A 144,179-nucleotide genomic window follows, 5' to 3' on the forward strand; every position below is an offset into this window, starting at 1 on the left:
TACCCCCTCTGGCACCAGGGTCAGCACACTCTCAAATGTTGTTTTTTAGCCATCATTGTAAGCCTGCCACACACACACACTATATGATACATTTATTAAACATAAGAACGAGTGTGAGTTTGTCACAACCTGGCTCTTGGGAAGTGACAAAGAGGACTTGTCGGACCAGGGCACAAATAATATAATAATAATCAATAATTGGAGCTTTGTTTAATCATCTTACATATTAAACTTTATTTGTTCATCGAAAATTGTGAATAACTCATCACAGGTTAATGAGAAGGGTGTGCTTGAAAGGATGCACATAACTCTGCAATGTTGGGTTGTATTGGAGAGTCTCAGTCTTAAATAATTTTCCACACACAGTCTGTGCCTGTATTTAGTTTTCATGCGAGTGAGGGCCGAGAATCCACTCACATAGGAACGTGGTTGCAAAGGGCATCAGTGTCTTATCAGTGCGATTTGCCAAGGCAGGATAACTCTGAGCACAGCCCAATCCAGAAATCTGAAAATTTAATTTTCACAGTACCGCTTGTTGCAATTTCGATGAGGATCTCTTGTTCAGATATTGGTAAGTGGAATGGAGGAAGGGCATGAAAGGGATAACAAATCCAGTTGTTTGTGTCATCTGTTTCGGGAAAGTACCTGCATTATTGTGCACACAACTCACTCAGGTGCTTCGCTAGATCACATTTGACATTGTCCGTAGCCTTGAGTTCATTTGCACCCAAAGAAAATCATACAATGATGGAAAGACCTGTGTGCTGTCCTTGTTAATGCAGACAGAGAAGCGCTCCAACTTCTTAATCACAGCCTCAATTTTGTCCCGCACATTGAACATAGTTGTGGAGAGTCACTGTAATCCTAGAATCAGATCATTTAGGCGAGAAAAACATCACAAAGATAGGCCAGTTGTGTGAGAAACTCATCATCATGCAAGTGGTCAGACAAGTGAAAATTATGGTCAGTAAAGAAAAAACTTTAAGCTCGTCTCTCAATTTTAAAAACATGTCAATACTTTTCCCCTTGATAACCAACGCACTTCGATATGTTGTAAAGGCGTTACATGGTCGCTGCCCATATCATTGCATAGTGCAGAGAATACACAAGAGTTCAGGGGCCTTGCTTTAACAAATGTAACAATTTTCACTGTAGTGTCCAAAATGTCTTTCAAGCTGTCAGGCATTCCCTTGGCAGCAAGAGCCTCTTGGTGGATGCTGCACTGTACCACTTCACTACGTCTCCTTGTCATGGCTTTCGCGACATCAGTACAGATACCAACACATCTTGACCACCAAAGTCCATTTCATGTCACATAGCTGTCCTGTACTTTAAAAATATCCTCTCATGTTGTCCTTGTTTCCAGTGGTTTGCAGAAGAGGATGTCTTCCTCAATTGACCCTCCATAAATGTAACGGACATATACCAGGAGCTGTGCCAGGCCAGCCACATCTGTTGACTCATCCAGCTGTAACGCATAGAATTCACTGGCTTGTAAACAAAGCAGTAATTGTTTCAGAACATGCCATGTCACTGATGCGTCGTGAAACAGTGTTGTTTGATGAAGACATCGTCTGTATAGTTTATTTTGGCCTTTTCCCCCAGCATTGTCCCAGCCATATCCATGGCAGTAGGAATAATTACTCTAAGTCCTCCACAATAGTATGGGGCTTGCCTGTCCTAGGCCCTCGGTAGCTCACCATATAAGACGCTTCTAGCCCCTTCTTATTAATGGTATCTGTTGCTTTTCTACATGTCTTACTACTCAAAAGTCGTCTTAATTCTCGCTCAAAAAACTCTTGTGGCTTATTTTCCAAAATGGCATATTTTGTTTCTAAATGTCTGCGCAAGAGTGAAGGTTTAATCGAGTTGTGAGATAGTACTTTTGCACATACAGTTGAAGTCGGAAGTTTCAAGTTTAAATCCACCTTAGTCAAATACATTTAAACTCAGTTTTTCACAGTTCCTGACATTTAATCATAGTAAAAATCACTGTCTTAGGTCAGTTAGGATCACCACTTTATTTTAAGAATGTGAAATGTCAGAATAATAGTGGAGAGAATGATTTATTTCAGCTTTTATTTATTTCATCACATTCCAGGTGGGTCAGACGTTTACATACACTCATTTTAGATACACTCAATTGGTATTTGGTAGCATTGCCTTTAAATAGTTTAACTTGGGTCAAACGTTTTGGGTAGCCTTCCACAAGCTTCCCACAATAATTTGGGTGAATTTTGGCCCATTCCTCCTGACAGAGCTGGTGTGACTGAGTCAGGTTTGTAAGGCCTCCTTGCTCGCACACACTTTTTCAGTTCTGTCCACAAATCTTCTATAGGATTGAGGTCGGGGCTTTGTGATGGCCACTCCAATACCTTGACTTGGTTGTCCTTAGGCCATTTTGCCACAACTTTGGAAGTATGCTTGGGGTCATTGTCCATTTGGAAGACCCATTTGCAACCAAGCTTTAACTTCCTGACTGATGTTTAGAGATGTTGCTTCAATATACAGTATCCACATACTTTTCCTCCTCATGATGCCATTTATTTTATGAAGTGCACCAGTCCCTCCTGCAGCAAAACACTCCCACAACATGATGCTGCCACCCCCGTGCTTCACGGTTGGGATGGTGTTCTTCGGCTTGCTAGCATCCCCCTTTTTCCTCCGAACATAACGATGATCATTATAGCCAAACAGTTCTATTTTTGTTTCATCAGACCAGAGGACATTTCTCCAAAAAGTATGATCTTTGCAGTTGAAAACCGTAGTCTGGCTTTTTTATGGTGGTTTTGGAGCAGTGGCTTCTTCCTTGCTGAGCAGCCTTTCAGGTTATGTCGATATGGGACTCGTTTTACTGTGGATATAGATACTTCTGTACCTGCTTCCTCCAGCATCTTCACAAGGTCCTTTGCTGTTGTTCTGGGATTGATTTGCACTTTTCTCACCAAAGTACGTTCATCTTTAGGAGACAGAACGCGTCTCCTTCCTGAGCGGTATGACGGCTGCGTGGTCCCATGGTGTTTATACTTGTGAACTATTGTTTGTACAGATGAACGTGGTACCTCCAGGCATTTGGAAATTGCTCCCAAGGATGAACCAGACTTGTGGAGGTCAACAATTTATTTTCTGAGGTCTTGGCTGATTTCTTTTGATTTTCCCATGATGTGAAGCAAGGAGGCACTGAGTTTAAAGGTAGGCCTTGAAATACATCCACAGGTACACCTCCAATTGACTCAAATGATGTCAATTAGCCTATCGGAGGCTTCTAAAGCCATTACATCCTTTTCTGGAATTTTCCAAGCTGTTTAAAGGCACAGTCAACTTCGTGTTTGTAAACCTCTGACCCACTGGAATTGTGATACAGTGAATTATAAGTAATAATCTGTTTGTAAACAATTGTTAGAAAAATTACTTGTGTCATGCCCAAAGTAGATGTCCTGACCGACTTGCCAAAACTATAGTTTGTTAACAAGAAATGTGTGTAGTGGTTGAAAAACGAGTTTTAATGACTCCAACCTAAGTGTATGTAAACTTCAGACTTCAACTGTATAACACACTGTGGCTGAGGAAAAGCACTGCTCCCAATATAAGTGAACCCTAAATCAATGTAGTTCTCACCATATTTGCGCCTCTTCAATGGTCCAATGTCCCTGTCTGTTGTTTGGTGCTTTCCCGGGTAAGGGGGCAGTAACTTTTCGGCTGCATCAGATTCACAACTGTCAGTGTCCATGCTAGCTGGGATAACAACAAATGTAGAATTACTGATGCTAGCATTGGATGTGCTTGTGGAAGCAGAACAACTTGTGTCGTTGACAGGTAGTAGAAGTACTACTAATAGAACTGGTATGTGTCTCTCTTACTTTTTTTTTGACCATTTATCATTTTCTGAGCAAATGGAATGAGCAGCAGCTACGTTTGGCTACATACGGACCGTTAGTGGAATTTACGCAAGAAAGTAATGGTTAATGTGATTGGATGTTAATTATTTGACTAGGCATTGTGTTGACATTCTGTTGTTACTTCGCTGAGCACTAGATGGTTGAATTTTATTTTTGGCAGTGAAACGAAGCTACTCTGGTGAGAAAAAAAATTCACCCAAATGTATAGCCCCTTTGGAAAAATAAATGGACTGATTTTATATATACTGTATACATATATATATATATATATATATATATATATACACCATTCACTCGTAAAGCATATATATATATATATATGCTTTACGAGTGAGTGGTGTGCTATTGTTATCATGTCTCTTTAATGGTCTTTGTGAATACTGTAGATAAAAGTTGTAGCTAGCGATTGATGAACTCTTCCAATCTTAAATGATATGTTGTAAATAGTTGTGTTTGGTCATTTTGATTGGTCTTCATAACTAAATGGCAAATAATGGTTGTCCTTCAACAGATACCACCAGCCTTGAAGTGGCTATTCCTCTGGTTGTGCGTGCAGGTGCGTGCACGTGTGCTTCTGTGCATACGTGTCCATTGTTTGCTATAGTTTGGTGGTGATAAACGCAGCTTGATCCTTTGTGCGGCACATGCAATCGTTTGCTTGTTGTGAAATGGGGACAACATGCAGCAAATCCCTAGCTGTACGCTCTAATGTAGCTAGCATTCTGAAAGAAAGAGGCAGAAAATATTCAAAGGCTCAACACATTTCTTTAAAAAAAGACTAATCCCCAGCCCATTTCTCATTTTCCCGGATAAGTGGGCATTAAAACCCTTTAGTCAAATGAGTCTATTATTTAGCGTCTCTTAAAGATATGCCTTGCCTTTGAATACGTTATTTGGCTTTCCTGTGTGCGCATGATTCATATTGTTGCTGTCTGATTCTGATATAATGAGGTGCTGTGCATGAGGATGTACATCAAATATGGGAATAAGACATTCTCAGGGGAGAGATCAATTACAAGAGTCTTGGAGAGTAACCAGCTTCACAGAGTGGCTAAATGGGATCTAGCCGTGCTCTGTGAAAAGTATCACAAAACCCCTCATAATGAACTTTCTAGTTACTAAGCCAGTGCTCAAGCATCTAATAAACAGACTTTCAGAATGAAAGCAAGAGAATCTCACTGACTGGTGCTAGGAGAGATAGTCAGACAAAAAGAAAAACACAGAGTAACTAAGATAAGAGCGTACCAGCATCAGAGATGAGGTAGATAGAGATGACAGAGGGCCTGTTTTTCATCATGGGATGTGAGATGATCTATTCCCACATATCTGGCTCCAGATGTTTGGCTTCCAGTCTTTTTTAATGAGCGTTTGAACAGCGGCTCTCTCTCAGCTCCCTCTAAACAGCACATCACCTCAGTTCTGGTCAGGTGCGATCAATCTGTAACCAGGCCACTCGTAGAAAAAAATATCGACCTTTCCTTGTCAGATTTTCCAGATGGATGCTGGGTCTTTTTTTGCATTAGCCCTTAAATATCTGAACAGATAGGCCTGGGAATTTAGGATGTATTGTATTGATTAACCATTAAAGGGCCAGAGAGTACCTGGGCCCTCTACCCCATGCAGGGAAACACAGGGATTGAGCTCAAATCCAGTTTTTTATTTTCTATTTCTTGGTTTTGACCTTCAACATACAGTCCTAACCCCCCCACCCCCATTTATTTTGGTGTGAAACCTTTTTACCCAAAAGGCTTGTCCTACCTCTCCAGTCCTCAGTGCATAAACTACCACAGCATCCCTCTCCTTTGTTTCTTGGTGTTTACTTTAGGCCAGAAGAAGTCAGTTGTTAAGTAAGCTTATTTACTTTCCTGTTGCAACTTTGGTAGCCCAGCCGATTAGAGCAGAACACAGCTATAGTGCCATAGCTGTTAGACGTTGCCAAATATTTCATCCATTTGTGGGTGAGAAGGATATCCTATCCTATAGTTAACAGCATATCCTCAGACTGTACATTATGTAGTTACAGTTCATGTTTTTATCACTGCCTACAAATGCAGTCATGTAATTAGCAAGCTACTACAATACTACCAGAGAAAATGTACCCTAACTTCCTGATTCTATCTCTCATTCCCTCTTTCTCATGCCCATCCTCTGGTTCCGAGAGCTAAAAGCCAACAGTCCCCACAGTCCGTTGGGCTGTAATGATTATAACAGAAGGCTAGTCCAGCAGATTTATTTCAAACTCATGTAAGTGATATTTGATTGGTCAAGATCTTTGTCTCTCCACGGACCCAGACAATCAGTAAACAGAACCAAGATGTTTTCAGGAAGGTCCAATAAAGACACAGGATTAACAATAATGAGCGAACATTGATTGATTCGTGATGCTGAAGAAAAAGTACAAAAAAACAGAATGGCGACAAATGCTCCATGTCCCGGAAGCCCAAAAATAAAATAAATTGGACTATTGGAATGATCTTGTCTGAACGACTTAGTATCTTGTTCGATTGACTTAGTATCTCATTTGAACGACTTAATTGTTCTTTTGTCTAATTAGGCCTCATTTGTTATGCAGCGCTAGTTGTGCTTGTCAGACCATTGCTGCAGCCATTCATTCACTGATTCCATCCACTGATATGATTATTTTTTGACAGTTATTTGATAGCCTGCAGCAGGGCTGCTTTTGAATGCCAGCTCATGTAAGTGGGTGAACAAGATCTGACTTCAGATTCTGAGGTTTATCCACATTTCCCTAAACATCAAATTTTGAAGTAGTTCCAAATTTCGAAGTGTTTTGACATCCTGGGTTGCTCAATCTGCTCATCATCGTCCTTCCAAGGGTTGCGTCTTCAATACCAGTTGTTTTAACACTATCCCAGACCTTAAAGGTGCCACACATAGGATTTATTGCACTGTAACTTAAAAAATGTCCATAATATATCTGCAGTAATAGTGGAAGGATATTGTTTCACAGTATTACCTGCCAGTGTTGTGATTGGCTGTGATATTTGCCTGTTGATTTATCCTGCCGGGCCGGCATCTGTTGTCAAAATAGGAAAGCTGTTTGACTTTGTGGCTGTGGTATCTAGTGGAAATGGGGTCAAACGGACAATGTAGAAATCGCTCTCTCATTTCCTGGTTGCTCAAATTCTACACTGTTTGCTCAATTTCAGATTATGTGAGAAAATAAACACTGAATAGTGGAGGGAAACATTTTACCATCTAAATTGCTGTGAAATATATTTTCAATAACAAAACGTATAGTTTTTACAGCTGTAAAACTGTAGCTAGTGGACCAAAACCGAAAGTAAACGGTTTAAATGTGAGCCACCATGTTACAGGGAAATGGGATGCTGGGGAGGGGGACATTTGTTAATGAATGCACACAAGTGCTGTTGCAATTCACCTAGCTTCCACATAGGGTAGAAATTCAGATACATTCTGTTGCACATTTATTCCTTACCTTAGCCATTTGAAATTAATGAAGGAGCACCCTTCTTCGAAATTTGATGTTTGGAGAAACATGGAAAAATGTCAGAATCTGAAGTCAAATTGATAAAACCCACAAGATCTTGTTGGCCCATTAAAGGATCTGGGATTTTGTCTAAACGACTTAGTATCTCATTTAAACAACTTGGTATCTGGTTTGAATATATATATATATATATATACAGGCATTCTCTCAACCAGCTTCACCTGGAATGCTTTTCCAACAGTCTTGAATGAGTTGCTTTTCCTTCACTCTGCGGTCCAACTCATCCCAATCCAGATGGGATGGCATATTGCTGCAGAATGCTGTGGTAGCCATGCTGGTTAAGTGTGCCTTGAATTCTAAATACATCACTGACAGTGTCACCAGCAAAGCACACCTACACCATCAGACCTCCTCCTCCTTGCTTCAAGGTGGGAACCACATATGCGGAGATCATCCATTCACCTACTCCAAAAATCTAAAATGTGGACTCATCAGACCAAAGGACAGATACCCACTGGTCTAATGTCCATTCCTCGTGTTTCTTGGCCCAAGCAAGTCGCTTATTCTTATTGGTGTCCTTTAGTAGTGGTTTCTTTGCAGCAATTTGATCATGAAGGCCTGATTCATACAGTCGCCTCTGAATAGTTGATGTTGAGATGTGTTTGTTTCTTGAACTCTGTGATGTATTTATATGCGGTGTAATTTCTGGGGCTGGTAACTCTAATGAACATATCTTCTGCAGCAGAGGTAACTCTGGGTCTTCCTTTCCTGTGGCGGTACTTGTAAGAGCCAGTTTCATCATAGCGCTTATTGGTTTTTACGACTGCACTTGAAGAAACTTTCAAAGTTCTTGAAATGTTCCGGATTGACTGAGCTTCATGTCTTAAAGTAATGATGGACTGTCATTTCTCTTTGCTTATTTGAGCTGTTCTTGCCATAATATGGACTTGGTCTTTTATCAAATAGGGTTATCTGCCGTATACCAACCCTACCTTGTCACAACACAACTGATTGGCTCAGACACTTTAAGAAGGAAATACATTCCACAAATTCACTTTTAACAAGGCTCACCTGTTAATTGAAATGCATTCCAGGTGACTACCTCATGAAGCTGGTAGGGAGAATGCCAAGCGTGTGCAAAGCTGTCATCAAGGCAAAGGGTGGCTACTTTGAAGAATCTAAAATATATTTAGATTTGTTTAACACTTTTTTGGTTACTACATGATTCCATTTGTGTCATTTCACAGTTTGGATGTCTTCACTATTATTCTACACTGTAGAAAGAAAAACCCTTGAATGAGTAGGTGTGTCCAAACTTTTGATTGGTACTGTATATATTTTACTAAGTCGTTCAAACGAGATATGACTTACTCTCTTGTTTGAACGACATAGTATCTCCTTTTAATATATATACATATGTATACAGTACCAGTCAAAAGTTCGAAGACTTGTCCCGAAGCACCATCGCTACAGTGAAGCATAGTGGTGGCGGCATCATGCTGTGGGGATGTTTTTCAGCGGCAGGGACTGGGAGACTAGTCAGGATCGAGGGAAAGATGAACAGAGCAAAGTACAGAGAGATCCTTAATGAAAACCTGCTCCTCAGACTGGGGTGAAGGTTCACCTTCCAACAGGACAACGACCTTAAGCACACATCCAAGACAAAACTGGAGTGGCTTCGGGACAGGTCTCGTAATGTCCTTGAGTGGCCTATTCAGACCCCGGACTTGAACCCGGTAGAACATCTCTGGAGAGACCTGAAAATAGTTTTGCAGTGCTGATCCCCGTCCAACTTGACAGAGCTTTGGAGGATCTGCAGAGAAGAATGGGAGAAACTCCCCAAATATAGGTGTGCCAAGCTTGTAGCGTCATACCCAAGAATAAACTATGAAATGGAATCATGTAGTAACCCAAAACCCCCAAAATAGTTAAACAGATCAAAATATATTTTATATTTCAGATTCTTCAAAGTAGCCACCCTTTGCCTTGATGACAACTTTGCACACTCTTGGCATTCGCTCAACCAGCTTCATGAGGTAGCCACCTGGAATGGTTAAGGTAAGGGTTAAGGTTAGGGTAAGGGTAGGGTAGGGGTTAATGTTAGGATTTGGCCTTAGGTTAAGGACGTTCCAAGGAGCCCAGAGAGCACTGACCAATATGGTGTGTTGGGAAGCTATAGGAAACCTTTATATTTATAACAAGCACCTCTGTCAGTGCAGACTGCACAGTGTAACTATGAATTATTACAATTAATTACAATACCCTTCAAATTAAGTGTTACCAAACGGTCTCTCGTTTATTTATTGAATGTGATGGGCTGTTTCTTATTGTTGCCAGCTTCACACACTGGTCACTGTCAGTGATAGCCATGATAGTAGCAGACACTGCAGCTAACACAAATAGGCCTACACACTCCATATACTGTAGGTGCTTTTCTACCTAGAACCCTCTATGAAGGGTTCTTCAAAAAAGACCTCTGTAAACATTTCTACCTAAAGCCCTATATGAAGGGTTCTTTCTGGAACCCTCTTGCAAATCGTTCTACCTATGAAGGGTTCAACAGAAAACCTTTTTATCTTTGAAGGGTTCTACATAGAATCCGCTATGAAGGGTTCTACCAAGAACCCATTGCTCTTTTGTAATCTTTAAAATTAAAGTCTTTATAACAATACATTACATATATTTACAACATTTCTTTGAGGGCCTAGTTTAACCCTAACACGGTGGTCTGAAACTCCTGGTTTACAGTAGAGGTCGACCGACTATGATTTTTCAACGCCGATACCGATTATTGGAGGACCAAAAAAAGCCGATAACGATTAATCGGATGATTTTTACATATATATTTGTAATAATGACAATTATAACAATACTGAATGAACACTTTTATTTTAACTTAATATAATACATCAATAAAATCAATTTAGTCTCAAATAAATAATGAAACATGTTCAATTTGGTTTAAAGAATGCAAAAACAAAGTGTTGGAGAAGAAAGTAAAAGTGCAATATTTGCCATGTAAAAAAGCTAACGTTTAAGTTCCTTGCTCAAAACATGAGAACATATGAAAGGTGGTGGTTCCTTTTAACATGAGTCTTCAATATTCCCAGGTAAGAAGTTTTAGGTTGTAGTTATTATAGGAATTATAGGACTATTTCTCTCTATACCATTTGCATTTCATATACCTTTGACTATTGGATGTTCTTATAGGCACTATAGTATTGCCACCCTAATCTTGGGAGTAGATAGGCTTGAAGTCATAAACAGCGCAACGCTTGAAGCACAAAGAAGAGCTGCTGGCAAATGCAGGAAAGTGCTGTTTGAATGAATGCTTACGAGCCTGCTGCTGCCTACCAATGCTCAGTTAGACTGCTCTATCAAATATCAAATCATACCCTTAATTATAATATAACAGAGAAATACGAGCCTTAAGTCATTAATATGGTAAAATCCGGAAACTATCATTTCGAAAACAAAACATTTATTCTTTCAGTGAAATACGGAACCGTTCCGTATTTTATCTAATGGGTGGCATTCGTAAGTCTAAATATTGCTGTTACATTGCACAAACTTCAACGTTATGTCATAATTATGTACTATTCCGGGCAAATTAATTACGGTCTTTGTTAGGAAGAAATGGTCTTCACACAGTTCGCTATGAGCCAGGCAGCCCAAACTGCTGCATATACCCTGACTCTGCTTGCACAGAATGCGAGAAGTAACACAATTTCTCTAGTTAAAAGAAATGCATGTTAGCAGGCAATATTAACTAAATATGCAGGTTTAAAAATGTATACATGTGTATTGATTTTAAGAAAGGCATTGATGTTTATGGTTAGGTACACATTGGTGCAACGACAGCGCTTTTTTCACGAATGCGCTTGTTAAATCATCACTCGTTTGGCGAAGTAGGCTGTGATTCGATGATAAATGAACAGGTACTGCATCGATTATATGCAACACAGGACAAGCTAGATAAACTAGTAATATCATCAACCACGTGTAGTTAACTAGTGATTATGTTAAGATTGATTGTTTTTTAATAAAATACATTTAATGCTAGCTAGCAACTTACCTTGGCTCTTGCTGAACTTGCGTAAGAGGTAGTCAGCCTGCCACGCCGTCTCCTCGTGGAGTGCAATATAATCGGCCATAATGTCCAAAAATGCCGATTACCGATTGTTATGAAAACTTGAAATCGTCCCTAATTAATTGGCCATTACGATGAATCAGTCGACCTCTAGTTTACAGGCCACATCAGACCTACAATTCACATTATGCTGGTTTGCAAAGTGATTAGTAATTCCTATTGAAATCCAGCCAACGTGAGAATATCTAACAATTGTGACTTTTAATCACCAGCAAACTGTATTCAGAATGACTGCCAGCGTAGGGAAGATTAATAACTGGCACTACCTAAATCATCTGAACTGGAACAACCATCTCAGTAGCAGGTGCAGTAAACCCAACTATATACTAACAGATTGGATTAGTTGAGAAAAACGTATGTTATTTAACTTGTGTAGCATAAGATTAATCAACCAATCAATGTACATGCAAAAACACAGACATTGAAACAAACATACATGAAAATCACCCTGCAATAGAGCATGCTGGGAAATATGATAATGATGGGTGTGGTTTTGAGTGTTTTACTCTATTCAGAGTAGAAATGACACAATCACACTCAACACTGGTGTTCTTTACACCACTGAATCACTGAGTTGTAATGTAACTCCTGAATCAACACTAAAAGTTCTACACTGAAAAACACTAGGTAACACTGGCCAATTTGCTGTGTATCGTACAATACACTGCTGGTTCCTACTCTCTGCTCAATAAAATCCCAGAAAACACTATTTTGAAAGTCAGAAATCATGGCAAAGTTAAACTATGTCAGTATATTCCCATAATATTGTCACACTGTGACCATAGAGAGCCTTTGTTTCTCTATGGTATAGTAGGTCAGGGCGTGACTGGGGGTTAGTCTAGTTGATTATTTCTATGTGGGGTTCTAGTTTATTTTTTCTATGTTGGGGATTTTGTATGATTCCCAATTAGAGACAGCTGGTAATCGTTGTCTCTAATTGGGGATCATTTTTATTTTTTATTTTTATTTCACCTTTATTTAACCAGGTAGGCTAGTTGAGAACAAGTTCTCATTTGCAACTGCGACCTGGCCAAGATAAAGCATAGCAGTGTGAGCATACAACAAAGAGTTACACATGGAGTAAACAATTAACAAGTCAATAACACAGTAGAAAACGAAGGGGGGGTCTATATACAATGTGTGCAAAAGGCATGAGGAGGTAGGCAAATAATTACAATTTTGCAGATTAACACTGGAGTGATAAAAGATCAGATGGTCATGTACAGGTAGAGATATTGGTGTGCAGAAGAGCAGAAAAGTAAATAAATAAAAACAGTACGGGGATGAGGTAGGTGAAAAGGGTGGGCTATTTACCAATAGACTATGTACAGCTGCAGCGATCGGTTAGCTGCTCAGATAGCTGATGTTTGAAGTTGGTGAGGGAGATGAAAGTCTCCAACTTCAGCGATTTTTGCAATTCGTTCCAGTCACAGGCAGCAGAGTACTGGAACGAAAGGCGGCCAAATGAGGTGTTGGCTTTAGGGATGATCAGTGAGATACACCTGCTGGAGCGCGTGCTACGGATGGGTGTTGCCATCGTGACCAGTGAGCTGAGATAAGGCGGAGCTTTACCTAGCATAGACTTGTAGATGACCTGGAGCCAGTGGGTCTGGCGACGAATATGTAGCGAGGGCCAGCCGACTAGAGCATACAAGTCGCAGTGGTGGGTAGTATAAGGTGCTTTAGTGACAAAACGGATGGCACTGTGATAGACTGCATCCAGTTTGCTGAGTAGAGTGTTGGAAGCCATTTTGTAGATGACATCGCCGAAGTCGAGGATCGGTAGGATAGTCAGTTTTACTAGGGTAAGCTTGGCGGCTTGAGTGAAGGAGGCTTTGTTGCGGAATAGAAAGCCGACTCTTGATTTGATTTTCGATTGGAGATGTTTGATATGAGTCTGGAAGGAGAGTTTGCAGTCTAGCCAGACACCTAGGTACTTATAGACGTCCACATATTCTAGGTCGGAACCATCCAGGGTGGTGATGCTAGTCGGGCATCATATTTAAGTAGTTATTTTTCCCACCTGTGTTTGTGGGATATTGTATTTTGAGTAAGTATATGTAGCACCTCTGTGGTCACGGTTCGATGTTAGTTTATTCTTTTTGCTAAGTTTCACTATTAATAAATGATGTGGAACTCAACGTTCACTGCGCCTTGGTCCGTTTCCACAAACGATCGTGACAAATATAGGTACAGTTTAAAACATTATCACACTTATTACTAAACGTTTCTGATTACTCAAACACCTGATGTTAAAGTTTAAACACTGAGGTAAATACTAATGTTCAGCCACTATTTAAAAGAAAGAAAAACATATAAGAAAACAAATATATAGATTCATAAGGGTTCTAGAACCCTTCTTGCCTCCCAAAGAATCCTTCCAGATAATTATCAAATAACCCCTTCTTCCAAAAATGTTACAGCTAACTTGTCACGTCAGTCATTGCATACCTTAGAGAGCTATTTATAACTTGTCAGAAATGTCCAGATCAACCCTGGACCCAAACTGTTACAGACCTATATCCATCCTGCCCTGCCTATCTAAGGTCTTCGAAAGCCAAGTCAACAAACAGGTCACTGACCATCTCGAATCCCACCGTACCTTCTCCGCTGTGCAATCTGGTTTCCGAGCCGGTCATGGGTGCACCTCAGCCACACTCAAGGTACTAAACTAAAATAACCGCCATCGATAAAAGACAGTACTGTGCAGCCGTCTTCATCGACCTTGCCAAGGCTTTCGACTCTGTCAATCACCATATTCTTATCGGCAGACTCAGTAGCCTCGGTTTTTCGGATGACTGCCTTGCCTGGTTCACCAATTACTTTGCAGACAGAGTTCAGTGTGTCAAATCGGAGGGCATGCTGTCCGGTCCTCTGGCAGTCTCAATGGGGGTGCCACAGGGTTCAATTCTCGGGCCGACTCTTTTCTCTGTGTATATCAATGATGTTGCTCTTGCTGCGGGCGACTCCCTGATCCACCTCTACGCAGACGACACCATTCTATATACTTTCGTCCCGTCTTTGGACACTAACCTCCAAACAAGCTTCAATGCCATACAACACTCCTTCCGTGGCCTCCAACTGCTCTTAAACGCTAGTAAAACCAAATGCATGCTTTTCAACCGGTCGCTGCCTGCACCCGCATGCCCGACTAGCATCACCACCCTGGATGGTTCCGACCTAGAATATGTGGACGTCTATAAGTACCTAGGTGTCTGGCTAGACTGCAAACTCTCCTTCCAGACTCATATCAAACATCTCCAATCGAAAATCAAATCAAGAGTCGGCTTTCTATTCCGCAACAAAGCCTCCTTCACTCACGCCGCCAAGCTTACCCTAGTAAAACTGACTATCCTACCGATCCTCGACTTCGGCGATGTCATCTACAAAATGGCTTCCAACACTCTACTCAGCAAACTGGATGCAGTCTATCACAGTGCCATCCGTTTTGTCACTAAACCACCTTATACCACCCACCACTGCGACTTGTATGCTCTAGTCGGCTGGCCCTCGCTACATATTCATCGCCAGACCCACTGGCTCCAGGTCATCTACAAGTCCATGCTAGGTAAAGCTCCGCCTTATCTCAGCTCACTGGTCACGATGGCAACACCCATCCGTAGCACGCGCTCCAGCAGGTGTATCTCACTGATCATCCCTAAAGCCAACACCTCATTTGGCCGCCTTTCGTTCCAGTACTCTGCTGCCTGTGACTGGAACGAATTGCAAAAATCGCTGAAGTTGGAGACTTTTATCTCCCTCACCAACTTCAAACATCAGCTATCTGAGCAGCTAACCGATCGCTGCAGCTGTACATAGTCTATTGGTAAATAGCCCACCCTTTTTCACCTACCTCATCCCCATACTGTTTTTATTTATTTACTTTTCTGCTCTTTTGCACACCAATATCTCTACCTGTACATGACCATCTGATCATTCATCACTCCAGTGTTAATCTGCAAAATTGTAATTATTTGCCTACCTCATGCCTTTTGCACACATTGTATATAGACTCCCCCTTTGTTTTCTACTGTGTTATTGACTTGTTAATAGTTTACTCCATGTGTAACTCTTTGTTGTCTGCTCACACTGCTATGCTTTATCTTGGCCAGGTCGCAGTTTCAAATGAGAACTTGTTCTCAACTAGCCTACCTGGTTAAATAAAGGTGAAATAAAATAAAATAAAATAAAAAAACTAGGTTGTTTAGCCTATAGATTTTGTTGCAATGTCTGAGTCACTCAAATATCGCACGAATACACATTACACATCGACAAATCGTAAAAATTCATGAAAACAAAACTGTGCTTTTTGGTCTTAATTTAAGATTAGGGATAGACATAAGGTTAACAGTGTGAGAAGGTTACGGTTAGGTTTAAAATCGTATTTTATGACTTTGTGGCTGTGCCAGCTAGTGACTACCCTTCTGCTGCCTCCAGTACATGAGTCATTCCAATAAATGCCAACCTGTCATATAATCTGCGTTGTGGAGAATGCGGACGGAATCAGGAATCCAGAGATTAAAACGAAATTCAGCAATATTCAAAAACGTATTGAACATAAGAAATAGGAAATCTACTAAATGTATTGATCTTATTTGAGAATTCAAGCATTTTTCCAAGTTAATCATAAGACATGACCAAACTGCATTAGTGAGTCGTATCGTCCTGCAACTTTCTGAAATGGCACAGGAATGCCCCAGTCTGTGTGTGTGTGCGATGCGCGCATATATGTACCCTTTATGTAGCCGTTAGCGATGATGCTAACGATAACCATCATCTCGTAGAACTGCAAAGGCTTTCCCAAAAACCTTCTCAATTAAATGGCAACTACAAAGTAGCATATGCGTATCTGGCAGAATGATATCATGATTATTTGCATCAATCCAGTGGCCCTTTGCTTTGCAAACTCTTCAATCACATGAGCACCACAGAAACATCGATGACCAAACAATGGTCTCTGGCTTGTGTACACTTGAATGAAAGGTTTCTTTGATTTTTTTCCAGACCTCAAAAATGGTCTCCTGATGTGATTTAAGCAATGTTGTAGACTTAAAACATCAAATCTTGTTGTTTATCTATGAAAAAAGTGTGATTTTGAGAGCGAAAACTTGGAATAAAGTAAACGTGGCGAAACAAAGTGGAGACAACTGAATTTGGGAAAAATCTAAATGGAATCTGGGAAAAATCTAACCGGAATCAGGAAAACTGATTGTATAGGGCCCTAGTATTTCTGGTTGATGATTGCAACAGAAAACACAAATCTTGAACATCATTGTCAGTCACAGCCTATGGGCATTCATTGGGTCATTTGTTGTCCTAAATCGTCCCACCAGGATTCTAGGAGCTATCATACTCTATTTCTCTGTCATTCCTATCAACCACTTCCCACCATCATGGCAGACATGCAAATGATACTGTCAATATTCCCTACAAATGAATTGTGCACATTTGCCACGTAGCCAGAGAAATGGGGCTATGACCTCTGCTGTCTGTCAAACTACACACTGGGTTTCTTCTGGCATTTTGGTAATGTAGCCGGTCCGATTAGTCTCATCGTGCTAAAAACAGATAGGCTACTACTTTCTGAGGTATGAATTAAATGTCAGAGTTCATTTTTTCACTTGCAATGGGTTCCTGAATAATTTCATAAACATAATTATCTTCTTTTTTTTTTAACCACCAATATCTTACACACCAAAAAAATGTATGCACCCTTTATTATGATTATTTGATTTGAATAATATAGAGACAAAGTTTGCCTCAGTGAAAACTTACTGACCAGTCATGTGAACTGATTAAATGACACAATAGCCTCAGACAAACCTAGATGGCTTGCTCCACTTTTTGGTGGAGACTGGTGGTGCTTTGTGGGTGTAAACAAGAGAAAACATTGCGGTCTACATGAATCAACCTCCAAACTATTACAGCACAATAACATCACATACTGTAAATTTCACTTCAGCACAAGCGAGGGCTCTGTCGCATGGAATTTTGTGTTGCACTGTTCTGTGCTTTGAACATGTTAAACAGCGACCGCCCTCGGGGAACGAAAATCGTGTATACAGGGCACTCCGCCGTCTGAACAGGCACCACTGTAACACAATAACAGGCGACATGACAGCCATACGGTCCCTCTGCTCTGCTCTAATTGTGTGCAACATGTCTGTGGAGCGGAGGGCCACTAACCCCCACCTCATCCAATCTAAAAAGCAAGAAAACACAATTTCACTCTTTATGAGGTGTAAAGAAGCAAGAAAATATAAACTTTTTAATGCATATCCATTAAGCAGAATGATATTTCCTTCTAAGTGGCCACACGGTAGTTACAGAAACAGAGACATGAATAACATGATCTTATGGTCGTCCAATGCTGGCTAATTATATCAGTGTTTGTGTTAATTTGCCACAGTAGGCTACGCACGTGCGCACAAGAAGAAAAAAACATCTGAATTAAGTATTAGATTTACAGCAGTGTGATCAAAGCGAATGACCTATTTTCTCTTGCCTAATTCAATCCCCCCAAACCGCCCTCAGGGGAAAACAACTCCGGGAAAGAAATGTCCCTTCTGAGAGAAACTATGACAAGTAAAAGCCATAAACAGTTATCAATAGAGTTTGACAGAAAACGAAACTGGCACAGGTAAAGAGATATCTACTTCACTATTGTGGCGTTCATCAAACATTAACACTGGAGACTGTTGCCAAAGTATAGCCCCAAGCCTGTGTTAAGTGAATACTCATGATGAAAAGCCCTGAAATGCATTTGACAACAAGTAAATATTGTATTGAAAGATAAATAAGGTGAATACACTAAATGATTCATAACAATGCATCTTGTTTAAGATGCTGTTTCACCCCAGTATTGTTGTACAACTGAGTAGTTGACTTAGTCCCAGAAGAACCCCACACAATGACACACAGTGAGATCTTAAACCAATGGGAGAGATTGAACCAATGGAAATATCTCGACATTGATAATACATTTTCACCTTTAATTTCTGTCAAATGTGAGTCACACACCACTCACCAGAGACACTTCTACTATCCCAGATTGGTCTAAAAGGTACAGTCCATTGCTATTCATGTGGTGCAACACAATACCGTTTGCTGCTCTGCATCAAGTGACTCCATTATCCCACCAGATCCATGCTTGTAATGCAAGTCTGGTGCACTTTCATTATACCTCACATTTCAACATCCCTTTATCACAGGACATGGGTAGGGGGTAGTAGGTGGATGGTGGGTATGGGGAGGTGGCAGTGGGGGACTAGGTCTGCCAATCCAGTTTTTGTGATCTAGTTCCAACTTCCCGCCACCCCCGGGGCACCTAAACCCCCCTCTTCCACTTGGCATCCATTCCCAAATATGCAATCATCTCCATCATTAGACCTGCTACCTTCTGTGAGTACACCAGGAGTACTGAGGCCCAAACCTGCTCACACCACCTACTCCTCATTGCCCACCAGTAACACAGTCAAATGACCATTGATTTGCCACAATTCCTTGAAATCGCCCCTCTAGAAGCCCTGTGCAGAGGAAGAGGGCCCAGAGCCAAAGAACCCACCGAGGCTAGGGCAGTCAGGAGTGAGAAGGGAATGTGAAGGCCATGCTGTGGAGGAGACAGGGTAGCAATCCTCTGTCACATCTGCTGCTCTCTCCAAAGGCTGCCAAAAGCCCTCACATCCCAATCCAGACCGTGGACACCCTGGCGCTGGGCTAAGCTCCCAACCGTCCCCATGTTTCCATACTGAGACCACATTAAAGGGGATGATATATTTTGCTTTTCTCACTCCCTGTGCATCTCATGCCCCTAGACCCTGCATGATCCTCATCTAAAAATGATTCTAGATTTTCATCATATCCAACCGCTCCCATGGTATTCAATTTGTCATAAGCTGGAATGACTACCCATATGCAGGGCGCTAATGTGACATTGGTGTAACGGCAATGCTTTGTTTTTGTTTTTTTCCTGGAGGCTATATACGTTCATCTGAATTTCTCTGCTTGGGTAAGCCAAGTGAAAACATACCAAACATACCGCTGCACCCTCTCAGGCCAACTAATTATGGACTTTGATTGTTCCCATTTTGTTTTAGTCAGTGCACCACCATTGCCAACAGCCGGGCTCCCATAAAGGCCAGTGCCATTGATGGTCTCAGTTTCAGGCCTAATTGAGCCAAATGGGAATGGCTACTGCCAGAGTTCAGTCTCCTCCAGTGTTTACACGCTGATCCACAAGAAAGATGCTCATTATCGCCTCCCAGAAGCACACTTCCAGCGAAACACGCCACAGACTGGACCCAAAACAGTAATTATATAGACATATTAAAAAGGGGTAAAGTTTCAGTAGTCTGTAGACACAGCTGTGAGTGCAGAGTCTTATGTTGCTAGGTGCACTAGTCAACATCACACTCTGCTGTTTTTCTTCAACACGACTAAGACATGTCAAGCTAATGTCATTTTTAAAGCCCATATGTAGAAGCGTGTGACTTTAAAGCATTTAGAGGAATGGTTGTTACTTGCTTATGCAACAACCCTGTAACGACCATGCAAATAGCTAGGTAGTAAAGATACATATTTGTAAAATTAGACTGAATAACAATGTCAGTTGAAACATTTGAGTGATACAGTCTGTTTTGATAAATGTGCTGTATTTTTCATGCTGTTAAAACGTCCCCTATTGTAGTTTCATTCACGTTTGTAGAATGCCAAGTTACGGCGCTATTACCTAGGAGTCATACTGCAGGGACCCAGGCACTGCAATATAATGGCTCCATAGGCAAAGGCAGAAATAAATCCAGTATGATGAATTCATGGCATCAACAGCATGATATGACAGAGTCTGGCAGTAATTCATTTCTTATATTCAGCTCATTCATTGAGGTGGGATTATCAGGCACAATAAGTGATGAGGATGGAATATAAAACCTTAATGCTTACACTCGTCTGATATGATTAAGGTTCTTTAAGCTCTGTGATGAAACTGACACATGATCCTCAGTCTGATCCATGTTCATGATATAATGTATATCTCATAGCACAGACTCTGGATGAACTAGATGTTTGTTATTAACATAGATATTAGTGTCTCAACTAATGTCTCCATAACAAAATATCCCCTTGGTACTGGAAAATGATCACAAAAGTCTTCATAGCACTCAATGTACCTATCATGGTAACTTAATCTGCTCAATAGGCAATGAGTTTGTAATTCTGACAACTGTGTATCTGCAGGGTCAATATTGATTATGGCAGCATTGAAAATGTAAATAATCGTTGCACTTAGTTAAATGATTGTGGAATGAATTAAGTACGAGATGCCGACTGACAGATCTCAGTGGAGGGAAGTGATATCTGCCCATGAATTTTTCTGTCTCTCATTATGAACATCAGACCATGCCAGTAGCAAGCAGCTTACTCTCTCATGCCTCTTTGCTTGCAATCCAGATATTTTTTTGCCATAGCGATACTTTTGTCCACCAGGTGAATAACATTTGAGAGATTTATTGGAATGAATTCAAATGATCATTCATTCCATAAAAAAAGATACAAAAATAGACAACTATGACCAAACTGTGGATCCTCAAAGATATAAATAAGAATAGTATTGATCCAGAACTTTCTGAAGAACAGTACTGAAGGTTTATTATAAAAAACTGTGTATTTAGTGTTGTTCTAGCATATCTTACTCTCTTCTCTTAGAATCTGCAATTAGTCAAGGCAACATTTAGACATCACAAAGTGCAGCCGACATAGAAAAGATGGCAAAGTCAATGGGAGCTGTCCAATACTCTGGCATTCTCCATGAAGGACACATTTAATCATTTCATGTAAATAGGAGGAACTGGTGTATTTCAAATCTACAGACTTGTCTTCTCTGATGGATCAGGTCCGACTGTGTGTTTATCATGTCAATATGATTTCAGCCCATCCCTCCGTACTCATTGTATCCAGCACCACCTGGCAAATCCCTTTTTCACGACTGAGAAAGCACGGTAATTAATTCTTAAACAACTCTCCAGACAAATACATGTTATATTAATGATGAGGCATCTGACTACAGTTCTATAAAGCCTAACATTCAGGCAATATGAGATCAGGTTTGCAATATTGTTTTAGTACACAAAGCATCTCAGACCAGATGTAAAGGAACTCTTTTATAGGCATTTTGGAAATAGCAGCTCTAATTACTCAAAGTCCATTAGTTAGCTCTGCAGAATGCAGCCTCCTGCAGATTTAGTTTCTGAGTATTGCCTCTTCCTGCCCCAGGGAGCAATAGCAGCTCCAGCTCTATTAGTTCCGACAACACTTAAATTCTTACCAATATGAAACACTCAATAACAAGAGAATCACAGTCTGATGTTAGCACTAACTTCTACACTCTATTACTCAGGGTCATTTTTCCAATATCCCTGTTCCAACCCAAGGACACCCTTGTGTAACATTATATGTAAAGATAAAGTAACACATTTATTTATATTTTCTAAAGCTTCCAAAAACATGCAAATACGGTTAGGGAAATCAGTTGTTTTAAGAGCAAAACAAGTATAAATGGAGGAAGAATATTACTGTGGGCCTCTGTACTTGGAAAAGAGCCACCCATGTTGTAAAAATGGTTTCTATTTAAAGGACACGTACACAGGCAGGCACGAACACGTATGTGTTTTTCCTCTGGTGTGATAATGGAATGAGTCTGAGCATACAGATGCCATCAGAATGTACTCGGCACAGTGGATCCGATTCTCTGGGCTCAGGTGCTAATTTATCCTGCCACACCATTTTTCCCCCTGACTTCACTGCCAGACACTGCTCAGCTCTCCAAGGGCCAATCCCGTTCACTAGTAGGACAAAGTATACACTCTACAATGAGTTTCCCTACCTCCTCCTTCTTGTTATTTTTCAGACCATGGCTGACAATCACAAGTATTATATAAGTATTTATTTGAGAAAAATAGATTGGAAATTGTTATTAACCATTGAATAAACGGTGTAGGATGGACAACGGTGAGTAGTTTTGACAGTCATACCCTAGCCGTGTGTCCTCTGGGGAAGGAGAATGCGTCTGCTCTGAAGTCAGAGTAAGATCATTCCAGTTGATGGTTAGTTACAGCGATGTGTTTGTGGTTGAGGGAGTTACTAGGGCAAAGCCTCTTGAGTTGTTGACTAGACAGTCAATAAACACTGAGAACTGGGACTTACATCTATCATTAATGCTCTGGATGTCATTGAACATTGTTGTGGAGACACACACACACACCACACCATGCACGCACGCACGCACCCACACACACACACACACACACACACACACACACACACACACACACACACACACACACACACACACACACACACACACACACACACACACACACACACACACACACACACACACACACACACACACACACACACACACACACACACACATGCTATCCCCTTAATGATTGCTCCCCAGTCGCTGCAGCAAGGAAGAAGGCACTTTAAGGACGCCTTGAAGATGTACATGGCGAATGCTGGAGAGTGTGCAGGTAGATCTGTGTTCAAAAGCAATCTCAGGACCCTATGGAGTCTCAGCTCCTCTCTCAAAGGTCCCAGTGACAGACTGCAGCTCATGAGCCCTTCTTGGAACCATGAAAGACACAAGGACTTCAAGGAAAATAACATAAAAAAAGGAATCGTAGATAAGAAAGGGCCATTTATTCTATTTTATATCGAGAGGGAATGAGCTGATGTGGGTCTGAGGGAGATTGTAGTTGTCTACCTGAGTTGTGGTTTAATGGCTAGTCAGCCTACTGGTGTGTCTTCATCGATACCTTTAAATGCCTTGGCTTGAACCTGTTACTGGACTAACACAAAGCTAGGGAATGTAATTCTGGCAATTCTGTTTTATAAAAAACATGACATGTTATCATATGATCGATTTCAGAGAAGATTTAACTTTGTGTGCCAAAGATGACATGTGGGCCCAGATTGCAAATATGTACAGTAATTGAATGTTTTCTCAATATATTCCATACATTTTATTTAGCAGAGAATGCGTTAAGCTAGTCAGCCCAGTAGGTAAACAAAGCATTAGTATAGGACCCCATTAGCCTGCTGTCTGGTAACATCAATAACACTTGCAGAGGGGAATCAACACTTGAAAGTCAGTCTCAGAAAAGTAATACCTACATTTCATTATTTTTACTGAAATATTTATACAGGTAAACGCACTGTATCTTTGCAGCCTATTTACTGAGATATCCAGGTGTCAAGGCAAAGCCGAATCGATAAAACACAATTACATCAGGACACAAACTTCAGGAATTCTGAGTGATTCGGAGATGGTGGCTTAGTCTGGGTTTGAATGCAGATAATGAGCATGAGACAGAAATGTGGCTTGAATGTCATCATGCGTCCATGATGTGCTCACTGAAAGTCTTAGTATCTTTGATGTCCAATACCAGTGAATGATTTACCATTATCCCTTCATATTTTTTAAATGTAGGTTTTCAATGCCCTTGATCCTAGACAATTGATTCTGGGATAATGTAAGTTTGTTATGCCAACAATGCTATAAGCAACTGCAAAGCAATTATATGCAGACGTAACATGGCTTGTGACCTTTAATATGACATAGACAAAGCTGTCTAAGAAATTCTAGAGGCAAAAACAGACGTGAGCACTTAAACTATGTAAACTATGTGAACTGTGAAAGCAAAACCCTGAACTTGACTCTGAACTAAAGGGAGGGAATAGGAGCCGACACATCTGATGAGAGAAGGGCTGTGACCCATGCCTTACCAAGGCCACAGGGCACATCGCTCACAGAGTTCAAATCTAATTGTTTTCAAGAGACATCTACACTGTGCATTATTTTCTGTGTTGTTCTGCTACAGGGGTTTCTGTACCATATAAATAAGGATTCTTTGTCATGCAAGTGAGCATACCACAACCTTGAGGAAATGTCACTTTGACTGTGTGTGAGGTTGGGGGGGGGGGGTTACAGTGTACCTTCAGAATCCACATCACCCTCTAATAAGATTGAGCACCACTGAGCTGAACTGTTGCCAAAACAGAGCACCCTTTGAATAAGGAAAGAGCTAGGGCAGGAAGGGGGGAACATTGCACCAGCCCGAAAAGGTATACAGTATGCGGTCAAGGGGAGCCCAAACAAAGGGCCCTCATCAGGTAAATCAACTGTGACTTTTATTTCTTTAGGTGACAAAGCTGTGTGGCCTTCTCAGACCGGGAAGCGGTAAGATGTCCTGACAGAGGCTCTGGGAAGGGCACTCAGGGGGCGGGGGAACAGCATTCTGTCAGCTCCCTTGTGTGAGTTTGTGTGTGCGCGTGGGGGTGTGCGAGAGAGAAAAAGAGAGCGAGAGGAATAGTAGGAATCGTTTATGTATAAAGACTATAGTACACTACAAATTACATTATAAAATGGGTTCATTTTGGTAACCTAGACAATCCAAACTGGGTTCTAGCTTGAAAACCCAAAAGCCATCTATCACACTCCTTCTTCAAAGAGACACAAATGAACAGGGCTTAATTTCCTTCATTCATTAGCATCTACAAAATGTTCTATCATCATTAAATGTTTCCCAAACAACCACGCAAATAGGGCGTTTGCATAGTGTTTGGGGAAAAACCTAAAGACACGTCACACTATGAAGGCTCTGGGAAACAAGGTCCACTAGTACTAATGTCTGCTCTCTAGACCAAGTGATTAATTCAGCACTTTTCCTCACAATGGGGTGTAATGTGGACGTCATCAAACCCTACATGTGCATCAAGCCCTTATGCACCAGAAAGCGCTGACACAAACCTCATTCATACTTCTGTAGACTCATGCTGCCTCTGCAGTTTAGTTTGTAGTGTGGGTAAAAGAGTGGAATAACCAGTCTGACTAGGATTAGACATATACAGTAGAGCCAATGTATCCTAAAGATGATACACTGTATCCTCATATTCTACCTATGTTTCTCTCATTTCAGTTCTTCAGTGTAATTACAGCACAGCAGCCCTGTACCCTCCAGTGGAAGTCATTTGCTGTGAATCATGTTTAAACATACTCTTCCGGCCCCAGGTGGTCTATGGTTAGCTTAAGAAATTGGCAATTTGTAGGACGAAAATGTACTTACAGTACAATGATGGCTGAATTAGGTTACTTCTGGACACACTAGTAATGCAGTCATTGGAATTCTTATCTATTTTAATGTGTTCAGTAGTGTGAATTTACTTTGGCTTCATTCTTTTTTGGATGCAATGAGAGCTTTTATGGTCTCTTGCTCTCCAGACCTCCATGTCAGGATATGACAAGATCACTGCTGGCAGGGGTGTCAGGAATCGATTTGCCATCAGGGCATAATGGGACAGAAGCTTTGGAACCCTGTCAGCTAGTATTCAACATTCATATTTCGGCACAAAAAAAAAGAAGTAATACACAAGCTATTCTGATGGAAATTGTTTACCATCTATGGAGGTAAAAATATGTAAGAGAAGTACAGAGGGCAAGTTTATTTCTTTTTGTGGTTTTGTAGTAGAAAATGCAGTACTCAATCATGCAACGTTGCTTCTCTAAATGACTTCAGGTGTGCAGATGGACAACACTGTAAACCTTAGAGTGGCAGGGTAGCCTAGTGGTTAGAGCGTTGGACTAGTAACCGAAAGGTTGCAAGATTGAATCCCTGAGCTGACAAAGTAAAAATCTGTCGTTCTGCTCCTGAACAAGGCAGTTAATCCACGGTTCCTAGGCTGTCATTGAAAATAAGAATTTGTTCTTTAACTGAATTGCCTAGTTAAATAAAAGTAAAATAAATCTCTCTCAAAGTATGCTTACTTATTCCTGTTCCAAATCCAAATGTAAAAAATCTGTCTCCGTATATACTGAACCTGTAGATTACTAAAGTAAATAGGAGTTTATTTCAGGTGGTATTGGCCGCATCTCATCACCAGACGCTGATTTGTTGGAGCGTAGCTATAACATTAAAGCAGTCACAATCATTGCAGTCTCATTCTTGGCTGTTGGGGGAAACAGTGTCACTGAGGTAATGCTATCCACAAGTAGAACACCCAAAGAGCTTAAAGTGATATAAATGTCTCTGAATGACAGTATGTATCTGTATGATGACAAATAACCCCTTTGAAGCTAATGCCATGCCAAATAGGATACAAGTTTTCTATTTTAAAAAGCTAGAGACCCCAGTAATAACACAATGTCAAAGTGACAGTCTTGACTGTGTAGGTACCGCAGGGAAGGCTTCATTGTGTTTATCTGAATAAGAATGTCATGCCAACTTAAATATACATTTTGTTGTAAGTAGGCTCCCTGACAAGGGGGAAAAAAAGCTAACAATAAAGTTCCACAAATGATTTTTTTTTTCCTGTCCAATGTGTGGCATAATTCATCACAATTCAGCACTTGGGACCAAAGTAATATACAAACTTAGCACGCTGTCTTGAATTGAAATCTAAGAAATTAGCAATTTCCCCATGGAAGAACAGAAAATTCAGAGGGCTGTCTCTGGCTGACCTGTCATCAATCACAGCTTCAGTCTTGGGGGCTAGGGAGAGGCAGGGAGACTGGGCATCCATTGACAGGTGATACCCGCTGCCTAATGGCACACAGCAAACACAGTCAAGTGCTGGGAAAAGGCAATATAACTGTTAATTGCACTTGCTCAATTCTGGAATGCAGAAAGCAGCTGCCTGGAGGCAGGGCTGCTACAGGCTCTCAGTCTCATTCCCTTAGCCTCAGCAAACACGGATTGCTCACAGATTACTCACTCAAACCAATTTGGTTTAGGCCTCCAATAGTAATTGAGGAAGAGTGCTGTGACATTTGACAGTGTAAGATACTAGAGGTTGAATGGGAATGACTCGCTGCATAGGCAATACAATTTCCCCTGCCAATTCTAGTTTGACGGCCATTTAAATGACAGAATTGCTTAATTAGAAAGTCATGCTTTATATAAATGAGGAAATTAACCATTTTAATTACCACATTTACCTACCTTTTTATGAAAATGGCATATCCCCCCCACCTCCCATTTACACTCTATGTGATACTATGTGCTGTCCATAACATAGATCTTATGGATGATTAAAATCAGTTGCTGTGCCCTTGTATTTGTTTCCTGAACTGTGGATGGCGCTCTAACTCAAAGATAAACCACAGAGACATATAAGGTTATTAAAAATGAATTAAACAAAACAAACCCTTATGTTTATTGCCAACAAGTACCTGGTTCTCTTTCAACATTGATAATTTTAGGTCTTCAGATAAGCGGTCTTTGAAAATGTCAGTGAACGAGGTTGCATTTATGTGTGAATTTGTAATGCTCTTCTCTTTTGGAGTATGACGCAGGTAGAAAGATGCTCATTGGGTTATTATGGGTCTGTCTTTGTTAGCTGGGAGTAGTAGAGAGGCTAAGTGTGTGTGGGGGATTGTGGGTCTGGGCTGGGAGGCTTTCCCCATTGTGTGGAAACCTCTCCACCATCTGCTGCCCTGTTCCAAGCCCCCTGTTGATCCACCCTGATGAGGGCCAGATGTTCTCCCTGGCTGCTGTGCTGGGTTGTTGGCTAATCCTATCTTACTTTGGCTCACACAACACACCGGGCAAAGCAGTGTGTGAATTACAGTAGTGTGTGTATTTGAGTGTGGCTGTGCTTACAGTTGTGCAGGTGCATGCAGCTGTGAGAGTGAGAGAGGAAGTAAGAAGGTGAAAGAGGGAGAGAGAACCTGACTAATTTACTTGTTGCCTGAGTCTAGGGATATCCATGTTCAGTATATCCATCTGATATCTATTCTGAATATTCTGGCATTTCTGAGTATTCTGCATATTCATATTTGATTTTCAACTCCCTTGGTAGAATCTGTTTCTTCTCTGACAGTTCATTTAACCCTCCTGTTGTGTTCGTTTAATGTTAATTAATTCTCTGTTCCCGGTCCAAAATGACCACCCCATTATAGCTGATTATAAATCCATAATAATACATATATTATCACATAATGTTGTGTTAGATCTTTTTATCAACTTTAGTGACAAGTTTTGAACTTCTATTTGCTATTTATGACCTGTAGGGCTCATTGACCTGAGCTCATACAACTCGTTTTTGAGTAAAAAAAGCATAATGTATGGATTATTTTGACTACAACAAATACTCAGATGAAACATATTGTGCTATTTATCACAGACTACGTTGTGTCAAAGTTTAACAAAGACTCTCTCCTCCTCACCAGTGTCATGATCAAAGATATGATCAAGAGCCTCACTTAGAGTATATCGTTTGGTCATTGTGCTGCCACAGAATTAATTGTGAGCAAGGCCTCAAAAAAGCTTTATATGCCAGAGCTGCGAGAAAAGTTCTATATATTATTGAAACAATGTTGTGATTGTTTGTAAGAATGCCAACAGGTGTGGTTCCCATGGGGATCGATTCTATTGGGGAAAGGTTCCCGTGGGGGTTGCCATGGAAGCCAACAAGGGGAGTGAGGTGTGTGTGTGTGTGTGTGTGTGTGTGCGTGTGTGTGTGTGTATGTGTGCAAACACACATGCATGAGGGGGTCTGGGAGAGGAAGCGTGTCCATCTGACGAATGGGCATGTGCCTGAACTCAATTTTATACACTAATTGTAGTGTCACCCATTAATTTCTAATGACCGGTCATTTTTGACCGGGAACACCACAGGTATAAAAAAGTTCAATACAACTCCCAAAATGTAATGAAAATCATCCAAATATATTTGTGTGTTCAGATGCCCTGCGTGGACAAAGTCATGGAACCTTATGACAATCAAATTAAATTAACTACATTTTTCAGAGAGAAAACTTGTAAATCGGTCCAATTCGACCAGAACACAGCAGGAGGGTTAAGCTAAGAGAATCTTGGGATCTTACATACACTCAGCCGAGTATGAAGTTAGTGAATTTGAGATCTTCAGTGGATTTGATCATTGTTGCTAATGCTATCTTCTCTGCTGACAAGGATATCTGCCCCAAAAATGTCCTCATAACCTCATGTGAGCAGAAAGTGTCATTACAGTGTCAGCGCTGAACTCTTTAGTAATATACATACAGTAGGTAGTGCCAACTCTCAGGTGGTATGGGTTGGTGCATGCCAAGAATTTGCGTCTTTCTGCATGTTTGCATACTTAACTGGGGCTCTGAGAGAATTGTATTAATAATGTCTGCAATAGATGCCTCAATGTTTTGTATAGAATTTTAGCCCACACCACTATCTGTAAAAACACAATCTGTTTTCATCAAGGTCAGCTCAGCATTGAGCTGGACTCACCATGACATCGTTAAGGCCTGAATGTACCTGACTGTGAGAGTCCTTATGTCTTCACAAAGTGAACAGGGGGAGAAAAATAGATAAAGTACAAAGATTCAATTCTTTTCACACATATTCACCACCCACAACCCCACTCATGCTGCTAACAGTTCCGGAAAGAGACTGTGATTAAAATTTGAGGTGGGAAATCTTCCCCTTGGTTCCCTGCAAAGCAGTTTCTCGGTGTGGAGGAGTAGGTCAACAACAGCTGCAGGGAATGTTAATTATAAAAAAAACATGCTGTTTTAAGAAAGTAAAAAAAAAACACTTTAAGCGTAGCTCGAGGTGAACAATGATATACTTTTAAAATAATAATAAGACCTGGAATATATGGTTCATGAGACAAGGTACATCGACGCAGACATGAAAAACCTTGGAAAATTCCACGAGAAAGAAAAGGATTTCTGTAACCGGCTCTGATTTACCTTAAGGGGTCAGGATATATTCAAGCACATTGAGTATTGTGTGGTATTGATAATTTGCACTGAAAGAGACATGGACAATGATGAATAGCAGCCTGGAAAGTAACAAGGATTTGCCTTAAGAGATATTCATAAAGTTCCTTTTGTTATGTCACAAAAACAATCATTGAATACATATATTCGAGTCAGTCTCATTATGTGTCTATCTAGCTGAGATACTAATGTGTGACTGAGTCAGTGAGCTCATTTGAAGAGAGTGTCTGAAGGTCTACCACAAGACTGGATATTAAATAATGTCCTCATCCCTGAAGGGTGATAGTCATAATTATTAAGTAGAAAAGATGTTACCATCTCAATTGGGAAAATGATTCTCCAGCATGTACCAAATATATACAACTTTGATGTCTAGCATAATCTTATTTATGATATTGCATTGTCGAATACAATAGAGAAATGCACCGAATCAGCATGCATTTACGAACACAAATGTGACAATAATGCTTTCCTTCAAAACATTTACGAACAGGATTAACCAGATTTTTATGCTTGTTCTTTTAATTTCTACAGAGATGTACAGTTGAAGTCCAAAGTTAACATATTAAAACTGGTTTTTCAACCACTCCACAAATTTCTTGTTCACAAACTATAGTTTTGGCAAGTCGGTCAGGACATCTACTTTGTGCATGACACAAGTCATTTTCCCAATAATTGTATAAAGACAGATTACTTCACTTATAATTCACTGTATCACAATTCCAGTGGGTCAGAAGTTTACATACACTAAGTTGACTGTGTCTTTAAACAGTTTGGACATTTCCAGAAAATGAAGTAATGGCTTTAGAAGCTTCTGATAGGCTAATTGACATAATTTGAGTCAATTGGAAGTATACCTGCGGATGTATTTCAAGGCTGACCTTCAAACTCAGTGCCTCTTTGCTTGACATCATGGGAAAATCAAAAGAAACCAGCCAAAACCTCAGAAATTGTAGACCTCCACAAGTCTGGTTCATCCTTGGGAGCAATTTCCAAACACCTGATAGATACAACGTTCATCTGTACAAACAATATTACGCAAGTATAAACACCATGGGACCACGCAGCCATCATACCGCTCAGGAAGGAGACGTGTTCTGTCTCCTAGAGATTAATGTACTTTGGTGCGAAAATTGCAAATCAATCCCAGAACAACAGCAAAGGACCTTGTGAGGATGCGGGAGGAAACAGGTAAAAAAGTATCTATATCCACAGTAAAAACGAGTCCTATATCGACATCACCTGAAAGGCCTCTCAGCCAGGAAGAAGCCACTGCTCCAAAACTGCCATTAAAAAAAGCCAGACTACGGTTTGCAACTGCACATGGGGACAAAGATCATACTTTTTGGAGAAATGTCCTCTGGTCTGATGAAACAAAAATAGAACTGTTTGGCCATAATGACCATCGTTTTGTTTGTCAGGAAAAAGGGGGATGCTTGCAAGCCGAAGAACACCATCCCATCTGTGAAGCACCGAGGTGGCAGCATCATGTTGTTGGGATGCTTTGCTGCAGGAGGGACTGGTGCACAAAATAGATGGCATCATGAGAAGAAAAAGTATGTGGATATATTGAAGCAACATCTGTAGACATCAATCAGGAAGTTAAAGCTTGGTCGCAAATGGGTCTTCCAAATGGACAATGACCCAAAGCATACTTCCAAAGTTGTGGCAAAATGGCTTAAGGACAACAAAGTCAAGGTATTGGAGTGGCCATCACAAATACTTGACCTAAATCCTATAGAAGATTTGTGGCCAGAACTGATAAAGCGTGTGTGAGCAAGGAGGCCTATAAACCTGACTCCAGCTGACACCAGTTCTGTCAGGAGGAATGGGCCAAAATTCACCCAACTTATTGTGGGAAGCTTGTGGAAGGCCACCTGAAACATTTGACCCAAGTTAAACAATTTAAAGGCAATGCTACCAAATACTAATTGAGTTTATGTAAACTTCTGACCCACTGGGAATGTGATTAAATAAATAAAAGCTGAAATAAATCATTCTCTCAAAAATTATTCTGACATTTCACATTCTTAAAATAAAGTGGTGATCCTAACTGACCTAAGACATGGAATTTTTACTAGGATTAAATTTCAAAACTGAGTTTAAATGTATTTGGCTAAGGTGTATGTAAACCTCCGACTGTAGGTATGGTTATTCATCTTATCCTATGAATCATTAAGTTACACGCATGCTGAAACACTAAATTGTCACAGGATTATGTTGTTCTTTTCTCTCAATCTTCAAACCCTAAATCCTACAACTGACACATTAGAAGGCATAATGAGGCAATAATTATTTGATGTATCTACCCTGTTAATTAAAAAAATATAAGGTTTCAGTTTCATAATGATAATGTAGACCCTCCAATTGTAAAGTGTCTAAATATAAGATTATAGATGAGGTGCTGGGTCAATTGTGTGCTGTCTTACGGGTCTCCCGGTCACGGCTGGCTGCGACACAGCCTGGGATCGAACCGGGGTCTGTAGTGATGCCTCTAGCTTTGCGATGCAGTGTCTTAGACCATTCGGGAGGCACCAGCTAGACTAATTTATCAATCTAAAAAAATGGTGGCTGACATGGGCTAATTGAGTAACTGTCAGTAACTGACATGACAAGAGAAAGACTGCTGAGGGTCAACCAAGTTTCGAAAATGCACTTGGTGTATTCTACTGTTCTAACTCTCAACAGATTGAGTTACAAAAAATATATATATATCTGGAGATTTTTTGTGAGCTGGTCGGGCACCCTAGGAGACCGCTTATGTCGCTTATGCCTGGGGCCGGCCCTGGCTGTTAGTACATGCCCAATGAAATCAGTTGACATCATCGGCATCCCATGGTCGAAAGATGAAACTGCATAAAAGATCTACAAATCCATTTTAAGGGGCTTGGCAAAGATTATGCAAAATCTATATAAAAACATGTAATACTCATGTATTTGAAATGCATGTAGTTAGAATAACATCCAATAAATTAAACGTTATTCGTCACATGCTTTGTGAACAACAGTGAAATGCTTACTTGAATGAGCACTGACTCGAGAGAACATCTGTCTTAGCAACAGAGCAGGAAGCACTTTGAGCATCCTCTGTTCCTGTTGGGTCTTTATTTGTACGCTTAGTCTTGTTTGCCCCCAACATGCATTCATACCATCTAGTCACCCAGAGAGAACTTCAATAGAAATGGCTCAAAACAAGTTGCCATTTGCCTGGATGGTCTTTGACTTTGCACCTTGAATCCCTGATTTGGACTCTATTGACCAGATGAGCCATTCCCATCACAGTGCCGGACGAGGTGTCCAAAGGGAATTTACCAACCTCCCAGTGCAGTGAAAGGTCACCCAGCAGAGGTATGGCTTTTTAATGCAATGCCCTTTGTGGCAGCAACTCAACTGTATTCCCCTCACATGCTTCAGTAGAAAAGACTTTCAAAGCCTGGACAGGGAGAATTCCAATGACACCAATCCCCAGTGCCGTAACGCAGATAAAGAAGCCCAATGGCACTTTATTGAGATTGTCGCGACACTGTTGATATTAAATAAACAAAACACTATGCTTTCACCTCACCACGGGCATGAGGACTCTGAAGAGGCAGCAGACAGTTTTCAAAGCTGACACCCTAGCTCTAAGGTGATGCTCCTTTCAGACATCCTCAAAGAGGAGAGGAATGAGCCTGTCAAACAGATGGCACCAAGTACATAATTACTGGTCTGGAATAGGAAAATGTGCAGTCTAGGTGTGTATGACAGAGTAATCTGTGGGTGTGTTTATGTGTGTGCGTTGTGTAAATATGTTTGACTATTTCTTCAAAAGAAGCACGTAATGAGATTCAATTTTGATTGCAAACAATAGTCTTTCTTACCCAGGATAGCATTTGGGCAAACAGAACTAACTCCAAGATCGAACATTGTTTTCAGATGTTCCATCCAGTACATGTTGTAACAAACAAAGAAACAATGGATGATAATTAAACAAATCTCGTTACTGTAGACTGTATTGTTTTGTATGTTACATCCAGATAGCTAACAACCCGTAATAATAGATAAATATGTATGATTGACTCTTTGCTTACTTTTTATGAATCATTGAAATTGCCAGAACTTCAATGAAAAAATGTGTCGACAGTACAGCTTCATACAGGTCGAATAAAATCCTGAATAATTTGATGAATTCTGACATTGCTGTGGCGGTATATGACCAACACCCAGTTTGCATGTTCAAATATTCCTTTAATGTCTGACGCAACCTGTTGCAAGACTACACAATGAGAGAGCTGGTAGATAGGGGAGAAAAAATGTCATTTATCCCCCCAATTAAAGAATAATCTTTGTAATTACCATCATTATCATAGTTAAAAAGGAAAGCATTTCTAAAAAGCAGTGTTCATGACACTGCACATTAAGCTGATATTATGTCCAATTTCTTATTAAAATCAGAAAGAGCAATTATGGCAGCTGGCGATGAGTCATTAAGTTTCATATGAAAGAGTCCCAAACATCAAATGTAAAATTCTCCCTTTCTTCGCCAAACTACACAAGCTCGGCACAGCACTGTCACGCTCCACAACTGTTCAACAAAGCAAGCGCCAGTCACATTAAGCCAAGTAAACAAGTCAAAGAATAAATTGAGATGCTTTTTTTACTGAGACAATGGGGTTCCTGCAAGAGAAAATATGTTGGATGAGCACAATATGACACGACTCCTATAGAAAACCTCAGAAGAAAAACGTCAAGCCTACACCATACTGAAGTGATAAATACGCCCTATTGATTGCTATGAAAGCTATGTGTATGTTTCTTTGAATCTTTGAAATGGAAGGCCACAATTGTATGAATCCCCATAGTTTCCAAGTTGGGGGAAAAAAAAGAAAAAAAAAGAATCGTATCTCAACAGGAAACATAATTAATTGGCAAAGAAAGGTTGTTTTTGCAACATTGTTTGGGAATTAAATTCTGTGTGATAAAATGTTCCTATTGAGAGGCATCTGAAATATCTCTCTGTAATATTTGTATGTTTTCTGCAACAGGAATTGATGCAATACCACCCTGCCCAATTGAACACCAGCTTCCTCTCCCCATTCAACTAATTTGTTTTTTTTCTCCTTGTTTATGTGAGCCTCAGCTCCATGCAGAGAGAAAATCAATTTGCCATCTCAGATTGTCATATTCCCTCTCACCTACCAGACTGGCCGCAATTATTGTCTAGCAGCCACTTCTAGCGGAGAAATGGTCCCCTGAGTGCCAATGGCTTTTTTGCAACCAGCCGCTCCGATGCCATCCCCATACCTACAAGAGATTAGAACTGGCTCCTGGTGGCCCGGCTTATAAAGGAGAGGTGCAAGAGGGACACACGGGTTGGTGGCTGCCTCTCTGTCCCACAGCAGTAACAATCAAAAGACAACTGCTGCCCATAGGTAGAGAGAAGTTAAGAACAAGAGCTATTGCTGGTTCTTGTGCTAGTCCTGAGCACTGCACCCGTGTGCTACTGCATGGCTTCACTATCTTTATTACACATCATTTGAATGTAGACTAGAGAGGGAGCTGAGATTTTTGTTGAATTATTTTCAAGAGAAAAGAATGACAGCAGGGTCTCCCTGCTAAACAAATAAATAAATCACAGCTTTAATCGAATTCAGGGATGATGTATTGGACAGGGGTGTTATTAGGTTAGATGCTAGATGTTAACCCTTGCATTGCCAACCTAATCACAGCACATTATTCTATGCAGAGCTTAATTTGAGTTTTGTTTGCCTTCATGGTTTCCCAACATGAAAAGTTATTCCTGATTCTCTCTGTGGATCCATGGTTATTTGAAGAACTGGGATGTTGAATATAATTACATATAGTCAAATCAAATCAAAATCGAATCACATTTTATTGGTCACATACACATGGTTAGCAGATGTTAATGCGAGTGTATGTACACAAATGCTTGTGCTTCTAGTTCCGACAGTGCAGTAATATCTAACAAGTAATCAAACAATTCCCCAACAACTACCTAATACACATAAAACTAAAAGGTAAGAATGAGAGTATGTACATATAAATATATGGATGAGTGATGGCCGAGTGGCATAGGCAAGGTGCAATAGCTGGTATAAAATACAGTATATACATGTGATATGAGTAACGTAAGATATGTAAATATTATTAAAGTGGCATTATTTAAAGTGGCATTGTTTAAAGTGACTAGTGATCCATTTGATAAAGTGGCCATTGATTGGGTAGCCATGTAGGCAGCAGCCACGCTAAGTCAGTGATGGCTGTTTAGCAGTCTGATGGCCTTGAGATAGAAGTTGTTCTTCATTCTCTCGGTCCCAGCTTTGATGCACCTGTACTGACCTCGCCTTCTGGATGGTAGTGGTGTGAACAGGCAGTGGCTCGGGTGGTTGTTGTCTTTGATTATCTTTTTTTGCCTTCCTGTGGCAGTGTTAGTGATAGTGTTTCAAAGACAGCTAGAACAGAGCTAGTGTTGCTAGCTAGTGGATGCTAGTCCTAGCAATCAATTCAATTGAAGTATTTATGTCGGTTATTCTGAAGCAACTGTTCGGATTTCAAAAGGTAAAACCTTTTATTTATTTCATTTTTATCCTGCGGCCCTCGTACATGATTCGTCTGTCTTCTGATCATGATCAGCCCTAACCACAAAAGAAGGAAAGGGCAACACTTGCACCTAATAAACACTGCTTCCCTTCCTACCTGAACCCCACCGCAGATATCTAAGAGTGTATGTTTATCATATCCCTACACTCTCTTCCTCTCTCCCATCTGCACCAGCAACTCTCCACGGACACCCAGAGCCTTTCATTCCTTCAGTCGCCTTATTTAAATTTGAAGATCCTGCCTGCGCATTTTTATTACCAACCATTATTAAAGCCACCTGAAAAAAAAGAAGAATAAAAAAAGTGGGACGTTAATTCATTGTCTGAGAGGGCGCGCAATGTGATTAAAAGAGGAGAGAGAGACAAAACTAAAATCCACAGCCTCATTGTGCCTGGGCTCCACTATATTTACCAATCAGAATCCAGTCCTTTGTCACTCCCCCTCTGCCTCTCTGTGCCCCCATCCAGATATGTTGAGCTCATGGTCTGATTTGCTAACCCTCCACGTGACACTGCTTCCCTTCCTTTCCGTGCCCCCTGGGGAATTAGAAACAGACAGGATGGCCCTCAGACCCTCAGCTCTGACCAGCTCTGAGGTCACACAGATAATACATGTGCTAATCCTCTATTGAGGAAAGGATGAGTTTATAGAGTGGAGATGAGAAGAAAATGACGATAACCTTCAGTAAGTACAATGGCCCTCAGATGCATTTCGCTGCAAAATGCTGTCTCATTGTACCAGCCGGTGCCGCTGGCTGAGAATAGGGCACAATTCACAGATTAATTCTATTATTCCAGCACAGACCATGTCAGCGTACTGGTACGGGGGAGGTTGGAACGTGGGACAAGGCCACAGATAGAGAAAAGGAACCATTACTAAGTGAAGCTCAAAATGACCCAAGTTTAACAGTGATAACTTTTTTCATTCTCACAATGAGGAATTATCAGAAAAAAAGGGAAGATGGAAAAAGATGGGGGTCTGTGTGATAGTGGGAGGATCACCATTGATAAAAGCATCCAAACTCAAGGGCTTCAAACTGACAGGCAGCCCGAGAGGAGCTTCTGTAAAGAAGCTGGTGAGCGATAAAAGGACATTATTCCCCAAACTTGAATAATCCCTCAACAGCAGAACCCCAGCCTCCCCTTGGGTGATGTTCTTAGCCTGATCTAAAATTATTAACTTGCTCACAACTGGTGGGCTGAGTGAGCGATACGCAGTCTGCAGGATTGGGTCCTTTGCCAATAAAACGAGACACCTTGGACAGTACCACAAGGGGAACTGCTTGCTGAAAGGAGATGGATAGGATATATTCCTTGTTATAGAATGATAAAAATAACCTCCATCATCCTCAGCACATGACAGAATCATCCACTGTGGTGTAGGTATCTGAAGTTATCAGATACAAACATTCCTACTTACTGCCTACATTTAGAGAGCACATGAGCTCAGAGGAATACTCAACAGCTAATTTTTTTAATCAAAACATTAATTCTAATTTTATATTCTCATCATGGTTTAGATAAGTAAGCTAGGTTTAGGTTTCTTATATCTTGGGTATCAGTCTCCCGGTCTCTCTACCACACACTCTAAAGGAATACTCTACCTGCAGTTTCAGAGCCCTGTGGCCAAAGATCAGAATCAGGTTCAGCCAGGCAGAAAATGAATGCCAGGGTCATACAGGCAGCAGCGAATGAGGAGCAGATGATCATTTTCAATGGGCTTCTAAAAATGTACTGCGCTGTGACGTTAACTCAATCACTTAACTGCTGTGTGTTTAAATTCATCGGTGCACTTTCTGAGCTGCCCAGCTGGTATTTGATGTGATATAAGTTTTGATGGACCCCAAACTGCACATCAAATGACATTTGAGAGTTAAAATGGCCGATTAAATCCAGAACAGTACATGACATGTCTTCAGTTATTGCAGGCCTACAGTCTGGTCATGCAAAGTAGAGGGTTCAAATAGTACAACTCCCATTACACTTCGATCTGCTAAATTTACTTTTGAGGTGTGTGTGTGTGTGTGTGTGTGTGTGTGAATGCATGCACATGTGTTTTGTCTGTAGACCAGCCTGGGCTCACCTCTGTGTTGTAAGTCCCTCCATTGTGCATATGCATTGTCAAAAAGTTCCACAGTTTTCTAATGGCGTCTCCGGGTGAGCCACATCTCCCAGTGACTCACGATGAACACATTCATTCTTTAGGAAAGTAGAATCAAGCTGAGAGAGTAATCAAAAAGAGAGCCAGTAAACAAAACATCAGCTCACCCTCTCTGCAGAGAGAGAAGGGAAAGGGGACACTCACAGGGAGAAAAAAAACAACAAACACTGTTGGTTAATTTTCAGATCTGGTACTCTTCCAAGTTCATGAAACAAAAGACTGATTTATTAAAGCGTTTGTATAGTCTGAGCAGTTCTGATACGGTACAATGAATAAGTGATACGTTCTTTGGTAATTTGCAGAGCGACACAACTTTATTATTTACACTGCAAACCTAGAAGACCAACACCATGGGTAACATGAGTAAGTGTGACAGGGTTCTGTAGGCATAATCTCTTAGATTAGAACTAGCACAATCAACCCACATTTGCATGAACAGCTACAACCTTGGAACTGACATTGTGATAACATGTGTGACAACTGACATATCACAGAGCATACTGATACTATTGTAATAGGGCAGGCAGCAGGGCTCATGCTGACCGGCACCACAGAAATGACCAAGCTGGGATCAATGTCCCCAACAGCATGATTGCTGGTCGATTTGGCATTCATCAGTATGGGTAGTACCTTTCACCTAGTGTATTTGGTTTTCTATTTCATCAGACCTCTTCAGAGTCATGCTACAATTGTGACTCCTCTTTCAGTAGCCAGGAGGAAGCCAGAAAACATATGAGAAGGAAGGTTGACTACTAGAGAGCAGAGTAGGGGGGTTGGAGAGAGCAGGATATAGATGAGGGCATAGTGATCCCTAAGAGGGTAGAGCTCTCTGACCTAGCTCGATACCTCTCCAATGTGCTCCTTACAGACTGGGCCAGGCTGACCTAAAATTACCAAAGTATTGGAATCTTCAAGCCTTCAATCTTTGAGGGAGTACTGTGCCATGCAATATCACATACACAGAGTATAACCTTGTGCAAACCTTTACGATGATGTACATTTTTTTTTTACAGTTAAATAAATAAAAACAAGTTTTTATTAATTCACAAAATGCCTACACAAAACACGGACAAATTACTAGAACACTATTTTCCTCACCTCCCAGATACTGTACTTTAGGAACCATGCGCATGGTATATTTCTTATTTGTTCATTTCCATCTTCATCATACCTCCTCCAAACACTTGGTGGAGCTATAATGTTATTGCCTCAGATCACTGAAATGAAACAAGAACAAAAGAGATTGTGAGCCACCGCATTAATGAACAATGTGGGTTTCTGTGAAAGGTGTGTGTGAGAATGTGAGCTTGTATTCATGGCATGATGTACCATATCTTTGATGCAGTTCAGACTTACTTTCACCTTTGAGTTTTGTCTTTATGCCTGCCATATTTGCGGTTTGCTCAATTTGCGCTCTCTCAGACCAATTGTCTACCCATTTTCCCCCACTTTCTTTCGAGCAATTGTTTTTGCTACCACCATGTCTGTCAGTGAGATCTCTGTTAAAAGCAATGTTTGTCATGGAGATTGACCTGTCAAACCTGAAACATGGCTGCAGTTTAATCAAGATAAATGCAGGAATGCCCTTTGTGGTTCATCAATCATACAGTTTATCAAGAGAAAACAGGTTGTTCCCTTATACACTCTTTTGAACCCTATGCTTGAGCAGGCAAACTGTCATCTCCTTTCCCAGACATGCACCTCCTTCTCCTCCTACTCCTCATCTCTCTCAAGCCGACACAAGTGATATCAAAGGATGCTAATGAGATCATCAGCGTTGAAATTACACAACACACTGTTTGTCAGATAAGTCTGAGATAACAAGCAATGAGTTTGCCATTAGTCAAAGCAGATGAAAAAGAAATAACCCTTTCAATGTAAGAAATAACAGAAACCAAAAAGAGCTACATTCTAAATGAAAGTCACCAGATAAAATGATGAGAATTATAAAAGACAAAATGGGGCAGATGAATGTTAAGATTGGGCAGTGGACCTACTGCGGATACTAAATAGAGACAGTGGAATGTCAAAAAATGTAGAACGGATTTATAATGTTTATTTTTTAAAGAGCAGTCTGTTTTCCAAAGCAACAATGTAATTAGCCTGTAAGCAATTAAAAAAGGAAAATACGCTTTTAAATGTCTCACCATTTCACAGGCATGCTGTTCACCTTCCCTTTTGTTCTGATTCACAGAGCACAGTGGGGTGCAGGTGATAGGGAACAGAACCAAGAGCCGAAATGCACTTAAGCTTTGAGGCCTTTCCAGGTTACCATTTTCATATATTGCAAGATGATTGTGGTGTACAATCACAATATGCTGTGAAAGACCATGTTTGTTGTATGTCAAGATACTCTGGCAATTTATATTGGCATTCATTCAGTACAATAAGTTTAATTCGTCTTCAGGCCAGATTCAAAATCTTTCTTGAAAGGCCCTTTCTATAGCATCTGCTGGACTATTGTATGATCTAGCCTTGAAAAATGAAACAGAACTTGATATAGCTCCAATATGACTTACAGTACCTCTGTCAAACACTATTGCTACTGCCAACATCCTATCTAATTCTCAATAAATTGTAGTGTACTTCAGCTAAACTATCTTTCCTGAGTCACATTTCTTTGGTAAAAACAAATCTCTATAATTGAACATGGCTACAAGTGACTATACTGTTTATAATGAGTCAAACAAGGACGTCATGTAGTGCATATTGAAATCCACCCTGAAACATACCATACTAAAAAATGTGAGAAAAAGACTTCACATAATGTTGTTCGTTAATAGCATCTGCCTCTCCCTTTTATATTTGTTCAAGTTCTTTAACATTAACTTATAGATATCTCACTTCAAATGTTGGGCAACCTCTATGCATAGGAGGTCAGGACAAAACTCAGGACAGCGGTGTAGTCTACTTATGACTCACTAATGCAACACATTATATTTAAACACCTGTGCACTTAATTCTCTGGCTACAAAGGATAAATATGCTCTAGTTTATTTCACCTATTTTTATCCTAAATGATGGATGAGCTAATTGGGCAATTAAACAGGTGTCCTTAATTGCCAAATGCATAAGGAGTCCCGTAGAGGCTAGGTATAATCTAATGAACAAAGTTATTATGGTCTTAAGAACTTTCACTGTTAGAGGTACATTTTATGTCTCGGTGTGTGTGTGTGTGTGTGTGTGTGTGTGTGTGTGTGTGTGTGTGTGTGTGTGTGTGTGTGTGTGTGTGTGTGTGTGTGTGTGTGTGTGTGTTTGTGTTTGTGCCAAGTGTGAACAAGCTCTGTTCGAATGCATGTTTTCATGAGGAGAAGGTTGGAACTGCAACCCATCACTTGAGGAGGCACTCACATTTTGTTGTATTTCTTTTTGTGGTAACCAGGGAAAAAGACAGAACTCAGCACTGACTGTGAAAGTTGCTGAAAGTCTTGTAGAAACCACGGTGAACCCATCGCTGACACTGATACTCTATAAATGTGGGTGATTGCATGAAAGACTCTGTGGCAAGAGGTTCAGGAATACAAGCCTTTCATTTCAGTGTCATAAGCACCCTTTTCCTTTGAAGAAGAAAGAGAATGAAAGGTCTGAAAGGGAGATGCTCGTCTTGCCTCAAAGATGCTCATAGTAATTTCCTGCTTTTCGTAAAACAGACAAATATTATCACTATAACACCAATGTCATAGCAAATAATAAAGGTTTGTTTGAAATGCTACTCCCAAGTGTGGATGATTATAATCACAGCATTTAACATTCAATGAATGGGATAAAGAAAATATTAGACAATACAGCCTTCATGCACAAGAGGCCATGGTATATCATGAATAGTCTGAAACCTGATTTCCATACATACGTACATACATACATACATACATACATACATACATACATACATACATACATACATACATACATACATACATACATACATACATACATACATACATACATACATACATACATACATACATACATACATACATACGTACATACATACATACATACATACATACATACATACATACATACATACATACATACAGTTGAAGTCGGAAGTTTACATAGACTTAGGATGGACTCATTAGAAAACTTGTTTTTCAACCATTCCACACATTTCTTGTTAACAAACTAGAGTTTTGGCAAGTCGGTTAGGTCATCTACTTTGTGCATGACACAAGTCATTTTTCCAACAATTGTTTACAGACAGATTATTTCACTTATAATTCACAGTATCACAACTCCAGTGGGTCAGAAGTTTACATACACTAAGTTGACTACACTAAAGTAGATGTCCTAACCGACTTGCCAAAACTATATTTTGTTATGAAGAAATGTGTGGAGTGGTTAAAAAACGAGTTTTAATGACCCCAACCGATAGTGTATGTAAACTTCCAACTTCAACTGTACATACACATTGTTTACCAGATGTACCAACGTTGTGTTAAATAATTCATTTAGTTTAGAGTGCTGAAATAAGAGTTCAACATCCAGAAAGTACCAGGAAACAACAGTGAAATAATACGGCAACAAGCAGGTAAGGACACAGTAATTCCCATAAACTGTTTGTACCTGCTAAGAACTGATATAAACGGTTAGGAATCATCCTGGTTGTTGTATAATAACAACTATTTGTTACTGAAGAAGAACTATCAATAATAAAGGCTATACTTATTAAGAATGTACTAGAAACTTCCACTTATGCTGTATGTGGGCCATCCTAAAAACATACCTACCTCTCTGTTCCCGTATTATCGTGCAAATTACTATTCAAATCCTTACTACTTTCACCACAGTTTTTATGTGCCTTACTGTTACTTTCTGTATAGTTTCACCATAGTTTCAGTGTACTTACGAGGCCTTGACACTAATCTAAAGCAATGCTCTGCTCCCCTGTTGTCAGGTAAATTACCATGACTTTCACCTTAGTTTCGTGTACCTTACTGTTCTTTTCTTTAGAGCGCTACAGATTAACAACACAATCACAAGTAGTAATAAGCTACTTTTATAAATGAAACGTCATTTATGGGTCACCATACAGTTGATTATATCCATGACTTGCTAATAAACTGAACAAAAACATAAAGGGAACATGTGAAGTGTTTATCCCATGTTTCATGAGCTGGAATAAAAGATCCCAGAAATGTTCTATACAGGAAGAAGGTTATTTCTCTCGATCCCGGGCAAATTTGTTTTCATCCCTGTTAGTGACAATTTTGCCTCCTTTGCCAAGATAATCCATCCACCTGACAGGTGTGGCATATCAAGAATCTGATTAAACATCATGCACCTTCTGCTGGGGACAATAAAAGGCCACTCTTGTCACACAGCACAATACCACAGAAGTCTCAAGTTGTGAGGGAGTGTGCAATTGTCATGCTGACTGCAGGACTGTCCACCAGAGCTGTTGCCAAAAAAATGGAATGTTCACCAGCGGGATGGTCTGAGACCACTCAATGGGGCAGCTGACGAAACTGTTGGTCTGCACAACTGAAGAATTTCTGAACAAACGGTCAAAAACCGTCTCAGGGAAGCTCATCTGCACACGCGTTGTCCTCACCAGGGTCTTGAGCTGACTGCAATTCGTTGTAACTGACATCAGTGGGCAAAGGCTTACCTTTGATAGCCACTGACACACTGGAGAAGTGTGCTCTTCACAGCCCCCAACAATATCCAGCAACTTTGCATAGCCATTGAAGAGGAGTGGGATAACATTCCACATGCCACAATCAACAGCCTGATCAACTCTTTGCGAAGAAGATGTGTTGTGCTGCATGAGGCAAATGGTGTCACACCAGATACAGTCTGGTTTTCTGATCCTTGCTCCTACCTTTTTTAAAGGTATTTGTGACAGATGCATATTTGCATTCCCAGTCATGTGAAATCATAGATTAGGGCCTAATGAATTTATTTAAATTGACTGATTTCCTTATATGAGCTGTAACTCAGTAAAATCTTTGCTATTGTTGCATGTTGCGTTTATATTTCTGTTCATTGTAGCTTCTACATAGCACAATAAACATCAATAATAATAACTATGTTATTATGGGGGCAATTCACGACAATTGAAAGGTTTATACATATTTATTTTGCTTCTTGTTGCATGCATACAATCAATCATTAATCATCATAGCCAGAAAATAAGATAGCTAAGCCTAGCTAAATTGAAGATAGAAATTTACAGGCTGCTTTTTAACATTATCAGATGAGGCAATGGTATCTAGCTAGCTAGTTAGGAAGCCTGATGATGGCTTCAGTTGACAGCTACTGGACGGTCCCATTTCAGTCGAAGAAATCCACACATTGATATCCATGTTGGTTTGCATCAATACAATAAGGGCAAGACATGAGACCTGCACATTTATTCAGTACCTTGCTAGCAAAAAAAAAGACTAGCTATAGTTGACTGTACTGTAAATCAAATCACATTTTATTGGTCACATACACATGATTAGCAGACGTTAATGCGAGTGTAGCAAAATGCTTGTGCTTCTAGTTCTGACAGTGCAGTAATATCTAACAAGTAATCTAACAAGTAATCTAACAAATTCACAACGACTACCGTATACACACAAATGTAAAGGGATGAATAAGAATATGTACATATTAATATATGGATGAGCAATGGCCATGCGGCATAGGCAAGATGCAGTGGATGGTATAGGATACAGTATATACATATGAGATGAGTAATATAGGATATGTAGACTTTATTAACGTGTCGTTATTTATAGTGACTAGTGAAACATTTATTACATCCATTTATTAAACATATTAAAGTGGCAAGAGATTTGAGTCTGTATATTGGCAGCAGCCACTCTATGTTAGTGACGATAGCGGGGCGAACAGGCGGTGGCTCGGGTGGTTGTTATCCTTGATGATCTTTTTGGCCTTCCTGTGCCATCAGGTGCTGTAGTTGCCGTGGAGGGCAGGTAGTTTGCTCCCGGTGATGCGTTGTGGAGACCGCACTACCCTTTGGAGAGCCTTGCAGTTGAGCGTGGAGCAGTTTCCGTTCCAAGCGGTGATACAGCCCGATAGGATGCTCTCAATTGTGCATCTGTAAAGCTTTGTGAGTGTTTTAGGTGACAAGCCAAATTTTCTCAGCCTACTGAGGTTGAAGAGGCGCTGTTGTGCCTTCTTCACCACGCTGTCTGTGTGGGTGGTCCATTTCAGTTTGTCCGTGATGTGTACGCCGAGGAACTTAAAACTTTCCACCTTCTCCACGAGTCCACGATCATCTATTTTGTTTTGTTGACGTTGAGTGAGAGGTTATTTTCCTGACACCACACTCCGAGGGACCTCACCTCCTCCCTGTAGGCTGTCTTGTGGTTGTTGGTAATCAAGCCTACCACTGTGGTGTCGTCTGCAAACCTGCCGCCCCAAACATGGGGGAAACAGAGGGTTAAATACATGAACATGTAATTGGATAATGAAAACCAGGTGTGTAGAAAATAAAGACAAAACCAATGGAAATGAAAGATGGATCAGCGATGGCTAGAAGACCGGTGACGTCGACCGCTGAACGCCGCACGAACAAGGAGAGGGACCGACCTCGGGCGGAAGTCGTGACAGAGGCTGGCAGGGTTAAGCGAGAGTTGTGTCAAGAAGCAGTGAGGGTCGCAGGGTCGTGTTTTGGAGGATGCATGGCTCTCAACCTTTGTCTCTCCCGAGTCCATACGGGAGTTGTAGCGATGGGACAAGTCTGTAACTACCAATTGGATATCACAAACAATTTGGGATGAAAAGGAGTAAAAAGTACAAAAAATGTATAATTAAAAACGAAACTTCCGCTACACTTCCCGAGTTACACTTACACACAGGCGTTCGGAGCATGCTAGATAGCTAATTAACACAGGTGGTCGCCTCTTGTCCTCCGTAAACAAGAGCTGTGCAAATAGACAGTGTTACACAATAACAAAGCCCCTCGATGTAATTGTAATTTAAATGGCCCACAATATGACAAAAAATTGTTACGGAATCACAAATAAACCATGTTCTCAATTAATATCATCAATAGAATATCTAAAACATATGTTGCAACGCATGTTCATAGAAATACCCTGTAACTTAGCCTCAATAAATGAGCCAATCGGACACAGAACTGATTCATGAATAGACAAAACCCACACAAACATTTTTACTGAATCTCCATACTTCAAATGGGCAAAAGGAAAAGGGACATCATGGCTGGACGTCATCAATACTTTACATTACCTGCCTCCCCTGTCAGAAGATGGAATAAAATACTGAAACAACGGTAGCTAGCTACCAAACACTGAACACTGAATGGTAGCGAGGTGCTAACGTTAGCTTGCAAGCAAGTTAGCTTCATCATGATAGCTACCCTAGGAAGACAAACTTATAACATTAATTCCTGACACCACACAAATACATTGTTTGCACAGTATGTGACTAATATTCCCACAAGTACAACTTTTTCAGAGGTTACAATCTCCTTTTAGTAAATTTGACATATTTAAAAAGGGGAAGCGGAGGAGAACACAGTCTACCTCTCATTCAGATTTGTGTATATTTATTATCTTTATTTAACTAGGCAAGTCAGTTAAGAACACATTCTTATTTTCAATGCCAGCCTAGGAACAATGGCCTTGTTCAGGGGCAGAACAACAGTGTTTTACCTTGTCAGCTTGGGGATTTGATCTTTCGGTTACAGGTCCAACACTCGAACCACTAGGCCACCTGCCGCTCCATGGCAGCACTGAACGAACTGGTAACAGCATTGAATGAACTCGTCTTGTGCGTGCAGTGCTGACATCTAGACACTTAAAAAATGTATATATTTCTGCCTTCCCCCCACCCCCCAAAAAAGGGAAATGGGAACGTGAAAAATAAAATTTGCACCACCCACCTACCCTGCACCTATAAAACTAAAAAAACAAAACACCAAAACAACCCCCGTTATCCCACTACCTTTCCCTAACCATTCCTACTACTGGAGGCCAGCCTCAGAGGACAGGACTCTTTCCTTCAACACCTCCTGTAACTCTTCTACCGAGTTAACATTTACTCGAGAATCACAGTTAATGGAAAGTTATGTTGGGAGATTACAGAACAAATTATACCATGTTATAGTCTCCACTTCATACCCAAAAAGGCTTGCTAAACACAACTTTCTGTCACACCTGCTCACGCTCTCCTCTCTCTGGCACTTGAGGACGCCAGGCTGCTCTTCATTACGCACACCTGTCACCATCATTACGCACATCAGCACTCATTGGACTCACCTGGACTCCTTCACGTTGTTGATTGCCCCTATATCTGTCTGTACCTCAGTTGGTTCCCGGTGTCATCATTATTGTTGTTATGTAATTTTGTTCCACCTGTCCAGACGCTGTTCCTGTTTTGTTTTATGTCCGTTGTTTCATTAAATGTTCACTCCCTGTACGTGCTTCTCATCTCCAGCGTCTGCCCTTGCAGAATGCTTACACCACTATTTGAAGCATCAGGGAGTTCAGGTTTTTTGTTTATGGTGGTGACGGCTGCAGCAGCCTGACCCAACGATGGAACCGGGGGTGCCTCAGCTGGCTTGTTGGGCTTCCACGCCTTAGCTGGCTCAAGAGGTTTCCTTACCTTGGTTGGCTCGGCAGGCTTCCATCCCACGTCATGCCTCAGCCGGCTCGTCGGGCTCCCATTCCTCAGCCGGCCTATCAAGCTCCCATGCCTTAGTGGGATCACCAGGCTTCACGTCTCAGCCGGATCATCAAGTTCCCTTGCCTCAGCCAGCTCGTCGGGCTTCTACGCCTCAGCCGGGTTGTCCAGCGCCCATGCTGCGGCCGGCCTGTCAGGCTCGCCCAGGTGAGATAAAGGGTGCCGCCCCTAGAGGGTGCCGCCCTTTCTTTAGCACTCAAGGGCGCAAGTCTGCCCTTCATTACACACACCTGTCACCATCATTGCGCGCATCAACGCTCATTGGTCTCACCTGGATTCCTTCACGTTGATGTTGATTGCCCATCTATATCTGTCTGTTCCTCAGTTGATTCACTGTGTCAGCATTATTGTTGTTATGTCGTCTTGTGCCTCGTCTAGATGCTGTTCTTGTTTTGTTATATGTCCGTTGTTGCATTAAAAAATGTTCACTTCCGGTATTTGCTTCTTGCCAGTACATCCATTTCGGAGGTGGGAAGGATTCTGAGGGAAGAAAATAAATAAAATAGCAATGGTCTCGATCTATGCACCAAACCTTTTTGATGTGAAATTTTATATGGAGCTAACAACATTAATGCTTGACTTGTCGGACTTCAGCCTAATCATAGGTGGCAAATTTAATGCTGTCTGGCTACACGGACTGGACAGAACTGGCATAGCTGAAGGAAAAGAGCTACTTCCGTCCTCAGCTCTGAGTAAATGGGCTAACGACTGTTTTGACATTGGTGTTTGGTGTACTACAAATCCATCTGCCAGAGAATGTACCTTTTTCTCATCACGACATAAAACATTTTCCGTCAAGATGATATTTTTGATTCCAAGCTTCCATTCTAATTGGGAAATCAACTGACATTTATATTTTACATGTGGACCTATCCAATCACAGAGCAGTTATTTGTAAAATGTTGCTCCCTGGTGGCAAAACACGAGCTCCTCATTGGCGCTTCGATTCAACCCTACTGCATGATGAATAATTCGTAAGAGAAATGGTAGTGCAATTTTAAGGAATTTACAAGTATTAATAAACCATCTGTGGAGGATAATTGCATGTTGTGGAATGCTGTAAAGGGCTTTATCAAAGATAAAAGCATTGCATGTACCTCTGATCTGAACAAAACCCGATTACACAATATCCAGGAATTGTGACAAAATAGCGGTCCTTGAACAGAATATGCACTCAAACGCCACATCAGATTTAATTCTACAGCGAGAGCTACAGACAAAAGACCTAAACTAGTTACTTAGACACGGGGCGTCAGGGTAGCCATGTGGTTAGAGTGTTGGACTAGTAACCGGAAGGTTGTAAGTTCAAACCCCCGAGCTGACAAGGTACAAATCTGTTGTTCTGCCCCTGAACAGGCAGTTAACCCGCTGTTCCTAGGCCATCATTGAAAATAAAAATGTGTTCTTAACTGACTTGCCTGGTAAAAAATAAAAAGACACTGAGCAGATTTCTTTACACATAGAACAAGACAAAGTTTGAATCTAAATAGTGCACGACCTAGTCATTTACACTGCTTCAATTATATTACCTAATGGGAGCACTACTAGCAACACAACTGAAATTAATAATACATTTCAGACATTTTATTCCAATTTGTACTGCTCAGATGTGACCTACAATGAACAAGTGTGTTAGCACTTTTTAAACCCTTTACAGCTCCCATGCCTTTCCTCAGATGCCTTCCATTCATTAGATGCCCCTATAACACTGTCAGAGGTTAAAAAAAGCCTCCCAAACTATGAATAAAGGTAAATCTCTCAGGCTGGATGGCATACATTAATTTTAAATCACGTTCTGGCACCAATTAGGTCCACTCTTATTAGATATGATTCACTCTGCTGTCACGAACGGTTAATTCCACAAAAATGATAATATTGCTATTGTTTCACTGCTTTTATAGAAGGACAAAGACCCTTCTGAACGTTTGAGCTACTATTGCCCCCTCTCTCTGCTGAATGCAGACATTGAACTTTATGCCAAGATGTTGGCATCTCGCCTCAAACCCTTTATGACCATTCGAGTTCGTAATGACGAAACAGGTTTAATAAAATCACACCTTTTGGCTGATAAGGTTTGCCGCCTCGTCCATTTCATCGAAGCATCAGATGGTGCTGAATCTCAAAATGAAATTCTCTCACTTGATGCAAAAAAGGCTTTTGATCGCCTAGAATGACATTATTTCTGGGAAGTGTTACACCACATGGTTATTGGTGATTACTTTATAATAAAAAGAAATAATAATAATAAAGAAATATCAATGAGCCAACCCCTTTATGCCAAACCATCTACAATGGTTCTAACTGGAAACATCTGCTCCTGTCAGATATCCAGCTCCAGAAGTTCGCCCCAAGGCTGTCCTCTTTCGTTGTTGTTATTTGCCTTATCCAGCGAACCCATAGCCCAGACAGTATGCCATTCAGTCTGCCATGATCCTATCCCAATCTATGCCACCAAACATCACATATCTCTCTACATGCTGATAAACATATTATTACTCTTCCAGAATGTTCCTCTGTATGTTCCCCACCTTTTAGATATCTTCAATGCTTTTGGCAAAATTGCAGGATAAAAGATTTGGGGGAAGTCTCCATTACTATCACTGAACAATAGACCAGCGTCTTCTATTACTTTAAATATCCCAGTGGTCCAGAGTTGTTGACATCTGGGGCTCCAAATGTATCCCTCCTTGCAAAATATTGTATTGAATAATTTGAACAAAGATGTGGAAACAGATGTACGTAGATGGACTACATCTCCCTATTAATTTCAATTGTGTATTTCAGTGGATAAAATGAACAAAACATTTTTCAGTTCAATGCTCCCTATAGCATCACCTGATGGCTACTGGAAGAAAATGCAATCCTTAATCTCAAAATGTATCTGGAGGAACAAAATAACAAAAATTCAATGATCCTTATTACAGAGACAAAACATCAGTCATGAATCTCCTGTGAGGATCCAAAGATCAGGTTTACAATGGATCAACTTCCACCAGACCCCTCTCATCAGCAGAGTGGAGGAGGGATTGGTGTGTGGGTTTTGTGACACGTCACGCCCGGTCATAAATTGTATGCATTAGATAGCTATTTTTACCCTGTAGTATGGGTGATTGGAATGTCACTTTGTTAACAGAGACTTTTTGTCACCCAAATACTTGAATGTCCAAAAGTGAACACTTGAACAATATTCCTAACATCCGAATGTTGGGAATGATGAGAGATGGTCTATGGAAAACGAATGTCTATTTTGTGATGTCACTAAACATTTTATAAAAATGTTATAACAAAAATATTGTTACTTGAAGAGTATACACACTGTGTATGTCAGGTTTTCATCCTCCACGTTGTGTAGGAAATGTCAATGGTGAGATGGTGAGAATAATTTGTTTAACCTCTCAAGGGTAGGGGGCAGCGTTCGGAATTTTGGATGAAAAGCATGCCCAAATTAAAAGGCCTGCTACTCGGGCCCAGAAGATAGGATATGCATTTAACTGGTAGATCTGGATAGAAAACACTCTAAAGTTTCCAAAACTGTTCAAATAGTGTCTGTGAGTATAACAGAACTGATTTAGCAGGCAAAAACCTGAGAAAAATCCATTCAGGAAGTAGTTTTGGTTTTGTTTTGTAGTTTTCTATTCAATGCCATTACAGTATCCATTGACTTATGACTCCATTTGCAGTTCCTATGCCTTCCACTAGATGTCAACAGTCTTTAGAAATCGTTTCAGGCTTGTATTCTTATAAATGAGGGAGTAAGACCAGTCTGAACGAGTGGACCCTACCGTGTCGCAGAGCTTTTTCATGCGCAAGTGCATTATTTGTATACTGTACCTTTTATATTGACGACGTTATTGTCCGGTTGAAATATTATAGATCATTTAGGCTAAAAAACAACCTGAGGATTGAATATTAACATCGTTTGACATGTTTCTATGAACTTTACAGATACAATTTGGATTTTCTGTCTGATTGTTTTGACTGCGTTTGAGTCTGTGGATTACTGAAGAAAACACACTAACAGGTTTTTGGTTTTTGGATATAAAGAGACTTCATCGAACAAAAGGAACATTTATTAGGTCAATTAATGTCTTCTGATTGCCACCATATGAAGATCATCAAAGGTAAGGGATTCATTTTATCTCTATTTCTGAGTTTTGTAACGCTTCTGCTTGGCTGGTTACTGTTTGTAATAATTTGTCAACTGGGCTATGTTCTGGGCTAGGTATGTTCTGGGCTAGGTATGCTTTCGCCGAAAAGCATTTTATAAATATGACACTGTGGTTGGTTTAACAAGAAGTTAATCTTTAAACCTATGTAAAATATGTTTTGTTTTCTGAATTTTTATAATGAGCATTTCTGTATTTGAATTTGGTGCTCTGCAATCTCACTGAATGTTGGCCAGATGGGATGCTAGCGTATCATAACAAAATGTGGAAAAAGTGAAGGGGTTTGAATACTTTCAAAATGCACTGTATTTCGATAAATTTTTTCAACTGGTACCCGGGGACCTTCAGACAAGTCTTGTGAGGCCTGTGGCAGTCCTAGAGCAAAAACAACTGACACGTACGTGTTCGTGAGAGTCTCACATAACGTTTTGTAGGCCAAACTGTTCAGACACTACAGAAGATTTTATGAGAAGACCGAATTTCGGGATGCCTCATGGTCTGTCAAACACAAATAGTGTGGCTTCGGCGGATGTGGGGGATTGAGATGCATCCAATGTAAAAAAAAACAGATATCTCTATCTTATTATGCTAATTAGATTTCAGTGGGAGCTTTAAAGGGTTAAGTAATACTTTAAATTAGTTTTTACTTGAGTACATTATACCACAAAATGTACTAAATATTTCCATGCACACCCTGAAAAATCATAATAAAAAAAACTATTAATTTTTAAAAAATGCAGATGATTGTTACTTTTTTTTCTTCACAAAAGTAGTGCACTGGGCTTTTACTAGTCTTGAATTAGCTGACCACTATAGTCGTCAGTAGCATGGACCCCCAAAAAATTGGTCCGCCCCAAAAAATCTGGTGTCTGATGTGGTGGTTAATGTGTGTGAACATTGGTATCCATGATCTATTGACATAAAGAAAAAGCAAATCACCAATACCCCAAACTGTCTACGAGACAAGTGCTCCTCCAACTTTTCCCACCCTTGCAGTCAGTTCTTTGGCATTGGGGAAAGAGGCTATTATTACACTATTCTAGCCTGTTCACTATTGTTGGCAGTGCTTGTCTACTCAACAGCACAACTGTAGGTGCTCATACACAACAGTACATGACTAGAGTGTCTACAAGACAATCCCCCTTCAAACTTTCACCTCTGCTAACAGCCCATTTCAATGCCCCGTTATTGAATGAGTGTAGCAAAACATAGTCCAGTCTACTATACCCTTTTTTGTTCACAGATGAACATGGTTTATTGTATGGTTACACATTTCATGATCAGTCTTCATATCTTTCCAGAAGACTTGCAGTACAAAACAATCTTCTGCAAGAGGTCGAAGCAGTGGGGGTTGAAGAACGTGTACGAGGGGCTTGTCCACATGGCTGTGCAGTGCAGAAGGGACCAGACGGTTGTCTACAAGGAGCTAGAGTCACAGACTCAAAAAAATCACCATCCCTGCAAACAGGGAAGGCCCTAAAAATTGTCAAAGACCCCACCCACCCCAGTCATAGACTGTTCTCTCTACTACCTCAATTAGCCCGACCAACCAGTGCCCTGCACATTGGCTAACCGTGTTATCGACATTGTGTCCCGCCACCCACCAACCCCTCTTTTACGCTACTGCTACTCTCTGTTTATCATATATGCGTAGTCACTTTAACCATATCTACATGTACATACTACCTCAATCAGCCCGACTAACCGGTGCCTGTATATAGCCTCGCTAGTGTTATAACCTCGCTACTGTTATTTTTCACTTTCTTTTTACTGATGTTTTATCTCTTTACTTACCCATTGTCCACCTAATACCTTTTTTTCCAGTCCATCTGTTGGTTAGAGCCTGTAAGTAAGCGTTTCACTGTAAGGTCTACACCTGTTGTTCTCTCTCTCTCTCTCTCTCTCTCTATTTTCTGAGGTCTTAGCTGATTTTCCCTTGATGTCAAGCAAAGAGGCACTGAGTTTGAAGGTTGGCCTTGAAATACATCCACACGTACACCTCCAATTGACTGGAATTTCTGGAATTTTCTAAACTGTTTAATGGCAACAGTCTAAAGGCAACAGTCAACAGTCAACTTACCCACCGGAATTGTGATACAGTTGTTGGAAAAATTACTTGTACAATGATTATCTACACAATGACAGCTTGTTTGGTCACAAACTGAAGTTAGGCTAACTATTCGAATTTTAGCTTCAGAAAATGACAGGGTGATTTTCACATATTGCAACTCTAAAGAGATATTTCGTGATTTTGGCATTTAGGCCCTTTATCTACTTCCCCAGAGTTAAATGAAGTTTTGGATACCATTATATGTCTCTGTGTCCAGTATGAAGGAAGTTAAAGGAAGTTTCGTGAGCCAATGCTAACTAGCATTAGCACAATGAGTCAAAGTCTATGGGTATCTGCTAGGATGCACGTCGATACCCATAGCCTTACAGTCATTGCGTTAACACTAGTTAGCATTGGCTAGGGAAACTACCTCAACATTTTTTCATAGGGCCTCATTGCCATAATCCCAAAGTATCCCTTTAAACACTACGCTGAAATAATAGGGTAACGACAGGAAAGTAAACGGAAACAAAACTGAAACAAGAGGCAACTACCCTGCTACAAGCAAAGACCCAAAAGGTATGTTTTTAGGATGGCCCACATACAGCATAAGTGAAAGTTCCAAGGACATTCTTAATAAGTATAGCCTTTATTATTGATAGTTCTTCAGTCACAAATAGTTGTACCTGCATAACAACCAGGATAATTCCACAGCAGCTACAAACTAACTATTAATGTGTAATTACTGATTTCCTACCTGGTTGTTGCCATCTTATTTCGTTGTAGCTTCCTCGTACTTTCCGGACATTTCCCTCTTATTTCAGCACTATAAACTAAACTCATACCAAAGTGTTTTTCTAAATGTTGTAGAAGATCATTCAATGTATTCTGCCACAAAATAACTAAGCAATGTTACCAGCAATAAACCACCCTCGAGCTGCAACTCTAGATAAGGGAATAATTCCGTTTACCAACTATAGACTACGCCATAGTCAATTCAGTTGCAATTTTACCACTGGTCTTAATTTTGAGTACAGAATTAACAGTGTTGACAGAGTTCACGAACTGCGTTTTGCTCATATGGGAATCAGGGGGCTGCTGGATATAGATAGTATACATTACATACTAAATGATCTAAAAGCACTGCATTTACATGAAATCATGAGGCGTCAAGGTTTCTCTGGACGACCATCCATTTGGGCGATGTGAAACGAGGCATTACAGAAATAACTGTGGAGGAATTAGAACAGACAGAGAGAGAGAGGGAGAGAGGAGCAGCTGGTTGGAGAAGCCAGTCTACCTCTGGGAACTGACTTGGATAGACTTTCAATGGATGTCAACCTACTTAGTTGGGCGAGAAGATGGAGAATCTACTACTCTGAACTTCTCACTCAGGATATTATCAGAAAGAGCTCTTACATGTAGCTGGGCCTACAGAACATAAGGATAAGTGCCTAAACATGGTACAAACATATTCATGAAACAAAACCCATTTTATTTTAATTTTATTTAAACTTTATTTAACTAGGCAAGTCAGTTAAGAACAAATTCTTATTTACAATGACGGCCTACCAAAAGGCATAAAGAACACTTTTGTAGATGTGTATTTTCCTTGGCTTTGTTCATGTGCTATTTGTGTATGACTGGCTGGTAGCTACTGTAGTTGGTCGCAGAGCCTCGAGAAACAGTTCCTTCTGCCATCCTTAGCTACTTCCTGACCTTTTGCTTTTGCCTGAAGTCAAGGGTACAACGTTTAGCAGAATGCGGTCATCATGGCTTTTGCCTCACATAAAACAATGTCCTTTTCAAACAGCGTCAAAAAACATTTACATATGTGCTTTTATCATCTATCACAATGCTGGTACAATGAAATAGGCCTACAATTTGCCTGAGTACAAATGAGTTAATATGCATACAACATTCCTTTTGGAAGTTCATGATAATATTGACATTCATCCTTTTGACCTCTCGTACTCTATTGACCTCTCATCCTCTGCGTTGTGTATTTATCTTCGAAATATTCTTACATATTCGATCAAGTCATCGACAATAACAAGTCCCAGTAGAAAACATACTTAGGTAATATACTAAGAGGTCCACTAGTCTTATCGTGCATTTCTCCGGGGAGATTGCTTTAACTTGTGTCTGTTAAGTAGGCCTTGGAATCTTAGCTGGGTTGATTAGTTTAGCAAGACTGGCTTTAAAGCTTACTGAGTGCATTGAACACTACACCTCTTTGCTCTGCTTGAGTGAATGGCTCATACAAATAAACATAACACCAAAGTGGAAGGGTATTTACTGGTAGGGATCGGCACATAGGGTTTCAGACTTCCTACTCAATCCACAGTGTTCAGTCGAAGCCAAAATAGCACAGCGTGAAATGTTATTCAGTAAAGATGACAGAGACCATATTTCCTGTCCTTTTCTGCCACCATGAACCCTTATCCTGAAAAATCCCTCTCAACTTTGAGGTTTGAGTGTTGAGCCATCCATGCCTGTCAATACATTGTCATCTCTCACCCCTCTCTCATAAAACCACAGGCTTAAAATGGAACCTGAATATTTGAATTCCAATTAGCATAAATGTAAGAAAGTGGAACAAGTAGCTTTGAAAGTCATCCAGCACAGAGCGCATATAACTAGCAGTGAAAAGAAAGAGGGAAGAAGAAAAACACTTTGCCATACTGTATCATATTTCCCGGTTTGGATACATTGCTCAATCACTGGGGTATTTCTTATATGAGCTTACGACTTCACACTGTCTGGAAAATCCCCCTGCTGCCTGGGTCCTTGGGCATTTAAAATGTCACTTTTAATCACATTCCCTTCAGAGCTTCGATTCCTCTGATCAAAGACACAGACTTTAAGTTAACATGTCAACAAAGACAGGGTTTCAGGACATATTCTACTGCTTTTCACATGGGTGAGCGGGTGAGCTGGTTTGATATTTGTTTGGGGTGGGTGGGGGAAGAGATAAGAGACAAGAAGGTACTGTCCTCACCATGTACGCAGAGGAGCAGAGAAGAAAAAACCCTGCCGCTTTCGCATCAATGTGCAAATGAAGTGCTGCGCTTTTGTTCAAGCAATCTGGATAAGAGCTTTTCACAATGTATTGTGAGGGTCTCCCTTTAGCACATGCAGGCTAGAAGCATGAGTTCAATGACGTTTTCCATAAACACTTGAGTTTTAATGTACGATAAGTGTGCGCATGTCACTGTGTGGTGGATGATAAAAGACAGAGATAATCAACTACAAAATATCCACCTGAATAAATTGCTTAAAAATTCCTTTCCAAGAATAACCGAGAGATGGGTTCACGAAAAACATCAACAGAATAGAGTCGACACCTCAACCATGTCTGACATCGTAAGAAACTGTGTTCTTTTGTGAAAGGGTCAGTATGCAGATGGTGAATGGAAAGAGAAATATGTTATTAGCAGTCAAAGCTGTATTGCTCTTGATACTGTATCTATTAGACCAAAAGATCTACAAGCTCATTTTATTACGTCATAATTGTCACATCATGGAGAGCGCTTAATCATTTATAAAATGGTGCCAGAATGGTAGAATGCCACCGTAGGATGACATTTGTTTTCACCCTGTTGTTGTCTGCTGGCATTTTACTGTAGCCTTTTCTTTTGCATCGCCATCTTGCCATGGAAACTCTGAGCATGTCCATGCCTGCAGAGTCTCCCAGTGGGGTACAACACTGTAAGAGCTGCGTTTCTCAATCAGTGTGCACAGCCTGGCAGCATGAGACCGGTGAATCACCAAGCTGTCTCTATGCAAAATAATGGCGTTTTGCTGTAGGAATATCAGTCGGTTTATGAATTATAAATTAAGTATAAATAAGCTACAGTATTGAGGATATGCTTTGAAGAAAAAATTTGCATAGGAAAATATCGCTATCATTGGACTGAAGTCTCAAGGCAAGAGTTTCCCAGGTAGAACTGAATTGGTATTTTCTGGCATTTCCTGGTATTTCCTGGCATATAATCCAGAGTGAAACCACTGAAGTGCAATGTCGCATTTTGGGATGATTTTACTTTCTTAGAATTTTATTCTCATATGATGTCATACATGGCGAGGGTACCACACACCTCCATCTGTTGCCGTTGGTGGTAGCCTCCCTCAGCCGTGTCCACGACTGTGTTTGATCTCTGACATAAATCGGAGTTTACTTTGAGATGAAAATAGCCATCATTATAGCGCACATGATGCAATTCTAACATATACGCCCCTTGTAGCCTCTTTAATGATTGTTACCTACATAATAAATGAACAAAAATAATTAGCGTCATTATGCAGACTTAATGGGGTGTGAACAGGTGAAGTTATTCAGCTCTTTGTTTATGAGGTATAGATGTGTGCTAATTAAATAGGAGAATACATTTCATTAAGTATGATCTAAATATTGTCCCGGTATTGTTTTAGGCTGTGAAGTGCAAAGTAAGGTATAAAGTCGGTATGCATATCTTGCATCTATGTACTATATGTATGTATGTAGCTAATACAGTTTCTCAGCAGATAGGCAACTAGTTAGAACAAAGTGCTGTTTTATTAGCCTTTGGGGAAGGAATCAGTATTTTCTCAGGATACTGTACCTATGATTATATGAGCTGTGGCTAGGTGTGCTGGGAATGAACTGAGCATGTGCGTAGAACCTAATAACAGGGCAAGCGTTGCCTCTGAATGAAATACTACTCCCAGAGGCAAGAGCAATCCTGTCCTACATGACATATTCTGAAATATCACAACTGTAAATCTGGCATCCACACTATACAAACTTTTACAGCCTGTTTGTAGACATGGAGGAAGAGTGTTCAAAAGAAAGTTGTGGAACCAATTAAAATAGTTTCAATAGCCTGGTATTACTACTAATCTTTAAAAAGGTTTTTGTGTCCTCAATTCCTCATGTGTATACGAGACAAGTAACTTAATTCATAAAGAAGACGAAAACCCACATGGGGAGGCCTAATGAAAAAAAGATCAAAAGATGATTTAATATTCGCCCACATTATTAAATACAATGCTGATCGTGAGCAAACAGCATATTTACACAAATCCTTTCAGGGCATTGGATCACTGTTAAGCTCCCATTACTATGAGCAGTCCCACATAGGCACCACTCTGCGGTCTCACTGTGGACTTATTACTGTTTATTCCTTTTTCATTTGAACTCTAATTCAGCATTACTAAAACAGCATGGAGCTGGTTACTAGACCCTGTGTTTCTAAGGCATGTGGCTAATGTACCTTATGAGGATCTCTCCCCTGATGGCTCAACATGGCTCCGAAGAGCAGTATACAGTACAGTACACAGTCGACTAGAGAATGTTAGTGGCCAAACAACATAACTTTGTTCAATGAAGTTGCAGTTCAATACAAAATGCAAGAGTCTCTAGTGGCATGCCTCAGGGTTAAGAATATACTGACCTTGGCTCCATAAGTCTTAAGTTACTGTACCCAAGAGCTAAGAGTATTCTGAAAGAACGCAGCCCGAGTCTAGCTGATCGAGGGAATGGTGGAAGCATTATCAGCAGAAGCAGCTAGCAAACCCCTAACGCCCCACCACCAACTCTCCCCGACCCAAACCCCTCTGGGTAGTTAACCTCCTAACCCCACTCCTTTAGAGTCCCCTGCACTAAATGTCGCTCCCCATTGCGGCTACCCTGTGTACATTATAAAGCCTCTCTCTAAGTCCTGTCTCAGGCCGTTACGGTGGGGTTCCTTATTGCACAGGCAACCACTTCTTTCCATTATTAATCTTAACTGTATGCCCTTATTCTCAACGCTTTAGGGAAACTAGCTAGAGGGGGGGTTTTTGTCATCTTTTTTTCTAGAATAAAATTGAAAATAAATATCTGTCTGCACAGGCACACAGTTTTAAAATACTCTGAGGAGAAATTGCTTTAAAGAACGGACCCTGCTGAAACTCAGTGCAGACATCACTGAGGTCTAGCTGAGCTAAAAAAAGACAATCTCAATTCAATCGCTTTTCCCCCAGATTTATGCGGATCCACTGTGTCAAGGAAGTGAGTCAACAAACCATAAATATCTTTATTTATGTCCAAAGTGCACAAAGATCACACATCAAAAGAGACTAAAATACTGGCCCAATAGTTGGATTTAAAACATTCCCCATAATGACAAAGCTAAAACAGGTTTTTAGAAATAGCTTATTTGCGTAAGTATTCAGACCCTTTGCAATGAGACTCGAAATTGAGCTCAGGAGCATCATGTTTCCATTGATCATCTCGGCTTGGATCGAGTTGACAACATCCGGTGAAATTGCAGAGTGCAAAATTCTAATTACAAAATCATAATATTAAACATTAATGAAAATACAAGTGTCATACATCATTTAAAAGCTTAACTTTTTGTTAATCCATCCGCTTTGTCAAATTTCAAAAAGGCTTTAAGAAGAAAGCACACCATGCGATTATCTGAGGACAGCGCCTCGCATACAAAAGCATTACATACATTTTCGAATCAAGCAGAGGCGTCACGAAAGTCAGAACTAGCGCTAAAATAAATCACTTACCTTTGAAGATCTTCATCTGGTTGCAATCACAAGGGTCCCAGCTACATAACAAATGGTCCTTTTGTTCGATAAAGTCCTTCTTTATATCCCCAAAAAGTCAGTTTAGTTGGCTCGCTTGTAATCCACCGGTTTCCCTCGTTCAAAATAAATACAAATGAATTCCGTAAGTTACCAATAAACTTCTTCCAAACAAGTCAAACAACATTCCTAATCAATCCTCAGTAAATATGTAAATAAATATATATAATATGTAAATAAACAATACAATTTAAGACGGAGAATAGTATTGTCATTACCGGAGATAAATAATAAAGTGCGCACCCTCACTGGAACACGTTACAAACACTACAGCCAAATTGGGAGCCACTTACAAAAACTACAAATTCTTGCTCATTTTTCTAAAAATAAGCCTGAAACTCTTTCTAAAGACTGTTGACTTCTAGTGGAAGCTCTAGGAACTGCAATCTGGGAGGTATTCCTTTTATATTCCCATTGACAGCAATAGTAATCAGTGGTGAGCTGAAGAAAGAAAAATTCTGGATGGATTGTCTTCGAGTTTTCGCCTTCCATATCAGTTCTGTTATACTCACAGACATCATTTAACAGTTTTGGAAACTTTAGAGTGTTTTCTATCCAATACTACCAAATTATATGCAAATCCTAGCTTCCTGGCCTGAGTAACAGGCAATTTACTTTGGGCACCTCATGCATCCAAACTTCCGAATACTACCCCCCATTGAGACAACTCAATGGTCTGATGAAACCAAGTCACTTCTGGAGGAAACCTGGCACCATCCCTATGGTGAAGTATGGTGGTTGCAGCATCATGATGTGGGGATGTTTCTCAGCGGCAGGGACTGGGAGACTAGTCAGGATTGAGACAAAGATGAATGGAGAAAAGTACAGAGAGATCCTTGATAAAAACATGCTCCAGAGTGCTCAGGACCTCTGACTGGGGCAAAGGTTCACCTTCCAACAGGACAACGACCCTAAGCACACAGCCAAGACAATGCAGGAGTGGCTTCGGGACAAGTCTCTGAATGTCCTTGGGTGGCCCAGCCAGAGCTCGGACTTGAACCAAATCCAACATGTCTGGAGAGACCTGAAAATAGATGTGCAGCAACACTCCCCATTTAATCTGACAGAGTTTGACAGGACCTACAGGTGTACCAAGCTTGTACCGTCATACCCAATAAGACTCGAGGCTGTAATCACTGCCAAAGGTGCTTCAACAAAGTACTGAGTAAAGGGTCTGAATACTTATGTAAATGTGATATTTCAGTCTTTTATTTGTAATATATTTCCCCCCAAAATCGAAAATGCAGTTTTTTTGTCATTATGGGGTATTTTGTGTAGATTGATGAGGGGGAAAATACAATTTAATCAATTTTAGAATAAGGCTGTAACCTACCAAAATGTGTAAAAATTCAAGGGGTCTGAATAGTTTTTGTTTTTCAACAGGACAATGACCCAAAACACACCTCCAGGATGTGTAAGGGCCATTTGATTAAGAAGGAGAGTGATGGAGTGCTGCATCAGATTACCTGGCCTCGACAATCACCCGACCTCAACCCAATTGAGATGGTTGGGATGAGTTGGACCGCAGAGTGAAGGAAAAGTAGCCAACAAGTGCTTAGCATATGTGGGAACTGTTGGAAAAACATTCAGAATGAAGCTCGTTGAGAGAATGCCAAGAGTGTGCAAAGCTGTCATCTAGGCAAAGGGTGGCTACTTTGAAGAATCTGAAGTATAAAATATATTTTGATTTGTTTAATAAACACTTTTTTGTTTACTGCATGATTCCATGTGCTATTTCATAGTTTTGATGTCATCACTATTCTACAATGTAGAAAATAGTCCAAATAAATAAATCCCCCTTGAATGAGTAGGTGTGTCCAAATGTTTGACTGGTACTGTGTATCCCAATGCCCCTGGGCAGTAATTGGGCACATTGCCCTGTGTAGGGTGCCGTCTTTCGGATGGGACGTTAACGGGTATCCTGACTCTCTGTGGTCACTAAAGTTCCCATGACAGTTATCGTAAGAGTAGGGGTGTTAACCCCAGTGTCCTGGCTAAATTTCCAATATATCCCTTATACCATCATGGCCACCTAATCATCCCCAGCTTCAAATAGGCTCATTCATTCCCCCTGCGCTCCCCTGTAACTAGGTCCCTGGTCGTTGTGTAAATTAGAATGTGTTGGCAGTCAACTTATCTGGTAAAATAAGGGTAAAATAATTTTGAAATAAAGTGTTACCAACACTTGTATACATGCTATTTAAACAAACAATATAGCTAGCATAAACTGGGACTTAGTAAATCTACCTTTAAATGTGTGGCCAACTGTTCCCAGTGAGCCACAATATATACTAAGATTTTTGTACAGTCAAGCCTCAACACAATTGATTCAAACTGATCAACTAATTATGATCTTCAATCTAGACTGGGGACTTCATCTGTCACACCTTGGTCTTAGTATTTTGTGTTTTCTTTAATTATTTGTTCAGGCCAGGGTGTGACATGGGGTTATAGTATTGTGTTGTCGTATTGTTTTTTTTTGTAGGCATTGGGATTGTGGTTGATTAGGGGTGTGTCTAGTGTAGGCTTGGCTGCCTGAGGCGGTTCTTGATCAGAGTCAGGTGATTCTCGTTGTCTCGGATCGGGAACCGTATTTAGGTAGCCTGAGTTTCACTTTGTATTTCGTGGGTGATTGTTCCTGTCTCTGTGTAGTTTCACCAGATAGGCTGTAATTAGGTTTCACGTTCCGTTTGTTGTTTTGTCTTCTATAGTTATTTCATGTATCGTCATTTCTTCATTAAAGACATGAGTAACCACCACGCTGCATTTCGGTCCGACTCTCTTTCGACAAACGAAGAACGCCGTTACATCATCATTAAGTGCCAATTGTCTATTAGTTGTCTTTTCTTCCTGACTTAGGTGTATACGGCTTGGGTGGAAGACAAGCAACATAAACTCCTGTCTGATATGGCAATTCATATTATTTTTCCTAAATTAATTATTGTTAACTTACATCTCAAAGCCATGCATGAAAGAATACTTTTCCTGGTGCACACATATTTCTCCAACTGTTATGATTAATCAGAAAGCAATTTACAACACATCTTGAACTTGAACAACCAAATCAAAACATGGGGTACGTACAGTCAATTCCTAAATTATCTTACACATGGCAAGAACAACATAGTATTTGGTTTCCATTCAACATAAACTCAGGTGGTATTTGTATGAAAATAGAGAATCATCCAGTCTGTTTTAAAGACCACATTATGAGATGAGTAATGTATGTATGAGCATGTATGATTCAAGTAACAAAGACCTGAAATTTCTGAAAAGAAAAAAAATTCAACTGAACTTCAAATATCCCTATTGGATCTGATACTTGAAGAAAATATTAAGAGAGATTGGATTACCTCAGTGATTCATAGATTGAAAAGAAAATGGATCTTTAATATTCTAGCACTTAGGCCTACTGCAAACCCTGAGAGGAATTGATCCAGTCGAAAGCTTCTGCTTTCAAAGACATGGCTTCAACATGGAAATAAAGGGAACGTATCTGGTTTGAAGCATCGCTAATGGAGATACACACTGCAGCAGATGCCATGGCAAAGTATTCAAACACATAACTACTTATCCATATCTGATTGTAGTACACTGTCGTATTTGGCCTTGACAGGTTCTTCATTGTCCCTGGTGAAATCCCAGTAATTACAGACAATTGGCTACTGTATCCATGTTCTCTGTTGTCCCTACAGCCATGCTTAAATCTAATAGAATTAAACAGAATCAAAGACAAGTCTTAAAAACAATACAATTACTGTTTCAGCTTAGGTTCTGGTGTTGTTTTTTTCTTCCACCTATCGGGAATCAATTAATAAATGACCCTGTAAGAAGAGTTCAGAAAAAAGTTTTTAATAAAGCAACATCTCTGAAAGTGCGCAAGATGTGTCATGCATATCTTTCATGTGTTAATACACTCCAGATCTGGCTCCAACTAATTAACAGCAGAATTGTGTGGAGAGGGAGATGGTCTCTCTAAGGGCCGAGCAGTCATCCCTGGGGAAACTAATTTACCTATTGTAGTGGATGGAGAGCTGCCTGCAGCCTGTTTTTAGACAACCTCAAGCCTTAAAAAGCCATAAACAACAGCTAGAGTCAGGAATGGACCTCCCGCTACTCTTTCATGTCCTCTATTGTACCTCATTTATGTTTAGTTTGAATTTAATGGAATTGCAAATGTGATACAGCTGCAAAAATCCTCTAGATTCCCCCCATTTTCGTGATGCTCTAATTAAAAAGATACATGCCAGAACTCACAGTCACAATATCAAAGGTTATGGTACAGCCAATGTGCTGGTTGATGAATTACTTGACACAGTGTTAGCTTTTTAATGCGGTCTTTCTTAAAACAGTTTGAATTCAAATGTCATCTTAGGCAATTCTGTGATTTCAGAGAGCAATTCCTCTGAAATCATTAGGGATCTTCCGACGACTGAGATGAGCATGAAATCATGGATGAGAGGCCATGATTATTTGACATGAAACTAATTGCACTTTGTCTTTTCAGGTAATGAGGTAAGATTAGGTTAGAGTTATATGCACAGGTTGCTGCTAAATAAAAGCATATGGTGGAGCATATATTAATGTTACTTTAATATTTCAGGCAAAAGTGATGTTTGATTTAATTGATTGAGCTGTTATACCCTGTTGGGCCAATATCATTTATGCTGGTGTGCTTTCTTGCCTGGCAAATGGAAGAGCCAGGAAGAGTCTGCATTGGGAAACACACATTAGTACACTGGTGCCTGGATATCTGTCAGGTTGTATTGCCCTGTTCACTATCCTCAACCCCTATCTACCAGTTAGCACTGTGCTCCTAATGCTGTTAAATGAGGCAGCAGTGTGTGTGTGTGTGTGTGTGTGTGTGTGTGTGTGTGTGTGTGTGTGTGTGTGTGTGTGTGTGTGTGTGTGTGTGTGTGTGTGTGTGTGTGTGTGTGTGTGTGTGTGTGTGTGTGTGTGTGTGTGTGTGTGTGTACTACATAAATTACCCATTTGCATTCATGCTTAAACTGCTTGGACAGTTACTTGGCAAAACATGTAGGCCTATGTGTGTGCGCTTGCATGCTTGTGCTGGTCTGTGCCTGTGTGGGTTCTTATATTATTCCGCTCATATCATCTAGAAATTGCCTGGACAGTCATTTGGCTCATGCCTGGATTCCATTTTTTATCTTGGATAGAGGGGGCATGAGTGGAGCGCCTCAGGACAGTAGCAAAATCAATTGCCTAGAAATGACATCTGCCAGGATCTGCCTTCAGAGCGCTCCTAGGTACCATAAATGAAATCACAAGTCCTAATTGTGTGCTGATTTATTCACTTGTCTGAGTGCATCATGGCAGGACAAGCTGCCCCTGAGCCCTCTCCGACTGGTCATACATAACACATTTATTTACCCTCTCCCCTATTCACAGCACCACTGGGGATATTCTCCCCCCTTCACCCCACATTTTATTAATTCAGAAGTTTTGTGGCAGAAAGTCAAATGAAATAGCTGCAGAGACAACTGTCACTTGGTTCAAGTAAGATAAATAAATCTACACCCATAGTGGTTAGGGTGTATTTTTGCGTTTCGCCAGCATCCAACAGAAATGCTGTTTCTGAGGGTGCATATTAACTGTTTCCTTGCTGATTGAGTGTCACAGATGAGGCTGCCAGCTTTGTGGTGTGACGTGGAGACCGACATGGGGATTGCATGCAAACACCCTCAAAAATATAAACGCAACATGTAAAGTGTTGGTCATGCGTTTCATGAGCTAAAATAAAAGATCCCAGAAATGTTTCATATGCACAAAAAGCATATTAATCTCAAATTTGTTTACATCCCTGTTAGTGAGCATTTCTCTTTTGCCAAGATAATCCATCCACCTGACGGATGTGGCACATCAAGCAGCTGATTAAACAGCATGATCATTACACATGTGCACCTTGTGCTGGGGACAGTAAAAGGCCACTTTAAAATGTGCAGTTTCGTTACACAACACAATGCCACAGATGTCTGAAGTTTTGACGGAGCGTGCAATTGGCATGTTGACTACAGGAATGTCCACCAGAGCTGTTGCCAGATAATTTAATGTTAATTTATCTTCCATAAGCAGCCCTGAGCAGTTTGCTGATGTCTATGTTGTGAACAGAGTGCCCTATGGTGGTGGTGGGGTTATGGTATGCGCAGGCATAAGCTACAGACAACATACACAATTGCATTTTATCGATGGCAATTTGAATGCACAGAAATACTCTGACGAGATCCTGAGGCCATTGTGTGGCCCATTTCTTTGAGGTATCTGTGACCGAAAGATGCATTTGTGTATTCCCAGTCATGTGACTCAGTAAAATCTTTGTAATTGTTGCGTTTATATTTTTGTTCAGTATAATTTCCACCCTATACTTCCGAGCCTTTAGATCCTCAATGAGAAGCCACCGATTGTCCATAGTGATACTTCCACCGCAAGACTAGAAGGGTGACAGCCTACTGAAACTTTAAACCAGTGCACCTCTTAATAAAACATTAAAAAATACCTATTAAAGTGGCTCTGAGACAGAAAATATAAAACATTGATAAAGATCGGCGGGTCACACCAGGAAATGTATCTAAGCCATGAGTTCATCCCTCTCCTCTTGTCACCCTGACAAAGGTCAGGGGGGTACAAACATGGCTGTGACGAGGAGAGCAGACGTTTCACAAGATAAATAAAGAGAGAAGGAAGAAAGTTAGAGAGAGAGATAGAAAGATGGAGCTAGAGGCATAGAGTCATGGGATGAGAGATGTACAGTATCATGACCAGGGAGTAGAGAGGAAGAGAGGCTTTATAATGATATAGAGTAAGAAGGTAGAAGGAACTCAGAGTTAAAGAAATGGACCATGTGGAAACTGGAGTCACAGAAGGAGACTTTGTGTGTTGTGTGTGTGTGTTAGAGATTCATTTTAGCGGAGGGAACAGTTCTGCGTTTTCCAGCTCATTAGGAATCCCTTTCCTGTCCAAGACCATTTGATAGCAGCATTAATCTACTGCTACACTGGGCTTATTCTCCCTATTTATGGTTACTTCATGAAGATTATTCCCGTCAACCATGTAAATGTATGTTTTTCTGGGGCTATTGTGTATTCCAAAACCTGCAGCACGCCTTTTGTTGAGCAGTGTCTCCAGCCCAAATCACTGAGAATCATGAATGAATGCAAGTTACACAAACGCTACTTGGGAGTATGTGTGATTTTCCTGTGCGCTTCAGTAACAGGAGGGCTGTGTCAGGCCAGCGGATCTCACCCTTAGGTTAGGTAATCCTCATAGAAGCATCAATCTCTTTGTAGTGTCAAGATTGAACTCACATCATAAAACACTACAAAGACTTTGTCCAAGCTCTTAAGCTTAAGGTTTCCAATAGCAGCATTGTGATCAATCTCTGCATCTTACTTTTAGTTAGCAGCATGTGATGAGGCAGAGTGACACTGCTTTGAAAAGAGCTTGCCATTCATTGGATCCGCTTGCCATTTGCAGTGTCAGTAGTGTTTTAGTTATCTCAGTCTTTTTCTCTTACAGTCTACGCAGTATTTTGAAAGCAGTTGTATTGGACTGTGGAATGTCATTGCGGCCTTGGTAGATATTTTTTGTCATGTTTCATCCAGCCCAGCAAGAGTCACAAAAGGCCACACGAGGACAGCCAATTCACAAATCAGTAGACTCATTCAGATAGCTAAGGACTGTTACAAAGATTACATCACAGGCCATTTCTCTTTGAAAGGTTACTGATATTTAAGTGCCATTTAGGTGCCCCTTGGATGGCTGAATAAACATCAAAAGTAATTATCATTATAAGTTTGGGAAAATAATAAAACATGTTTGCCTAACAGTCTTGTCTTCTGCTAATGGTGCTAACACTGTACAGGTGTTGATGATGATGCCCAGTAGTAGAAAAAAGCCTTCCCTGTATTTCACAGACCCAGATGGTCTATGTAGACTTTATGTGGGCTTGACGAAGGACATTTGCCCCTGGTTGTCTGCATCATTCTCTGTCATCTGACATTTAGATCTGTCTTTTGGTGGTGGCAGGTGGTTATTTTACTTAGCATGTTCATGCATGACTAGCCCCCCAAAAAACGTATTTGGCTTGGTGCTTGTATATCTATATCTGGTAGACACCATGCAGGCATGCTTTTTTAAATGGAAGTTGAATATGATGGAGTATGGATTATTGTCATTGTATCCACCTTCTACGGTCACATATGTACATGTTTTCTAAATGTGGAGATTTGTTGTCCCACGTAAAGGGTAGACATGCATCAGACTGTTTTCATTGGGGGGGATGGCAGCAATTGTCATTTCATGCGCATACTGCTCTCACAAATAGAAAGTAAGCAAAGATCACAACACACAGGCTTGTGGTTAAAAACTAGCGATTGAAATTCAGTTCCTGCCATTGAAAAACAGTTGGCCATTCTCCCATAAAATTGGGAGTGCATATTTGTGTTGTGTTTTTTTAGCACTTTATTTTCTCCCTCTACTGCCTGCCTTCCATGTGATGAATCTCAATTATGGCAAGGTCACCTCTCATTCTGTTGATCTCTCTGTTGTTTTATTGGAACTGGCAGTACTTCCACACTATCATGGTGCAGTTATTGACAGCCAGAATCCTTTCCAAACGAGAGTGACAAAAATGGGGTAAAATTACAGCCTCTCCTCTAATTTTGGGTGACAGAATTGGTACATCCACACTTCATACTCCGGCTAATGGCCTTATCATAATCTCTGGGCGCTCCCTGGAGATGTGTTTGTATATGTTGTTCATACCCCATGTCTGTCTTTATATTTGCATTTCTGTGATGCAATTGCTTATGATCCAGGGAGGCCTTCAATGCGTTGCCACAGATATAATAAGCATGGACAACGTTACTATTACCATATAATGAATAGTGTTTAGGAGCTTTGAGGAGAAGAGAATATCAAAACAGCCATTTTGATATGCAAAAATGTATCCTCGTATTGTCGCATGACATTTTTCCTCATAATGCAACATTTAGCTGTATCATTTGGTGTTTAGATATATATACAGTACTAGTCAAAAGTTTGGACACCTAATCATTCAAGGGTTTTCCTTTGAATTTTTCCTTTCCTATTTTTTACAGTGAAGACATCAAACTATGGAATAACATATGGAATCACGTAGTAACCAAAAAAGTGTTAAACAAATCAAAATATATTTTAGATTTGAGATTCTTCAAAGTAGTGATATTTTGCCTTGATGGCAGCTTTACACACTCTTGGCATTCTCTCAACCAGCTTCATAAGGTTGTCACCTGGAATGCATTTCAATTAACAGGTGTGCCTTCTTAAAAGTGAATTTGTGGAATTTCTTTCCTTCTAAATGCTTTTGACCCAATCAGTTGTGCTGTGACAAGGTAGGGGTGGTATACAGAAGATGGCCCTATTTAGTAAAAGACCAAGTCCATATTTTGACAAGAATAGCTCAAATAAGCAAAGACAAACGACAGTCCATCATTACCTTAAGACATGAATGTCAGTCGATGTGGAACTTTGAAAGTTTCTTCAAGTGCGGTCGAAAAACCATTCAAGCGCTATGATGAAACTGGCTCTCACGAGGACCACCACAGGAAAGGAAGACCCAGTGTTACCTCTGCTGCAGAGGATAAATTAATTAGACTTACCAGCCTCAGAAATTGCAGCACAAATAAATGTTTCACAAAGTTCAAGTAACAGACACATCTCAACATCAACTGTTCAGAGGAGACTGCATGAATCAGGCCTTCATGGTCGAATTGCTGCAAAGAAACCACTACTAAATGACACCAATAATAATAAGATACTTGCTTGGGCCAAGAAACATGAACAATGAACATTAGACTGGTGGAAATCTGTCATTTGGTCTGATGAGTCCAAATGTGGGATTTTTGGTTCCAACCACCGTGTCTTTGTGAGACGCAGAGAAGGTGAACGGATGATCTCTGCATGTGTGGTTCCCACCGTGAAGCATGGAGGAGGTGTGATGGTGTGGGGGTTCTTTGCTGGTGACACTGTCAATGATCTATTTAGAATTCAAGGCACACTTAACCAGCATGGCTACCACAGCATTTTGCAGCGATACGCCATCCCATCTGGTTTGCGCTTAGTGGGACTATAATTTGTTTTTCAATAGCACAATGACCCAAAACACACCTCCAGGCTATTTGACCAAGAAGGAGAGGAATGCTGCATCAGATGACCTGGCCTCCACAATCACCCAACCTCAACCCAATTAAGATGGTTGTGATGAATTGGACCACAGAGCGAAGGAAAAGCAACCAACAAGTGCTCAGCATATGTGGGAACTCCTTCAAGACTGTTGGAAAAGCATTCCTCATGAAGCTGGTTGAGTGAATGCCAAGAGGATGCAAAGCTGGCATCAAGGCAAAGATTGGCTACTTTGAAGAATCTCAGATATAAAATATATTTTGATTTGTTTAACACTTTTTTGGTTACTACATGATTCCATTTGTGTTATTTCATAGTTTTGATGTCTTCACTATTATTCTACGATGTAGAAAATAGTCAAAATAAAGAAAAACCCCTTGAATGAGTAGGTGTGTCCAACCTTTTGACTGGTACTGTATATATAATACTACTTTAATTTTGACAGAACATTGATAGGCTCTTTTTGATATGTCATTCATTACCTATTCACGATTATACCGTAACTCAATTCTAGCTACATCTACTGTCAGTTTTACAGACACATGTTTGACTGTGTGGCATTATGCAAGTTACAGATTGGTGACACAGCTAAGTGATGATATCGAGCATGTATACTACCGTTCAAAAGTTTGGGGTCTTGTTTGCAGCTCCATTAAATATTACCCGCAAAACACCTGCCTCAATGTCAACAGTGAAAAGGCAACTCCGGGATGCTGGCCTTCTAGCCAGAGAAAAAGCCATATCTCAGACTGGCCAATAAAAAGAAAAGACTAAGATGGGCAAAAGAACACAGATACTGGACAGAGGAACTCACCCTAGAAGGCCATTATCCCGGAGTCACTTCTTCACTGTTGACGTTGAGACTGGTGTTTTGCAGGTACTATTTAATGGAGCTGCCAGTTGAGGAATTGTGAGGCGTCTGTTTCTCAATCTATACACTCTAATGTACTTGTCCTCTTGCTCAGTTGTGCACCGGGGCCTCTCACTCCTCTTTCTATTCTGTTTAGAGCCAGTTTGCGCTGTTCTGTGAAGGGAGTAGTACACAGTGTTGTACGAGATCTTCAGTTTCTTGGCAATTTCTTGCATGGAATAGCCTTCATTTCTCAGAACAAGAATAGACTGAAGAGTTTCAGAAGAAAGTTATTTGTTTCTGGCCATTTTGAGCCTGTAATCAAACCCACAAATGCTGATTCTCCAGATATGCAACTAGTCCTAAAGAAGGTCAGTTTTATTGCTTATTTAATCAGACCAACAGTTTTTAGCTGTGCTAACATAATTGCAAAAGTGTTTTCTAATCATCAATTAGCCTTTTAAATTATAAACTTGGATTAGCTAACACAACGTGCCATTGGAACATATGAGTGATGGTTGCTGATAATGGGCCTCTGTACGTCTATGTAGATATTCCATTAAAATCAGCCGTTTCCAGCACAATAGTCAATTACAACATTAACAATGTCTACACTGTATTTCGGATCAATTTTATGGTATTTTAATGGACAAAAAAATGAGCTTTTCTTTCACAAGGACATTTCTAAGTGACTCCAAACTTCGGTAGTGTATATTTCATGTGGGTGCTAACACTTTGAATTGTACTTCTAATGCCACATCTGTTGCTTGAGAAAAACAGAAACGGTTTGGCTCACGATTGACGGTGACATGTGGTTAAGCGTGAGTACTTACCGTGTAAAACTAACAGATAGGCACTTTATGTGTCGCTGGTGTAACACGTTTACTAAGCAATGGCCTTTTACTTCAGCGAAGCACGGATGTTTTTTATTTACACCTACTTTGTCTCACTGAAGCATTTTGTCACAATAAGGGCAACATACATGCAGACTAGTTTGATGTTGAGTGGTGAATGGGGCTTGGAAGGGGACTTGGCTCGCACAGGGATGGATTATACTTTCTTTTCAGACCTTCACAATGGGCAGGTTTGGGTCTGGGCTCTAGCCCTAACATAAAGCATATAGCCACACTCTGCTACAGTGATGGGATTCCCAGACATGGCCTCATTCAAAGGAACACACAAAGGGCTGCATGAAACGCCATTCTGGTCCCACAACCCACCTGGCATTGTCTGATAAATTATAAAGAATTATAAGACACCCTCTCCTCCCCAGACATAGCAGTATACTTAGTATACATGCTATGAATATCAGCACATTGTAATTCACATTGAACATGACCATCAGATTTTCTTTCAAAGAGGACACCGAGTACTGTGTGGCCCTGTGAACATACCATATCTGAACATTATTTCCATAGAATTAAATGGCTTTATAATCTGTTTAGGATTAATGGGTCAACTCATGACCGCAAAAAATGGGATTTGGCAAAACCAAAAATGATTAATTACTTTTCTCACTTTGCAAGGTGACAGTAATTACTTTCATCAACTGGAACAAAAAAGTAATTGTCAGACACTTAATTAAAGGTTGCGGCTTTGACTAAATTGTGAAAGACAAGACAATTAAAAGACCAATTATTCTATCAAGATATACATGGAATAATTGGTATGTTGTCCTCTTGAGGAATTTGTAAATGTGGGGCTTTGAAAAGTGGTTAGTGTTTGTAAACATGTCCAAACAAGGTTATTCCAGACCAAGCATTGATTGGGTGAATAGAACTTTGTTGCCATGGCAGCTTTAAAAAGTCAAATACGGCATAACGTCAACACTGTTTGATCTAATGGCCTTTGTGTTGATATTATTATACACCCAACAAAATACAGACCCATGACAATGACAAAATGGCAATGGAGAGAGAGAATGGCCATGATGACTCTCCGTGAATACGAAAAGTCAAGTTTAGGCATTAATCAATAATAGAAAAAGGTGGTAAATATTTCAAGCTTATCTGAAGAAAAGAGCCTTACACTTAGATCAATGCACGTTTCGGAAAGCTTCTGGTCACAGTAGACCTTTGTCTGTGCATAGACAAACACAATGGAAGGCTGTATACGTAGTGACAGTTAGTCAGTAAGTCATGCAACCTTTCAATGTCTATGCTCTGACAAAATTCTTCAAAATAATCTATATTCAGGAATCAGACAATATCAAATCAGTTTCTCATATCAAAGTGAAGTAGCCATGATTTCTAGACAGAGGTCAAACTAAATCATACTACAAAATCAAAGCTCAAATTGCTTTCCATCACTCAACTTCTTCCATCTCTCATCATCCGATGATTGCTTGCTCCTTCAAACTGTCCTTCTCTCCCATCTTTTCTCCCCATGATACAGTGAACCATGTCTTCCTCCACTCTAGTAGACATGACTGGATCTCTTCCCAGGTGTTCAGCAGAAAGGTCATTTTCCTCAGGTGTCTCTAATGACCTATCATTTTGTATTTATGCCTTCAGATATTCATCATCACACTCAAATCCAGCCAGTGATACAAGTTAGTATTCGACGTCGATCCATGTCCGAGGTCATCGGGAGATGACGTGGAAACGGGCCACAGTAAGGACTGTTACCTTCAAGTAGGTTTCGGTTTTGCTAGGGCTTTGTGGATGGGGATGGCGGATGGGTCTAAGCATCTGCCTCTGATTCCAAAGGTAGCAAGTTGTTTTTGTGATATTCGTTTTAAGCCTATCCTAAACATCAACCCTTACTGTAACCATTCGGAATTAATGCCTAGCCTTAAGATTTCTGAGTTAATGCCTAAACTTAACCCTAACCTTAAAAATTCAGAGTTAATAACTTAACAGTGAACACCTTGACATTTGGCATTTGCAACAACTTCGAAATTTGACGTTTGAGAAACATTAATGAACGTTTAATTCTGACGTGAGACTGTGAGAGCTAGTTGTTCATATCTCCAGTGATGTACAGTAAGATGGAGGTATATGTCTCCCAGACTGAGTTACCCACAACAAGGGCAACAAAGAAGTTCCCAGTCAGTGATGAAAGAAACTATGTCTTACAAAAATGTTTCTTTTAGGTGACAATGCTCTACGGTAACAATGACATAGAACAGTAATAGTATTTACAGTCGGACAGTTAAAGTTCTCTCTTGTGCCTCAACACAAAAGTGTACATTGACTCCAATAAAAATGATATTGACTCAACATTAAAATTGTATTTCACCTCGTGTATCTTTTCCACCGGGAGACATCTGTTGTCAGCCCACTCCATTTACTTATTGCCTGTTTTTTTTTATTATTGTTGGAAGTTAGCGTTGGAAGTTACCTAAGTCCAATTACACTGGCCTGGACCTCAATTGTAATGTAACCCAATTTTGTGCATGCATTTTTATTTGTTAAATGAGTTTAGGGATCAATGTTTTTCCCCAAAATTTGAGATTATATTTTCCATTACTGATAAACCTTTGAACTTGTCTCAATTCATTCACTCACTTTGACTTTATTGTCTGATTTGTATTTGTAAATGAACCACAACTGTACGTCTGTAGATATGGTCATGAAAAAGTTGTGCACCTGTTTACCAACAGATTGATTCTAACATCACATGTTTTAATGTAGACAATACTGCACCGTATTGTGGATTTCCAAGCTTCTTAGAAATACAATAAATCCGTTGTTTAACTGTGTTTTCCTTGAAGGAAAGAACAAGCTAATCACAGCTGGTGTCCCTGAAGAACACAATTAATGAGTTGCTTCATTTACGCCATTTCTACTTTCTAATGGGTATTTTCTCATTCCAGTGGCTAATTATAATGTGAAGTAAAGGGTCTAAATGTTAAAAAGTCATACAGCTGGAAGTATGCATTTGAGAATGTGCATACACGCTTAGTGGTGGCACGTTGTTACGTAGTTTTTTGACCATTGATTTAAAACAAGTGATGTTGTAAGGTGTTGTAGGCCAGGATTGGAAGAAAGGATATGAAACATCAACAGTATGCTCCAATAGCCATGTGCTGCTGTTCGCAGAGCACTATGGAGCTGTCCACTGGGTTGTGGTGCTGAAATCCAGTCTGCCTCTGTTCCTGTGGTGTGCATTGTCAACAAATGGGCTTGCAACGCTGGTGGGATGAAACCCCACAGATACTGATAACGGCACCCAAAACCAAACAGCAATAACAACAAGAGAAGCTTCAAGCTGTCTGGAGGCTTACATAGAGACAAAGGGACAAGTGCCGCACGCTCCCTGTTTCTTTTGTAAATGTTTGTCGTTTGGACACCACATGAAGGACACACGCTTGTTAAAACTGTGCGACCAGATCCAAAGCTGGTTGTTTGGATTTGTTTAATTGCATTCCTGCCAGGGGGCAAGATCAGAGAAGAAGTCCCATGAGTAGCCTCCTGTTGTTGTCTTATAACCTGCAGAGTTGCCCACACTAACTTTCACTACTTTCCTCCATTTTCATTTTTACAGTATTTATCTCTTAAAACCTATAGCACTGAACGTCTTATATCCACAGCTTTGTATTAGTGTGAGATATCACTGGACAACGTGTAACCTAGGGAACTGAGACTGGAAATAGTTAAGAACAGAAGTCGTTGAGTTAGAGTGGTGGAGAAACATTGCTGAATAATGCTTATTAGCTCTATTGAGAGAATAAACCACTACTGTACTGTAAAGCAATGGTTTATATTTTAGGGTGAAGTTTCCCTGTGAGCGTCATTGTGCGTTTCCACAGTATGGAGAAACACACTTAGATAGGGTGCACAATTCCCATCGTCCCTAGGCATTTCATGATACATTAAGCCCCATTAATTCATTTTGCGTACCTGGGGAATTGCTGGTGGGAAATTGCATGTAAGGAAAATGGACACTAAGCAGTCTTTTAGGCAGTAAGGCAAAGCTGCACAGAGACGTATCCACCAGCGAATTGAGTAAAAGCTCACCTTCCCAACTGAGGTGCCTAATATAAGAACCTATCGACTAATTTTGTTTTTAAAACGTTAAAGATTTTTTTTTTTACTTGCCCCGTATGGAGGGATATGTCTGCAGCCTCTGTTGCAAGCTTTTAGATAGCCTGTTAATACAGAATGTTCAAAGTAGAGAAGGTTAGATTGGAGGTGCATAGCTGAATAAGATCTAACAGTTTTATGAAGATCTTAAGATCTTACGGTGTTAGGTCTTCATTACTAAAGGAAACCATTGCTTGACATCAACTTAACGTCATGATAGGTATGGAAGATTACACCTTTGCATGTGGGGAACTCTTCACACAAATACATCTGTAAGAATGATTTAGCTATGAATGAATGGACTCAGAAACAGCAGGAGAACTTTGGTTTAACATGATTGCTGGGGTGAATTATAACAAGGAATAGATACTCAGAATTCTCACTGTGTTAAATAAAAGGGAGCTCACAGGCAGTATTATTCCTTTTTTACATAGATGTGCAGTTCTCAGAAAGTCAGAGTAGACTGTCCATCCTCATTGACTGGCTGGTACTGTATATTCAGTATCACCCTATCTGCTGTTTATGGTTGCTGCCTTTTACTATGCCTTTTTTTATGAGCTGATTTGGACATAGGAAGCCTCTTTGCAATCAGTGACATCAATTGATCAACTGCCAAAATGTCAAGGAAAGCAGAAGGGCTTAGCTGTTGGAGACTGGAGTTGGGCACCCCTGGTTTGGGCCATATCTTTGAAATGTAAGTCGTCAGGACATACCTCAGCAATCACTCAATACTTATAGATATGTTTCACTCCTTGCACTTTCTGATTCAATACAACTTGGCAAAAGTCCTCTGTGATATTGCAGCACATTTCAACTGTTCAATGTTACACTAAGCAAAATTGATTGAAATTAGAATCGAAATGAAGACTCTCATACTGGAAATTCAATCAAACTCCCGGGCTACTTCAGCTGGGTTTCACAAAGAATTGATCGGTGCCATCGACGAGCCCACATTAAGTCGTCAATGGAAAATATCAATATTGTACTCAGCATAACAAAATATAATTTATTATTCATGTATTTACAATGCTTAGAGGTAATTTCATCAAACCGGTCCAGAGAAATAAGACACTTTTAAGTAAGAAAACCTCTGAAGGGTGAAACTGTAATCCAATACATAAGCCATTGCAAACTGTTGCAAAGCAGATTTTGCAGGTATGGAGCACATCTCACCAGTGCCCAAAGCCAGATTTTCATAACAGCAGGACACTATGATTGGTGTGTGCAAATAGGCCTACATTAAACTAAACAATTTAATTGAGTTACATGGTCAAATGTATTCAATGTGAGATTTACAGTGATCATTAGGCCCGTATTCCAATTTTGAGATGGCATCCTCTAACACCTACATTTCATTCTGTTTAGCAGATAAAGGCCAAAGGCTCGGCCTGCACAGCCACATTGTATTACTGCAAATTGCCATGAAGATAAAGCTTGGGCCTGAGTGCCAGACAAGACAGTAATTCACCATCTACTCCTATTATAGGCTTTTCATTTCTTCCATTTACCTCATACAGACCGTATGAGAGTAAACTCTTCATCATCTGTGTGCTGCCGTCTCCCAGCATATCTTCCCGCCAACAATGAGCGGTTCTGACAAATACCAGGATTCAGTCAAGCTTTAAGAAAAATAACAAAGCCGGTTTCAACTTTATTAAGTCTATTGTCTTCACCTACTGAAGCAAACAAAAGCTCTTTCTGTGTAAATGACCTCTTTCTATGAACCAAATTGGAGCATCACACCAAAATGTGAAACTAATCCCAAATTCATGAGATTAAAGAAGTTTGTATTGTGATGTTGGAAAAAACAAAAATCTAGACAGACATTTCATTTCATTTCCCATATGGTGATATGCAAATGATCATCATTTGCATAATCTTTTCACAAAATGAAAAACAGATAATCAAATACCATCACATCCCATTTATATTCAATTAGCTGTTATTTATGCAAAGTCCTGCCGTTCAAATAATTCATAACTGCAAGGGAATAGAAAGTGGTCTGATGTTAGAGTTTTCAGAGGGACAACTAAGAAAGTCTGAAGTCCCGCAACCAAGAAACTAATGCATACTACCTGTTTGGGTGTATCGCTTTTCATTAACTTGAACAACATGTTTATTTCATGCCTGTATAGATGATACAAGGAGCAGACCTAATATGACAGAAATCATGTGACATTCTTTTTCCTATTTCTTCTTCTCTTCAGTTATGGATCTATCGGCAACCAGCTTACCATCAGATGGATTTTTAAGTAATTACATTTGTTGGATGAAATTTGTTGAATTCGAGCCTACGACATAATAAATCTTCTTTGACCCATTCCAATTTTTATAGTTATGGCCATCCACATAATTTCACATAATGAGCTTTGGGTTAAAGCTGTGTGGACCCGTCCTAGATGTGGTTCTGACTTGACCCATCCAGTCAGCCTCATCAGACTTCCTGTGTTGAATACTAATGTGCACCTGTTATGGTTAGAGGGCTTGTACCCTTACAAAGACTAATCCAAGGATTCTGATCTAGTTTTTCAACCCAAAAATATAGTGTGGAAACGGTGAGAGGAATAGCAATTCCTTACATTGTTACTGATTTCATACACGTCTCCATTACTTTCACTCTTCCCACTTTCTCTTTACTTTTTTCTGTGAGAAATCTTTAAGAGAGTTTTTCAAAATAACATTATCTTCAAACAAACATTTCACTTTTAATCATTGTATTTTCCTTATACAATTCACCCTTTGAAGCTGTTCTTTTTCAGAGTGTCCGTAGGGATTTGTTCCCTAGTGGTCTGTGTGCTTACTTACACCAAAGCTTCTCTTTTAAACTGAGCTTTGAGTAAAATAAAAAAAAGTCTCACAGGAGAATAGGTGGAGTGAGACTGATGAACAATTCACTTGACAGGAATACAAATCTGATACTTCCATATCATACCTCTCATCAAAGCATGGAAATGTCACGCTACCTTGCTTGGATATTCACATAGTAATCAATTAAGCGGTCGACCGACCAATCAATCAATCAGTTGATTGATCAATCAGGGGGATGATAACCTTTTCCAATGCTCTGTAGTTGTCTACGGCAAAAGTCTTCCATTCAAAAGCAGGCAGGCAGTCGAGCCACAAAAATGCTAGTGATGGCCACATGAACTTGAATGTAGGCCATATAGAAAGAAATAAAAAAATGTGTCTAAATGGGAATACAGTGTACAATTTATCATCTTCATTAACACAATTACTGTAAGACTCACTTGTGTATCTGTTTCTATGAGACAGACATGGTACAGTAACAAAGCAAATTGAATTGGGCCATTCGTGAGCCATCACAATAAATTATAAGGACGGCATGATATTACTCGCCTCTGCCTCTGAACCACACCTCATAAAAACTGTAGTTCAACATAATAACAAGTATTATGTAGCCATAGCTGAAATCTAGGGCAAATCTGGCACTCAATACCCTAGATGGCTATAGATTGAAATGTCAATTTCTTAAATGTATTTTTTTTGCTGAAGAACTCTATATTCACCTCAAGTTGAACATACACACATAAACATTGACCAGCCACATCCTCATATGATCTGTTACGTATCTGTAAAAGAACAAGCAGCTGCAATAAAATAGTTAATGATGGGAAACAACCTGATCTGTGTAAATATGTAGTCCTAAACATAGCGTTCATGAACAATGGGGCAGCAGGTAGCCTAGTGGTTAGAGTGTTAGGCCAGTAACTGAAAGGTTGCTGGATCAAATCCCTGAGTAGACAAGGTAAACATATGTTGTTCTGTACCTGAACAAGGCTACTCACTGTTCCCAGGTAGGCCATCATTGTCAATAAGAATATATATTTAAAAAAATGCAAATGGCGTTCTTTGTCTGAATGAATGTGAGCAGATCTTGAATTTCAATTAACAACATAAGCCTGCAGGGCAGTGAGACTAAAGCAACTCAGGTAAACCTTTAACCATGAAGACAGTTTAAGTGGTGACCTAACACAGTGTTTGAAGTTATGATTTATGGATTGGGAGATATTATTCTTTGTTCTATTCACAGTGGTGAGGGCCGATAAGGTTAAGTACAATAGCAAGATTAGACTGGAGATTGGATACATTCCTGAGACGTGTACTGGTGAAATCTCCACTGTGTCTTTGTAATGCAGCTCCCCCTGTAACAACAGGCCCGGGATAATGTTATTGCTCATGGTTCATGACCAGAGAAGATAAGAGAAATTAGTTTCTGTAAGCCTTGCTACAGGCTTAACCTCTGACTCTTCTTAGGCCCTACAACCCCAGAAACCCCACCTGGTTCTGTCTACACAATCTCAATACTATTTGATACATTTGAATATATCCTCATTTACGTTTTAATTGCGACAATGTGGTGTATTATCTACGCAGTTTAAGTAGTGATTCTGTACCCCATCATGGCTAGCTTATATCTAAACAAAGTAGGCATACAGTATGTTAACCTTGCATGCAGACGGTGACATGCTAAAGAAATAAAGCACACAAATCTGGGATACTGTAGATTGAGAATACTTACAACAGCTAAGAGTATTGTTAGGCCCAGGGCAGAGGTCAAAGACTAGTAACCCCCTAGCTGTGATGCATCTCACTGATTGATTTTATTAGGATCCCCATTAGCTGACGCCATAATGACAGCTAGTCTTCCTGGGGTCTCACTTGCTACTTAACTTCAATAGTTAGCTACTCATTCATTGAATCAGATGGGTCATTCATTACAAAAACGACTTTAATGATTTTTTCATTGGCAAGATTAGCAAACTTAGGCATGATATTCCAGCAACAAATGCTGACACTACACATCCAAGTATTTCTGACCAAATTATGAAAGTCAAGAATTGTCATTTTGAATTCCGTAAAGTGAGTGTGGGAAAGGTACATTTTTGTTGTTGTCTATCAACAATGACAAGCCCTTGGGGTCTGACAACTTGTATGGAAAATTACTGAGGATAATAGCGGACGATATTACCACTCCAATTTAACATATCTTCAATTTAAGCCTACTAGAAAGTGTGTGCTCTCAGGCCTGAAAGGAAGCAAAAGTAATTCCGCTACCTAACAATAGTAAAGCCCCCTTTACTGGCTCAAATAGCTGACCAGTCAGCCTGTTACCAACCCCCAGTAATGTTTTGGAAAAGTTGTGTTTGACCAGATACAATGCTATTTTACAGTAAACAAACTGACAACAGACTTTCAGCATGCTTATAGGGAAGGACATTCAACAAGCACAGCACATACACAAATGACTGATGATTGGCTAAGAGAAATTCATGATAAAAAGATTGTGGTGTCTGTTTTGTTAGATGTCAGCGTGGCTTTTGACATTATCAATCATAGTTTGCAGCTGGAAAAATTGATGTTTTATGGCTTTACACCCCTGCTATAATGTGGACAAAGAGTTACCTGTCTAACAGAACACAGATGGTGTTCTTTAATGGAAGCCTCTCCAACATAATAGAATCATGAATTCCCCAGGGCAGCTGTCTAGGGCCCCGTACTTTTTTCAATCTTTAGTAACGACATGCCACTGGCTTTGTATGTGGATGACTTATTATACACATCAGCTACTACAGCAACTTAAATGATTGCAACACTTAACAAAGAGCTGCAGTTAGTTTCAGAATGGGCGGAAAGGAATAAGTTAGTCCTAAATATTAAAAAACTAAAAACATTGTATTTTAGACAAATAAGTTACTAAACCCTAAACCTCAACTAAATCTTGTAATATATAAAGTGGAAATTGAGCAAGTTGAGGTGACTTAACTGCTTGGAGTAACCATGGATTGTAAACTGTTATGGTAAAAACATATTGATACAACAGTAACTAAGAAATTGAGAAGTCTGTCCATAAGAAAGCACTGCACTCCCTTCTTAACAGTACAATCAACAAGGCAGGTCTTACAGGCTCTAGTTTTGTCTTACCTGGACTACTGTTTAGTCATGTGGTTAGGTGCCAAAAAGAGGGACTTAGTAAAATTGCAATTGGCTCAGAACAGGGCAGCGTGGCTGGCCCTTGGACGTACACAGAGAGCAAACATGAATAATATGCATGTCAATATCTACTGGCTCAAAGTGGAGGAGAGGTTGACTTCATCACTACTTGTACTTGTGAGAGGTGTTGACATGGAAAGCACCGAGCTGGCTGTTTAAATGACTAGCACACAGCTCAGACACCCATGTACAGGTATACCCATCTGCCATGCTGACCCTCAATGCTGGGGACCTTCAGGTGTGCATGCTTAGTCACCTCCTGCACTCCCTGTTGTCCCACGACTGCATGGCCAACCACAACTTCAACACCATCATTTAGTTTGCTGACGACACAACAATCAAATCAAATCAAATCAAATTTATTTATATAGCCCTTCGTACATCAGCTGATATCTCAAAGTGCTGTACAGAAACCCAGCCTAAAACCCCAAACAGCAAGCAATGCAGGTGGAGAAGCACGGTGGCTAGGAAAAACTCCCTAGAAAGGCCAATACCTAGGAAGAAACCTAGAGAGGAACCAGGCTATGTGGGGTGGCCAGTCCTCTTCTGGCTGTGCCGGGTGGAGATTATAACAGAACATGGTCAAGATGTTCAATGTTCATAAATGACCAGCATGGTCGAATAATAATAAGGCAGAACAGTTGAAACTAGAGCAGCAGCACAGTCAGGTGGAAGTTGAAACTGGAGCAGCAGCATGGCCAGGTAGACTGGGGACAGCAAGGAGTCATCATGTCAGGTAGTCCTGGGGCATGGTCCTAGGGCTCAGGTCAGTTGAAACTGGAACAGCAGCATGGCCAGGTGGACTGGGGACAGCAAGGAGTCATCATGTCAGGTAGTCCTGGGGCATGGTCCTAGGGCTCAGGTCCTCCGAGAGAGAGAAAGAAAGAGAGAAGGAGAGAATTAGAGAACGCACACTTAGATTCACACAGGACACCGAATAGGACAGGAGAAGTACTCCAGATATAACAAACTGACCCCAGCCCCCCGACACATAAACTACTGCAGCATAAATACTGGAGGCTGAGACAGGAGGGGTCAGGAGACACTGTGGCCCCATCCGAGGACACCCCCGGACAGGGCCAAACAGGAAGGATATAACCCCACCCACTTTGCCAAAGCACAGCCCCCACACCACTAGAGGGATATCTTCAACCACCAACCTACCATCCTGAGACAAGGCTGAGTATAGCCCACAAAGATCTCCGCCACGGCACAACCCAAGGGGGGGGGGGGGGGCGCCAACCCAGACAGGATGACCACAACAGTGAATCAACCCACTCAGGTGACGCACCCCCTCCAGGGACGGCATGAGAGAGCCCCAGCAAGCCAGTGACTCAGCCCCTGTAATAGGGTTAGAGGCAGAGAATCCCAGTGGAAAGAGGGGAACCGGCCAGGCAGAGACAGCAAGGGCGGTTCGTTGCTCCAGAGCCTTTCCGTTCACCTTCCCACTCCTGGGCCAGACTACACTCAATCATATGACCCACTGAAGAGATAAGTCTTCAGTAAAGACTTAAAGGTTGAGACCGAGTTTGCGTCTCTGACATGGGTAGGCAGACCGTTCCATAAAAATGGAGCTCTATAGGAGAAAGCCCTGCCTCCAGCTGTTTGCTTAGAAATTCTAGGGACAATTAGGAGGCCTGCGTCTTGTGACCGTAGCGTACGTACAGGTATGTACGGCAGGACCAAATCAGAGAGATAGGTAGGAGCAAGCCCATGTAATGCTTTGTAGGTTAGCAGTAAAACCTTGAAATCAGCCCTTGCTTTGACAGGAAGCCAGTGTAGAGAGGCTAGCACTGGAGTAATATGATCAAATTTTTTGGTTCTAGTCAGGATTCTAGCAGCCGTATTTAGCACTAACTGAAGTTTATTTAGTGCTTTATCCGGGTAGCCGGAAAATAGAGCATTGCAGTAGTCTAACCTAGAAGTTGTAGGCCTCATTACTGATAGCCTACAGGGAGGAGGTAAGAGACCAGGCAGTGTGGTGCCAGGACAACAACCTCTACCTCAATGTGAACAAGACATATGAGCTGATCGTGGACTATAGGAAAAGGAGGGCCGAACACACCAAGACAGTTGTGAATAGGACACGACAACACCTTTTCCCCTTCAGGAGACTTGAAAAGATTTGACTTGGGTCCCCAGATCCTCAAAAAGTTTTACAGCTGCACCATCGAGAGCATCCTGACCGGTTGCATCACCACCTTGTATGGCAACTGCTCGGCATCTGACCGTAAGCTGCTACAGAGGGTTTGCGTACAGCCCAGTACATTACTGGGGCCAAGCTTCCTGACATTCAGGACATACACTACCGTTCAAAAGTTTGGGGTCACGTAGATTCATTAAATTCATTAAAATAGCATCAAATTGATCAGAAAGATAGTGTAGACATTGTTAATGTTGTAAATGACTATTGTAGCTGGAAACAGCTGATTTTTAAAGGAATATCTACATAGGCGTACAGAGGCCCATTATCAGCAATGATCACACTTGTGTTCCAATGGCACATTGTGTTAGCTAATCCAAGTGTATCATTTCAAAAGGCTAATTGATCATTAGAGAACCCTTTTGCAATTATGTTAGCACAGCTGAAAACTGTTGTCCAGATGAAAGAAGCAATAAAACTGGCCTTCTTTAGACTAAATAGTAAAATAGTTTTAAATATTACAAAACACCAGTCCCAACGTCAATAGTAAGGAGGCGACTCTGGGATGCTGGCCTTCTAGGCAGAGTTACAAAGACAAAGACACGGCAGTTTCAACCAAAAATCTCAATTTTGACCAAATGACAGATTTCCACCAGTCTAATGTTCATTGCTCATGTTTATTGGCCCAAGCAAGTCTCTTCTTATTATTGGGGTCCTTTAGTAGTGGCGTCTTTGCAGCAATTCGACCATGAAGGCCTGATTCACCCAGTCTCCTCTGAACAGTTGATGTTCAGATGCGTCTGTTACTTGAACTCTGTGACGCATTTCTTTGAGGCTTCAATTTCTGAGGCTGGTAAGTCTAATGAACTCTGGGTCTTCCTTTCCTGTGACGGTCCTCATGAGAGCCAGTTTCATCATAGCGCTTGATGATTTTTGCGACTGCACTTGAAGAAACTTTATAAGTTCTTGAAATGTTCTGAATTGACTGACCTTCATGTCTTAATGAATTACTGTAGTTCCCAGAATCACCCTTCACTACATTGAGGAATTTGAAAGATGTATTGATAGTATTTCTAAATTAAAACATATTGAGATGTAGAATTTCTAAATACAAAAATGCTGAGATTTTAGAAAAGGCAGATGTGTATTTAACCACAACCCTCTAAAGGGTTAATATGTGACAGTTTGATAAATGAACAAATTATTCTGCTTCATCCACTCAGGTTGTGGTCCTTGTGTTAATTGTCAACCATCTAAACACATTTATTCATTTTGGCAGTCTCCATACCATCAAAAGTCAAAAGCATATGTAATTGGATGCTGATGCAGGGCAATATTAATCATCATTTTATTGTTGGTCTCAGTAGTGAACTGGGCAGAGTCTCCCTGTTTGAATCAAGATTGATTAGGCTGAGCAAAAAATAGCAATTTCTTTGTCATGAATGGAAAGTTCTCTAAAGCAGTTTGGAGTGATCTGCCATCAATCACACCAAATTTCTTCTGAGTTGGGAAAAAAGCTGGAAAAGCTGTACCACTCCATTACCTGAACCGATTTCACACTGACTAATGATGTATGACAAAAAAACATTCAAGACTTGCTCAAAGTGTAGCCTGCGTAGATTGAAAACTGCAGTCATAACACATTTTACATTTCAATGTAGAGTACCTCTGAACCTATAACACTAATTCTAAGGGCCAGACAAGTATGTCGTAAGGTCACTGTAAAGTAGAATGTGATCGTCATAATTGTTTTTCTTTCATATTTTTTTCCCCCCCAAAATTGGATTTGTCCTCTTTAGGAACCCATACCACTTAGGACTACATGATCTTTGGTGCAAAGGTACTGCAAGTCATGGAGAAATCATCCCCAATTATTTGGTCAGATTTGATTCCTCCCCTGTAGTTGCCATAGTCAGTCATTGGTTGACAATGGAAGAGGACATCTCTCCTGAACTTCACTCTGCCAACCACTTGGCTGGAATGTTATGACTTGTTGATTTTAGCAATCGCTTAAAGAGATTGAATGGGATCTTAACTTCTTGACGCACCCATCCCTTTAGCGGGATCATTTTCATCAGAGAGACAACTGCCCCACTCTGTTGCGTAAGCAAAACTCTGCGAACACCCAGCTATCCACTGACACGATGTTATCTTTCGCGCTCATTTTTCAAAATAAAAGCCTGAATCTATGTCTAAATACTATTGACACCTTGAGGAAGCCATAGGAAAATGAATCTGGTTGATATCCCTTTAAATGGAGGCAAGGCATCCAATGGAACAGAGAGCTTTCAGGAAAAACAGCACTTCCTGGTTTGATTTTCCTCAGGTTTCCACCTGCAATAACAGTTCTGTTATACTCACAGACAATATTTTGACAGTTTTGGAAACTTTAGAGTGTTTTCTATCCTAGTCTTATATGCATATTCTAGTTTCTGGGCCTGATAAATAGGCAGTTTCAAATGGGTACGTTTTTTAGCCAAAAATGAAAATCCTGCCCCTTACACTCAAATTAAGCACTTACAAATTTGTAACAGATTGTACTGTATCATGCGAAATGGATGACTTTGTACACAATTGTGCACCATGTTGGGGGACAGGTTTTGGCTAGTGAGTGCTTCTTTCAAAACTATTGGCTGAAATTATACAAAACCTTTAATAATACATATTTAACGTTATGCATCAGCCTGTTGTTTCCTCCTAAAACTCTGTTCAAAATCCAAAAGAATCATGTTATTTTGTGGAATATTTGGCAACATTATTCAAACTACCAGTTATCACAAGAAAATAAGATTTCATGAACAATGTTGAACAAGGTCACCTCTTCATAGTTTCAAGACATATCATGATTTGAATAAATGAATAAATTAAACAAAAATGCCTAATTCAGACTTGTTGCTTGACGAGGTGAATTTTTTATGAATGTGGAAAAAAATCAATGCTTTGATGAGTTTAAAAGGAGCAATACTCTGTTAAATATTAATGACGAATACTTAATCAAAGGCTACTTATGAATGGCCGTCAAAGGGTATGCAGATTATTCATTGTTAACACATCTTTAAATATTCCACAGTCTGGAGACATAGATTCAAAAGCCATGCTGTACTGACCAATGAATCAATGTAAATGCTAATACTAAATAGATTAGGGCTAGGGGTTTAGGTTAAGGTTTCTCGCCTATCATCTGACTAAAGCTGCACAATCCAGAGTCTCTCAATTGCCAACCATTGCTTGGTTGAGAATGTGAATGGGAGACCACTTTGGAAAAATAAGTTGTTACAAATGTTGTAGAGAAGTTGCTACAAATGTTGTAGAGGTGAGATATCTTCCCTTTGGTCGAAGTAGACTCCAGCTCTAGTGGTCTACATATACTGTACCTATAAGTAACTGCCAAAATAAAGAAAATACCAACATAAAGTGTCTTAATATGGTGTTGGGCCACAACGAGCCACCAGAACAGCTTCAATGCACCTTGGCATAGATTCTACAAGAATTGTATGAGAACTGTATTGGAGGGATGTGACACCATTCTTCCACAAGAAATTCCATAATTTGGTGTTTTTGTGAGGTTGATGGTGAAAAGCGCTGTCTCAAGCACCACTCCACAATCTCCAATAAGTGTTCAATTGGGTTGAAATCAGGTGACTGACACACACACATGCACACGCACAAACTCACACACGCTTTAAACCCCCTATGTTCCTTGGCAGTTACCTGTATTTCTCCAACCCATTGATGAAACTATACTTCCAAAAATATTGAGATGTTGTTTTATCCCACAACAGAGCCTTTCTCTCTGCTGGTGAGCTTTCATGGCCCTAAACTGACTCTTAATGCCTCCTTGCAAGATGTGTCTACTTAGTGAAGTTATTCCCGTGCTGTATTGCACTAAGGCCCCAAAACCTCAGTTGCGTGTCCCCAGAGATGGCCCTAATGTGTTCAGATTCCCCTGCCCCCGATACAAATGGCCTCCATTTCACCAGAGTGTATTTTATAGACTCCAACCCTGCTGAGAAACTTGTGATGGGGGAGTCCTTCTTTGTCCCTGTCCCCATACCCATTTCACGCTATCTCATTCTTGTTCTCTCTCTTTCGTTATCTCTCACGCATGCACACATGTAACCATGTGTTACTCTGTGTTGTTGTTTGTGTCGCACTGCTTTGCTTTATCTTGGCCATGTCGCAGTTGTAAATGAGAACTTGTTCTCAACTAGCCTACCTGTTTAAATAAAGGTGAAATAAAAAATGATAATAATAAATGAATAAATAAATGTACATAACCACACAAACGTACACTAGGCAACTAGAAACAGTACTGTCAAATCAGTAAGACAATACTGGGAAAATCCTTGACAAAATAATCTCTCTAACAATCATCTTACTATGTTTGCAATGACATTTTCTCTCATATAAACAAAAGCTTAATTCTCACAAGCAATTAAGATATTCTGCCGTATATTCGTCTTCTGAGAATGCAACAACCTGAGGAATTGTTGCTAATGATATCCTGTCAGTGGTGCAGCTGTCCAGAATAAATTGTCAAGATCCCTCATAAACAGTAATTCCCCAAACATCAAGGCGCACATTACACAAACTTCTGCACAAGCTGAAAGTGTTACTCAGAGATGTGAAAAGTTATAGTATTGGTTTAAAAATACATCTGGATTTTCTCAAAAGTAATTTACTCTTCCTGTCAGTGAGTTGGGGTGGGCATTCTATGTTTTGGTTCTGTGTGTTATATTTCTAGGAGTTTGGCCTGTTATGGTTCCCAATCAGAGGCAGCTGTCAATCGTTGTCTCTGATTGCGCTTTGGTCTATCCCTTCTTCCTCAGACGAACATCGTTACAGAACTACCCAACGCAAAAGGACCTAGCAGCGTGGAGTGGACTCCTGGACATGGGAGGAAATCTTGGATGGCAAGGGACCCTGGGCACAGCCGGGAGAGTATCACCGTCCGTAAGCTTAGCTGGCAGCAGCTAAAGCGGAGCGGCGACACTACGAGGAATTGGCTCGAGGTATCGTGCACGAGAGGCAGCCCTAGAATTGTTTTGGGGGGAGGGACACGGGGAGATCGGCGAAGTCAGGTAGGAGACCTGAGCCAACTCCCCGTGCTTACCGTGGTGAGAGAGTGACCGGGCAGGCACCGTGTTATGCAGTGAAGTGCACAGTGTCCCCAGTGCGCACGTATAGCCCGGGGCGCTACATTGCAGCTCCTCGAATCGGCCGGGCTAGAGTGGGCATCGAGCCAGGAGGGATGAAGTCGGCTCAGCGCATCTGGTCTCCAGTGCGTCTCCTCGGCCCGGGTTATAGGGCACCAGCCCTACGTACGGTGTCTCCGATTCGCCAGCACAGCCCAGTGCGGTCTGTTCCAACCTGCCGGGCTACACTTGCCGGGCTACAGGGGGGCTACAGGGGGTATCCAGACAGGACAGGTTGTGCAGGCTCGTTGCTCGAGACCTTGAGACCTCCAGTGCGCCTCCACGGCCCAGTGCATCCGGTGCCTCGGTCAAGGAAGGGGGCCTCCTATGGGTCTCCCCAGGCTATATCTGTGTCTTCTCCCTCCAGAGTCTCCCTCCAGTCCAGACCCTCCAGAGCCTCCCTCCTCTCCGGAGCTGCCAGAGCCGCCCGTCTGTCCGAAGCTACCAGAGCCGCCCGTCTGTCCGGAGCTGCCTGAGCCACCCGTCTGTCCGGAGCTGCCAGAGCCGCCCGTCTGTCTGGCACTGCCAGAGCCGCCCGTCAGTCAGCAGCTGCCAGAGCCGCCCTTCAGTCAGGAGCTGCCAGAGCCGCCCGTCAGTCAGGAGCTGCCAGAGCCGCCGGTCAGTCAGGAGCTGCCAGAGCCGCCCGTCAGTTAGGAGCTGCCAGAGCCGCCCGTCAGTCAGGAGCTACCAGAGCCGCTCGTCAGTCCGGCGCTGCCAGAGTCTCCCGTCTATTCGGGGCCCGTTGCGAGGGTCCCCAGTCCGGGGTCGGCGGCGAGGGTCGCCGCTCCAAAGGCGCAACCTAAGTGGACCAAGACTAAGGTGGAGTGGGGTCCACGTCCCGCACCAGAGCCACAACCGCGGACAGATGCCCACCCAGACCCTCCCCTATGGGTTTAGGTTTTGCGTCCGGAGTCCGCACCTTTGGGAGGGGGGGGGGGGGGGTACTGTCACGTCCTGGCCTTAGTTCCTTTTTATGTGTCTATTTTAGTTTGGTCAGGGCGTGAGTTGGGGTGAGCATTCTATGTTTTGGTTCTGTGTGTTATATTTCTAGGTGTTTGGCCTGGTATGATTCCCAATCAGAGGCAGCTGTCAATCGTTGTCTCTGATTGAGAACCATACTTAGGCAGCCTGTTTTCCCACTATGGGTTGTGGGTAGTTGTTTTCCGTTTCAGTGTTTGCACCATACGGGGCTGTTTCGGGTTTTCATTTATTCTCTTGTTCTTCTGTATTTAGTGTTCAGTTAATTAAAGTGAATATGAACACATACCACGCTGCGCTTTGGTCTACTCCTTCTTCCTCAGACAAACATCGTTACACTTCCTGTGTGGTTGTTTGGATATGTTAGCATATTTACCTTACACTTTCATAGTACTTGGTAAATCTACGTAACTTCCTACAAATACTTTAATCAAACTTTCTTGACAAAATAAATCAATAAAATTATATTGATTAGTGTTTGAGCCAATCAGTTGTTTTGTGACAATGTAGGGGTGGTATACGGTAGGTAGCCCTATTTGGTAAAAGACCAAGTCTATATTTTGGTAAGAACAGCTCAAATAAGCAAAGAGAAACGACAGTCCATCATTACTTTAACTTCAGGATTGGTGGGTCCACTGTGGGAATGTTGAGCTAACGTAGGCTAATGTGATTAGCATGAGGTTGTAAGTAACAAGAACATTTCCCAGGACATAGACATATCTGAAATTGGTAGAAAGCTTTAATTCTTGTTACTGTACAATTTACAGTCGCTATTACAGGGAAATAATACCATGCTATTGTTTGAGGAGAGTGCATAGTTTTGAACATGAAAAGTTATTAATAAACAAATTAGACACATTTGGGTAGGTTTGATACAACATTTTTAACAGAAATTAAATGCCTCATTGGATCAGTCTAAAACTTTGCACATACACTGCTGCCATCTAGTGTCCAAAATCTAAATTGCACCTGGGCTGGAATAATACATTATGGCCTTTCTCTTGCATTTCAAAGATGATGGTACAATTTTTTAAATATATTTTACCAGATCTAATGTGTTATATTCTCCTACATTCCTTTCACATTTCCACAAATGTGTTTCCTTTCAAATGGTATCAAGACAATGCATGTCCTTACTTCAGGGCCTGAGCTACAGGAAGTTAGATTTGGTTATGTCATTTTAGGAGAAAATTGAAAAAAAAGAGGCCATCCTTAAGAGTCTTGTGTGAGACATGAAGCTCATAGAGCTAATGTGTAGGCGTTAACTCAGTGGGCTAAGATGTTATGAGGCACATGGATGACCCTAGTGCAATAACTACTTGATCACACAAACATAATCTACTGCTACTAATTCCATCACCACCCCAGTGATGGTGGGTGCCGTTTAAGATTAAGGAGGAGGATAGTCAGCCTTGTGCAGACTCTGCCATGAGGAAACAGAATCAATGGAGAAACTCTTCTGCTAATGTCCATTGGTGGGTTGCTTTTGGAGTCAGGTACAGGAATGGTTGTTATGTCATAATATCAGGGTTCAGATGGACCTGCAAGCTGTATTGTTAGGGGATCATGGTCAGTAAATGGGCTATCTTCTGTATACCACCCCTACCTTGTCACAGCACAACGATTGGCTCAAATGCATTACTTTTAGCAAGGCACACATGTTCATTGAAATGCATTCCAGATGACTACCTCATGAAGCTGGTTGAGAAAATGCCAAGAGTGTGCAAAGCTGTGATCAAGGCAAAGGGTGGCTACTTCCTCTAATAATCTCAAATATAACATATATTTTGATTTGTTTATCACTTTTTGGTTACTATATAATCCCATATGTGTTTAAAATATATATTTTTCACAATGTAGAAAATAGTGAAAATAAAGAAAAACGCTTGAATGAGTAGGTGTGTCAAAACCTTTGACTGGTACTATAAACATGTATATATATTATTATTTCACTACATGTACTGTACATGTGAGCGAAAATAGCTGTAAGTAGGAATTGTTCTCTGTTCGTTTACTTCAATCAGGAGAGGGGAAAAATACTGCCCACAAAACATAATTTACTGCTACTAATGCCATCAGCAACTCTACCACTCCTGTGACCACTCCTACTGTTAATACTTCTACTATTTTTTACTGCCTCAGGATCTATACAGTTTGATTAGTGAAGTTGTTTCATTCTACTATACATCTAACACGCAGTAGGCTGTAACAGTGGTGGCAGCAGCACTGGTTCTCGTCAATTGTTTTTCAGCAGCCTTTGGGAGGGTCTGGGTTTTTCCCAAAAGAGACATCATGCCACTGAGCTGGTTTCTGGGTATGAGATATATTTCACAAGTCAATCGATGTGGTACAACCCATTTGGGAACCTGGGGATGCTCTCTGCTCATGTTCTTTTTTTCCTCCTCCTCCTCCTCCTCCCCTTCACTGTACACATCCAGGGAATAGCCATGATGAGAACACTGAAAGGCGGAATTTGTCAATGTATCAAATATAGGCAACTGAGAATGTAGTGTAGCGCAATTACACGTCTCAAAAGATGCAGTGAGGAAAACAAGATCTAAACTTTTCTGCATCACTTTTCTCCTGCTTGACTGAGAGGAACCATATTCTTAAATTTATTGTTTGTACAGTACAACTCAAACATATTATTAGTATCATCATCTTAAAATGTCAAATTTGATTGGATAAAGTCAATTGACATTAGTAATATTTTGATAATTGTTGTTCAAAAAGACAACATTGTGGTAGTTGGTTGCGTTTCGGAGTTGATCAATGTCAAAGAGTTGAAGTAGAGATATAAAAACATCTCACACCCAAACACCTGACCTTTGTTTTGAAACCAGGAAGATCCAATGTGAAGTGACACTTGCCTGCAGCGTTCTCTGGGCTCTGGGTCCAGTTTTGGTCCAGTTTGCATCACTCCAAAAGCAGAGCGTCCTCAGGAGACTAGAGGGCAGGGGGCCATTGGGAAACAAATTACCCGAAGAGATTTTGTCCTTGAAAACAAACTAGGTGTGTTTTGTTGCGATACTACTTTTTGTATGATTACTGATTCAGGATGCGGTCTTTCTAATTGTCTGCCGTCCATCACATAGCATCAGAAAGCTAAGTACATACTTGTTAATCTGATGCTGTGATGTGCTTGCTTTATCTGTTCCTCATAACCATGCTTCAGACCTTCCTTTCTTCCGCCGACTCTATTATGCAAGTACTGAATCCCTTATTAGAATCATCCTGTGATAGCGTCCACTGTTATGGTTCAAAAGTCAATCCCGCAAATGCAGCTATTTCTCATAATCACTCCCCTCCTCTACAGCTTATGCAGACCAAGCGTGGAATCTGATAATTATCTTATCCACCGTAGACGTCTTCATGCTCTGCAAGTGTAATATGATATCGCAGGTTCTGGCATCATACTCATTATAATACTTCTGTCCCACCACATCTGAAAGTAGAATCATCCTTTTGCCCTTGTGCTGCTGGAAAGCCACATATATTATCTTATCAGCGTCATCTGATTATCAATGACAGTAGGCCTGATTCAACGCACAATGAATAATTCATGATGATTTTATCTATTTTTGGTACAGTATAGTGAAATCTTTGTCATAAGCAGTCATTAAATATTCTCATTAGTTTGTCGTACTCACTGCACTCTTTGATTGTGTCCAAGGTCACAGCAGGATATAGTTTGACATTTGAAAAATTGCTGCTTCTACGTCAAATGAAAACACCTGTGTTGTTATCTAGACACTGTTTGCAAAGTTGCAACCATAATAAAATGATCTAATCAAATTATCATCTTGGAAAAGGATGTTATGATACCAAAACATGTACATGATATTTAAAATGCAGTCTCAGAACATGGATCATGTCTTTCCCTGGAAACTAGGTTCCAGTTTCCATATATAAGGACACTTGGTATCTGGTATCTAGAGTTGGTACATGCAACACAGTATGCTACCTACTGGCAGCAGTTGAGAGGCTTGACCCCTCATGTTCATGCATAAACATCCACACAAAACGACAGCACATAAAGATGACTCTTTTAGATATATTTTGTCTCTCATAATCTTCATTTCCAGAATGTTCCCCAGTTTGCAGTCATCCTCCCTGATGCTTCTCCCATTATAAATGCAGGACTGGCGCTTGCTGGAGCTTTCCTTTCGCTGCCATCCAGCATGGGGGCTTTCTTCAAGCAAAAGAAAGCACAGACAGGAAAAAAGCTAAGCTCAAGCTAGAACAAGGATTTACGACTTCCAACATCATTTGCATAATTGTATGCATCTCACACAGTGTGAGTACACACTGCCTGCATAGATGATCAGTTCTTATCTCAAAACGGCACCATAAAGATAAGGGGAAACATGCAGATAAAAAGTAATCTTGGTTCCTGCTGTACATGTCTAATTATTTAGGACCTAACAGATTTTCAACTAATGCAATAGCAGCAAATGGACATATTGCATTCGCGTTGTGATGCCAACAGTTGACAAAGCCTTGGGTTTTAAACCAGAAACGAGCGTAGATACAAACAAGGACATCCCTTTTGTTAGTTTATGGTACATTTCTATCCATAATTTTTCTCTGTCCCATCCCTTGTGGCTCTGACACTGTTTCTACTGCTGAGGGAGGATCTTGAAGGGAGGACACACTCAGCGGCATGGGCAGACACACAGGCAAGACAGGATAACAGGGCACACTTTGCAGTACAGGGTTTGCCAGAGACCCCCAGTGGAGCTTTGAGGGTGAAGTGACTTCACAAAGTTTCCCTTCCCTTTTATTTTGCAGGAATTATTAAAACAGCTAGCTTCTGACAATTCATTTGAAAAACCGCCACTGGGAATGTTTTCCTTCTGACTGGTACGATCCTGCAGTGGGAATGGAACAATAGAGGGAGGGAAAGAAGAAAGGGAACAAGGCCTGGAAAGACAGTGGCAGGTTAAACACTTTTGTGGGAGTAAAGGGTGTAAGGACTGCTCTCTGTTGGGGGAAATGACTCCAAACAGTTCCTCAGTGTATGACTCCCTGTTTTGTGCAACATTGTCACATCTAGCTGGTCATGTTTTAAACAGGAGTGGCGAACTGGCGATTGTTTGTATGTGTTGGAGATGCCTGCCCGCCATTCCCCAAAGGAAGCCATTGTGTGTCACATTTGCCCTTTCTGCTCTGTCACAACCCTCTGATGGTATTTGTGTTTTTGGCATATTTCTGAGGTCTGTCCCCCTCATGTGCCTTGTGCCAACTATAGCAGCATGTGACATTCAAAAAGATGTGCAAAATGACAGGGTTTAGCATGTACATATTCTAGTTCTATTCTCCATCCTCTACACAAATTGAGCCATGCAGCTAGGGCATAATCCATTTAAACCTCTTAGATTATCACCCACTGGTAACCAGTGGATTTACCAAAAACTCATCTGAATGGACACACCATTACACATACCATGTAGTATGTATTTTTGGGGGACTGAGAGAAGTAACTTTTTGAAATATTATTCACTAAAATGTTTTCATGAAAATAAGTACTGTTCTTAAACATTTCAAATGGTTGCAATATTTCAATTTGTTCATATGTATGACCCAGATGCCAACACAGGAGGCGGATAGTACAGTTGTCAGATATTTATTGTAAACATGGGGCAGGCAAAGGGCAGGTTGAGGACAGGCAGGGGTTCGTAATTAGGTCAGAGACAGGCAGGTACAGAACGGCAGGCAAGCTCGGGGTCAGGGCAGGCATAGTAGTCAGAACCAGGAAAACTAGGCAACAGACCTAGAGCAAAAGGGAAATGGGAAAACACGATGGTAAGACCTGACAAGACGAACTGGCAACAGACAAACAAAGAACACAGGTATAAATACACAGGGGATAATGGGAAGATGGGCGACACCTGGAGGGGGGTGGATACAAGCACAAAGACAGGTGAAACACATCAGGGTGTGACAATGGGAGAAAGCTTATTTGTGTGGGGATAACAGTAAGTAGAACACATTGCTCAATAAGACTGTTTTAGCCATAATCTGACTTCATTATCCAATGTTTTTTCCACCATCCAAGTCAAGCTCTTCTTCCATTCTGTTGTACATTGCTGCAGGTATAGTTGCCTTGCAGGGGGTTAAGAATCCTGAGAGGCCAAATCCCAGGACTGGGCCATGCTCCTAGCCAGATGGCTCGCATCAGAGAGAGTGATCATCCCTCTTTACTCTAACAAGCTAGGCCTCAAGCATGGGCCTCACTGCGCTCCTGTTCCCTTCTGTTTTTTTTGTTCCACTAGAGAGGATGTTGTCATATCCACACTATCCTTGTCAAATTCGTACTCACCACAGCACTACCCGGAACGTGATTATGTACTATGGTTGTAGTATGTCATTTTATACACAGTGATATTTGTTTTACACTGTACTTGAAATTTTCCATCATAAAGGGCTACTTAACATTGTAATTATCATGACATTATAGGTGTCATCATGACAGTCATGACGGCTTGGTGTCAGCTTATGTAACTGACTTTTACATTGTCATGGCAAATTCCATTCATTAGTCTTTTAGGAAGCTAACTTGACAGAAAAAAAAAACGTGCAAACAAATTATAACTCTGAAACCCTGAACATGTTTCCCTTTTGCAACTAGCTTTCTTTAAATTATTCAGGGAAAATGCCTATGCTGACAAAATTGAACATTGTGAATGGACAAACATCCAACTTTTTATTCATTGGTTTCATTTAAAAAAAAACTTCCGATAGTGGTATTTTAAGTTATGCAAGTTGCTGTTGCATTGTGCCTGTGTATGTTGGTCTACTGCCCTTTCACCTATGACTACAACAAAGGCTGCTAAAACTCTCTGTCTCATGAACTCCCATACAATGGATACTCAGGAGGCAGAGGAAAACAAGGTGCAATTGGCCAAAACCACCTTGCCTTAAATACCGCAATGGTGCAGCATGTAGAGACAAGAGACTCACGTGATTGCAAGAGATTCTATTTATTCAAGCTGGCTCCACCCACCAAGACCATTAGCTGTAGCAGCTTTGAGCTGAGACATGCTCCTTGATATGATAGTTCATCCAAGCAATTGCTCCAGGTTCAGACAAGGTCATAGGCAACTCAGAGGGCCGGAGTGGAGCTGACGGAGGCGAGGGGGTATTTGCAGTCCAATTCAAAGTTCAGCATCCCACTTTGAGTGCTTGAAACACTGCGGTATAGCAGTATATGGGAGTGGCTGACGGAACTCACTGCATAAAAGTTTCTCTTCATTTCTAATATGTGTGCAAGAGTGGGCTGATGCATACAACGTGAGGAATGACAAGAGGGGACAGCTGATCAAGGTCATCAGTGTGAATATTCTACATTTTGTTCCAGAGAGGAAATACTATATCATATCATTAGTTATTTTTAATTGTACACCATTGCAAGCCTACCCAATTTAGGGGGCAATTTAACTTGATCCGGTATTGTTAAATTGACATCTGTTGGCTCACATTTGTGTTTTGTCGTCTGTGTGTCTGATTGTAGATGATTTACTATCTTCTATAGTATTGTTTTAGTGCATCATTACATGCTCAGCACTGTTCTTTTTTATCAGCTTTGACAAATAGCAAGTACGGAGTTGATGTTTACTATATCCCAAAGTTGGTAATTGCACTTAGGTAACTCAGCGGGCTGTAATTTTGATCTAACCCATGCAAACATACAAGTCGAATTTCATAGAGTTCCTACTGCTCTACAGTGAATTGCAGGCTAATGATGGTGGTCTGTTAATTCTTTATCAGTGAGTACAAAGCAGACTCCCAGATAAGCTTGTGATCTGCCATGCATATAACTAGCACCCCGAGCTAGTAGTTGTATAAAATAATCTTTGAGTAATTCCTTGTGAGGATAGCACAAACAACAATCAGATGTTGTTTGGAGATGTGCATTACACTGTGGAAAAACTTGATGCCCCAATAATTAGATGTTGCGATTTGGATCTATGACTGTTGTAACAAGAACTCATACTCTGAACTCTCAGGCTTCTAGATTGTATGTGGAATGTATGATAACCATTCACACATTAATGTTCACCACATATAACGAACACGTGAATCAGCCGACTTCTCTTGGTTAAAATCGTTGCTTTCATGATTTAGAAAGCCTATCATTTGTGATTGACAGTATTTCTAATGAAAGACACTTCGTACCCCAATTTGCAAAATTGAAGAAGAGTCTTCAAGGTGGAGTGTTTTCAAATAAAACATGAATAATTGTACATTTTGTAACTTTAAAGATAGTAGACACATGCCCATATTCTTGGAAAGGATCTGGAACAAGCTTGGACTCACCGAGGCTTGCATAAAAACCAATGTAATCTTCAGAATCTCACAAAGTGATTGGTGAGTGTGTGCCTCACACTTTGTGGTAAAGTATACAGTGAATGAAAAGGCCTTCCTGCTTCACTTTTAGACATAAAACAAGACACGAAGAAAACAAGGCAAAGCTTCTGCCATGTGGGCCATATTGAGCACGCTACCTACATATTTCCAAGCAAATTCATTCTAGCAATGCCAAGCCATCTGCTTGGCATTTGTAGACACACATCGAGCAATAATTAATCAGCCAATCCATTGCATCTGAGCTCTCTGTCTCTCAATTTCTGCACTTAAACTCGCAAGCATATTTGTTGTTGCTTTATAAATCAGGAGCCAATTAAGATGCATTAAGAGAGGTATATTATGATAAGCAATTCTTAAGAATGTATTCATGAGATGATATAGGATAATCAGCAGTGCCTAACCATCATGAAGTAGACAACGCAACATAGCTCTTTACTACATAGTCAAGCAAACAGATGACAATCAAACATGTTCAGTCATATGAGAGCTTGAACTAGGCTACTCATGCAGATGCATTGTTCAGTTAGTCATAAATAAGGTATAAGTCATCGCACATACAAGGATTTAATATCAATATCAAGTTATGCTTCACTTCTGTGTACTCCTGAAAGCATTTTATAATGTGGTGTTTATTAAATGACCAGTGTGTTAAATTATGGTTAAATATAAGTTAGAGCCCTTGCCAAAAGCTTTAAAAACCTCTTAGGGCTAGGCGTCCCGTCAGCGGGACACCTGTCTACAACTTTCGGTGAAATTGGAGGGCGCACAATTCAAATAAATAATCATAAAAGTGATGTATATTGAACATCTAGGTACCTACATGTGTTTTATATTGGTTAACCTCTTGAGTGTAGGGGGAAGTATTTTGATGTTTGGATGAAAAACATACCCAAATGAAACTGCCTATTTCTCAGGCCCAGAATCTGGAATATGCATATAATTGTCAGATTAGGATAGAAAACACTCGAAAGTTTCCAAAACTGTCAAAATATTGTCTGTGAGTAAAACAGAACTGATATTGTAATGTTTTGTCTGCTGAGAGAGATGTCCTTACATAAACGCTTGGTATACTTTCGCTGAAAAGCTTTTTTGAAATCTGATACGCCAGGTGAATTAACAACAAGCTAAGCTGTGTTTTGCTATATTGCACTTGTGATTTCATGAAAATTAAATATTTTAGTAATTTATTTGAATTTTGCGCTCTGCAATTCAGCGGATGTTGACGAAAATGATCCCGTAACAGGATGGGTGCATCAAGAAGTTAAAAGCTTACATTCTTGTTAATCTAACTGCATTGTCCGATTAACAATAGGCTTTACAGCGAAAGCATGCCATGCGATTGTTTGAGGACGACGCCCTATATCAAAATATTTTTCAACCAGCACAGGATTCGTAAAATCACAAATAGCAATTAAATATTCACTTACTTTTTGAAAATCTTCCTCTGATTAGCAATCCCAAGGGTCCCAGCTACAACATGCATGGTTGTTTTGTTAGATAAAATCCTTCTTTATATTCCAAAAATGTCTGTTTAGTTGGCTCCATTGATTTGAGTAATCCACTCGTTCAACATGCAGAGAAAGGAATCCAAAAAGCTACCGCTTAACTTTGTTAAAACAAGTCAAAATATGTTTCTATTTAATCCTCAGGTACCCTAAAATGTAATTAAACTATAATGTTTCATATGGAAAGAAGTATGTATCAGTCTGCACGCACACAGACTGATTTCCAACTCTGACTCCCTGAACCAAAACTCAAAATTGTTCCTCGTCTGGGAAGAAACCATAGGAATTGCAATCTGGGAGCTGGATTTGTTTTGGTACATTTTTCTTTGGATTTCCGGCTACCATATCAATTGTGTTATAGTCTCATACATTATTTTAACATTTCTACAAACTTCAAAGTGTTTTCTATCCAATGGTACCAATTATATGCATATCCTGGTTTCTGGGCCTGAGTAACAGGCAGTTTACTGTTGGCACATCAGTCAGACAGGAAGTGGAGAAAAATAGACCCTAGCCTGAAGAAGTTTTAAAAGCCTGTTGCAGTTCACTCTACCCAGACTAAGTCATGGCTGTTGAAGTCAGATCAAATTGTTAAGATAGGTGAATTACTGAGTCCACTTACATACAGGTTGATGTTGGAAACTTGTGAGTCACTATGATTGTGGCCATTATTACAATGAACTTGCCCCAATAACTTATTCTCTTTTTAAAATGAGCAAATTTTTCAGAAGAAAAGGCAGAATAAAAAGAATCCTTTCATTTACTGTTTTGAAAAGAAACTCAATTAAGATCTCCCAAAAGGAGCCGTTAATGACTTACAAGGAAGCATCTGATGAAAAAGACAGAGGCTTGTACTATTTCAGGGCATTTTGTTATCTATTATTCCATCTCTTATATATCCATCTATCTATCTTATTATCTTACAGTCAATTCATCTTATTATATTCTTGTTAAAGAAATGTGATAACATTTTTTCAACATCTCATCATAATGTAAGAGAAGTTTTATCTCCTTGCAAATAATACACTGATGCAATGTCCCACTGTGTTGCTTCCCTGTTTGTGCAGCTGATGAGCAAATGGGAATTATCACCAACACGCACTAAAAGCAAATGGTTCTATATAGTGCCAAATAAGGGTTCTTTGGCTTGTAACATTTACAAGTTCAATCAGGTGTGCCTGATCTGTTTCACCTGTCTTTGTTTTTGTCTCCACCCCCCACCAGGTGTCTCCCATCTCCCTCCATTAGCCCCTGTGTATTCATACCTGCGTTTTCTGTTTGTCTGTTGCCAGTTTGTCTTGTCCTGTCAAGTCCTCTGTGTTCCCATGCTCTAGTTTTTCCTAGTCTTCCCGGTTCTGTTGTTTCTGCCTGTCCTGACCCTGCCTGCTGTCCTGTACCTGCCTGACTCTGCTTTGGATTGACTCTTTCCCTGCCTTGACTTACCTTTTGCCCCTTGTACTATATTAACCTCGGAGACTTGTACTATCCGCCTCCTGTGTCTGTTATCAATTGATAACGCCATAAGTGAGTCTTTCACATGAAACCATAATTGACTATAGGTATATATAACATGTAATGGCGTAACACAGGAGTTTACATAAACTGGAATGCCACTCTCACTCACGGTTCCAAAAAAAGAGCTGTGCGCAACCAAGCCACAAAAAATTTGAATGAGCCGCCATCTCAACATTTTAATTATCCCTTAAAGATTAAAGAACCCTCTTGTGGACTGCAAATAACCAATGACGGCCTCAAAGGGTTATTTGAGTCATTATGGTTCCACGTAAAACCATCACCCTTCCCAAAGAACCCTTGAGGAACCCTCCTTTCTTCATGTGTACATTTTCAGTCATCAATCAATCTTTTTAATCAAGACAATATGCAAGTGAATGCAAACTATTCGCTCTAATAAAATGCCCTGCTGTACCATGAAGCGTTGTCACAAGAGACAATAATATGATGCTAATTAGTATGAAATATGATCACAAATAGGATGCTAAGCTTTGGGCTTTTTTGATTACCATACAACACTTTGGAAGCCATGCTTAATCATTGTTCAGTGTGCTATGTACATAGCTTGTGGAGGTTAGGCGGCTGATGGAGTAGGCCTTGTCATCTGACAGACATCTGTCCTCAGGCCAATGGCAGATAGAGAAATAGGTGAGAGAAAAAGACATTATCATCTCTGCTGGAGGTACGTGTAGTAAGTGATCACCCTGAATTCACTCCTGACAGAAAGGTGGGACTTTCCACTAATGACCAGACACATACCCGTACAGACCGACAGGATGGCATTGAGGTACTAAAGACCAGAAAACGACTGAGTAAGAGGAGAGAAAAATATAAATAAATGAGTTACTCTACTCTGCAAAAGAACACTGTCTTTCAGGAGGAAGATAAGCTTGAGTTATTTCTGTCTTATGATGCCTTATTTTTTATGGACCAGTGATGTGGAGGAACCATACGAAATAAAAGTGAAATAAAGCAAAAGGCTAAGACACTGATGTGATATAATATCTGGAGCTACATTTTTCAGCCTGATTTTGATGGATCTCTATGCATGCCATGTGACAGTGCACTGTATTTACAGGTTAATAAAATCAGAACGTCTTTATAAAAATATGGTGGGTGAGAAAGTAATCCACAAAAGCTGTGGTGTGTAAAATTGGATTTTCCATAGGAGTTGTGGAGAGGAACAGTTGTCGATTGACGTGGATACACAGCGCCTTGCTTATAATTTTCCCAGCTTTTTTGAAAAAATGTATTTTATCATCCGACACAACGGCCATTGTTTTAGAAGATTAGCATCAGTTTGGGTGACTTTCCTATAAATTGGTTTGACACTGGTAGGGGAAAACACGCTGCAGGTACATGAAATAAGTGATTTATTGTGCAAAACATTTTACATTGTGAACTGGTTCTCAATTTTTTTTCATCAACCAAATTGTGTGGATGCTTTCCATCAATGATAACACATGTATTCAAGTATAAACCTAATGAAATGATGACTCATTGGCAGAATGAAATGTCTTGCAGATCTGATCACAAAGAACAAATACCAGATAAAGTGTTAATGCCAACTTGTTCATGAAATCACCCTAACCACAGAAATATGAGCCAATTTGTGTGCCACATAATTGATGACTGAGGCAGTGATTAGATTAGGAAAATGGCAGCCATAATCCTTGTGCCATTGTTAAACTTGCCTTTACTACCTTGTGTTCAGACATGTACCATTTTAAGATTAATTCATTTATCCTCTGCAGTCAGTACTTTAACATTGTCTAGTCTTTTCTCTGTCCAGACACCTAGTTTAATTGGTGTGAAGACATAAATAGTAGAGTGCTAGAGAAAGTTGTCCCGGCAAGAAATCATCTATCAAAATGACAATATTTGATTTGCTTCATGCCGTTCCAGCAGGACCTTCTTTCTGCCTGCATAATCCGTTTGATTGGACAGCTCTACACGGATCCCACAAAGCCGGGATATGAGATGCAAGATGTGGACCTACATTAGTGCCGGCTGCTCTTTCAAACAGCTCCTCTCACACTAATCAAGGCAAGCTTCTCCAGACGTAATTACCATCACTGTATTTACCAAAGGGGTTTTCCCTGGTGTCCCAGGAATTCATTTTCTTACTTCTTTTGTAAACAGGCCATACAAAGAATTTATAGCCAAATCTAATCAATAGTCTTTCAAAATCCTTCCAACCTTCAGTAGTTGATGATCTTTGTTGATGATGTTGGTCTGTACAAAATATTGTTTTGTGTGTGTGTGTGTGTGTGTGTGTGCGTGCTTGTGGCACCTGTACACCCTCTTCCACAAGGAGAACTGAAGGAATTAAACCTATATGCAGGCAAACGACAGACTTTAAGCTAATTCTGTCAACAATAACAATTCTTCAAATGTATTTAGGCCCTGTGTTTTTCCCTACACTCATCATGAGGTTCCTACAACCGAGCCTATGAATGAAAGTTTGCAACATAGGTGTAACGGTTGTCGTCTGGAGATAGAGAGGACCAGAGCGCAGCGTGGTTAGTGTTCATCTTTTTAATGGAAAACTGAACACTTCAAAAACACAAAACAACAAAGTGACAACCGAAGCAGTTCTATCTGGTGCAGACACACAAAGACTGAAAATAACCACCCACAAACCCCAACAGAAAACAGGTTCCCAATCAGAGACAATGACTAACACCTGCTTCTGATTGAGAACCATATCAGGCCAAACATGAAATTCCACATAGAAACAGAAAACATAGACTGCCCACCCAACTCACGCCCTGACCACACTAAAACAAAGAAAATACAAAAGAACTATGGTCAGAACATGACAATAGGTGCACGCAGGTCGAGAGACAAATTTGAGGTGACTGACAGTGACATTCAATACCGCCTTGCACACTCTTGCCTGCAGCTAGCGGATATAGGGTGTAATCATTAGTCCAACAGTTGCAAACAAGAGCTTCTGTTTAAGAAACGTTATTCAACAGAATCGGCGGAATGAATACATCCCGGATCACGTGTAAACAGAGTTCACTCTCATTACAGCCACGTTGTGGACTTCAATGCACAACACATCAGCTGTATGTGACCAGGCAGAAAAAAACATTCCAAGGCAAACCGCTACACACAGCCTACATCGTTGATAGTGTACAGTCAGTAAGCAGTTACACCGGCGGGCCCCAAGGGCAATAAATTAGTAACATCAAAAGCTTAACTTGACTTGGAAGAGTTCCAGAGTTGTGTGGGAAAGTCAAAGCCAGCTAGCGAACATAGCATCCCTCTGCTTGAGCAGGGTGTTTCAGTAGGCTAAAATGGATAGCTGCATTTGCTAGCTAAGTAAATGGGAGAAAAAAATGGCAGAAATCTCTCCCTCTCTCTATTTCTCTCTTGCTTCTCCTTCATTTTGGAATTATCTTGCTTTTCCTTCATTCAATTTGTTCAAAACTGTTCAACTTTTGTATTTCTCTCTCTTTGAGTCAACTACTCACCTCATACACTGTAGTGCTAGTTAGCTGTAGATTATTCTTTCATACTAGATTAATTCTATGATTGTGTTGACAACATGTCAGTTCATGCTGCAAGAGCTCTGACAGGCTGGAGGATGTCCTCCGGAATTTGTCATAATTACTATGTAAGTCTATTGAAGGGGTGAGAACCATGAGCCTCCTATGTCTTGTATTGAAGTCGGAAGCTAGCTGTCCTCCGGCTACACCACGGTGCTACCCTACAGAGGCTGCTGTTGAGGCTACTGTAGACCTTTGCAAAATAGTGTGTTTTAATCAGTTATTTGGTGATGTGATCATATTTAGCATAGTTTACTCAACCATTACAATGTATAGGGCATATACAATTGCATATCGCATTGTTTTTGTTTTGCAAGTTATAGTATAGTGTAATAGAATGAGTGACAGACTCTTTTCATCATCTCTCTTTCCCTTCCCATCAGTCAGTAGCCTAATTACCCTAGAATCTGTCATCACTGTGCCAGGGCAAAATATCAAACATATCACATTAATAGACTTCAGAGACATGCTCATAGCCTCACTTAAAGTCCATGACCTAATGCTCATCTAGCATGTGGTGTAATTATGGGTCATTCACAATCATACCAATGGTAATCATTATGTGTCATATAAGACCATTATACTGTTCCGCCAATCTGCCCTTGCAATGAGTAAAGGTCTGGAGATCTTTCCAAAACAACAGTTATATAGACATGCATTCATTAATAGCAGTTACAGATATGGCTAGTTCAGTGTTTGTGGCCTTTGTTTTTAACTTCTGATAATCTTCCAGCCATATTGTAGACATTATATACTTAAAGCAAGAGACCAGCTAATTCCATTTTCACCATTTTCCCTCTAACTGGTTGGGTCATCACAGAGAGATCTTCTATAATACCCTTCTAAACTTCCAATAATACAGACCATCTTTCATGACATCTGGAGGGTCTAAAATCTTACATGACATATGGGCTTTAGTGTGCATTGGTGACAATGTGTTTGCAGTAATAAATTGTTCCCGTCTTTGAAAGCCATTTTGCGTGACAGCGAAATTGGAGCAATGTTAAAAACATTGTGCAGTGTTTGTCATGCTTAGTTGTTTAACCTGGCATGAATTCAGCTATCAGCAAAATAGGCTTTATTTGTCTTGGCCAGCCATTGCCCCAGGCTAATAACAGCAAAGCACTTAATGGCAAATAAGTGACATCTTTTTCCAAATGATTCAACAGTCTTCAAAAATGGAGCTGGCCGGGTCCCCCGTAGCTATTGTCAGTGTCTATGGTGACTTATAGCATTATGTCACAGCACCCTCGGAGGGGCAAATAAGGGCTTAGCATAAATTAAAGCATCCAAAAATAACTATGTGGAACTTCTTGAAAAACAATGGCTCTGGCTTCCAACAAATCATGTCTGTTCTGTTACCCATCTTCATGTGAAGCTATGCTGGGGTTGTTGGACACATTGCAAACCTATGAGAGGCTGCACTGTCCATAATAGCTCACCCATCATTTAGGTATTGCTAGCTGTCCGACAAAGGCTTTAGAATGAAAGCCTTCCTAATATTGAGTTGCACCCCCTTTTGCCATCAGAACAGCCTCAATTCATTGAGGCATGGACTCTACAAGGTGTCGAAAGTGTTCCATAGTGATGCTGGCCTATGTTGCCTCCAATGCTTCCAACAGTTGTGTCAAGTTGGCTGGATGTCCTTTGGGTGGTGGACTATTCTTGACACACATGGGAAACTGTTGAGCGTGAAAAGCCCAGCAGCATTGCAGTTCTTGACCCACTCAACCGATGTGCCTGGCACCTATTGCCACACCCCGTTCAAAGGCACTTAAATAGTTTGTCTTTCCCATTCACCCTGTGAATGGTACACACACAATCCGTCTCAATTGTCTCAAGGTTTTAACCTTCTTTAACGTGTCTCCTCCCCTTCATCTACACTGATTATTAAATAGGATATAGCAAGTGACATCAATAAGGGATCATAGCTTTCACCTGGATTCACCCGGGTCAGTCTATGTCATGGACAGAGGATGAGTTCCTAATGTTTTGTACACTCAGTGTATGTACAATGTATTTCCTCATTCATGGTCTGCACAAGTTATAATGAGTAATAAGGATTTTATGCTTTGCTTTATTACAAATGATTGCTGAATCACAAAGCATAATTATGCATCAGTTATATTTCTGATTTATTAGCATAAATTACCAGTTCAACCTTGTGGATGAAAAGAGCGTGTGTATGTGTCTATAGTGTGTGTGTAGTGGAGGGATTGACTGTAGCCTACCATTCGTTATTAATGACTTCCATCTTTCTATGCATACACTGCGGTATTGCAGTGTGGTGAAAAATTAAACAGCGTGTCTTTGGCCAATTGGTCTTGTGCCTACTGAAACAATCTGCCAGTGGGATGGAGGAGGCCCCTATTGCCCAGTTTGTATGTTAGTACAGCTTACCGCCTCAGACTAACACACTCCCTGAACTGACAGCATGATGCTGATCACCTAAAAGCCTCTTCTCAGCTCATTTTGTAATAATAGGACAATACTTCAAAAGGCCTTCAGAATGAGTTAGAGGCATAAATCAATAGAGCCAGTGTAATGTGTGTCCATTTATGTTGTTTTCCTCCCTGCTTCAAATGCACACACTGCTCTTCATGAAGCCAGCGCTCCACTGACAACATTCTCCCTCTCATTACCAGGTGTTCTCAACCACCAGACCTAATTACATAATTATAGAAAACAATCATCTGTGGATAGTTGGAGCCCTCACTGATTTAATTAAAACAACATTTATTAATTAAGCCACCGGTGCCTTATGTGACATTGAAGTAGCTCTGGAACTATCCAATATCCAATGCATTGATGTCATCATGAATCAATCCATGTGAAGACCAATAGTTATTGTATACTGAACAAAAATATGAATGCAACATGCAACAATTTCAAAGATTTTGCTGAGTTAGAGTTCATGAAAGGAAATAAGTCAATTTAAATGAATTCATTAGGCCCTAAACTATGGATTTCACATGACTGGGCAAGGGCACAGCCATGGGTGGGCCTGTGAGGGCATAGGCCCACCCACCTGGGAGCCAGGTCCACCCACTGGGGACCCAGGCCCAACCAATTTATTACAGACAGAAATACTCCTCAGCACCCATTCCCTCCCTCCTCCCCGCTTCAGATGATCCCGCAGGTGAAGAAGCCGGATGTGGAGATCCTAGGCTGAAGTGGTTACACGTGGTCTGTGCTTCTGAGGCCGATTGGATGTACAGTACTGCCAAATAGTAGACTTATGGCTTATGGTAGACAAATGAAAATTGAATTCTCTGTCAACAGCTCTGGTGGACATTCCTGCAGCCATTGTGACAATTGCACGCTCTCTCAAAACTTGAGACATTTGTGGCATTGTGTTGTGTGACAAAACTACACATTTTAGAGTGGCCTTTATCAATCCCAGCAGCAGCTGCATCTGTGTAATGATCATGCTGTTTAATCAGCTTCTTGTAAGCCACACCTGTCAGGTGTATGGATTATCTTGACAAAGGATGACATGCTCAACGGGGATGTAAACAAATGTGTGCACACTATTTGAGAGAAATACGCTTTTTGTGTGTATGGAACATTTCTGGGATGTTTTATTTCAGCTCATGAAACATGGGGCCAACACTTTACATGTTGCATTTATATTTTTGTTCTGTGTAGTATCTTTTAATATTACGCTACGATTTTAATTTGATCACCCTGTTGCATGAAAACTACATGTTGAATTTGTAATGTATTTGAGGTTTAAATAGGCTTCTGAAGTTTGTCATTTCCTTTTTTTATTTTTTATTAATTAGAATCCACATAATAATTAACATCTCCTGTTGCTGCAGGATTCTTTTCCTGCTTTAGCAAACTGGATCAAATACAGTATGAGAATAGCTTGATGTCTTCATCGCTCTGAATGTTTTTTTGAGTGCTAGACCGCTCATGGTGTAATCTGTATGACCAAACACCCTGACTCTTATCATGCCTTTATGCAGACTTTGGTTTTTCAAAACACAGCACTCACCTAGAGATTTCCACCTCTGAAGTGACATTTTCCACGGAAATCAATCGAGCCACCTCACCCTCCATCATTTAGAGCCCAGCACTTGTCACACTGAGTAGCCTGACTTAATGGCTGCCAGCCAGGTTTCAATAGACCAGCCATTGATTTGAGGACAGGCAATTCTTTGGCATGAAAAATATTTGATCCCTTACCTCCACAGCACCACCACCACCACCATACATATGGTTGAAAAGGTAATCATGACCAACTAGGATATAAAATACAGATCAAAGGTGTTTTGAGAAAAAAAATGAAAGAATCACATGGAATTGAAAAGCAATCATTCATCACCCAACGTGTTATTTGTTCACAATTTGTTCCTTCTGTCGATGGGTACAGTAGCATGGGGTCATTTCTGAAAATGCTCAATGTAATAAAATAGGATGATTAAGGGAGGTGATTTTCCCTCTCTCTAGAACTGTACCTTCTTTCTGAATTCCTCTTTCTCCATCAAACAAACACAGTGAGTGTTTTCACACCTCCACCTAATGCTGCTATTGATTGACACTCTCATTTGGGGTGTGAGGAGAGAGCCTTTTTACACACATTGTTGAACCTCCTGTGCTAATGATGGCTAGGCCTTTTCATGTGTATGGTGCACACCTGTGACATGATCCTCTGATCCGGAAGAGTTATTACAGCACACTGCTCTCTCTGACGATGTCATGCACCACGACAAAAGCCACATGCAGATATCACACTGATGAATATGGACAAGACTTGACACCCCGGGAATAGAAGATATTAGCATGTAAAGGTGCACGAAGACACTGTCTCTTAGATACAGTGACAGCCATACTTGTTTACATGACATTCGTTGTCCACATAAACCTTGCCTGGCTTCTTACTAATAACACTTCTCCACTACCAATGTACCCTCATTTTTCATGTACCCTCATTCCCCCCCACCTACGTGTGCTGCAACACACAACTTATTTTATCACAAATGAGATAAATGTACTTCAGTCCAGACTGGCCATCACATTAAAATCTGCTCATAATCTGCCCAATCGAGAGCTTTGCCACTAGGTGTAGCTCACGGACTCAGGTACCAGTAACTCCATCAAGCAATAGATGCCTAGTAAATCTATAGGACTCTGAAACAGGTTACTGTAATTTTATTGCATGGGCAAAGAGCAAACAGAGGAATGGTTGCTTTCCAATGAATCTATTCCAGCAGGCCCTTTTCCTTATCAAAGCCAGGTCCATCAAATCTTTGTGTTCCATTGTCAATATACAGTATTGTCACTCTGCCTGACTGCAACAAGGGACATGTTCAGATGGTGGCTTGCTCATTACGGAGATGTTTCTGGACTGCCTCAATCACTGGGTCGGCTCTCCAATCCTAACGATTACAAGGACGGTGGAAGATGCCGGCACTTGACCTGATTTCTCATAGATCAGGGGCCGTTAGCTTGGCTCCTGTTTCTTTACAGCTCACGTAAGCTAAAATGACACTTGCCTGAAGCTCCCTTGGAGCGCAAAGCAAGGTTAGCTCTCTGAAACCATATATGACAAGCAGGAGAGAGCTTGCAGGGGAAGTGTTTGCTGCGGTACCACTGGGAAAGCCAGAAATCCTTTCCTCTCTCTAAAAATGCCCTTGCTCCTACATTCTCTTTTTTTTATACAGGAAATAAGTACAATTGGATGTGGAAAGAGGAGCGAGGCCTGGGAAAGAAGAAGAGTGCATCCATATGCTTGTGTGACCATGCCACCAGCTCAAAGGTGAAATTCAACATGGCTTAGTGGTTTGGGTGAGGTGTGAAGACTAGCCTGTTCCTCATTCAGTAATCCAGCAACACGGAAAAACGCATTCTGTATAACCCACAAGATGATCAGCTTAGAAAATAACTTCCATTGGTTATTTGATGTTCATAGCTGTTGTGATTTGCTCATGGTCTAATCACTCTGTAAGGCATTCATCTTTTAGTTAGAAAGGTGTCTTCAATTCATCACATACATACTTTGTCTCAGTGACATCAATGTGTAGTTTACACTAAAGCCCATTGTAGCTGTAACAATAATTACGACAATAATTACAAGTGCCAACAGCAACTAACACAAGTAATTCCCACTGCTGCATGTGAACAGAAAAGTATTATGCAACATGGCCACGAGCATTAGAAACTGACCTGGTGTCCGGAACACAACATTCTTTGTCTATGTAATAAGAAAAGACTTCCATCGGTATTTGACCTGTCTAAGTAATTTAACACTTGCAACCCACATGCAGAAGTGAAATAGCTTGTCGGCCTCTTTTCAATCTTTTATAATAGTCATGAATGGAGCTGGTTTTGAGATGGTTTCTATTAAAGTAGGGCTCATTTACAGTGCTGGATGGATCATATTCTCTATACTGGCTAGAGCTTCAATAACCTTTTGTGACTAGGGGGCAGTATTTTCATTTTTGGAAAAAATAACGTTCCCGTAGTAAATGGGATATTTTGTCAGGACAAGATGCTAGAATATGCATATAATTGACAGCTTAGGATAGAAAACATATATTGTCTGTGAGTATAACAGAACTGATATTGCAGGCGAAAGCCTGAGAAAAATCCAATCCGGAAGTGCCTCATGTTTTGAAAGCGCTGCATTCCAATGCGTCCCTATTGAGCAATGAATGGGCTATCAACCAGATTACTTTTTCTCCGTATTCCCCAAGGTGTCTACAGAATTGTGACGTAGTTTTACGCATTTATGTTGAAGAATACCCGTAAGAGGCTACATTGCGCAACTGGTCACCTGATGGCTCCCAGAGTGATTCTCTCGTAAAATACAGAGGTAGCCATTATTGTCCCGGTGGATATATTATCGAATAGATATTTGAAAAACACCTTGAGGATTGATTATAAAAAACATTTGCCATGTTTCTGTCGATATTATGGAGCTAATTTTGAATATTTTTCAGCGTTTTCGTGACTGCAATTTCCGGGCGATTTCTCAGCCAAACGTGAAGAACAAACGGAGCTATTTCACCTACAAAAATAATATTTTTGGAAAAAAGAAACATATCTAACTGGGAGTCTCGTGAGTGAAATCATCCGAAGCTCATCAAAGGTAAACTATTTAATTTGATTGCTTTTCTGATTTCCGTGACCAAGTTACCTGCTGCTAGCTGGACAAAATGCTATGCTAGGCTATCGATAAACGTACACAAATGCTTGTCTAGCTTTGGCTGTAAAGCATATTTTGAAAATCCAAGATGACAGGGTGATTAACAAAAGGCTAAGCTGTGTCTCAATATATTTCACTTGTGATTTTCATGAATAGGAATATTTTCTAGGAATATTTATATCCGTTGCGTTATGCTAATTAGTGTCAGTCGATGATTACGCTCCCGCATGCGGGATGGGGAGTCACTAGAGTTAACTGTATATGATGGGGGGTTGCCACTTCAAGAAAATGAAAGAACAAATGGAAAAAGTTAGACGCAGGAAGCTGTTCCAAGAGCAGTGCTTACAGCCTATTAATTATTTCATGATTCAAACTCTAACAATTAGTGAACGTGTGTTTTAGGTGCTTTGGGAAAAACTTGCAAACCTACAATGTACATTGCTCAGATTCATCATTCAGTTGTCCTAAAGCCCTATCAATATCAATAATCACCCCAGATCTTTCAGTCCCCACTATACCCCCTGTAATTAAATGTTTGAGTATTATATTTTGTCCAAACACAGAATAAATCAATTGAGTCAATTGATACTTAACCCATACTAATCTAAGAATAAATAAGTGCTGCCATGCTTGATAAAAAGCTAACAAAAAACACCTTATAGACCCAAAATGATACTGTAATTAATTCAATTAATCATTGTTTGAGCCTTTGCATGGTTCAATGAGGGTTGAACATAGAAAGGAGAGATAAATACTGTAATTAGCTGAGAGTCAGAAGCAATGCCTTCCTCAGATGCATAAATAAAACATTGGCCAGAGTTGAGATTCTAAAGTAATCTGTCTCCATGAACTCATTCCTTATAGGAACATGTAGAACCAAAAGGTCTACATGATGATACCAGATCTGTAAGGCCAAGAGGGAAGGTATTTCTGGATTTGTTATCATTCCAGTTTGTCACATGGGTCATTTATCAGAGTCATCATTACATAAGAAGAAAGATTGTGTCTGCGCTGAGCAGAAAAATCGGTTGAATATTCACTGTGGCAGTCCTAACGTTTCCTCTCTCTTACTAGGCTCACCATTATTGTGTGAGAAAGCTAGACTTACTGCAAGGCCCACCTTAATGTCTGGAAAAGCTCGACTCACTGCAAGGCCCACCTTAATGTGTGTTAAAGCTAGTCTCACTGCATGATGGCCTCCTCTCTTTACAATGAGGTTGTTAGTGTGTCAATGATGGAGATTTCTATGTTCAAACCCTTTCTGTGTGATTGAGTGACAATGCACAGTGAACTGGAGAGAACTAGGTATTTCTCTCACAAACTTGAAGACTTAAATGCTCTCTGGCCTTTGGCTTAGCATGTGGTAGTCTGAGTCCATTCAGGCTTTTTTCCTTTGTTAACCTGGCCTTGACTTACTTGCTGGTATTACAGTTAACCCATAAAAGTCTAAGCCTTTGGGGGGTGGGGGGTTATGCTAAGCTAACATATGGAATTGTTTTAAGATGGTCATACCGTGGATCATTTAGCTATTTCAACTCAATATTAGGAAGGTGTTCCTAATGTTTGGTATACTCAGTGTATACACACATATATATATATTTTTTTTGTTGTTGAGGGGGGCTCAAAACTACATTAATACTTCCATACATTTTTTAAAACGGTACCGAGTTACATTTGTGGGTGTCATGAAGCAAAACATCATCATGATTCGTGAGAGTACCCCTTTCCATAGAGGGGGGGGGTCATATCAGTTTGTAGCCCTAACAGTTCAGACACTACGGACAGAAGTAGGCACATTGACGGTACCGATGTAAGACTCGTCCGATGACACTTGTGGGGATCATAGAGCAAAATGGAGAATACTCTCTTCGTGAGAGTCACATCTTTTTATAGAGTGGTCATATTCGTTTGTAAACCATTCAGATGCTACAGAGGTTTTTGTGAGAAGACTGATTTTCTGGATTTCTCCTAGTCTGACAAACAGCACTGCCACTTTCCACCACAGATGCAGGCTGACATAATGTCGGTGGATGCGGTGGATTGAGACGCAGCTCATACAAGAAAAAACCGATACCTCTAGCTTAAACAGACGGTGATGGGGACCGGTGCATCAATCTCCTATTAAGGATTAAACACCTGGTAAAATAAGCATATTGGTTTGCTTGCACTCTATTTGCACTCTAAACAATATCAGGTTTTACTCAAGTTTACTGAAGTTTGAAATAGAGGAAAACACATTTTGTTACACCAAACCTATTTTCTAAATTGTAGAAGGAATAATTAATAACTTCATTGCTTTCTAGAAAAATATTTTTTAAATCACCTGCCAGCACAAATAAAACCATATTGCTAACATGAAGAAATGCCTTCTCCAGGCATCAGCAGCTGGAAAGATTTTCAGCAACATTAATCCAATGTTAATACGTTGATTCGTTCACATCCACAGGGTATTTCCCTGCCAAAACAAATATGCATCAGAACATCTGACTGAACGAACTGTCAAAAGACTAACCTTCCGACAAAACTTCGAACTGCAACCCAATGACAATAGAAAATAAATTAGAAAATGTAAATGTAGGAGGAAGAGCAACAGGGGGGGAAAAACTGTACAGGAAGTAGAAGAGAGCTTCTCTCCCCTACCAGGGAATAAAACATATCAGAGTTTCAATGAAGCTTGTCATGGTAATGCAAATTGGATTTGGGAATTTCATTTCCATCTCACTAATTATCTGATGCCTCAGAATGATATTGAATGGTATGAGAAATATATTTTTTAAAAGAAGAAGAAAAAATGAAAGCTGTTTTGTGGAAGTTGGAAACAGGCTTGCCAAATTCCATCATCACTCAGTAGGTGCCAACATGTCACATGTTGTTTGGAGTCATGTGATGTTCTAAGCACCAACAAATGAGATACGTTAACCTGAGGGCATTTTACAACTCACTTTGTGTTTGTGTGCATGGCCTATATTTGGATATTAGTTGATGGTTAAACTGTTTGGTCGTCACATACAGTAAATAGGATCCATGTCTACTGGGTTGTCGCACTCAAACACCTTTTGGTTGAATGTGACATTTTGATTACTCAACGTTCTAAGACATTCGAAAACAGAGATAATGCATATTCATCTTGATCTTTGGAATTCTTGCTGTCACCTTTACTCTAATCTTCACAGTCCCCACTCTGGGTGACAATAATTAATCAAGCTAGCATTAAGAAGATGGGGTTCAGCGGTAATAGATCAATTGACAAGCAGATGATAAGAATCGATGGGAGAGATAACCTTGGACTATGTGGAAAGTCTGGTTGAGGGAAGAGGGAACCATGGTCATTTGGCTTAGTCTTACTTTATGATTGTTGAGAACAAAAGGGTTTGACTTTCTTCCACCAAAGAGAAAAGTGCTGTGCAGTCCGAGAAACACTGACCTCAAACAAACTCTTTCTCATTGATCTGCCTTGCTTGAGTTTCAATGTATACATTCAAGATATTTTTGTTCAAAGGATCGTAGATACGGTATTTCGTTCTTTGTTTAAATGGCTATTAAAAAAAGTTTTACAGTAGTGCTTTGGACTGATATGACAGATCTTGTAATTATTCCCAATCAATCTTCCAGCATGACAAAAGGCTGATCAAATAACCACCAATAACAATAACAAAAGAGCCCTTTTCCATAAACGGACATTATATCTGGTCTCAGCAGACTGAAGTCGTATAAAGGAATTACAATCTTCCCACACAATTAAACACATTTATCTGATGAGGAATCAAGGCAACCCACTGCTTAATTTCCCTTAGCATCACAATGAGATTTACTACAGACTTTACTGCATATTATCACACAGAAGTGCACTATGTGGCAATGGGCTCAAAATTCCATGATCATCAGAATATATTTTAGTTGAAATATACTTTCAATGCATTGTGCAAGCCTATTTCAAGTCAGATAGCATGACTATCTCTGCTTTCATGTATTGCTCTACTGTATAGTACACATTAGTAGACAACTCATAGGTTTAATCAAATGAGCAAGTATATTATCTGCTTGCAGAAATGCTGTGAACGATGCAAACCCTTGGCCATTTCTTTGAGCCTTTCAAGCTTTCAAGTTCATTAACTGCAGTATCTCCATGGGAGCAGGCCCAATAATCATCATGTTTTATCCTTCATTTCCGTGGATTTGCTTGAGGTCGGCTTCTGAAGTCCAACAAGTGGTCACTCTGGGTCTCCCCGATCCATTTTAAAGTAAATTAGTCTGAAATAGCCATTATAATTCATAGAGATAAGAAGTCATTTCAAACACAGAGCCCACAGGCAAAGTGTTATGATAGATCTCAGGGAGGTGAGTGTTGCAGTACACTCATAAGAGTTTTCCAGGTAAAACCCTTTTGGTTCCAGGTAGAACCCTTTTGTGTTCCATTTAGAACCCTCAGTTGAAAGAGTTCTACATGGAAGCAAAGGGGTTCTTTAAAGGGTTCTACTTTGGGGACAGCTGATGAACCCTTTCTTGTTCCAGATAGCACCTTTTCTAAGACCATAGACAAGTAAGGATAGGAGTTGACATGTCTGAATTGCCATTGGATTGCATTGCACAACGCATCCATTACGGTGATGTAGCCATGCCATCTCTCTCATAACAGTAAGAATTTATTCATCAACCAATAGTACTGGAACATGCAGATGCAGGGGTTTAAAAAGTGGATAATGGTAGAGAAAGAGTGTAAGTGGATTTTCTGTCTTCTCCAATGCTGCTCCCCTGCATGGCACTCACATCAGAGGCCTATTTGAAGTGTTTAGTCTTGGAAACATTAATCCCTGTAATTTTAGGTCTGGTGTTTCTCGGCTGTCAGGTACATCAGGTCGCATTGGAGAAGCACTAAAACAGTGAGGAAGCCTGGTGTCGTCTGCCGATAATTAGAATGCCTGTGTTCATCCCTACAAGGTAAAACAGCACTTCTTAAATGACGGGCTGTCACACTTTAATTGTCTCCACTGAGACAAAGAGAGAACGAGAGCGTGGGTTGGATAATTCTACAAACACATGGTAAATCAGAGAGAAGTAGAAGCTGAAAGAAATGACTGCAACAGTTGAAATGCATCAATGTGTCATTTCCACTGAAGTGAATCATGTCTAGGCCAGTTACTTCAGTGGACATGCCACATGCACTGCTTCATCACGTCAATGTAGAAAGATACTTGTGTATGTCCCCTCAAATACCCGGACAAGTCCCAGAACCAACCATACTGCAAATAAAGAGAAGGTTTAGGACATTTGAAAGATTGCAACACAGCCACTGACAGCGTGAATGTCTTAATGCTTTCCATGTGAAGTAAAAAAATATATAAAAAAAGCCTGCCTTGAGCTGTCTGAAAAGAAGTGATTATCTGCACAAAGTGCTCCACTAAAGCCTTGGGGATTTGATCATAAATTAATCACATCTAAAAAGGTGCTATTCATCAAAAGCTAATGGTTCTTACAGTAATGAATAATTCCCTCAAAAAAAGCTGTCTTGAAAGTAGATAGGGCATGTCAAAGACCTCCAGTAGGTAAACCAAGATATGTCACAGCATTTCTCTCATAACATGTATGTAAATTCTGAAAAAGATTCTGAAATAAATATAGATACCCACACACTGATACGCCCAATTAGCATTAAACTTATCCCCATCAATTTAAGCTAGAGTTATCTTTTTTTTTGCATTGGATGTGTCTCAATCCACCGCATCCGCTTATGTCGCACTTCCCCATCTGTAGTGAAAGGTGACAGAGCTAGAGCTGTGTTTGTCAGACCATGAGACATCCTGAGAATTGTCTATAGATCAGAATGGTTTGGCCTACAAACTATTATGACCCATCTATGGAAAGATGAGACTCTCACGAACACGATGATGCTCTCCGTTTTGCGTCAGGAGAAGTGTCAGGAGACTCGTCTGAAGTCAGTACAGCAGTACAACTTCTGTCGGTAGCGTCCAAACCATTTTTTGTTGTTTCTATGGTGAGGTCCTCCTGTACCAGTTGAAAAAATGAATGGAAGTATATATGCAGACTGTTTAAAAAAAAATCCTGATCTTTTGTATACTTCTCAGATATAGGAGAGACACTTCAGAACAAACTTCCTTTTGATATTGTTTTGGGGACTATCTGTTGTTCCATGAATGTGTTATTCAATGCTTTTGTATGGGCTAACAGCAGTAAGGCCAAAATGTTTTTTTTCAGCAAATTATTATTATTTATTTTTTTGAGTTAGGCGAGGGGTCTTTAAATTAGAAATCAAAAAGCGAAATGATCCTTGGTATGACCTTCTTAAAACAATTCCATATAGTAAAACCTCCTCCCCTCTGGCTTAGACAGGGCTCAGACTCTGACGGTTTAATGCTACCACAGTTAATTGTGCAACGTTTTGACCTAGGGCACCTGTAAGTTATTGGTTTGAAAACAAAAGAAAAAAGGAATAAAAAAACAAGCTTGTAAGGTTGATTACTCATGCTCTACATGAACAATTGATGCTCTTGTACACTGGCCCAAGTCAAGGTGATTTTTAAGACTTTCTAATAAAATCACATTCCTAACTAAAGTGGATTATGCGCTGCCCAGGCGTTATTAATAGAATGGTGGCTTTTTTATGGTCATTTCCAACCGTATATTAGGGGTAACGCAAGTGCCTGTTACCTTCTATTAGATTCTTGGGGGTTGGGGATGGGGTTGACGATCTGTTAACCTTTTTTTTATTACCGCTTTTCTCCCCAATTCCGTGATATCCAATTGGTTGTTACAGTCATTTCCCATCGCTGCAACTCCAGTGTCAGCTCCGGAGAGACAAAGGTTGAGAGCCATGGGTCCTCCGAAACATGACCCTGCCGAGCCGCACTGCTTCTTGACACACTGCTCGCTTAATAACCTCTTGAAGCTAGGGGGCACTATTTTTATGTTTGGAAAATTAACAAACCACTATTTTGAAAACTCCATGTTACATAGCCTCCCATTGCTCCATTTAAAGGGATATCAACCAGATTCCTTTTCCTATCGCTTCCTCAAGGTGTCAACAGTCTTCAGACATAGTTTTAGGCTTTTATTTTGAAGAATGAGCGTGAACGACCACATTGCGTAAGTGGATAGGTGGGGGCTCTCAGAGTGAATTGTGTGCAAAAGAGAAAGGCGGCCATTGTTACTCCCGGTCCTAGTGAAAAGCCAACTGTCCCGGTTGATATATTATCTTATAGATATTTGAAAAACACCCTGAGGATTGATTATAAAAAACGTCTGACATGTTTCTGTGGACATTATGGATATCATTTGGAATTTTTGTCTGCGTTGTCGTGACCGCTCTTTCCGGTGGATTCCTGGGCATAACGCACCAAACTAACGGAGGTATTTGGATATAAAAAATATCTTTATGGAACAAAAGGAACATTTGTTGTCTAACTGGGAGTCTCGTGAGTGAAAACATCCAAAGATCATCAAAGGTAAAATATTAATTTGATTGCTTTTCTGATTTTCGTGACCAAGTTACCTGATGCTAAGTGTACTTATTGTCTTGTCGAGCGATCAATAAACTTACACAAACGCTTGTATTGCTTTCGCTGTAAAGCATCATTTCAAAAGCATCATAATCCACCTGAGACGACAGGTGGATTAACAAAAGGCTAAGCTGTGTTTCGCAATATTGCACTTGTGATTTCATGAATATGAATATTTTCTAGTAATATTATTTGACTATTTGACCGCTATGCTATTCAGCGTTGCTACGATCTTGACACACTAGAGGCGTCACAACAGATCCTGGTTTGATCCAGGGCTGTGTCGCAGCCGGCCCTCGACCGGGAGACCCATAAGGCAGCGTACAATTGGCCCAGCATCATCAGGGTTAGGGGGTGGTTTGGCTGGCTGAGATGTCCTTGTCCCATTGCGCTCTAGCGACTCCTTGTGGTGGCGGGGCGCATGCACGCTGGCTTCAGTCCCCAGCGGAACGGTGTTTCCTCCGACACATTGGTGCAGTTGGCTTCCGGGTTAACCTCTCTGAACCACCCATTCCAGATCCGGGTGGTTCTGCTGTGTTCACGTTACAGTAGGAAACCGTTACAGAGGAAAAATGCCATGCTACTTTAACAAGGCAACTGGTTTGATACATTTACCTCTGATGGTAAATAATGTATTTAAATTAAGTAATCTTGCTCTGATTTGTTATCCTGAGGGTCCCAGAGATAGAAATGTAGCGTAGTCTTGTTTTATAAAATAAATGTTTATATCCTAACACGATTCATAGCATTTCACATGAATTCCAACTCTTTCAACTTACAATTTTTTTTTTATCTATTCGGCTAAACCTTGTCTAACCCGGTCAAGTTTGGTTTCTGTTCAATCCTCAGACACTCTAGAAAGCATCCAAACTTGGTTTCATCATTTTACATTACGTATTGGCTCCACAACATGTCAATTATCCCATGAAGGTCAGACATCATTACGCACTAATGAGATGGCGGTGTTCACTTGATTGACAGTGTCTTGGTCCAATGACAGCCTATTGTTTTGAAACATAGCTAGCTAGATAGCCAACGAGCTGGGCTTTCCATGAGTATGTGATCACACTTTGTAGGACGAACGTCCATTATGAAGAGCTGTGCACAACTGGATATATTCTTAATTAAAAGTTTACATTACGCAGCATTTCTTTTTCTTCTACAAACTTTTCTCAAAACTGAATAAGTAGAACATTGCTACTAAAGAGTGGAAAAGCTAAATCGAAGTCCAAGTATAAAAATTTGGATGAGATTATTGCAGAAATTTATCAGGAGATTGACACAGAATGAATGGATTCTGAGTCTGAGTGAGCAGTTTTGATTCCAGCGTCAAGAACGAATTTTGGAAGAAAAAGTAAGTAAAATACTTTTTTTGCTTCTCATGCTAATGCAGTTGTTTAAATGGTTGCATATTAATTAGATATATTTTTCTTAGATTTATATATATTTACCTGAGGCAAGACATTTATTAGCATAGACTATGTGTATGTTATGTTGGCTATGACATGTTGTCGTTTTTGAGTGTCTTATTGCCTCTTGGTCCACATATTTCATTGTAGTGATTGTGTTCCCCATACTCTATATAATATATATGTTTATAGATATGTGTTGTGTATTTGATGTACTGATGCAGTGGTCATCTGTAAAAGTATTGATGCAGGGCTCACCCCTGCTAAAATAAAGGATAAATAAAATAAGTAATAGCAAACTTGAGTTCTAACTGATAGTTTTTTAATCCTCAATAGTGAGAGACTCTAGGAGAAAACTCCAAAGAGACCACATTCAAGTCCTCCATCCCCCACTCATTCTAACATATGAACTGGTAGAGGTTAGTACCTTTTATACAGGGAAGCTAATGATCCATCACGTATGACATTCCTGGGAGTGTGTAAATTTTTATGTTTTATTACCATAGCATTTTTTATGTTCTCTATAGTTTTGTACTTGTAAATGTATCAATTGACCAATTTGGACACTTAGGCACATTTTGGCAAACTCGTGAGTGACACCTGGGAGACTTCATACAAATTGTGATGTAGCTCTTTCATTCTTGAATGTATCAGTCTGAAACGTTGCACACACACTGTTGCCCTCTTGTCGACAACATCTACATTACCCAGCTTCCTATCTCAATGTATGGTCTTTCTTTTTCAAAGATGATGCAACTTGTTTGTTTTATCTTTTACCAGATCTATTGTGTTATGTTCTCCTACATTCATGTCACATCTCCACAAACATCTAAGTGTTTCCTTTCAAATAGTATCAAGAATATTGCTTCAGGTCCTGAGCTACAGGCAGTTAGATTTGGGTATGTCATTTTAGGTGGAAATTGAGATGAAGGATCCTATCCTCAAGAGGTTTTAAAAACACAATCATTGGGGGTTCAATCCTGGTGCTTTTTTACTGTTTTAACCCTAACCCAAGACTTAATTCTAATTCTTAATCAAGCAACGGGGCGTAGTTTTTTTTTTTGCCATGCGGATTAGAGAAAATGTTGCAGTTTTAAAGGGGTGGAAAGTATATTTAGCATTTTTTTTAAACTAATTTAATGCGATTCAACAAATTTTGCCATAGGGTGGCGATAAATGTTTTTAATGACATCTGAGTAAAGGTGACTAACAAAATCATATGTGGGCCCCCTGGTCAGTAATTCAACCATAATTATTACAAGTTTAGACAGCTGTCAGCTAGACTAACTTACAATAAAAAAAATATTAGTTGAGTGACTGTCATAACAAGAGAAAAACTCCTGACGCCCACAACCAAATTTTGAAATTGGACCTTGTGTAGGGGAAATTGATCTGGGGCCTACAGTTGCCCATCCCCGCACTAGAAGATATAGCTGGACAAAATCTGGTTGTTAATTCTATTGCTAGAGAAGTGCACTGGTGGTTAGTTATATTTGCATAGTTGTTATACACAACCACTTATTGTTTGTTCTTACAAAACTGATTGCTATACTGGCTGGCTAAAGCTCTTGTGACTTGCTAGCTAGCCAACTTCAGCTAACATAGTCATCTCAAACAGCAGCTGCAATGACAGCAGAATAGCTGCATTTTACTCTGTTTTAGCTACTTGTATATCCATAATAATGAGGCTGATGTGTGATTTTGCCTGGCTTGGAAAAAGTTTATGTCTAGTCTGGGCACTTCCCATGTCTATGGCACAGGGGGGGATCGCATTTCAACTGTTAGCAGGCATAGGTGTGCCTATATCGGTGAATAACATTGCTTGGAACACTGCTCCTCCAATCAGCATCCAGGATCAAAACAACACTGTTTTATAACCGGAATTAATGACTAAACTTATTAACCCTTCTGCCTAAATAAATGGCTAAACTAACCGTCAAGGTTAATTTAGTTTGTACTTTTGGGCAGTTTGACTGACAGCTAACAGGCAGCAACAGCTAACAGACAACAACACATAATTAAAATAGAAACACACTCCTTAATTTATAGACGGCAGCAAACCCTGTAATTCAAAGGGTGACACACGCCATAAAATCCTGTTGCCTACAGTTATGACAATTTTTGCCTTAGTCTCAAGGTTGCGTTGTAAAATCATCATACCATTGGTGCAATCAATGACATTTACATCACGCAATCTGAAAGACGTCTATTCACTGAGCTTGAAAAATCAAGGCTTATCATTCACTTTCGCTTCTGGTAGAATAGCGTCGCAATGAGTTTCTTAAACTGTATATCCATTCAATACCACATTACTTCTCCCTTTCATAGATGCAGACATGGTTCATGTTCTAATGTTCAGTGTGGCAAAACTGCGAAAGTAGATGTTTAATAAAAAATGTTGTACTGTATGTCTCACATCATTTATTCCATTATTATATATATTTTTCGCTTAAGTCCTCCACCAAGCGTTCGCAATTCTGAAAACTCAACACTTGTAGAACTGTAATTCTGCTCCATTGGAACTTGAATTGCCTTCCCCAGCCACATTCATTCTCATGAAGGGAGCAATGGGAATGTGCATTGTGATGCAACAGCAGGCAGGAAAAATAATGCAGCCCTCCTTCTCTCCCATGTGAATGTATTAATTCTTTATCCCAGACTTATCTTCCCTTCCTCTGCCGTTGGCTCCTGGGTTTGCTGTTGCTGGAGCTCAGGCCTAGCCTCAGTGCACCTGATTCTACTTCCTCTCCCCAAAGACCAGCACTGAGTCCCCCATTTGTCATTGGTAAACATGCAGACGCGCCGTACTTCTTACATTTGAAGGGAGGGAGGGGATTTCGTAAGAGGAAAACACAGGGACAACAAAATCAGCATAATTCTCCATGACACGAAACCCTCATTCCACAAGAGAAGTTAAACAAAACACACCTGTTATGTCGACAAACAATATATATGTCATTGGTATAGTTCATTCTAAGGACATTGGTATACAAAGAATGTCTTTCATGTGAGAAATATCATTACTTACACCCAATAATAACAACAACAACTCCTCTAACTATATGGCAGCCATGCATACATTTCCAAGTCATTAATGGAGAGTCATGCAGGAGAAATCTGGTGAGTAGTTGAGCCCTTTTGTTTGATTTATAGGACACAAGGGCTGAAGGAGTAAGATATCATTTAGGGGATATTTACGACATGGTTTTACCCACAGTCATTATAAATCCATTGACCGCTGTTGTGTCACGTACCCTTACAAAAACCAGTCACTGCATTTTCAAAACATTTTGAAATACCCATGCTCAATAACTCTGTTGATGAATAGCTTGTCTCGTGCTCAGGAAAAGGGGTGGTGCGGAAGTGAAAAATACCGATGAAATTACATTGTGGATTGATTGATCTCTGCAACTCTTAGAGGATGCAGGTTAAACTGATGTATCAAGATTAGTGTCAGCGGTAAAGCTGAAGGACAATGTAGCCATTGTCTTGGGACATGACCTTCGGAATATTTCCCGACCCCCCCTCCACCGTGGTCCATGGCAGGGAACCAAAAGCTGTCCATCACTCCCACATTGGAAGTTGTCATGAAAGGGAATGAGAGGGAAATCAAATGGTATCACAGATGTCTTAATTCATATTCACTAATGTAGCTCTGTATATTGTAGTACGAGGACACACACACACACACACACACACACACACACACACACACACACACACACACACACACACACACACACACACACACACACACACACACACACACACACACACACACACACACAAGCAATGTGTAAACCAGTTTATCAGGTTTGATTTTTCTACCTGTTATTATGATGGGTGGTGTGCCACAGTGCACTGTAATGTTACTGGAGAGTCAGGTGTGGCTTACTGCAACTCTTCATAAAGAGCTGACCTCTTAGTGAATATGCTCAATATGTAAATACAGTCTAAAGTGAATGTGATATATGACAAATGTGCCAACACTTCACATAATAAAATCATTATTTATCACGGTTTGGGATTTATCACGGTTGGTAAGCCTATGTGGTTCTCACTAGTCTTTGGCAGAGAGAGAGAGAAGAATATGGATACGATATTAAGCTGCACGCTGAGCACCAGCATCAGCTAAGTCAAGGACTCAGAGCAATCCATGGTAGCATGGGAAATGAAATATTTATTAATTAATTCTCCCAACCACTGGGTGAAGCATTACTCCAGCCCACACCCATGTTATACATAGAGTAACAATTGTTCTCTGGCTTTTTTTTTTGGAGAGCACCAATTTAGCTTTGACTTACTTTAAAAAGAAAGTACCAGGAAACACGTAAATGTGTTCGTGTTGAAGTTGTGATTCGTTAATGCCATCTTTACTACCGTAGCTATGTAGACACTGTATTTGCCATAAAAGCGGTGATTTTCTTGTCCAACTCATATCATTGGAAACATGTGATGTGTACTGTACATAGCTAATCTGGAAATAAGTCATGTGTTCAAATAAAAACCGTGGGAACACCAATATAAATCAGACAAGGGCCCATACACTCACCTCTTTACCACTAATGCATATGGCTTACTCATTCACTCTGTTTGAAGTATGATATCTGACATGCACATGATAATCTCTCACTCAACATTAGCAATGTTTTTTTTTGAAGAGCTCTCTCTTCTCTAACATTTCTGCTTATTCTGAGGAGGAGCTACTAAGGCTGATGTCTGCCACCGATAAGTCCTGAGCTCTGTAATTAGACTGAGAGGGGATTTCATTCTTCCTCGTACTGAACTGTCTCCTATTCTGCATCTCTCCCCCGCTGTTCTTTCTTGATGATGAGGCTTATTACAATGCCCAGCGCAGATTTCCCTTTCTCCTAAACACCGCTATAATCCCCACACTGGTCCGAGTTATTAACTCCCATTCATACTGTAGAACTCCTCGCAGCCTTACCTAGTCAACAGCTTTGTATCGCCTGGGAATGGATCTGATTGACAGATTCTGAAGTAAACAGAGCAAAGGAAAGAGAGAGAGAGAGAGAGGAAGAGGGAAAGGGAAAGGGAGAGAGAGAGGGAAGGGAAAGGGAGAGAGAGAGGGGGAGAAGGCTTTAACTTCCAGTACACTGGTGTCTGAACAGCATGCTGCCGGTAGCAAGGCCATTATAATAAGAAAATGTTCCTTATTCCAAAACTTGCCAACCTTTGATTTATTCACAACTCCATCTTTTAAAACGGGCCTAAAACATTTTTTATGGCCTATGAATAAGGTTACCAAACACCATTATGTCAGGGAAACAATTTGTTTAGTGAATTATATGTTTTCTGGTCATAATAACCAGAAAGCAAACCAAATAATGGTCTGAGGGAAAGTTCCAAAACAAAAACTATTTACACCAGTGCAGAGTCTCCTGAGGTGGTTAGGCCACTGAGCTGTCACATGACATGCAATGCAGAGATGGAACCAATGTCATTATCTGAGAAAGGAGAAAGTTTGCAGAGAACCCAAGACACGAGGGAGGAACATGTACCCATTATGTCAATCCTTTACCATCATCATATGAGCACTCATTTGTCTTTATATTGGAGTTCTATTTGTATATGAATTATACATGAATCCAGCTTTTCTATGTGGCTCAAAAACCAACATGTTCTAGTAATAAATGAAATCCTCTCAGTGTAAAGAAGGTAAAAAAAAAGTATTGGCCTGACACCTATCTAAGCTCTATGTGTAAATACAGGTAATATAATGTATGCTGTAAAACAGTGGTCACCAAGCAGACAGTCTTCAAGGCATTCCAAACATTTCTGTAGAAAAGCTAATGATCAAGGCTTGGGGCTCCGCTGTTGGCTGTATGCGCACTTAATTCAGAAGCCTTGTGGGTAGTCAAAAGTCCATTTTTAACCATTTCATTTGTCTGAAAAGACAAACTCGGCCTACCCGGCAGACCTGGAGATCTGTGGCTATAGTAGCTCAAATCACAGTGCCTGCCTACAGCTTCCACGGCCCCAGAAACGTTTGACACTAGCCTGACTGAGAGTTCATAACTTTCATAACCATGACCAGAGAGAGACTGTCAAAGCATACAGCAAAGAGCTTCTGTTTTCATGAGTGAGTTCATGTCTAAGTTTTATTCAGCACATTAGTACAAAACCAGGCTTCTCCCTACTTCCACTCACACTGCAACTGCAATGCAGGAGTAGCCAAGTGCATCGATAGCCCTGCGTTTGCATTATTACTAGCAGCTTGTCATGTCTATTTTAATATCAAGGGATATTTCACTTTCTCTGGTCACAGGGATAACATGAATTTGTGCATGAAGCAAAAACAGCATTTATCTTAAGGCCATCAGACCGTTAAATTGTCACCACTAGCCGGCCTCCGCCCAATACCCTGCACTGAACTTTAGTCACTGCTACTAGCTGGCTACCACCCGGTTACTCTACCGTGCACCTTAGAGGCTGCTGCCCTATGTACAGTACATAGTCATGGAACACTGGTCACTTTAATAAAGTTTACATGCTGTTTAACGCACTCACACGTATATACTTTATTCTCGTCAATACCTATCCTATTTAACTGTTGCTGTACACATACTATTCATACTGTCCATATTGTCTATACATCCCATCACATATACACACTGAGTGTACAAAACATTAGGAAGACCTGCTCTTTCCATGACATAGACTGACCAGATTAATCCAAGTAAAGGCTATGATCCATTATTGATGTAATCTGTTAAATCCACTTCAATCAGTGTAGGTGAAGGGGAGGAGACATGTCAAAGAAGGATTTTAAAGTTTTGAGTCAAATAAGACATGGATCGTGTATGTGTGCCATTCAGAGGGTGAATAGGCAAGACAAAATGTTTAAGTTCCATTGAACCGGGTATGGTAGTAGCCATACCCGGTTTGAGTGTGTCAAGAACTGCAGTGCTGCTGGGTTTTTCACACTCAACAGTTTCCTGTGTATATCAAGAATGTTCCATCACCCAAAGGACATCCAGCCAACTTGACACAACTGTGGGAAGCATTGGACCAGCATCCTTGTGGAACGCTTTTGACAGAGAGAGAGTCTATGCCCCAACGAATTGAAGCTTTACTGAGGGCAAAAGGGGGTGCAACTCAATATTAGGAAGGTGTTTGTAATGTTTGGTACACTGAGTGTATGTACAGTATTATAATCTGGACTCCGACATTGCTCGTCCTAATATTTCTATATTTCTTAATTCCATTCTTTTACTTTTTAGATTTGTGGGTATTGCTGTGTATTGTTAGATATTACTGCACTGTTGGAGCTAATAATGCAAGCATTTCACTACACCTGCAATAACATCTGGTAAATATGTGTATGTGACCAAAAACATTTGATTTGATTTGATAGGACACCTGGGAACTCAGAAAAAACAATCAGACTGGGAAAAATCTTTTTGAACAGCCATCCAACTTAGAATTACAAGTCGGAATCTATTTCCAGAGCACCGACTTTTCAACCTCAAGCTCACTGACGTCGGGCTCAGATGGTAGAGAATTGCACTTGCAATGTCAGAGTTGTGGGTTAGATTCCCACAGGGGACCAGTATGAACAAGTCACTCTGGATAAGAGTGTCTGCTAAATGACTAAAATGTAAAATGCCATGAATTGACCTTGTTTTACCTGTTGTCTTGAAAGCACCAAGACCATCAGATGCAGGTACCATCTGCATGTGCTACACCAACTGATCTTTTTTGTTATCAAAGCTTGACTTTTGAAATATAATATGGTCTGAGAAGAACAATATTGGTAGGCCAGGCATATAGCCAATATGCTGTGATAATGTATTAGGCCTACTGCACAAGCATCATTCCTACAGAACTGTTTGTATTAGGTCAAAGTTCAAGTCATGTTAAAAAATATAAAAAAATCAGACTGATAGTTCTCTCCTTTTTGAATGCGAAAGTGATCTTGACTCAGAAAGGTTTGGTGACCACTGCTGTAGAATATAGATTTTAACCTGGTCCCATTAGTCAGTTTGGACTTTAAACATTAAACAGGTTAACATTCACAAGGCCGCGGGCCAGACGGATCACCAGGATGCGTACTCAGAGCATGCGCTGACCAGCTGGCAAGTGTCTTCACTGACATTTTCAAACTCTCCCTGACCCAGTCTGTTATACCTACATGCTTCAAGCATACCAACATAGTCCCTGTGCCCAAGAAGGCCAAGATAAATGACTATTGCCCCATAGCACTCACATCTGTAGCCATGAAATGCTGTGAAAGGCTGGTCATGACTCACATCAACACCATCATCCCCAACACCATCATCCCAGACACGCTGGACCCGCTCCAACATATCCACAGATGATGCAATCTCTATTGCACTCCACACTTCTCTCTCCCACCTGGACATGAGGAATACCTATGTGAGAATGATGTTCATTGATTAAAGGTCAGCGTTCAACACCATAGTGCCCTCCAAGCTCATCACTAAGCATCCTGGGACTGAACACCTCCCTCTGCAACTGGGTCCAGGACTTCCTGATGGCCCGCACCCAGGTGGTGAGGGTAGGCAACAACACATCCTCCACGCTGACCCTCAACACGGGACGCCCTCAGGGGTGCATGCTTAGTACCCTCCTGTACTCCCTGTTCACCCACGACTCCAACACCATCATTAAGTTTGCCGACGACACGATGGTGGTAGGCATGATCACCCAACGACGATGAGACAGCTCATAGGAAGAAGGTCAGAGACCTGGCAGTCTGGTGTCTGGACAAAAACCTCTCCCTCAATGTCAGAAAGACAAAGAAAATGATCGTGGACTACAGGAAACTGAGGGCAGAACAAGCCCCCATACACATTGATGGGGCTGTAGTGGAGCGGGTCGAGAGATTCAAGTTCCTTGGTGTCCACATCACTAAGTATCTATCATTGCCCACACAAATCAACGCAGTTGTGAAGAGGGCATGACAATGCCTCTTCACCCTCAGGAGGCTGAAAGATTCATCATGGTCCCTCAGATCCTCAAAAAGTTCTACAGCTGCACTATTGAGAGCATCTTGCCTGGCTGCATCACCGCTTGGTATGGCATCTGCTTGGCATCCGACCACATCACCAGGGCCGAGCTCCCTGACATCCAGGACCTCTATATCAGGCAGCGTCAGAGGAAGGACCTAAAAGTGTCAGACTCCATCCACCCAAGTCATAGACTGTTCTCTCTGATACAAGCACTGCAAGAAGTATTGATGCACCAAGTTTGGAACCAACAGGACCCTGAACAGCTTCTTCCCCCAAGACATAAGACTGCAAAATAGTTAGTCTGGGTAGCTATTAGTTTAACTATCTGCATTGAGCCTTTTTGCACAAACGTTTTTGACTCATCACATACGCTGCTGCTACTGTTTATTATCTGTCCCTTTATTTCCAGTTATACGTTCATATCTACCTCAATTACCTTGTACCCCTGCACATCGACTTGGCACTGGTACCTCTTCTATATAGCCAAGTTATCATTATTCACGGTGTATTTATTATTACTTGTATTGTTACGTGTTTTATTTTCAATTATTTTTCTCTCTGCATTGTTGAGAAGGGCCCCCCCCCCCTAAGTAAGCATTTCACTGTCACCTGTTGTTTACGAATCATGTGACAAAAGACAATTTGACTTGATAATATCTGTAGTGAGAAGACTTATTACATACGATTTCTCCTGCCTTTGACTTTAACATACATTCTGTTACAAAGCTTTATCCTATTAAAATCTAGCTTATCTTGGGAATGTCTTGAAAGAAAAACGCTGACATTGATAACATCGTCCCGGGTTCACCCATTAAGACTTCATAAGATGCCGTTTAAAAAGGCATCCCCCTCCATCTGATGTCAGTGAGCAGTGTGAGAGGAAACGTTGACTTTTATCTGCTCAATTGAGGTACTCTGATTTCCATAATGATTGAACTTGTGCCAGATGACCCTCCGGTTTCTGTTCTGTGACCGACGTTGCTGTGCAGCTGTTGTTTTATGTAAAACTCCTCCATGGAGACCGGACTGGGGATTAGACTTGTAACAGCCTCTCTTGTTCATCTTCGTCACCTCAGGGCAGTTTTCTCCACATTATAGACAGCTCTGGACCTCGACTCATCCTCCAAATCTCACTAGGGAGACATGCCTTAGCCAAATGTGTGTGTGTGTTTGTGCATATGTTTAAGAATTGTTCTGGTTATGTTCCTGTGTTCTCATACTATAATATATGTTTCTTTACTGCATAGTTAAGTCACCATGGGAAATTAGCATACACTCAGGGAATTGGTTTATGGATGTACTCATGAAGTGAACCTGACCTATTCAGTGTGTACAGTCTGTAAATTATGCCCAGCTCAACAATAACAATCATTTGTTGACATTGAATGAATACTAGGGAATTAAACTGTTTAAGATCGAACACTGAAACAATTGTTTCATTCCATTATATGGCACAATTCCATTAGACGAACGAAACCTCACTGGTTGTTCTTGGTTGTTTTCAATTTGCTGTGGAGCTGGAAACAGGACTAGATTTAATTTGTGGGAGAAATTCAGTGGTGTAAACTACCTAAGTGAAAGTACTTTAAAGTAGTACTTAAGTAGTTATTTGGGGTATCTGTACTTTACTATTTATATTTTTGACTACTTTTACTTTTACTTAACTACAATCCAAAAGAAAACAATGTACTTTATACTCCATACATTTTCCCTGACACCCTAAAGGAGTCTTTACATTTAGAATGTTTACAAGGAAAGGAAAATGGTCCAATTCGCACACTTATCAAGAAAACATCCCTGGTCATCCCTACTGCCTCTGATCTGGAGGACTCACTAAACAGAAAACATCCCTGGTCATCCCTACTGCCTCTGATCTGGAGGACTCACTAAACAGAAAACATCCCTGGTCATCCCTAATGCCTCTGATCTGGTGGACTCACTAAACAGAAAACATCCCTGGTCATCCCTAATGCCTCTGATCTGGCAGACTCACTAAACAGAAAACATCCCTGGTCATCCCTAATGCCTCTGATCTGGCAGACTCTGATCTGGCAGACTCACTAAACAGAAAACATCCCTGGTCATCCCTAATGCCTCTGATCTGGCCCACTCACTAAACAGAAAACATCCCTGGTCATCCCTAATGCCTCTGATCTGGCAGACTCACTAAACAGAAAACATCCCTGGTCATCCCTACTGCCTCTGATCTGGAGGACTCACTAAACAGAAAACATCCCTGGTCATCCCTAATGCCTCTGATCTGGAGGACTCACTAAACAGAAAACATCCCTGGTCATCCCTAATGCCTCTGATCTGGAGGACTCACTAAACAGAAAACATCCCTGGTCATCCCTAATGCCTCTGATCTGGCGAACTCACTAAACACAAATGCTTTGTTTTTAAATTACGTCCGAGTGTTGGAGTGTGCCCCTGGCTATCTGTAAATAAAATGAAATAATAATTTGGGCCATCCGGTTTGCTTAATATAATGAATGTGATATGATTTATACTTTAACTTTAACTTTAACATTTGATATTTATATTATATTATATTTACTTTGATAAGTATATTTAAAACCAAATACTTTTTGACTTTGACTCAAGTGGTATTTTGCTGGGTGACTTTCACTTTTACTTGAGTCATTTTCTATGAAGGTATTTTCTATTTTTACTCAAGTAATTGGACGGGCGATTGGACGGGCGATCGTCTCAAACGTCTCCTACAACACACACCTTTCTGGATCTTTAAACTAAGTGCCACTGTATGCCAGGTCTAAATGAGGAAATTGATTGTTCTCCCCTCCTGTAAGAGATGTTTTTGTTCTTCATGTTTTTTATTCTCCATGATATTTTGTTCTCCATTACTTAAGTTTTGTAATATGAGTTCATGTGTACACCGTTTTTATTTTCCTTTTATGATATTGCATTTTGTGGTATTGCATTCTCGCATTCTCGTTTATCTTGGTGTCTTGAATGTTTTTCCCAACTTTTTTTACTTGATCAATTACACATGGTAATGCATTTAGTCACTTCCTGTGAGAGTTGGGTTATATACCTGTTTATCCACCACTATTGTTTGTCACCCTGATGAAGGCTGTTGTAGACACAACACATCAGTGTTTAAAAAAAAAAATCTTGCCAAGTTTATTTTTCAGCATTGTTCATCATCTAGCCTCAACTACTTTTTATTCTATGCTATGGTGAGTTGATGTGTTGACTGGAGTGGCCAGCTCACATTCTATTGATCACCTGAGTCCAGGCAGTCTGATCTGGTGTGGTAATTGTGATTGCTCTCAGGATCTCTCTTAATTGCTCTAAGCAACTCTGTCAGTGGGCAATAGGTGCTGAGGTGGAAACTATTTCCCTAAGGAACATTACATAGTCATAGTAACCCATAGTAACAATCTGCAATGATGTATATGTGTTTCAGATCTATCACATGTTGCAGAGCCGAAGGTGAGCACCCACTGTCTGGACCTGTGCCAGTCAACTGAGTGGTAGGACCACTGTGTTCCACAATTTATAGGCACCCAATGGATCGATAAATCGACATGTCGGCAGAGACTTTCCAGTTCCTCTGCAACAGGCTGAGTCCTGTTATGGAGAGACGGGATACAGTGTTCCGCCTTTGTGTTCCTCTCTGAAAGTGAATTGCCGTTGCCCCGTGGAAGCTGGCCACAAATTCGGAATATTTTGCTATTTATTGCTAAAACAAAGGCTGGTACTCTCTGGTGTAGGGAAAATAAAGAGAAAATTACCACAAGGCAAATAAATAACAGGTCTCTTTTTTCTTTCTTTGTGATTTCCTCTCTTTCCTCTCACAGACATCCAGCTCCATCCAGCTCCCTTTGAACAATAAAGCGCCTGGAACAACAACAGAACTGCATGACAGACAGAGCCTGGTCCCTTAGCTCAGTGGTTCTCTGTCTTTTTTTGGTTACTGTACCTCCTATCACATGATTAATACAGTACTACTATATACTCCCTTATGTTCATTTTAACATTAGACATACACTACTGTTCAACAGTTTGGGGTCACTTAGAAATGTCCTTGTTTTTTTTTAAAGAAAAGCTATTTTTTTGTCCATTAAAATAACATCAATTGATCAGAAATACAGTGTTGACATTGTTAATGTTGTGAATGACTATTGTAGCTGGAAACGGCAGATTTTTATGGAATGTCTACAAAGGCGTACGGAGGCCCATTATCAGCAACCATCATTCCCGTGTTCCAACATTAACAATGTCTACACTGTATTTCTGATCAATTTGATGTTATTTTAATAGACACAAAATTAGCTTTTCTTTCAAAAACAAGGACATTTCTAAGTGACCCCAAACTTTTTAATTGTAGTGTATGTTCTAATTAGTTTAGTATTTTTACCCCCTGTGAAAGCCCTATTGCACAATTGTATCTACTATGTCCGACTAATGTTTGACTGTTGTTAAACAAATGTGTAGCAATATATCATAGTATGCCTAATCTTTATTTCCTCAATTTAAAACCACCACAAGTAAGCATGTTTATGAAGTTTATTGCTCCAAAATTATTATCTTTGTTTAACAGTAGGTTAAATTCAGCGCTGGTCCACCCACACAGACAGCGTTGTGAAGAAGGCGCAGTAGTGCCTCTTCAACCTCAGGAGGCTGAAGAAATTTGGCTTGTCACCAAAAGCACTCACAAACTTCTACAGATGCACAATCGAGAGCATCCTGTCGGGCTGTATCACCGCCTGGTACGGCAACTGCTCCGCCCACAACCGTAAGGCTCTCCAGAGGGTAGTGAGGTCTGCGCCACGCATCACAGGGGGCAAACTACCTGCCTACTCCACCCGATGTCACAAGAAGGCCATAAAGATCATCAATGACAACAACCACCGGAGCCACTGCCTGTTCACCCCGCTATCATCCAGAAGGCGAGGTCAGTACAGGTGCATCAAAGCAGGGACCGAGAGACTGAAAAACAGCTTCTATCTCAAGGCCATCAGACGGTTAAACAGCCACCACTAACATTGTGTAGCTGCTGCCAACATACTGACTCAACTCCAGCTCACTTCAATAATGGAAATTGATGGAAAAAATGTATCACTAGCGACTTTAAACAACAGCTTCATAGATGCATTTGGACAGTTTATCCAAGCCATAAAATGACGTCAGACACCAGCAGCAGACATGTCACTAGAATAAACTGGTTGAAGTTCTTATATAAAATATGTATTTTTTATTCACTTAAATTTGCACTACATCAAAAGCATTGTGAATGTGGCTTTCAATTTCTGTTGTTCAAATCAAATCAAATTTGATTTGTCACATAAACATGGTTAGCAGATGTTAATGCGAGTGTAGCGAAATGCTTGTGCTTCTAGTTCTGACAATGCAGTAATAACCAACGAGTAATCTAACCTAACAATTCCACAACTCCTACCTTATACACACAAGTGTGAAGGGATAAAGAATATGAACATAAAGATATATGAATGAGTGATGGTACAGAACGGCATAGGCAAGATGCAGTAGATGGTATCGAGTACAGTACATACATATGAGATGAGTAATGTAGGGTATGTAAACATAAAAGTGGCATAGTTTAAAGTGGCCAGTGATACATGCATTACATAAAGATGGCAAGATACAGTAGATGATATAGAGTACAGTATATACATATGAGATGCGTAATGTAGGGTATGTAAACATTATATTAAGTGGCATTGTTTAAAAAGGTGGGCTGGGCCATTTCAGCTGCCCTGGCTTACCTGTCTGCTGCGCTGGCTGCTGCCTCATCTTCACGCAGCTGATTGATGTGCTGATCCTGCTGCTGACGCTGGGCCTCTAGTGTCACCAGGTATGAGGCCTCGGTCTCCCACATGAAGTTCAGGTATTTGCTGATTGTGCTCGCAGAGAGGTACAGTACAGGAATGGCAAGGTTCAGGGAAAATAGGCAGAAGTAATGGCTTGTACAGTACGGGAATGATCAGGTACTGACTCCAAAGCAAACCTGAGGACAGCCAGTGTGAGTGCAGTTCTTTTCTCCAACCATGTATTGTATCAAATGGATTAAATATTATCCTGCAAAGGCCAGTGTGGGGCCAACCAGATCTACCAACCATATACCAGTGATGCAAATAATAAAGGTATTAGGTCAGAATATGATTAATTGAATAAGTGTGACAGTTTTATATATACATTCCTGGATTCATACTGTCTCCTTGAATAATGTTTAGGACCATAACCCTGTCATGACAAAAGCCCTCTGTGGATAAGATTGCCCACCCCTGTTGAAGACAGCTAAATTGTGTGATTAGGGCTCAACAAGTGAACATGTCAATCAATTAATATTGAACTGTTTACCAACCAAGAATGGACCCGTGGCACCTGGGGGTGCAGGGTCAGGGGTTGCAGTAGCATTGATTGTGTCGATGGACCACGAGTGTCTGGGGGTTCAGGGCTTTGTGGTTGTGGCTTCACCATTCAAGCACGCAGCTTCCTCTGAGTCCTCAAGTTCAGGATTATCCTCTGAGAAGTATGTTTGCATGTATAATGTGTAGTCGAACACGTAGTTTAGTTTGTGGCATTGGCCTTCCATGGATGTTTACATGAGAAACTGTTGACCCTGGTTCACATCTCACGCAGTTCTCACTAGCGAGGCTGAAGACATTGGTAGCTTGCTAAATAGTAATTTGGCTGCAAACAATGTATTACCATGCTGATCATCATTGTTCGGGGTCATCATGGTTTCAAATATCGCTGTCGGTGATGTCGAATCCAGCGTCCCCCAACTAGACATTCCCGGTCTGCATCCCAGTACAGCATCGATGGTGTTGAATCACCGGTGTGTTTTGTGGTCTGATCAATTTGGTTGTTTTGGTCTTTTATCTTTATATATTCTTGTTTGAGTTTCTTATTTTTTTTGCTAACCGATGGATTCCTATCTTGGCTAACGTATCCAATCTTTGTTTGAAGACCTTTTCGTTCCTGGTGGAAGAATCCAGTTGCTTCTGGATTTGAAACACTGTGAAATCATTGTCTGAGACCAATCACTGAGTACGGCCAATTTTCCAACGGCCCACCCACTGGCCTACTTGGTTCGAGGTCAGTAACAGATATCAAACGAGGCTGAATATCCTGCTTCGTTCCAGGAATCAAGCGGGCCAATGGCAAATGGAAATGAAATAGGAACCATGATTTTCACAACCCAGCATGGCCCTGCAGTGGAAAAACACCAGTAATGTGTTCAAGAGTTATAAGGTCAATCATATATACATGTTCACCAGATAAACTGTAATTCATTCTTGAACACAGTATTTAGGAAGTGTTTATTCCTGGAAGATAAATCAAGGTTCAGCCATGAGATAAACCACTATAGTATTCCAAGTTTGAGAATAGATAGTGATTGACCTTGTGTAATGCAAATTGATTACTCTTTCATTAAGTCTCATTTAATTAATCAGAGTTTATTAAGGGGAGACAATACACAAATGAAAGAAAGAGCTGGCAAGTTAAAGAACACTGGTGAAAAACATCTTTCATTTCAGAGAAACACAAGGATGTTGATTACCATGCCCATATGCACTGGCAGCATTGACATGTTCTTGATACTGGTACTAGTTGAAATGAATCAATAGTGGTCACATAGCTATTCTGCTATTGACTTCAAATATGTTTACCACTACACAAAGTAAGTTCTCACTATTTTTATTTTATTTAACCAGGCAAGTCAGTTAAGAACAAATTCTTATTTTCAATGACGGCCTAGGAACAGTGGGTTGACTGCCTGTTCAGGGGCAGAACGACAGATTTGTATCTTGTCAGCTCAGGGGTTTGAACTTGCAACCTTCCGGTTACTAGTCCAACGCTCTAACCACTAGGCTACCCTGCCGCCCCCTATACAAACGGAGGGAAAAGTTTACTACCATGGAAGTGGCAAGTGTGCAAGAGGATTTAAAATGGGTACTGTATAAATGATTGATCTGGGTTTGACAACATGCATTACATCAGTTATTTAAGGAAAGAGAGAAAGAAAGTGTCCAAATACATTATCAAATTAATAGATGTTCATGCTATTTCCCCTTCATCTACGATGGAGGACCTCCCCCATGATCGTCCAGATTGTGCTCGTAAGAATGTGACTCGCCCAATGTCAAGATCTACATTTTCATATCTGAGGGCAATGATAGATGAGGCAATCTGAAGTTGTGCTGAGAGATACATCAGGAGGGAGACAGGCACTGATAAAGAAGAAGGAAATCCAGGCCCTCATTGTCACCCATCCACGGGTCCTTTGGATATATAGTGGCTCCCTCAGGAGCAATAACTCATATACATATGCAAAAAGCACAACAGTGCTTCTCTACCCCGGGCCAGATGCTAAACCGCAGAAGGATCACATGCCCTGCCTCTATCTCACCCTCTGCTCAGGCACGTATCTTCTTTGGGCCCTCTGATGACGACCTACTTTTGGCATTCTGTGTGTTCCAACTTTTTTTTGTTTCGCTTTAATAATTTATCTGCATATATATATATATATATATATATATATACATATATATACGTTATGTCACCTATGCAAAGTGCTCATTCATATCCTAGTTACATCGCTGAATATTTATTGAAGTGAGTTGATGAAGACTAAATTGAGTAAGGATCATGGGATGTCCTAATCATGGAGTTTAAACTGTTAGAATTGGCCTACCCACTCTACTGCTCTACAGTTTAATAGTGTTATCAATGTACAATCAGTAAACATCTATGTTTCCATTGCATATACCAAACAGCCAATTCATTAAAACATTTTCAGGATGTACTCAACAATGTTTTCATTGAAAAAGCAAAAACCTTGTTTTAATTGCGTTTGGTGTTGTTTGACGTTGCTTACCAAACCTTAGTTTTGAACATATCCAAAGTTTGATAGATTAACATGTTTTTCCTGATGCGTCAAAGCTCTCGGCTCTAATGTTGTTTATCGGCATCTTTAAACGAGCTAAGTTCATTTCCTTTAAAATATGCAGTAGGCCATGTATCGATTTGGCTGGTAAATGCCTCCAAACTCTCAGCTCTGACTGACAAGGACTGACAGGGAAGAAAGAGTTATCAAATTAAAAAAGAAAAATCCATTCACCTTAAATGTTTTGGTTCTTTCCCAGTACCTTTTATTGTAATTACAAAATATACAATTGAGTTGCAGCCATCAGATTCATTTATTGGAAGCATTTCCCCCCAGTGTTATAGTAGAATGTTATTACATTTTTATGGTTGCGTATCTTAAAAATATAACAACAAATAGAGTGCTTATATATTTAATGACTATGCAACTATGTTTCTAAGAAATGAAAGGTTAAAATAAATCACAACTTTCATTTCTTTTTTCAAAGCTGGATAATAGCTGCATCGAAAATAAGGCCAACAACAGTATTTGAGAGCCACAATTTATGCATGCTTTTATTCCAGTCCGGCTCAAACATAGCTATTTGAGATAATTCATTAAAAACATGATTTGAAATCAGATGTGCTAGTGCTGTACCATTTATGGCTGAACATGTTAAAAGCATCCAGTGTTGAGAAAATAAATAAATATAATGGAACACTTTATAAACACGAATAAAAACGGCCAATAAAATGTATTTGGAGAATAAAGTACTTTGATTAAGGAATAATAATCCACACTCTTAAAGTGATTTTATGAATTAACTTGTGCCTCAGGAGATCCAAATTGCAATATAAAAGTAGAATATTATGAAAACTGCCAACATTATAAAATTATATGTAAGTAACAAATAATGGTGAATATATTCACTTTGCTTGAATGTGAATAAAACTTTAATAGTTACCCAATTAAAGGAGAGCTTGGTGTATGTGTTCTACTTTCGCAGTAATTTAGAAAACACATTTCCTCAAGCAAGCTTCAGATGAGAATCAAATGAGGGAGAAAAAGGCACATAGAGGAAACCATATAGAGGAGAGGTGTGAACCTTTAGCTTCAGTTCCAGCATAGCCATAGTGCTTGCCATTCTGAACACCTTGTGGTGAGTTCCCCACTGAAATGGACTGGGCCCAGGGGAATAGGAGCCAGGCTGCAGACTGTTCCCCAACCTAGGAACATCTGTGCTCACCATCTGCTTGCTCTTCATGGTGGCTACCTGAAAGTAGCATGTTACCTTCCCGTATTTGTGAAGGAGCAATAATAGTACTTTTGCACTCATACACCCTGATTCATGTTTTGAGGGATTCCTTTGAATATTCATCAGTTCATATAGTCCTGTACCTTAACCAAATGTTCACCCTAAGGTACACACACACACATATACACACTCAAATACCAGTGGTTGAAAAAGTACTAATTTGTAATACTTAATGTAAAGATACCTTAACGTAAAGATACCTTAATAGAAAACGACTCAAGTAAAAGTCACCCAGTTAAAATCTAAAAGTATTTGGTTTTAAATGTACTTAAAACATCTTAGAGATAGCCCCCTTTTTTTCAATTTTCTCCTAAAATGACACCCAAATCGAACTGCCTTTAGCTCAGGCCCTGAAGCAAGGATATGTATATTCTTGGTACCATTTGAAAGTAAACACTTTGAAGTTTGTGGAAATATGAATTGAATGTAGGAGAATATTACACAATAGATCTCATAGAAGAAAATAAAAAATAAAAAACTTTTTTTCCTACCACCATCTTTGAAATGCAACAGAAAGGTCCCACTTCTAGCCATCACGCCAGTTGTAATTCCGATGGTGTCCACAAGGTGACAGCAGTGTATGTGCAAAGTTGAAGTATGAGCGAACTTCATGACATTTAGTGTGAAGTCACCCAGGTACATTTGGGCAAATCTTGAAGGAGACATTTGCATTCATATTACATTTTTCTGCAAGAATATTTTCAAATCTGTATACTTGGACTTTTCTGCTTTTCCAGAATTAGTAGCCATATTATAAGTTCAACATTTGCAAAACAACCAGGTTTCATAACTTCATAACTCTGAATATTCTTACAATTTTTGTCCTAAAGGAAAAGGCATGCTGACACACAAGGTTAGCAGCTACATTTTGTGACAGATACAGGGTTTCTTTAACTCCCGTAAAGCCCAGATCATTGGCTATCTAGCTAGCTTTGTTTGACCCCGATTGGTGCTTATTTGATAAAGTTAGAGTTGATCAAGTGAAGACAGCATGAGTCATCGGCGTGCCATGAAGGCGTCTCTCTCTGACCGAATTTGGTGTCCTATAGGATATACTACACCCCTAATGATATAGTGAAGTCTGGTTACATTCTAGGATCTTTGAGGAATACATACAAATGTGATTTTACTGGTTGAAACAACATTTAGGGTTAGATTTTCACAGATTCCTTTCTTTGCAAATTGAACAAGTGGAAATACAAAATCGATCGTGCATGCTATATGGACCTTTTTAGGATATGAAAAATGATTTTATCTAACAAAACAACACTTCATGTTATCCCTGGGACCCTTTGGATGATAAATCAGAGCAAGATTTCAGAATGTGATTTCACCTTCAGAGGTGAATTTATCAAACCTGTAGCGGTGAAAAAAGTGTTTTGTTGTTTGGAGCTCTCCTCAAACAATAGCATGGCATTTTTTCTCAGGAATAGCTGCTGTAAATTGGACAGTGCAGATACAAGACACTTATATGTACCGACATTTGTTGATTCTCTAATATCTGCAATTGTGACACAAGGCGCTGCATGATTTACAACTGTCCCGTTTTATTTATTTTAAAATATATACTTTATTTAACCAGGTTGGCTAGTTGAGAAGAAGTTCTCATTTGCAACTGAGACCTGGTCAAGATAAAGCAAAGCAGTTCGACACATACAACATCACAGAGTTACACATGGAACAAACAAGCATACAGTCAATAATACAGTAGAAAAGTCTATATACAGTATGTGCAAATAAGGTAGGATAAGGGAGGTAAGGCAATAAATAGGCCATGGTGATGAAGTAATTACAATACAGCAATTAAACACTGGAATGGTAGATGTGCAGAAGATCAATGTGCAAGTAGAGATACTGGGGTGCAAAGGAGCAAGATAAATAAATAAAATATGGGGATGAGGTAGTTGGATGGGCTATTTACAGATGGGCTATGTACAGGTGCAGTGAACTGTGAGCTGCTCTGACAGCTGGTGCTTAAAGCTAGTGAGGGAGATATGAGTCTCCAGCTTCAGTGGTTTTTGCAGTTAATTCGAGTCATTGGCAGCAGA

This window comes from Oncorhynchus kisutch, linkage group LG3, assembly GCF_002021735.2.
Source record: "Oncorhynchus kisutch isolate 150728-3 linkage group LG3, Okis_V2, whole genome shotgun sequence".
NCBI classification, from domain to species: Eukaryota; Metazoa; Chordata; class Actinopteri; order Salmoniformes; family Salmonidae; genus Oncorhynchus; species Oncorhynchus kisutch.